The sequence below is a fragment of the Pungitius pungitius genome, chromosome 10 (assembly GCF_949316345.1).
Source record: "Pungitius pungitius chromosome 10, fPunPun2.1, whole genome shotgun sequence".
NCBI classification, from domain to species: Eukaryota; Metazoa; Chordata; class Actinopteri; order Perciformes; family Gasterosteidae; genus Pungitius; species Pungitius pungitius.
The window spans coordinates 5681295-5811314 of record NC_084909.1 but is presented as its reverse complement, the minus strand read 5'-3'; the positions used below and the strand labels follow the sequence as shown (position 1 = coordinate 5811314).

Below are 130020 nucleotides of genomic sequence, written 5' to 3'. Positions count from 1 at the left end.
TTCCTCATCCCTAATTCGCCCAGGGCTGCCCCATAAGCATGTGGATTATCACCTGAGTTGAATGGCTTGAGATGGATCGTTTTAGTATTTTTCTGACATGAATAATATATCACTATGATCTCTTTGGGTACATTTTGTCATATTTGTGTGCATGCTTTTTTCTGACCCGGCTATCCATGGTATTTGTTTGCTGTGTGCGATGCTTGGGAGCCGGCCGCGGCTTCTACGCGGAACCTCAAAGAGTCCTGATCACTGACTCCTCCATCTCATTTTAGGCAAATCAAAGTGTGAAAAGTCTCTCCTGAGGCAATATCTACATCATCAGGTTGAGTCAAGAATGTTTATGAAGGCTGTGTGCCACATTACCTGTAATCTCCAGAGTGTGAAGTACTGTAGTTCTTACTTCTCTATGCTCCCAGGAGGGAAGAAATGCCAAAATTATCTTGCATTGCACCTTTTCCGCAACCCCTCAACATGGCAAATCAAAGCCTCAAACCCGTACATGTCACTGTGCCCAAGGTCACTGAGGGAAATGAGAAATCTCTGTGTACTGTACAGTCCATCCCTATAAACATGCCACACAGCCTCTGAAGTCTGACTCTGCTCTTAAGAAGTCCAAGTTTGTTTAATAGTACATAAGGCAATAAGTCGACAGACCCCTGCTGGAGTTCAGAGAGGGAACGCTTGAATTAGGTTGGGGGCAGGAGGTAAGGGGGTGGGGGGCTGATGGGTTGGGGGGGGGGGGGGTGGTCGAGGTAATCGTGAGTTTCGCAGGTGAGACGAGTGAACTGCCCCTTCATCGTGGTCCTACAAGATTGTCTGTCTGTCTGGCATTGAGGAATCCAAGAACCATGGCAACGATATCCCAAACCTGTTGGTCTTTATCACTGTATTTTAAATGCATGTCAGGACACGTGTTATATCAGTAGAATCTTTTTAACGCTTTACATCCTGAGCCTAGTTTACAAAATCATCCTCCTCGTGTTGAAACATTTTTGCCACATTGATGACTATTTCACGAGGAATTATTTAGATTATTTAATCCAGAGGTTCTGTTTGAGGGTAACTTGGCCCTTTTTAATACCTCAACAAATCATCAGTTACGTTCAATTATCATGTTATGAAACGTGACATACTGTATTCTTTTATGTAATAACACAGCTTTATGGTGTTTTTATTCACATCCAACTTGAATGAGGTAAGCAGTGAAAGGAAATGAACCCAAGGAAGGTTATAGCAATCTTGTCAATGTCAGAATTAATGGACATGGATTCCCCAGATCTTGGGCAATTCTGATAGATGTCAAGCATTTGTTCTGCATAGTCTGTAGTTTTTCCTCAAACAAAAGAAAAAATCATTTGGAGACGATAAATATGAGGTTGTTTATCTCGGTTGAAGAAATTAGTTTAGTTAAAAACTCTAAAGCTCCCACTGCTGTCTAAAGGAACTCACTGCACTAATAACTAGCACACAACATACAACTACTGTATATTGAAAGAAGCAGCAATAATTGACAAGCCATGTTGAGATATAATAAAAACTGATTTGGATTTTAGAATAAGAATATATACAGGCAAATGTAAAAGAAGTTTAGATGTCGTAGGTGACACACTTGACACGATTAAACATCTAATGGCTGCTAGGTAGCCACTGAAATCCTCAAGTTTATATCACAAAACATGCGGCATGAGATTATTCTATGAATCCATCAATAAATTAGAATAATGTCATTGAGCAGCATTAAAAAATGTTCTCTAAACTGACATGACATTTTTTGTTCCATTTCCAAATGACTGCTGGCAGAGATTGCTGGCTCTCGTATTAATTCTCAGGTTTTCAAGGAAAAATATATCTATCATAACTAGAAATAATGAAGTTGAAGAGCTGATGCCCCGAGGAGCAGTCACAAAGAATTATATCTTTCTTCAACACAGGACACAGGCAAAAGATAAGTACCTGTCACTTGGCATACTTTCTGCTACATGTGCGTATCAATAAAAGAGATTATATTCTCCAGTTATTACAACAAAGATCTGGGGGGCTCGCAGATTGCACCTTTAATGAGATGAAATTGTTTCCTCCTGCACACTAACAACCACAACCACACTTAAGTGAGTGAGCGGAAATGCCAACAATTTTCCCTCCCTCTGCAAGTCTTTCGAGAACTTAATAAATGAGATATTGCCAACATTAATTGACAGGGATTATTTACCACATTTTAACAGGATTATGGCGTGCAAAGCTTGATTCGGCATTCCCACCCTTGTATTGTGATATCGTGCTTTAGCAGTCAAACTGTGCAGACGTCTTGTAATTAACGGTGGCAGAATAGATCTTTGCCAAATGATATGTCGCTCCGTGGCAAATCTTTGTTTAATGAAACATTAAAACACGGAAGACTGCGTCCGGTCGATGGAAACTTTGGATTTTGGTCTCCATCAGTATAGCGGGCGGCTCGCCCTTCCGAGTGCACTACTCCTGCGTTGAAGAGACTCCAGCTGATGTCGCAGCTGACTTTGTCGTCGCTGTGTCTGTGATTGTGATTGTAACGTGCCTAGGTGTGCTGACGTCCAATGGAGGTGACATTGATCCGGTGTCCGTGGCCGCTTGCACTCACCCGCACCATTCTGCAGCCGCGGTGCGTAATGTGCTGGAACAACCACATATGTGCCTCAGTAGCGACTGTGTGTAGACAGCAGAGCGATAGCTTCAACTGGCACCTCTATTATATCCAGCAGAAAATCCAACACTTGCAGAACATCTATTTAATCTCTAATATGGCTGGTTCATGAAATGTGCCTTCAGTTATACTGATGAAGAACCATGACTTCATACCTTAATTGGGAAGTAATGTGAACGTCTTCCGAACAAATCTATTATGAATGGTCTTACCACACATCACATGCAGGGGTCCTTCAGACATCCCATATTCTTTAGCCGCATCATCCCGCTGTTCCTGGTCATATTGTGTTGTGGAAATGTTCCATGTTCTTTGTTGCAACAGAACAGAAGTACTTTGAAGGCAATGGCTTTTGTGGCATTGTATTTAAACCTGCTTTGTTTGCTCGTGTGTGGGAAGAAAACGGATCTATAAAAGGATGTGAGGAAGGGAAAGCAATCAAAAGTCTGTCCTTCACTCACCGTGCTGCTAAGAAAAACGTTACAAGGCTTTAGGAGCTGAAGCTGCGTCTGTGTCTTTCTCTTACTCCCCACCGAGAGGTCCTTCTCTTCTAGACGCTTCTCTTCATTATTGCACACCTAAGAAAAACTATTTATTAAGCCTCCTCCTCGACTGCAAAGTAGATAACTGTCCAAGTTGCCAATAAAGATTAAAAGTATTGTATCGTTTGCAACAAATCGGTGGAAAAGTCTGGAACTTTCAGAATTTTTAATGCAAACAACGCTGAAGTTTTTTGTAGGAAGAAATAGAAATGGGTCAAGTGCAGTGCGCCTCGACAGTCCTTTTCAAAATAGAAAAGAGATGGCTCACACACCACTGTTACCGGTGACACAAATGAACATGAATGTGTAGAAGAGAGACCTGTTGTCTTTGATAGCAGTGCAGACAGGTGTAAAAATATACGTAGCTAACGCAGCAATAATAAGAGAGGTGTGTGTGTGCGCACACGGGGCGCAAAGGAAACGCCGAACTGTTGCCTGGTGCTGTCAGGTTCACTTTCCTGTCGCGTCATTCACTACGCCAGAGCGCAGTGGAGCCAGGTATGGCAGCACACTCTGCTTTTCCTAACCACGTGCATCGTGATCTCTTGTCAGGCAAACAGATGTCTGAGCCCCATGGATTGTTGGATGTTTGTATAAGAAACGAGTAAACAAGTAGGAAATATGTCCCCCCTTAATTTGATTCACAATGCATCCTGACAGCTAATTCAATTCTCGCAGATTAAAGATGGAGCGGTACATGTCGGGCCCTTTCTGCTCAGATGAATGAGTTAGTTTTGTGTCTGGTGGCTAATAACTTCACATCGGCAAAAGGAGGAATCGGGCGTTCATACTTAGTCCTGTAATATTATCACCTCATTCTGACCCTATCTAACCTCTCACCTGTACAGTCAACACACTCAGAGGTGATAAAAGGCCGCGAGTGAATGCAGTGTGTGTAATGTTGCAGCCAGCAGCGATTGCAGAGGTAACATGAACACTTGGAAGCGATACTGAGACTGGGCTTTTTGTGCCTCCTAATTTGCTGGACAGCTCCGGGGCTGACATTTAAAACATAACATCACCAAACAAAAACACATTAAAAGAGAAAAGCTGAGCAGGGGGCTTTAAGCAAAAACCTGAAATTCAAGTTTTGGCGAAGGCAAGTGACCCAAATTTCCTGCCCCTTTTCTCTCCTTAACATGCTTCTGCAAGCCCTGGGCCCCGGGGTGACGTATCCCTTACACAGGGATTGCCGGTGGATTTACATAGCATGGTTAATGAGAGATCAACACCAGGAAAGCGCCTTGAATATAAAGCTTTCTTGTAAAAATAATGAGCGAGCGATTGATCCATACTCAAACAAGCCGGTTTGCTGAGTTAATACCAAAGGGAGATTATAGCCAGTGCCAAAAGTGCCCTGGCGTGCGACGCCTTTCGCTTAGAGGGTCCCCAAACTTGTCATCACATTAGCACATGGTCAAGGAGTACATCCTACCCCTCTCATAATCTGCTTTCCTGCACAATTAGCCTTCTATAATAAGGCAGCAGCCTGACAGCCTGCAGGGAGGAGAAGGAGCAAATCAGTGGGTTTCACATGGGATGGAGAGATCCTTTACCGTCACTGAAATACAGCCTGTGAGGAGATTGTGTCTCCAGCGCCTGCTGGTCACGTCACGTCTGAACGTTATGACAACATGGAGGCTCGCACTTCTTTATTGTAACAAGCATCTATTGCACTTTGATGAAGCCAGACAAAGGAGTGTGAGGCTGGAGAAGAGGGGAGAGAGAGAGAGAGAGAGAGAGAGAGAGAGAGAGAGAGAGAGCACCCATGGGCCGGGGCGAGATGTGTTTTTCAGCTTCAGGAAATCAGATGTTGGTGATGGTAGAATGGCAAGTTTCCTGAATAAAATAATAGATAATTTCAATCCGACAAAGGCGAGGAAACTACGGGCAAGAGAACAAAATAGCAGGAAGGGATGGAGAAGGGAAGGGGTTTTGAAAAGAATAAGAAGAATTCACTGCTGCTTCTTGCAGGGAAAAAGAAAAAAAACAAAAAAACATTGATGACACCCGGTTCCATTCTTCCGCTCTCCCCTTTCTCTGCTCCTCGCCTCGCAGCACGGCGGGCTAAGCTGGGAGCTGTAATGTCATTAAATTGCAAATGCTTTTTTTTCATTTCCGACACACACTGTTTACTTATCTGGCAAAAACATATGTTGGAAGGAATCCGTTAAATTCTGCCCATTGCCTTGGGTGAAAGTGCAATAGAAACGGGCCCACTGAGCTCCTTCTGTCGTCTCCTTTTAGCACTTTGCCTTATCTACAAGGCTGCTTAGCAGCAAACTGGCGAGTTCAATGAAAAATGAAGATACAGTGCAAGATTAGGGAAGAACAGTGAGGGGAGAAATGCTTGGAGAGAGGGTCATCCCATTGCAAATGATTTCACTCCTCTCCATCTGCATAAATGACTATTTTTAAGGCATCTCCAGCGTCTGTATATTTTTCTCACTCTGCCACACATTTAATTTCACGCCCCGTGTTCTGAATATGCTTAAATGCATATCTCTGATGCACCTTTAAGCCAGAGGAAAGAGGATGGGGGGGGAGTGGGGAGGGTACGAAAGCAAAATTAAAGATAAAATGGTGTGATTTGCACTACAAGTCTATTACTTTATGGCATTTACATATAGTTTACCTCTGCAATTCCAAGATTTTTTTTCTCCACCACCTTCCTATCAGTATTTGGCCTTGTATAAATATGTATAAATCTTTGTTGAGAAAAAAAAAATAAAATTCCTAGCACTGCACTGGAAAGTTTGAAGGGTGCACTTTCTTGCTTTAACTTCTTCTCTTGCTCCCATGAGATTGTCAGCATATCTGCCAGGGGTGTTCTCTCCCTGCTTGGCCCAACAAAGACCCAGGCTTCAAGCACTTTGTGCCCCGTGATCCCCTCACACTCCTCCCCTCAATGGAACGAGCGGGGAGAGGGATCCCGGGTCAAGGCTTGGCCGTGGCTTTAGAAGACAAGGAGCAAGAGGCAGCATCCCCTGTCGAACAAGTGGGTGAGCGCCACATGGACTCCAGAACACATCCGGCAGATTGTCATGGACGGCGCTCCAACGGGAGGAAAATGGCCCCCTTACAGAGGGGCACAGTGAAAAGTGATTTACATGCGTGCAACTCCTGCAATCAGGTGGATGTGTTGTTCTTTGGAGGGAGTTTGAGCTGTGAGGGGAAAGCCCGCCCTTAACGGCAGAGAAGAGGAAGGCTGAGAATTGGCCGGGGAATGAAAAGGAGAGAGAGAGAGGGAGAGGGAGAGGGAGAGGGAGAGAGAGAGGGAGAGAGAGAGAGGCTATTCAGAGCACGATTCCTTTCCTTTATTGTCTGCCTGCTCAGATTTGAATACGCTCACTCAAAGCAGACGAGAAAAATGCTTCAGACCCCTCGCATTGTTGGCTTTCTCTCTCTTCTTTTCTATTTGCAATTAAATGCATTTCAAATGGAACAACTGTACAGAAAGCATTTGTGATAAGAAAGAATTCCATTGCCTTTAACCTCCTTTGTAATGGCTTTGCAATTTCTGAGCACTCTTATTGTGAGAATTGCACAATCAAAACACATCTTTGAATAGAAAATGCCATACAACTTAAGTATTGCTTCATTGAAATTAAATTGCATTTGAAACCATTTTTAGTTCTCTGTGTTTCTCATTTCTTAAGCCAATCGCTGTGTTTCTGGTTGTTTTTTTTGGGCTTTGTGCACAACATTGTGCCTTGACAGGACCCTTATGTCCTGAGCAGTATCGTACACACTGGTCCTAAGCATGGGATGAGATCAGTCAATTAGAATTAATGTCATCCGGTCATTTACAGCTAAACAACCTCCATGTGTATTGTGTTTGCTTTGTGTGCAAAGCATCAACTGCAAAACCAATCTCATCTTCCAGACATGAATTTTTGAAGGATTTGAACGCTGTAAATAACTCCAAACCCTCTCTTACGAGGTTTACCCCTGGAGCACTTTGTAACTTATCAGGCCTGCCTTGTGCCTCCTCTAATGCTTGCATTATGCTCAAATGTAAATCGGTAAGCTGCCAGAGAGGTGGGCGGGAATCACTGAAGAAAGAATCACTGAAGGGTCTAGCCAATATTCTGATTGGGGCATAGCAAAATAAACAGTGTAGTTTTCTTTTTCTTTTTTTTTAAAGCAAAATGGTTAGTTTTTTTGTCGTTGCTTGTGAACACAAAAGTATCCCACTGCTAGGTTTTTTTCCGCAAACAATAGTTCTTTAGTGTGACACAATTTCAGAGATTTTAGCTTAAGTGATAATAGGTGAAACCTTCGTCTTTGGAATATTATTATATTCGAAAAAAAAGTTTTTGAGGACGGTGGGTTTGAATTTTCCAAAATGCCAACACTACTGTTAAAGGAAACTGTACTGAACTCCGAGAGAATAAAGCCCACGGGTCTGTTTTGTACTTCTAATATCCATCTCTAATGGTACATGAGACTGATTAGTAATTGGGACAGACTCATTTAATGCATGTAATGAGCATTATAGGTTTCCCATAGACTGTGCACTTCCTACTGAGGAAAATGGATAGCATCTTCATCAATTTGAACGCATGTTGACCTTCATGGGCAATTACTCGACAACACAGTTCTTCATGCTGCTCGTCCTTGAAATGGCTTTATAGCATAATGAGTATATCATTGGAATCTCCCAAATAATTTGACCTCAAGCATGTTTTGCAGCACAACTCTTAATCTTATTTTCCAGTGAATCATCTATATCAGTTTGCAAGAAAACTGGGTTATACAAGAAAAAAAAACTAGTGCAGAGGAATATGTGGCCTCTAGATATTAGTTTGCCGATGGATAGGAGTCTTAAAGAGGATTAAAACTCCATGCAGGCTAGTCATTTCATTTGACTGCATACCACCCAACCCACTGTATATACTGTCAGTCACTGCTTGGCACGCTTTATATTTGAAATGGTGACAGTTAAAGTACAAAGATGTCCAATACTAGTCTATTTCATGGTATATTTCTTGGAGCATCCTGAAGGAAATGCAAACTGTTGGGGCCAGTCCTTCTGGTGCACCGGTGCCACCAGAAACAGCAACACTGCCCCCCTGCTATGGTCTGCAGTCACTGCATCCTCTTTCTCAACTGTATCACTCTGTCTCACCAAAAGATATCTTCATAATACCATACAACAGCTAACACAACTACTGTCAATATTTGCATGACACACTCTCTAAATATATTCTTCTTCTTGACATTTGTTCTGTCTTTTTGTAGAAAAAGGACAAAATATATAACGAGAAATGAGAGGAGACTTTGAGGAGATTTAATGAATGTTGTTTTTAAATACAAGCAGGGGAAATGTAAGTAAGTAAGTGAAAATCGTACAAAGTGGATTTCATTTCACCAGGGAAGAAAATGGTCAGTACGGGAGAGAAATGATAAGTGTTGGGCAAGCTACATCATAATTGTTAGAGGTTATTGTCAACTTATAATAATGACCTGTAGGCAGCTCTTATTATAAAACCTTTCATAATTTCTGTTTGTTTTATATAAATTGATTATCTGTATGTGAGGTTTTATGCTAGAAATGTCCAAACAGCAACATTTTGCAATCAGCTATCCATCTTTGTACTTGTTTTTAAACATTTTATTTGAAAAAGGAATTAAATTAAATGCTCATTTAAAAAAGAAAGCTTATATGAATATGGAAAAGACACCTAAAAGCCCAGCAGCGGGTGCCGAGTGGCTCTCCAAATTACATCATTAAGGAAAGAGGACCAAATAAAACAGGGAAAACATGTGAATCTGTTGTCACCAGTTATTAGGACATTGAGCTACTGTTCTTCACAAATGTCACTGAAGTGGTTTCAATTAGAAAAACAAAAGGCCTTTTATTTACGTAACACATATTCCTTTAAAGTGTATGCAGAGAGGGGTTGATAAGTGCAACATTCACAGCGCTGTCAAGAAAATGCAGGCATTTCTTCATCGACATGGTAACAAGGAGATCATTTCACAAATGAATGATCACTTCCCTCTGTGGGGAAAGGCTGTGAACAAACGGTGTTGTTTGTCCTGCTTCAAAGATGCTTTCTGGGTTATTATGCACATCTGTGAAGAAGAACTCCACACGGACTATTATGCACATCTGTGAAGGAGAACGAAAAGACGCACTGAGTTTTATCACAAATAATGGATGCAAATCAAAATCTGCACTTACCGCTACTCCTTTGTATGGTTTAAGAAATATATTCCTCAATGTTGTTCACTCAAAATAGCCGCGGATAAATATACAGATAGTTATTTATTCGCCGTTCTGACGAATCAACAACATTTTGCAAATAAAAAATAATTTTAAATCTAGGCCCATTTTCCATTTATATAAAATCTGTTTGTCATTCAGACAGCATGGAATTATGTGTGGAAGCCTGTTTCTTCGTGGCTCTCTGGCTCCATCCTGTGTTTCAGTAAGAATAATGGATTCTGTTTATTTACACATCTTTTAAGAAGTTAGCTTTGGTTCGAAAAAATGTCCAACTGCCAGCTAAAATAATAATGGAAGATAAGTATTTATAAGAATAAGGATCATTCTGTTCAAATACCTGAACACAATATGGATTTTAAACAACTCAGGAGTTCACACAGCAGCGACGTTGAGGGTCGATCAGATTTCTGGTTCTTACTTGTTTAAATCAATGACTGTGCTACGTAATCTTACAGGATTAGGCTATTTAATGAAAAACAAACAATTGGCTATGCTATATATTTCCAATACAGTTTTCTATTCTCAATTAACAATTCATAATAAATAATTATCAAATGCTAATATATATTTTCTTCAAGTGTGCATCTTCTCAAATATAAGAAACTTAAACTTAATTATAGTTTTCTTTAGACTCTCAGAAACTGCATGATTGCAGTATTTAACAGAGATTGCACTGAAGGAGCTCACTGTGTGCACACTGTTTCCTTTTTCATTATCCTCAATGAGTTTAGCCCTTTAAGCATTTATGTCTTCTTTCCACTTCATTGCATTTGATTTAATCTGGTCTTTAATTCTGTTTATGGATTATGCATTTTGCATGCAAAACATCCAATTTTCCAAAGGCTGACAAGCCATGACTGTGATGAATAAGTCAAGTCAGTAAATGTGTTGGAATCACATACACCATAAGTCTAATTACTTTTTTTCTCTCGCTCACAAACGCACATATTCTCTTTCATGGACATAAATGTGTAATTGTTTCTATAGAGGCCTTCCGTCTGCCTTCTTCCAGGAATTCAGCTCACTAATCCTGTTGAGTTCAGTGAACCCAACATGGACCGCAAAAGACTGAGTGGTCACACATGAGTTTTCTCAGAAGCTGGTGTCATTTTTATCTTTTTTTATCAGACTTTAAGGGCGATTTGGACTCTGATTTGAAATCTGACCCTTTTCTGGTGTGATATTGACTGCCAAAATAATTGTATGGTTATTTTTTATTAAAGTCACAAAGATTCACATTTTTTTTATTATCATAAAAAACCTCAATTTTCATTTTCATGTACTTAAAGCGCAATTGTATGAATATATATAGGATCTAATGAGGCCGTGGACTATATAGAAATATTTTACACATATGAAGAATTGAGAGCAGTGAGGGATCAGAATGGAACACTTATCCAAATGTTTTTACATCACTTAATCTTGCCTCATTCATGATACACATCACTTATGAATTGATAGCTTTCATTACCATAGTGAAGCTCCTTGAAAAGCACTTCATAACGGTTCTCTAGCTGTTAGCAGTCACATGTCAGCCCACCGGAATGCACCAAGAGTGTCAAGACAAAGAGACGCAGCAATCATGAGCTCCAACCATCATCAAGCGTCCTCGATGGTTGTGTGACTCCTGCTTCTGAACAAAGAGCGCTTCAACTCAAGATGAATTATCTTCATTCATGCCCGTGAAAAAACAAATAATATCACTTCACCATGACTTCTTAAGAAAACGCATGACCGGGTGATTGACTTCGTTTTAGTCACAAGTGACTAAAGTATATGAGTGAAGTGATGGAATTGACCTAAATGGCTTTATTGTTGGTAATTAGAAAGCAATACCCCCTCTCAGAAAATAATTTTCCTAGAATTCTTTAAAGAAACCCACTAACCACCTAAAGCAACCTTGTCTGCTTGTCAACTTGTCTGACTTTCATTTTTTCATGCCCTATAACCTGGATGTCAGTGCCAATAGTATACAATTTGTATAATTATTTATAGTTTGATTATATCAAATATTCACCAGATTTATTCCTTCAGACTATGTCCGCCATTGTTTTAGTAAGCATGTAAGAATGTTTTTACAATGTAAAAATAATAACAAATATTCACTTAAATCATAGTTACAAAATTTGAAATATCTTTAAATCATATTTTGTAAAAATGAATGGTTCAGCGGGTAAAATGCTCTCTCTCACATAAACAAAGAGATGATAAGAGTCCCACTAATATAAAAAGCTCCAAAACCCCCCGAACTGCACCTTCTGGCTGGATTGGAGTGATTGATCCCTCCTCCGAATATATATAACAGATTTACAGAAGGGGCTCTGGATCAAATGTGTCTTTTTTCCAAACAGTCCTTTCATCACAGAAGCTGAAAATGACTCAACAAGTTAGCAAATTGTTTTCTAAGACAATTTCAAATGTTACATTAGAAATATCCCTGAATTGCCCGTGTTCACAAATCAATGTGTCATGTATTTTGTATTAGACTTCTCACGTGGCTATACCGTCTGCTTCAAGGACGCCACAAATGTGCCTGTCTCTGTTTCTTGGGAAAAGTAATGAACCAGATGCAATCTTACAAAGTGTCTCCAAATCCCCTGTGGCAGTTCCTTGGTATTCATGCAGATCTTGCAGCTCCCAGCTCTGCTGTCAGGTGACGATCACAAGACCCACGGTTTAATCCTCCCCGGCTCTACAAAAGCAGGAACACAAGTTAGAGGCGCTCTTAATGTGCGTGTAACCAACTGAAACACAACATAAGTCACCCTTTAACTGTTGTTTCCACAGATGTTAAGACTATCGGTGAATCTAATTTAAAGATACACAGCCGGGGAACCGTTGCTCACCGAGATTCCACACTCCTCGGGGGGGAACTAATCGTCAGTTTTTTACCTGCTGAAAGTTGATCTGCGGACTGATTTACCACCACTAACCGGAGGAGAGCAAACAGGTGAAATATGATGAACGCTCTGTGCTTTGGTCTTGTTCTTTTGATCCTGTGGTCTGAGCCTGCGGGGGCTCAATTCCCTCGCGTGTGCTGCACGGTCGAGGGAATCGTGTCCAAGCAGTGCTGCCCGGCTCTCGGCCCCGATCCGGCCAACGTGTGCGGCTCCCTGTCGGGGAGGGGGAACTGCTCGGCCGTTCGAGTCGACGGCAAACCCTGGGGAGGGCCGTACAGACTGAGGAACGTGGACGACAGGGAGAGGTGGCCCACCAAGTTCTTCAATCAGACCTGCAGATGCACCGGTGAGTCACGTGCGCTTTTGTTGAACATTCAAACTGTTTGATTGGCAAAGCTGGAAAAGCGTCGACGACGTCGGCGAACATTGAGTTGATGCATCAACATGCTGCCGCTCCGTGTTTCAGGGAACTTTGCTGGTTATGACTGTGGTCAGTGCAAATTTGGCTGGACGGGCTTAAACTGTGACCAGAGGAAAGCCCCCGTGCAGCGAAAAAACATCCACTCGCTGACCGCCGGAGAGCTGCAGGAGTTCCTCAATGTCTTGGAACTGTCCAAGAACACCACCCAACCAGACTACGTCATCGCCACCCAGCATTGGCTGGGACTACTGGGACCAAATGGAACTGAGCCCCAGTTCACCAACATCTCCATTTACGACTTCTTTGTGTGGCAACATTACTACTCAGTCCGAGACACTCTTCTGGGTAAATCAGCGAGGCCGCCTCTCCGTGGGATAAAAGCTATTGGAACTGTTCATGTGGTTGATTTTCAAATTGCTCCAGACATTTGTAAATAATAGCAGTGCATACTATTTGTAGACCTAATCCATAATGCTTTTGACCACATGTATTTGAGGTATAATCATTTCATTAAAATTTTTGAGTTTTTTTAAACATGTATTTTTGTTGATCATGAGCATTTGAAAGGACATGGTTGCTGCGTTTCTCAACATTATCAAAGCAATACAGCTTTGGAATAAGAAAACGTGCTACATGCATTGTATTTTTGGTAAACATAAAACAATTAATTTCAGTGGGGCAGTAAATATTGTTAGGATTTTTTTTGACTGTGATATTAAAATGTAATTATTCTGAAAAAATTCAATGAATTGTTTTTTAATCATATCCTGATTAAATTATACCCCTGTTTGTTTTTCATGTATTAGTGTGCAACAGGCCCATTATCGCTTCATGATGTTTTTTTTCCTGCAGGTCCCGGTCGTCCGTTCAAAGCAATTGATTTCTCACACAAAGGACCAGCATTCATCACCTGGCACAGATATCACCTCCTCAGCCTGGAAAGAGAGTTACAGGTATGTGCAATATCCTAAAAACATACGCTTTAACTAATTGTTTTTTTGTATGACCAGATGGGATCACAAATACTGCACAAGTTGGTCGTTTTTGGCTCAGCCAAGCAGTTGTCACTGTGAAATGCCGTTTCTTATTTCATTGTGTATTCAAATATTTGCTTTTCAGAATCTGCAATTGTAGTTTACACAAAGAGAGCTAGGAAGGTATTTCCAGGCCACGGCGACACAAGACATGTTATTTCCCCAAACTATTTAACCAGTTTATCCATCAATTAGATCTTACATACATTCTGAAAAGGCATTTGAAAGTAATCTGCCCCCCAAATTACTTTTTATTATGGCACATACAGCCCTTCCATTAAGATTCATGCTTGAATGGATGTAAAAGATTTTGAGGACATAAAATATTGGTCCAAAATGTTTTTAAAATTGCAGCGAGACAGGGAATCTATGGAAAAATGAGTTGACGTGAAGATCTGTGTCCGTATCCAAACTGAAGAAATCACAATTCTTTAACAGCAATCAGTGCTCATATAATAGCCATCTTAATTCCATGTTGATTAAAATAATGTCTACTTATACCAATAAATTGCTTCTATTCCTTGCAGCGATTGACTGGCAATGAGAACTTTGCGATCCCATACTGGAACTTTGCCACCGGGCAAAGGGAGTGTGATGTTTGTACCGACTCTCTGCTCGGGGGCCAAAACCCAGACAACCCGTCCCTCATCAGCAACCAGTCCAGATTCTCCAGATGGGGGGTGGTATGTGACAGGTCAGCACAAGACACTGATCGGAGGAGAGACAGACCAAATCATTATTGTTTAGATTACGAAGAAATTGATTGATTGGTAGAAAACTACAATTTTACATTGTTACATGTTACATTTCATTCATTTTTCCAGTTTGGATGAGTACAATCGCCTGGTGACTCTTTGTAACGGCAGCGGAGAAGGTTTCATTCAGAGGGGGGTAATGGGGGCAGGAAACGCGTCGCTGCCCACCATGACCGACGTCAGAAGCTGCCTTGGAATCCGAGACTTCGACAGCCCCCCGTACTTCACCAACTCCTCCTTTAGTTTCAGGTACGACGGCGCTGTGACCCTACGAAACGTACACCTGTGGCTTACCACCCCAACTGCTGTTCAACACACTTTGTCACCAACAGAAATGCTCTCGAGGGGTACGAAAGGCCAGATGGAGAACTGGACGAATCCGTCAGTAACCTTCACAACCTCGTCCACTCCCTGCTCAATGGAACCAGCGCTTTGTCTCACTCAGCGGCCAACGACCCCATCTTTCTGGTCAGGGTCGGAGTTCGCGTCACTCTCAGTTGCTGCTCAGCAGTGGAGTTGCTGTGGGTTAAATCCCGGTGTTTTTGTCCCGCAGGTGCTCCATGCTTTCACCGATGCGATCTTTGACGAGTGGATGAAACGTTTTCCTCCGTCCAGTGCCACTTTCCCAGATGAGATGGCCCCCATCGGGCATAACAGGGACTACAACATGGTTCCCTTCTTCCCTCCCATCACCAACGAGGAGATATATGTTACATCGGAGCAGCTGGGATACTCTTACGCCATTTCCCTGGAGGGTAAGCATGTGATTAAATAATGAGTTTAGAGTTTTATTATGGAAATATAACTCCACTGCCATATTTGAATAGTGGATGTGAGGTTGTCTTAGCTTAGCTTGGCATAACGGATGTAAACAGGAAAAACCGTCTCTGGAAAAAGAAACAAAAACAGAACATCTAAAGTTCACTTATTACTATTTTTGGCCACAAGTTTAATCTGAGCAAAATCTTTAACTGTCACTTGAATCTCATGGACTACAAGGGGAAATTAATGTCTTTTTGCTCTCGCAGTTTAAGCTTTTGAATGATTAACAAAAAAAGTTTGTTTTTTGTCACCTGTACAAGGCTATCTGTCTTATGAATGAATTACATCCTGGTAATACTATAACCACCCTGCATTTCCCCTGTAGTGGTTTCAGCTTGTCCTACTAATGGCTCGACCTCTATTTTTGGGTGGTTCGACATTTTAAAATGCCACAAATGCACACCTGGGCCTTCAAATTAGAATCAAATCCACACTATAACATCTCATTTTGTCACAAATGACGGATTTTTTTATTTTGTTAATATCTTTTGCTGGAAATAAAGTATCTCTCCACCTGTGCTTCATCTTTACAGACGCTGACGGAGAGCCGCCTGTGTTTGTGCTGGGCTCCACTGTGGGGGGGGTCTTCATTGGTCTCTTGGTGCTTCTCCTTGTTTTTGTGCTCTACCTGCGTCAACGAAGAAACAGAGGCTTCGAACCCCTGATAAAAGCAGACTTTACAAAGAGAAAGTACACAGAGGAAGCCTAGATTTGACTTGTTCTCCAAAGTGTCTAAATACTTACCTGAGGGAGATGGAATAGCCATCTGTGGGCCATATTGTCACGCATCAGAAAAACGTATAAAACAAATTTAATTAGAATATATTAATAGTAATGTCCCAAGATCATTAACAATTAATGTATACTTCTACTGGTTTACTAACATTCCGTTTAGTTTTGCTGAAAAAATCATTGGTCCCGTTTACATTTTGTGTGAATTTATCTAAACAAATATGCAATACAGTTTAATTGGAATTTTTCAATAAATATTTATTCTCAATAACAGTAACAAAACAATGCAATCATCTCAATTGCACTGGAAACAGTAAGGCATATTTGCTTAACTTGTTATATACCTCTCCTCGTTAGGATTTGACTTTGTACAGAAATACATTGTTAAAAAAAGTGGATTCATAACCTTTCCTTCTCCCTATACATTTCAGATAATTTGTCTCACCAGACCTTCCATTTTTAAATATTTTATTGCAAAAATATTACCATTAAAAGTTGAATGATACAAAACATAAAAAGAGCATCCTGTTAGATCAGTATTCATAATAAAGAATCCTTTTAAATGATACCCATGACATATTTCTATTTTTTCTGTCCGTACAATGTGTATGCAAAACATAAATATATAAAGAAAAGCGAGTATCCACTGGTGTATACTGCAAAGGGCAAAACACTGAATGTGTGAGCTTAGGCCTGTTGTTATGGAGCTGGCGGGCTCTCAGAGAACAGTGGGCGTACATAAAGGATTTCCCCCCCCCCTCCCCCTCCCTCCTCAGTAGTGCCAGGCCTCTCACATTCTCTGTAAGTGCGCTCTACTGAGGAGCTTCACCGAAGCATTCAGGCCTGTCCAGTCTCCACAGATTCTCATTTCACAGGTGACGGTGGTCGGCTCCCAGTCAGACACAACCATCCAAGCTTTGCAGATACGTCGAGGGGGCCTAGCTTTGCATTTCCTGACACCACTGTGTGCCGTTTGCAACTTCCTGTCCTAATAATTCCCCCCACACTTTGAATACCTGTAGTAATGCGTTTACAGAAATAGCAACACTTAACATAAGAGTCCTGGTGACAGTGTTTCAGTTTTGTTCCTTTTTAAACACTACAATTAATTGTAATAGTTATACAATCCAAACTTTGATAGCAGTTGCAGGATAGGCTTTGCATAATTAATCATACATGCAAACGGGGCACATTTTCTTGTTTGTGTATGCAAATCCAGTATTTTTTGAAAATACGTAATGTTGTTAAAATACTGAGGATTCAGAATAAAACGTCCGAGGCCCCAATGATAGGAAATTAATATGATTAAAACAGCAGTCAACAGTCTTCTGTGATGGTGATTCTGTATTGAAAAAGTGTGCTTCTTACGCTGCAAAGTCCATTTACACATTTATAAGATTTTCAATTACTGCGCCTTTACAAAGCGTATTAATGTCAGCAGAAATGTTTTACACATCTTTTATGAATGGTTATTTTGATTAATTCTCTATTGATGGACTTTGCTTGCAGGTCATGAGTGCTGGTAAGACCTTAAAACAAATTTATTATTGATTAATGAAAACATATATGTTAGAGAGGATTATATTTTGTCAAGCCCTCTCAGACATCAATTCATTAATTACACACTGGGACATGCACCCCACCCCACAACACTGCAGAAGCAGCTTCACTATGATGAAATGACTCTCTATTGCTCCACATTAGTTCTGTTGAGGCTGTTAACTCCTGACGCCAAGCTTGAGGAACCAGCTTGAGATATGATAATGTTGTGCAGATGATACATTTTTTGCAAGGAAAATTAGTATGAAAAAAAGCAAAATGATCCCTTTTAACTGTGAAAAATGTATCCTTTGACCTTGAAATTGCTGAGAAATTGAATATGAAGCAACATGATTTAGTTGTTAAATCTGATCAAAAACAGAAAAAAATCAATAATTGGCACATTGTTTAATGGCAACGGAACAAGGATTCAATCCAAAAAGGTGGAAACCACATGTTCCAGATTGTCCGCCATTGTCCCTTGTGTTTGTTTCAAAACATAATATAAACCAAATATTACACTTCTTCGGCCTCTTTTAGGTACATCAAATGACAACATTCTCAACATTTTCCATCACAAGACAATTTTGGCATAAAAATAAAAAAGTGCGTGTTATATATTTCCACATTGAGACCAACATTAATACCTGCCATATGTGCAAGAAATCTCTGAAGCAGTTTGCTGGGGGTTGGCATCAGTGACAGGTGGTGAAGTGATGCCCTAAAATGTCAAGTCCAAGGATCTTTGGAAAAGTGGGTTGTCATGATGCGACTTCTCTTCTTCAGAGCAGACTCCCTTCGCTTCCAGACTGGCAGCCTATTTCCTATTTGGTTGACTGTAGCTTCGATCTGCCTGATTACAAAAACAGCAACAAAAAAAGAAAAGAAAAAGAAGACCCCAGCCTGTCCATTTTCGCCCCGGTTCCTTCGACATTATCTCCATTGCCGGTGGAGAGCCAGGGCGGAGAGGGCCAGGATGGTTGTCAGGGCTACGGAGGGTGCGCTGAGCCGGGCCGAGTCGTCCACAGGCCCGCTGCGGTCGGCCTCCACCACCGGGGCCTCGGTGGCGGCGGCGACGTCCATGTCAGTGGGGCCGACCTCTGTGCTGCCGCTGCCGCTGCCCGAGCTGCTGCCCTCGTCACCTGCCACGCAGAACACAAGCCAAACCTTTTTTTTTTTTTTTTATGTGTATAAAATGGCAATGGTGTATGTGTGATGATGGTGCACATGGTGGAGCACTCAACCAGATGTTTCTCTCAAGAGCTTTCCTTTTCATAAAAGTAGCATGTGTCACATGGGTGCACATGGAAAATGGAAATTTGCTTACTTGAGTCTTGAAAGTAGATATCGTTGCCGTTGTAGGCGTTTTTCAGCTTGTTGGTCATCACCCTCAGAGCCATGATCTGCTGGCGGATTTGCGTGTCTGGGCGGGTGATGTCCACGCCCACCTCGGGGTTGTTCACCTGGTGGGTCAGTCCATCCTTTTGAACTTCAGGAAAGTACCTTTAGGTCAAATATATAATAAAGTAGATGAACTATATGTCTTGAAGAAGAATCTTAAAAGGATAACAAATCTTGTTATTAATGAAAAAGAAACAAATATTTTCTTGTTTTATGACAGCTATTCATCATACAGCACGTCAGAATTGCTCTTTGAGGTAATAACAGTAACACCAGAACTTGACCCAATCCGTTAAACCTATTAAGTAATAATCTGACATATTTGGGGTCTATTTTCCCAGGGAAACCATGTCAGCTGCCTGCATTCCTGTCTGATAAACAAGCCGCCGGCCGACATGTGAGGCCATTGCATATACCTTCACACACAACAGCGTTTGTTTCCCATAAGCCCGGGTCACTCAGCTGGGGACCTCTGAAGGAGTTAACATTTCACCCACAGAAAAATGGCAGCAGCCCCCACATGCAATACCAATAAAAGGGTGAAATAATCAGCTTATTCTATGTTATTCATAGTATTTAAAACACAAATGCTGTGTACATCAGACTTTACATCACATTTAACACATGGTGTGATAAAAAGTTGCAAAAATCATTTAACTTTGACCTCAGCCATGGCGGCCGGCATTTGGAGCACAAATATTTTCCCTGAAAATGAAATAAGATTTTCAGGGACGCACAAATGTTGCAAAATTCAAATCTTCAAAAATGAAACATTTCACATGAAAAAAGTGTAATGCATTGTAATCAGGATGAACTGTTGTATCTAAGAGACAACCTCATTTTCTTTAGTTGACAAATAAAAGTGTGCCAAGCCTTTTGCACGGTCGAGCTCTAATCTGGTCCTTTATTCTAGGATTAGACTGATTAGGATTAGTCGAGTTGAACAGACTTTGGTCTCCATCGAGACTCGTTGTGTTGGTCTGCCCTGGGCCCTTGGGCCCCCGGTGCACCCACCTGCCCTTGGTGTGTCCGTTCCAGCAGTCCTCCTCACTGGCATTTCCAGCGGTCACTCTGTCCTCCACACACATGGCCTCAGGCAGGTTGGACCAAAACCTCTTTGAAAGCTTCAGTTTCTCTTTTATGTCGACCACCTAAGCAACGACAGGGGTTGTTACATGGGGGGGCTATGTAAAGAAATCAGGTCCGTGTTCCAATATGGCCGATGCAGCCGTGAGAGTTAAAGTGGAAAATGATAAACACATATGGAAGGAAATATAAGAGACAACACAATTTGTTAATAAAGCGTTTTTTTATCAAGAGCAAATAAATAAATAAAAGGACCAATGCCTTTTCTTTTGCAAGGTGATAACAGACAGCTACTCCCCTAATTATGCTGAAGCCTTCAAATGATTGCAACAATCCGTATGTCCTATGTATACATCTACTGTATATATTCATATATATACACCATAACACCGTATATGATAAATGGTAACTGAGCTTGATTTTTTTTATAAACTCTCTGTTACCCATGATACATCTCATTTGTGAACTCATTATAAAACTGCCCCACCGTCGCTTATTGCCGCATCTTATCAAAAGGATTATACATCTTGGGATATAACCCTGAGACATCTCAACTTCCCAAAGATTATTTGGGTTTAATTTTCCTTCCACGTGGAATATCGAATGTTTGCATCATGAAAAGTGAAACCATGCAGGCTTGCAGCAATAATTTCAGCTTGAATGTCAGACTTAAATGCTCCTTTGCATCCCAGCCATGTGACACAGTCAGATATCGTTTCCTGACTTGAGCCTGTTGAACTCCAATCTTTCATCAAACACAGAATTTGACATATTTCAGCGAAGCCGAGGGAAAGCGTGATAGCAGCAGGTCGGCCCATTATCTGTTTCTGTCTGACTTGCTGCTGGCTTACGTGAAATTGTAGTGAACCTGAGCAGAACATGAAAGGTGCTGTACTGCCTGTGTGACGCTGCTGTAGGCCCCGACTCTGCTTTTGATGTGTTAATCCTGTCACACTGATGCCAAAGCACTTCAGCGGCTCTGATGCTGCCCAGAGGGTCAGGGCTGCACTCAATGCAGGAGATTGACTGGAAATGTTTGACTAAACCTCACACATTAAGTTTACTTTAACAAGGGAGAGATTCACCTTCTTCTTCTCTTTTTTTTTTTTTTTTCACAGGATCTGCTCGCAAAAAAAAAACTGTCCAGAAAAAAAGTGTGAAACAAACCGGGAAGGACATGACTGGAAATAGACGTTTATTTATTTATAAAGACGTCTTAACGGCTACAACTTTTATTCAAACATTTTCCGTTGTGCAGACTGAGGAGTGTTTCCTACTTCAACTCCGACTCCTCTCGGCTGAGACGGATAATTGAAAGCAATCCACTGGGTTACAGATAAAAGTGTGAGGTGAAACCAAAATACATAAAATGTATGGAGTAGGCTCCGAGGAAGAAGAGGAAAGGTGTAGATTTTTCACCCAATAATGAATGTTCTTCTGGGAGAAGCCTCCCTCTCACTTCAATGGCCATTGCTCATGAATAGCAAGTACACCTGCAACCGGCAGTATGCAACCGGCTGAGGTGCACACTAGATGGCACTATGTCTTTGAGAAATGGGAAGACACATGAAAGCAACCAGACTGAACGTACGCGGAGGAATTTGGGATCAAACTCATTCAAGAAATAAAACCGATGGCGGAATGATGTTCCTCTCACGTCCAACTTCAAAATTCCACAAAATTCCACGAATCTCCACGTGGTCTAACATGAAGAATGTAATTGTGTAAATATGTAATAGATAGAATAGCGCTAAGAGAAATCTGAAGTATTAACAGGAAAATCACACCTTGATATCATAAATATATATATAAGCATATACACATATATATACTTACAAATTACTAATATGAACACAGAATCAGGTCTAAAATCCCTTCTTTATTATGTAAACAAACGCTGGTCCTCATTAACTTCTTACTTATTAGCTTATTTCTTGCTCCAGAACTTGTCTTTCAACAATCATGAGTAAATGTTTCTATCAAACAGAAACATTTTGTCTTTTCGGGCCATAACAAAATCACGGGCATTACACAGTGACGACACCTTGAATGTCTTCATTTAAATAACTTTCACATTGCATGATAATAATCATCTGTATCAACAAGACAAATAATGAACTGAAATCTCCTGAGGTGAAAGGGAAATGTTTTTAAAAAAAATAATATTCATAGTAATCTTAAATGGCAATATGAGCCCTGTTTAGTCACATTCCACACACACTTCCTTTTTAACCGCTGAGCGCTGCAGTTTTTCAACAAATGTTTCTCAAATAATAGCAAATTGTGCTTTTGTTGGGGATTGTTTTCAGTAGTGGTTCAATCCACACTTGGTGCCCCTGAGTGTGCAGCAGGACGGTTTTAGTAGGATTATCTCAAAATAAAGCACACCAGCCTTGTGTATGGAAGGAATGTACCGAGGCAACTAATTGATGAGCCTTTAAAAGTTTTTGCACAACAATGCAGCTCTGAGGAATATCGTGAGATGTATCAGGATGCCGAACACATGGAAAGATGCATCTGCTAAAAGAACGTGTGTTTAGATAAACCAAAGAGAGATTTGAAAAGATCAAAGAAAAGATGCAATTTTGCTAACTCCTCCTTCATTCTCCCCGTCATTACATTACATAACATGTCATTTAGCTGACGCTTTCATCCAAAGCGACTCACATTGCATTTTAACCCATGCGTTCCATTTCAGCCTGGGGAGCAATTAGGGGGTCAGGTGTCTTGCTCAGGGACACTCCGACGCGGCACATGGAGCGGGCCGGGTTTTGAACCGCCAACCTTGCGGCTCCCAGCCACCACGACTCCATGCGCCACCATCGACCATGAAGCACACTTGCATCCATGCTGTTTCTCTCGTCTCGTTGGTCTTTCTGTCCTAAGTGAAAGGGAGGGTTTCTGGCCCCTGATCTTTAACTAGACCCCTCTTCAAAAGAGCTTTGGGTCTTTCTTTCAACTGTAATATTACAGACGTGTGCTACTTATCACATGCATGGTTTAGCATCTGTCAGCTTCCATCCTTTTTTCCTCGAGTACCAAAATGGAAATGAGCTGTAATTTTTCCTACCTCAAAATTGGATTCATCTTCTAATTAATATCAATTCAAACATCAACGTAATGAAATCAGTCATGTATGATTTTCTTATCTCATTTTGTGCTCCGTGTGTCCCCTTCGGAGCAGAAAACAGGAAGTCTACCCAGCAGCTGAACCTTGCTAAAGAAGATTAATTGAGCAATAAACAGCCCTCAAACGTAATGTACCACAGCTCATATAGCTCAAAGTGCCATGATCCAAACGTTGGCCCACTTTTGCTTTCCTTTGAACAATGGAGCCACTCAAACATAATGCATGTACAGTGCAATGTTAACCTGCTGTATGAAGGCAATTGGCTAGCTTGAATGGACAAACAAGGGGAAATGTTGACAGAGAAATACCATGTCCAAAAACAACACTACGAATCAATGAGATAATGGTTTAAGCTGGTTCACAGTCTGTGTTTACAGATACTCCAAATGTGTCTCACAGTGTTTAACACCCGTCTTATTTAGAGCACACACAGTAGGATTAGAGCAATGCACCAATATGATGATATTGTGACTAGATGTTGTCTTGGATATGATAATATTGTTGTAGGCTTAGGTGTCGTATCCTCCGGGGCTTTCCGTTAACAGGTGGCAGCGGTGAGCCACCCTTTCAGCTACGTGTACGGACACGCAGGGGGGGGGGAAACAGCGCTGCTGTTCTCAAATACCTATTCTCGGATCAAAAGCTACCCGCGTTTAAAAAAAAAAAAAAAAATACGTGGTCACATCCGCTCAAATGTTCATCCTCGAAACACATCACACTCACAGTGCTGCCCGAGTTGAACGATAGTGTTCAGCTGGCTGTTCTGTCAGCTGATAAATCTCCCTCACAAGCCTTTTGCCAGTCAGGTGAGGCATTCTGAGTCACACTTACACACTTATAATCCTCTATCCTGTTAAATTAACAGTAACTCACTTTTTTTAAGGAATCATCTGGGGGTGTTGTCAGTGTGCATACCCCTCTCTGCTGCAAGCCTGAGCTGAATTAGTGCATGTTCGGTCTAATCATAGACTTGGCAGCAGGTATCACCACTAGACCACAAGAGGCAGACAACTCCTCCATTAACTTATTTTCCCTGGCAACTGCTCATCGTGTCTGCGTTAAAATAGTTTGTCATTTGAGATGAATGGAGTATTCCTCCTGCGTCTCAATTGCAGAGGTCAGGGAGTTGTGTACCAGGACCGCGGCGGCCACGCCATAAAGTCTCACCATGACCGGTGACCACTTGGAGAAGGGCTGAATTCTTTTTTTTTTCTCACAAGAAGTAGGTCCAAAGTAAGAATATCTCTGCCTCTTCATCACATTCTCGATCAAGTTAAGTTGTTGACGGAGCCAATCCCCAAAGACGAATGCACTATGGGCACCTGTAGGTAGCTGCATGCATCGCTGCTGCAAAGTCCCTTTCATTTGTTCGGGTCGACTCATAAAACACGGATTCTCTTAACCAAGACCTCCTGCCATCTGGACCGAAGCACTTTTAGAAATAGCTTCGGTTAGCCCGAAGCGCAGCGAGTAAATTACCTCTGTGATAATGTTTTGAATATGTCAGTATGTGAGGTCTTTATTTCTGTCCTCGTCTGGAAACCTTCACCTCAAATGTGACCCTCAGTGTCCCTCGGAGCAGGTACCAGAGTGTACTGTGGATGTGGGCCGCTCCGACCAATCAATATCCATCAACGCAGGGCAAAAGAAAGAGTATGTTTCTCCTCGGTGACTTCACAACGGATGAGGCTAGAGTCGCCCAACTGTTTATCTTGCAGCGCTCACACGGATGGGAATAGTTCACCGCCCCGCGAATCGTGTTTAGAAAACAGCACCACCGCCACTTGGAAACTAAATTGCAGTTGGATGTGACGGTTTAAGCCGCGGTTTCTGTCCTCCGCCTGCCGGGGCTTCACTCGGCGTGTGTGCATGATAAATCCATTTTTAGCATCATTCTGTGGGCCATTGCCCTTTCTTCACAGTCTCAGCTGGAGCCGCCCTCCTTGTTTCCCTTGATTACATCCGATCTCGCCCCGGCATACATTTGACACAGCAGAATACTACGACCTGATTTAACAGGGCCGTCTCGACAGAGCGTCAGCCTTGGCAGTACCTTCATCTTTCTTATATCCCCTGGCGACAGCACTGTCATGACAGTGATGCGATGTTGTTGTCATGCTGCTTCCTGGCAGTGGGTACTTGACAAAAAGTACAGTTCTATTTTTGAAAAAAAAACTGCCCATTATTTGGCATCTGTTTTGATTCTGCAGCCTGGATTTTGGACAGTAGGAAATACTGTCTGCTGTGAGATCCATTTTAATGGTAAGCAGACACAGTTACTATAGAGGCAATAAGAATATTTTGAATGGTTCTGTCTTGCATATACCTGAAGTTTTAAAGCAAATGTTGCTACAAACAGTACTGTACGACGTGTTGATGTAATTGTGTGTACAATATATCGAATCTGTGATGTCTCACCATCCTGTCAAATTCCATATTTTAGAGGGCCGCTCAGTTCCATGACACCCTGGAGGCATACATTTGTTTTCAACTTTTGTAGGAGAAATAATTCATCATGTCTTTAATTTAATGTGACAACTAATCTCTGTGTACCTCAAGAGGAAAAAAAGAGAGAATAATGCTAAATCCAAAAATAGAAGAATCTGTTACAAGAGATGCATGATTAAAACCAAACAGTTTGGTTGCTTTAGGCTAATTTGATCAGGTTTGATCATTCCACTGAGAAAGAATTCCCAAAAATACATCACATTCCAAAAAAATATTTAAAAAACGCAAGCTTTCTGATTGTCACGCACAGTAATAACTGTATTAATAATATATTGTAGTGCATGTAGTGATGTTTACATACTGGGAATGCAGCACCTTTGAATTAATATTGCCTCAAGCCATTTGCTGAGTCCCATGGTGTCTACAAGTGTCATATGATGCCGAACAAAATGTACCACACGACGATCCCGCAGTTGGAAAAATTGACAGAATATTGACGAGACGGACGTGAGTTTGCGCTGGGGATTCGCCCCCAAGGCCACGACAAGAGTTTGAGAAAGCGAGATGATTAAAGCGAAGCTAAGCTCTGTGGAGAACACAGCAGTCCTCTGCGGGCCTGCTCCCTCCCCGCTGCCCTCGGCCCCCCCCAGAGAGCCAGGCCGCCAGCAGTGTAATGAGGCCAATGCGCCTCATTAATGTATTGACAGATATGAAAAGTGGCAGAACCGCTATGCGCAACAACATCAGATAAGAGGGAAACGTAAATGGATTAAGGAGAAAATGAAAGTCCTACTGTTATGAGTTGTTGTCTCTTACATCAGATGCAACACTTTTTTTCACCCTTACAGACAAACGTATTTGACATGGTGTGAATGGGTGAATGATGACATGAAGTGTTAAAGCGCTTAAAAGTGGTCGGAAGACTAGAAAAGTGTTATACGTATAAGTGCAGGCCATTACAGGCCATTTGTTCCCTGATTGATTTTTTAAAAATGAGGCAAAAATGCAGATGAGGTGGAGGAAGCAGCCTAAATATTACTAAGATTTAAGTTCCTGACTTTGTGTAAAACTGGATTGACTAAAAAACTATTTCACATCAGACATTAACATTTACATTAAACTCCTAAATCCTGGGGGCTATGAAATCTATATTTTAACCAAAAGAGATATTTCCAATTGCTTTAATATGAAGCCTTAAAATTATGCATTTTTCAGCCAAAACATCAATCAGGATGAGGAATTGATACAAAACCAGAGGCTTAATGTACGTCTTCTATCAGCGACACACTAGAATGACTTCTTTCTGTCGGCCATTCCTCTTTGTAGCATATTTATTCAAGTTATTGTTCCTAATCGTTTTCTGCTGCACTTTGCTGTAAGGTTTCTTACTTTTCCCTTTTGGTGTAGAAATATTCAATCAGTTTGATAGAATGACAAAATAGAGATTCCAGTTGCTCCTACGGCAATTTATTTTCCACCACCTAAGACTAGGTTGGTTGAAAATAATAGGACTAAGGTTTGGAAATGTTGAACCATCTATTGTGAGCATCAGAAATGGTTTTAGAAACATTCTTTTTTTTGCACTGGTTATTTTAACACGGGTGACTTTTGCACTACATTTACAGCTCCTCTGTTATAAAACCTACAGCATTCAAGAAGTCTATGAGTTGTTAGGTTAGTACCCATGAGGTTACTGCTGTCTAATGCTGCATGTCTCCTAGACAACGTTACGGGTGTCTCTTTGTGGGTTACAACAGTGAATTATGGATAATAAATGTTTTTTGTGACACAGCATGTGTGATGTCTTAATGTCAGTGCAAGCCAAAGGTCCTAAAAGCCTTTGGTGACCAGTGTGGCTGAAACCCAGGGACTCGGAAGGAGGTGCGCCGCTAATGGATATGTTTCTCTGCTTGTTTGTCAGGCTCATTATTTAATTATGGCCTTCCACCTGACACAGCCACCACGGTGTGTTTTCACGGAGGGTCCAGTTTTCTATCCATCTGCACCGCTCCTCTCCCCCTCTCACAAGCAGAGAGTTTCCACTCCCGCGAGGAGAGAACTGGGCTCAAGGCTTTTTGGTGTGGCGTGTAATACAACTATGAACAGAAAACAATCTAGAGTTTCTCTTAAAATTCTTCTGCTATGGTGGACTTTGTAATTTGTGGTAACTGAATACTGCTCTCCTTGACTGTACGAACAACCCCCCCCCCCCATTAGAATGCATTAAGTGTGACTCATCTGCGTGGAAACGCACCCGCACACAAAATGGCCTTGCACCTACATTCTATAAAGTTGAATCCCCTTTTAATGAATGTCCTGCTCCACTCTCAAACAATCACCGGCGTTGACATTTGGAAGCTGTTCCGAACCAAGGCGGTCTGATGTGAGGGTCACTGGGGCAGCAGGGTGCTGTGAATGCCTTGCTCAAGGAGACATCAACAGTGGTGCTGGGCGAGTTTCAAGAATTCAATTAAACTTTTTTTCGTACTGAAAACAGATTTTGTTCAATAAATCAACATGTGGTGGAAGTCCGGGGTCTACGCAGATGTTTTCTTTTGTTTTGAGCAAGAATGGTGAAGAACTCAATTCTCGGCATTCGACATCATATCCGACATGAGCTCCACCAAGAGCCTCTGTTTACACAACTGATGCCGAGCAGAAAACCTCACAGCACGTCTTCGCTGTCCCTTTAAACTATGTGGGTCATGGACTCAGAGCCTGTAGACATATGTGTGTTGGCTATTCTGATGTGAATGCTTGGACACTGCTGTGTGTGGGGGGGGGGGGGGGGGGGGGGGGGAAACGAAGATGCTCTCACAGCACGTCAGTGTCTTTGCATGTCTGATGTGAAATGAAGAGTATCTACGTGTGCGGCTTAGACCACAAGCAGACTGGTGTGTATCATCGACAGGATGATACGTTGTTGAGCTGTCACACTGTTGCCGATGGTTGTTTTTCACATTTCTCTAGTAATAAGGAATTAAGCAGCTCCTACTGAAGGGGTGATTTAAATTTAGAGGTACATATGTGGACGACCCCCCCCCCCCCCCCCCCCCCCCCCCCCGTCAAAGGATGCCTGAACTTTCATGCCACATACGCACTTTGAGACTATTTATTTTTGTGTCGTTTTGGGAGAAGTACCACTTATGTTAGAATCTCTGGAATCCAAATGATTGGATGGCTCGGGTAAGAGTGAGTAGATAGAACAACACGGGGAAAGGAGCTGTGGACAGGCCCAATTTACTTCCATTAAGCTGTATCCAAAACAAGAATGTTTCAGTGGCTTGACATCTTCTTGGTTTGCAAAAATATAATGTCAGGGTCAGGGTTTTTGGGAAAGGGTTAGAGCGGTTGTGGGTTTTTTTTTTTTGTCCTGACAACTGAGTTCACAAACCAAAACATTTTTTTTTTTTACTCAGTGTTTCCTATTGGACATCGCAAAGAAAGAGTATTTGGTTTTACTTAAGGTTACAATATTTGAAACACACGCAGAGTTATTACATTATGAAGTGCTACACAGCTGGATACACTGAGCAACCCACTCACATCCCTCACTGCTGAAAATCCTATTGTCATCTTTTATTCTATACTCTGCACACACTTACTCATAACCATCCAGCCATGGAGGGCTGGAGCCAAAGAGAGGGGAAAAGCCCAGGGCGGATCACTGGTGTCTCAAACAATGACACAGTCACACAACGGCGGTTTATTGCCCTGCAGGGGGAGACGGGAGTGCCCGAGAGAAGAAATATTCAATTGTGAGCAGTGATCCATCGTGCTGCCACTTCTTCTCCAGCTTTGTTCTCCCATAGATTGCTGCTAAACGCACGATGAAGAGCTCGAGCATGACTTTGGTTTACAATAAAACAGTTTCTCACGTCAACAGTCCACGGAAATGTTGACAGGGAGAGACGGGGGAGGAGAGGGAGAAGAGGACATCAGATCTCAACAGTGAAAAGGGGAGCTTTCATTTGTTAACAGGTTACTAGTCACAGTCATCAAGACTGGAAAAAAGTATTATATTTAAATATTGAGGAGCAGGTGAGCATTGGATTTAAAGGCTGGGTTGGTAATCCTGCAAAACTAGCAAGAGTAAACTAGGTAATAAAAAGATTTAACAACAATGTGCAATACATAAATTAACAATAAAGGTCATAGTTAATAATAAAAAACAATATATTTATAGAACATTTGGTATTATTTTCTGGATAGTAAATAGGGCCTCTTTAATCTGAACTGAATTTGTTTCTTCTTGAATAAGTAAGAAAAGTAATGAATAAGGAAGAAATAAATATATAAATATATATACACATACATAACTGACATGGCGTTAATGAAGGGAGCTTTTGAATCTATCCAGGATGCGGAGATGGTAAATGATGTTTCATTTATTAATAATCAGGGAAGAGCGTGCGCATGAATAACCTTGCAGTCACTAAATGTCTAAATCATAAAAAACACGCTCTGATTGAATTTCAAGTATCCTCTGAGAGCTGAAGAGAGTACAAAGCGATTAAGTAGCATAACGTCAGGGCAAGGTTACAGACTCTTTCTATAGTCTACTCTTGTCTGTGTCTTGCTCTCAGTGTTTATAGTGCCGTACTGATAAAATGCAAACCATGTAAAACACATGGGAGACAAAAAAAAGGCCCAATAAAACTACACTAAATTGAACTCCACCAAACTTGATACAAATGTCAAATTAAAAGCTCCACCTCTTATCTGTAATCCGCCCCTGAGCCTGACAGTCTGTTGTGCCTTTATCCCCTCTTTGGACTTTCAAATCTCCATTTTCTCTCGGAGCTTCGAGGGCGTGTGCTCTGACAGAATGTCAGGCAATTAAACAGTCACGGCTCATTGCGCTGGAGGTGGGCCCGCTCCCACAGGCGCCTCTATGGGCAACGCAAGAGATGCGGCCTCCTCCTGCCATCCGTTGCACGTTCTTTGCCTCCAAAACTAAAACGCTAAATCGGGACAACAAAAAAGTTCTCATCAAAAGGACACCTTAAACAACCGTCGAGTTCCACTGTCACAGGTAGTTCATCCACTTGCCAAGAACGCAAACAAAGGTGCGCTCTCACAGGGAATCCAACCCATGCACCTGCTGCGAGACCAACACATAAATGCCTCCACCGAACGGCACGAGGAAGCATCTCCGCCAGACTCACACTTTCACACCTGTAAGTACACGTAGGGGTGTGAAACGATAACACGCGGCACGTGTATTTAAGGCACACGTCACACATGAAGCTTGAGGTTTAACAACCTTCTCTTCTCTCATGTATTTTTGTGATGTTTTTTTTTTTTTCTAAGGGTGAAAACAAAACTTGTGTTTGAACCTTTGTATTTTGTTCATCCTGGAAATGGAAAGGGAATGAACAACTGCGGCAGATGTTTTGCACTGCAGTTACAGATGGACACATCGGTCAATATCTGAACCTTTAAATAATGTATTACCGACAACCTGTTGGTGTACGGCAGCAGACGTGTTGAAGTGAGAAAAGCAAGGGCCAACGGCTAATAAATGGCTTTCCTTTACAGCCTCACGCTGAGCACCAGCATCCCTTCAAACAGAGGGAGAGATTCAGTGGTGAGCAATGTGAAACTCTGTCTACTGCCACTCCTCAGTGGTTTAGAAAGACTCTGGTCTGGACCTGCTTTATATGTTAAGATTAACTCCTATTAGGATTTTGTCCAGTATAAATGCAATGATAAAAGGTAAGAAACCTAAACCATATCCATGGAGAATATTTTTAAAACAGCTACCAGGTCAACAATCCAATAACTCAATAGAAATAGATTACAACTGTTCAGAAGTATGCACTTATTAGACTACAGTATTGATGCATTTTGGGATAACCTTTTAATGTGTTGTTGCCATGCCTTTGCTTATTCCAGCCAACGTTCTGTTCTACTGAGGTAGAGCTGTAGGCGTGACTTCACACCTCGTTACCAACGTAATTTAATGTCCGCTGAGCGTATCTCAGCCACCAATACAGGAATTCAACATTACATAACTCATCACAATCGTTAAGGTTATTTTTCACCGTCTGAATAGAGCTTTTACCATCTTTTGCTCAGCGCCCTGCGTGCTGACTGGTAGCCACTTTGGCTTTTTCCTTTACTGTTTTTCAAAATAAGACGAACACTTATCAGCAAAGACTTTGGTGGACACAGCAGACTCTAATAAACCAAGAGTGTTGTACGTGCTCAGCAGCAGGCGTCGGGCGGACCAGCTCGCCGGTGGACATGGAGCATTGACCAGGTAAAGAGGCAGATATCTCCTCAGGAATTAGCGGAGGTCGAAAGCACAGTGAATATCCATCAAATCGGCCAAACCGTGACTCCAAAGCAATGAAAACATTACTCTGCTGTGACTTTCAGCACACAGCGGTTCAAATAATGATGGTGAGCCACACAGAGCTAAAAAACATTCTATTTTTCTTTTCTTGAACCAAACAACCCCTATTACATTATGGAAATCCCGGGATTTGCAATTTCCTGTGGCCACTATGATCATCGTGGACTCCACATTCCTCATGATCCTTAAAATAGAAGGTTCTGCTTATGTACACTGTTAAGTTATTGCATGTTTAAAATAACCTCCTGTCATTGTGCCGAGTCGTCGCTCAGCGGGTTAATTGCCCAGTAATTAATGATCAACCCTGAAGGTGTTACCTGCCTGAATAGATCTGTAGCTGTAGCACATCCCATAATACATTTAAGACAAAATGTTCCCTCACAGCCAGACTAGGTGACCCCGACTCCTTTGTTAGATGGAAATGAGACTGACACTTGGCACACCAAGAGTTGAATACTACTGGGATTCACAGATAACAATGCTTTTTTTTTGTTGCTGTAAATATCTAAAGCTTGAAACACAATGTATCCCTAACCGTACAACATTAAAGCATGATGTTTGCTCTGTTGAAATGCAAAAAAACCCCAAAAAAAAAACAGTTGCAGACAGTAGCCCCAACAATAAACAACTGGAATGGGTATAAAATGTTGAACCTTACGCTGTGTTGCATCGCATGCCAAACAATCCTCTGGTTTGCAGCATAAAGGCAGGGAAAGAGAAAGTCTTAATTAATTCGGTGTAGGTGGAAGAAGTCATTGCTGGACATAAAAGCTACAAAGGCAACTGCTATACGTGAGACATTTAAACTGTGCATGGAATAATTTGGTTTAAGGAAAAAACATAATTAGCGTTGAATAAAAGAAATAACTGATTTACTGTTGTGGAATTTCTGGAACAAGATGGAGAAAGAAAATGATGTATTCATTAGCTCCTGTTATTAAACAGACACAAAGAGCTCACAGACTCATACATCTGGTTATTTTCAAAGGCCGATAAAAAAAAAAAAATGTTTCTGGTGTCTTCAACATAACTGAGATATAATTTGAAAAAATGTCCTTGCAAAAGAGCCAGTGGGAAGAAAGGAAGGAAGGTGTGGAGGGCTGCAAAGGTAATCCATGATGAGAACTGTCTCTCAGTTGAATTGGTCTGTCAGCAGCATGTCAACCTTTACCCCCGTGCAGCATTTAAGCTTTCAAGGTTGTTTGAGATGGAAATCCATATGGTGAGATCGAGTCCAACAAACATACAGCTAATCTGATAGAAAATAAAGGTGTGCTCGTACAGCAAACAATTGTTATGGTCAGCCTAAAAAAAAAAAAAAAAAAATCTATCCATCTCTTCTTTCATCCCTTTTTTTTTCTCTGTTTGCCAAGTACACAGAGATGAGAAGGACACTGGAGGCAGCGCGACACACCTTGCACTGCCCTCCCTGGGGGGAAAAGCTGTTGATTCGTTAACAAACACAAATCGATAGAGGGGCCTGAATGGAGGACGAGTACAAAGAATTAATTTCCGGCTCCGGGGGCTTACGGTGGCAAATCACCAGCTTTAATCAACGGTGTCAAGTCAGTGAGACAAATGATGTTTACACCTGATGCAGTGTGTCTCTCTCTCTCTCTCTCTCTCTCTCAACGTCGGCCCGGGCTGTCCTTACCAGTCTGTCCAGGCTCGTGCCCGCCGCGGTGGTGGGACGCTCCTCCGGGCTGTACGGCCTGAAGCGAGCGCTGAACACATCGGGAACGCCGCGGGTCGACCGAGCCATTCCCGCGGGTTTCGGCTGGCCGCAGCCTTGAAAGACCTGTAATTTGCAAAAAAACACGGGCAACACAACTGTCAGGGGTTTTAAATTACTCGGGGGAAGCAGAAAATAGGAAAACACGCTGTTTTGTTAAGGGGTTGTGAAGCATTGGCCCCACATTACCAGCGTGACAGCGCTCTACGTCAAGTTGAGGTGACCACGTTGATAGGTGTTTCAACTTGCGGCTTTGACCGATGCTATTTAAGATGATAGAGTTAAGTTTTTAAAGGATTTGGGGGGAAAAATACCACATATACTAACACCATAAACAAAAACTGCATCTGTTGCATGTGAAAGCCAACGGAGCATTTAACCTTAAAGGGAAAAGGCAATTCGAAAAACCGCGTAAGCAAAAAAAAAAAGGATTGTTTTCTTTTTTTGACAACAATTTTGTGGGTAAATGGAAAAATGCAGTAAAACACAGGAAACACATTAGCCACTGTTAGTCGACCTTCGAAGTCGGGGATAAGCCGACCAAACCGTAACATATAATCCAAGACAGACGTCAACAAGCGGTCTGAGGTGACACTCCTCCGTCGGGAGGAACCATAATTGACGTACCCGGTAGGAGACCTGGGCGCTGTTCTCTTGCATATTCATGATGGCCTCTGAAATCTTGACATCAATAGGATCCATGACAGATTCAATGTTGAAAGGTCCCTCCAGCCTCTGTGCCACCAGCAGCATAGCATCTGTCATAACAGTGGTTTAAAAGAGTGTAGGGAGTGAGGGGGGGGGGGTGGTTAGCAGACAAATTCAGTTCAATTTGCAAAACACAATTCTGGGGGAAACACAAGCAAGAAAACAAAAGCAGAAAAGATTTTGGCCCTTGCATCCCTTGATGCATTTCCATTGTGCTGCAGCTCGCTTCAGTTGTGTACATTTACAGTATTCCAGTAATTGTGCGTATCTCCTAATTAGTTTTGCTTTTCCCTGATGTGGGTTTTTTGTATTAGCTTCTGTTGTCCATATTGGAAGTGCTTTACAAAATGCAATGCATATTCTCCAATAGTTTGACTCAACCAGAACAAACATTTGAATAGCATTTAATTTGTATTCCATGTCATTTCATGTCATTTCGCTGACGCTTTTATCCAAAGCAACTTACATCGCGTTGCATCCCATGCGTTACATTTTGCCTGGGGAGCAATTAGGGGTTAGGTGTCTTGCTCCGGGACACTTCGACACCTTCATTTTTGTTGGAATTGGGATGAAACTCGCGCCTTTAAACACAAGTTCATAACCTCAACAGCGAGTCCTCTGATAGCACAAGAACACCGTATTAGCGATTCCCCCCGCCTTCTCATCGACACACGCTTAACGGTCTGAAGTAGCATGAATGCATCTTGGGGCATTTTCAATTTTCATGTAGATCAGCTCAATCAAACGAACAAAATTGTGTTATGCTGCATGTAAGAAATAGCAATGATGAGTCATTGATTAAATACACTTCTGAAAGCCAAGCATTTATCTACATCTGCTGCAAGGCAACAAAAACCATAAGGTCAATGCCTCGTTGATATCCTCATGTGGGCACAAGCCAGAGGGCCTTACACTTGCCATTATCATCAAATTAGTTTGCTTTACTTCCAGTGTGCACTGATGGTGTAAGAATAACATGCTGTGTTGAAATATTTCATGTTTTCCGCCGTGAGGATGCAGACTTCCCAGTTGCTGGGCCCGTTAATCGTTAAAGGTTATGAGTGTGAAAGGATGTTGACGTGTAACATGTAACGTGAAACATTGGCCCTCAAGCCCCACAGGGCCGTTACGCTAATGTGACACGGTCTCTGTAATGGCAGCTGTGCACTTGTACTCGGCGTACCTCGGGGGGGGGGTCGGACAAGACCACTAATTCATAACCGAGCGAGTCCCACGTTATCTGGAGACATGACGTTCTGTGGGGAGAGGCTTCAGCCTCCGTAGGGTTCTGAAGGACAAGACCCCACCAGCAGGCTGTCCTAATGTGTCCTTACTAAACAAGGCAAGAAGACGAAGGAAACATCTCCCCCTTACATGCGTATGACAGGCTGATCAGTTGGTTCTATCTGCACTATAATGCAGTAGTGTGGTGTCGTTCAGACAACAACCAGGTTTATTTTGTCTTGCTTCTGCCATCGCCTGAACCAAGATCTAAGTACAATTTATTCCCAGGCTACTGATTCTATTTCAGAGACCAGACCAAAAGGAAGTGGCGGAAACTGTAAAAAAAAACATATACATATTAAAAACAGTGTACATTACTAATTATAATAATAGGTGAAAATTGAATAAACCATTTACTACTCCTTGTAAATAGGAGATATTAGGGGACAACTACTGTAAAAAAAAAAAAATGTATATTCACTTTGCACACACACTCCAGTTCTTTGAAAACCATTTGCCAATCTTGTACCTGAGATCACTAATGGCAGAGGAAAAAGCTGAGAGATATTATTGCGGCTCTGGCCCTATTTCCTTTCCAATAATTTTGAAGTCTGAGCCTTTGAAGAACTCTTCTGTTTGTTAAAAAAGAACCGTCTTATAGCCTGTGAGGTATAATGGATTTAATATACAGACTACATTGGTGCCAAATGGTTTTCTTTAAACAACCCTTTAACTCTCTGCTCTATTGTATGTAGTAGAGCACATTTTGAGTCATTATATTTTATTGAAAAATGTAAAGAGCCTAAATGAACCAGGTTAAGCCATCTCTGTTATTTTTATTGAGCTATGTTGTTGCGAGAAAGAAAAAATGCAAAGAAATCATTTCCACTACTTTTTTCTTAAGTAAGAAATAAAAAGACTACGTGTAGATGACACTACCAGCAGAAATATCAAACATAAAAAAAGATGTTTTACTACTTGCTAATTTGTATTTCTGCTTACCAGCTGCTAAAATGTGTTTCTTGGCAATTTGGGCAAAACACTTTGAATTTTGAACGTGGCATTGCAATATAGTTTTGCTGTTCAGCCTGATTGGGATGTAAATTAATTCAACTGCCTCAGGTTTGTCTGCTTATTTGATAACAAACACAAAACATCTGAATTCAAGCGTATGCTTAAACAATATCAAGTGCAAACACTAAAATGTAGGTCATGGAAGGCAAATGGGAACAAGTCGTATTTCATAAAAGGAGAAAAGAAGATTGCCTCAAGCATTCCGCATGATGGAAACCCCGGTGACTTGTCTGCAACTTATCAGATGGGCTCGTCAAACATGAAAAGCCGAGAAATTTGTCTTCATTCATACTGTAACTAGGGGGGGGCAGGAAAAGAGTCAGGGAGAAGAGAAGAGCGTGTAGAAGAAGGAGAAGTGGCGCTCATTGGGGTGGAGCCAGGCCAGGGCACGACTTTGTCCCAGTTGGAGGGCCAGTGCATCACATGTGGAAAAACTCCACCTACATGGAGAATTAATGACCATCATTTACGAGGAGTGCTTGAAGTCCGGGCCTCTGTGGCTGCCACCTTGAGCCCTGCGTCCCTTTTGCAGAAGTGAGATAGGCCCGTGGCCAACCGAAGGAAATCTTTTTATCATCACCACGCAGCCAAGAAATAGAGGCATATTGTCCTATTCAAAGCTGTGGGTGTTAAAAACAAAAACAACAACTGACTGTTTCAAGATATAGACACGTGAAACCGGAAAAGACCCCATACCGTGAAACCACAGCGAGATTCTGACTTTTTGTATCATATCAGAGGCTTGTGTTCCAGCTTATGGTGTGCTATTTTTTTTATTTTTTTTTGTATTGCAAAACAGCAACAAAACCAAAAAAAAAAATTAGAGTAGCTGCTATTACTCTGGGCTTTGCCTCTTTATCGAGATTGATGTCCACTTAAATTCAGGCTGTGTCAGCCGGAGGCAAACCGCCAGCAGACAAGGACAAATAGGGAAAGTGAACAGGGGAATCTGTGGCTCTTTGCCTGTGAAGAGGGCCACAGAATGAGAAATGGCTGGAGTATGCTTTGGATTCTGTAGAGCATTGCTCATCTATGGTTCAGTCAACCAACTACGGGTGCTATATGAAAAAGTGTAGAAGGGTGTTGTTCCTTTGATGAACTTTGTTCTGACCAAAAAGTCCTTGAACATCAACAATTGTTTTTACGTTCACTAAACGGTAAAAACTTTATTTTCTATTAGAGAAAAAAAACTCCTTTTGGAAGCTGGATTATTTCATGGGCTACCACAGGAAAACTGGTGGTGAGGTTTATCTTCCTTGTTAACAGATCTGATATCAAAATACCCATGTCTGATTAGAGTAATACAAATGGAATGTCATAAGTATGTATATATACACAGTATACATACTATATACTATTCTGTAAGCTTAGATGGAGACCAGCATACAATACATTAAAGGTGCAATACACCGGAGTCAGAGAATGAATGCAGCAGCTAGTGGAGTAACGGACTACTTGCCATATAGAAATAGTGCGATATGAAAAAATGAGCAGGGAGGAAAGTAGAAGACCTTCGTTCTTGACAAAGATACCTCCGAGCAGCTGTGGATCAGAGACCAGAGTGTGTTTTCACTGTGTCATCGGGGCTCGAATGTTTAAACCTCCGGCATCAGTGTGCGTGTGCGTGGCCAAAAGTTTAGATGTGCCGGCGCTTTGGGTGGGTGGAAGACTGGAAGGTTGCTTTTCAAATGCTCGTCCACGGGATTAGGGACAGACACATGAGCATTGGATGAATATTTTGGTGACTTTCCTTCCATAGCCATCATTGGGCCTATGAACAAACACCTGCACGTGTATTTAATATTCCAACCGGACGCAGCTTTACAGCGTGTTTACGGGCAATGACCAAAAGCTTTTCCATCTAGAGACACAGTACCCTGAACGTAGCATACAAGGCATTGTATGGATTTTACAAATGTAAAAGCCATACAATGGAAAGACATTGATACTGTGCTTCACTGCTAATGAACCGAAGCAGCATAATTCAATAATGAGCCATTCTCAAGCAGGTCGTGTTACTAATGGGGTTGGAAATGTCATGGAATTCCAGTCGATGGATGCTGACAGGATTGTTTCAATTATTTTGCTCACAAATATGTTGAAGAAGTCCGTTTTCTAGTTTCAAGGCTCAACAGCAAGGGCAAACTACTGTGTGGAGGCTGTAGAGTGCAATGTTATGTCCTCATTCCTTAGTTTTAAAGTTTACAGGGTTTTTTTAGAAGATAGAAAAAGTTACGTTTTATTAATTTTCCAATTACCGCAAATATTAATTTCAAATCATATTTGAATCCATGCAAGATCAATAAAGATACGATAACAAAAGTCTTGTCAAGCACCATATCCAAATTCTGTCGAATTAAACAACTTAATTTTTCAGGAATTCATCTGTTTTCAGTCAGAGTGAAACGCTTGAATGAGGTTTACAAAAGACTTTACACCAATATCTATAAAAAAAACAGATGGACAAAAACAATGCATCACTGTTGATGAACTGTGGTCCAGACTAAAGAAACCAAATAATAAAGGGAGCAGCTGAGGCAGGGGGAGTAAAGCTGGTTGTGTAATGATTATAGGTTAATTTAAAGGTCTTTCAACATGATATAACTAACTATTCCAGAAGTGGAATGCTTCTGAGTGAGGTATTTGTACTCCACTTGTATTCACGCCACTCCATACTACTACTTCACTCCTTTTCAGAGAAGAACATTTTTGCAGTTCTTCTTCGGCAACAACAATTTTGACAGCCGGAGTTAAAGCAGCTTCACAAAAATAAGACTTTTGCATACAAATCATATTAGATACTCAACGCCTCCTCACTCACACCGAGTGTTGACTGAGGGAGACTCGTCCCTGGTCAAGAGGAGGGTCAATAAGCGAGGTCGTGCCACCATCTACTCAGCTTCACTGCCGAAACCATGTTATCGTGTAGGCGTTAACTGAGTATCTTTCTGCCTTAATTTAGGGGGGGGGGGGTAAATGTGTGAGGTAAATGTAGTCTTGCCAAAACTTTTACATATGCCTTTGATAGCTCTGCTTAACCGTTGAACTTTTTAAAAAATGTAAATGTTTGACTTTGCTGCATGTGCCTTGTAAAGCACAATGAATTGCCTCAGTGTATGCAATGGGCCATCCTAATTGCATTGCATTGCCTTCAGCTCCAGCTTGTGAGCAGAAAACATTTTGGGATATTTGTGTGAGGAAAAGTTTTTTTATTTTCCACTCAATATTTTATTCATGAGCAATTTTTCACAAATACGTTGCTGGCTGGAATTTTCATAAACAGTGTCGTTGTGGCTGGCTCCGGCTACCAAGCGGAAAACAAATCACCTAATTAAAAAGAAATGAGCAGAAAGAATCAATGCAGATCACTTCCAACGTAGGGACATGTCTCCCCAGGGAGAATGGTTACAGCCTGTACACGCCAATGCAAAGGAACTGCAAATGAAGCTGCTGTAAAAGCCCAGTAGTTCACTAAAGAATTCAAACCAATCCCGTTACTCATTCTGCAAATATTGTGAAGGGCGGGAGGAAAAATTCCATCACGGGCGTCAACTTCCTGTCAACAGACAAAAGTAAAGAGGACGAGACAAAGGGTGCGCGCTGCAGTGAACATTATTTAACACCGCAGCGGGTGATTGGTATTCAAACAACCTGAGAGGATGAAGACATCTGTGCAGACAGCCGGATGAATAACATCAAAATGTTTAAAAACAGCCCGCGTCAGAACGTTGTTAAAAAATAAATAAAAACCCAACCCCGGAGTGGTTTTTAAACAACAGAAAGACGACAGAACGCTGCACGATGTGATCATTTAAAAAAACAGATATCCAGGGATTTGTGCAGAAAGCCCGGTGCTCTATTTATCTGGGAGGACTTGCCGTGTGGGTCCTGATTGTGTTGGGTTTAGATTTTCCAGGTGCGCTGAACAGGCCGACAGCTGTTAATCAGACGCTCCACGCTGCAGTGACTTGATGTAACCAAGATCTAATTGCACTCTTAATTTCATTCAATTATGCCTGTTTATAATAAAACAAGTATTTTTTTTTCAAATCTCTGTCTGAATCATTTTGATCATTTTTTGATTTGGCATAATGCGCTGCTTAAAGGATTAAGTAATTAGCTACTTCCATAATTGATGCCATGAGCAAGTTATAGGAGCAGAATGGGTAGAGGTCAGCAAGGATTTGTCTAGTAGAAACTAGTGGATTATAGACTGGCTACTCAGCAGAGCCCATTTAATCTTCTGTATGAATTATTCAGATCTGATTTATTCAGTGTAACATCAAGGAAGAAACGTATAATAATAATAATAATGCAATAATTAAGAACAGGCATTTCCAGCCCTGTTTTCTATCACTTAAACTGCAGAATGAACAAAAAGGCAATTCAGTGACACTACAGCGCAAACGTGTGTCATATCAAAATGAATGAGAGGACCATCTCCAACTGAAGCTGAATTAGTTCCAGGAATCTTTCAAAAAATAATAAAAAATGTAAAACAAGTACATCAAAAATTGACATTGGCTTTTGGGAAGTAGTTTTGTCCTAAACTAAATGTGTTGGTTTCTTGTCCTCCACTTTGAGCGCTTCATTTCCACAAAGAAGGCGGCAGCGATGTGATGTGTTTGTTTTGGACGGAAGGTACAAATTACTGAGCTGGTACTGCAACAAATTGAGACAAGCTGGCACAATGTTCTTTTTCTAAGCAGAGGAAATAATAACTAGGGAGAATTTACAGGATTGGAGAAATTGTTAAGAAATGTCAATTACAGTGTTTTACAACTGTATTTTCCCTTCATTTTCTTTCACCTCACCAAAATGAAATGAAACCTCAGGTTAATGTAAACGTGCACGTTGTTTATTGGTTTCTCTCTCAGGTTGAAATCAGTTTAATCCGAAGGTTTTGAAAAGGGGATTAAAAAGGTATGCTGGAGGAAAATGGCACAGACACAGCCTCTGGGTTTAAAGGATTTCTCACTCTTTGGTTGGACTATTTTCAACTCCGTAATATCTTGTCTTCACTGGCCAGTGGAGCAGGTATGTGATGTTAGTCTGGATGGGAGCTACAGAAATCTAGATGAATATCTTAGCTTCTGCACCGGCTGTGTGTCACAAATTTGCAAATCTCTCCAAGCGCTCGATCTAAAACTTTCCATCTTTTTCAGTGAGCTGACTTTTAGTTGATAATATTGTGTCAGTAAAAGCAATATAACACGTTGTGCCGGAGCAATAATACAAATACAACATGCTATCCAATGCTGTCGAGCCTGAAGATGACCAAGCCATCAGGGGAACTTTAACCCGAGAGTCTACGCAATACCTTTTTGTGGTTAGACCTAAAGCCAATTAAACACCTTTTATCCTATTATTAGCATGAGATGTCAAAGCCAAAAGACAGAACCGGTATTTAATTCACACCGAAGAACAATAACCCAAGAGACGAGAGACCTGATGAAGACCAATTGAACGCATGCAGAGGGAAAGCGTCACGACACTGAAGAAGACAAATGTTTTTTAAATAGATGGATGGAGCTTTAAGGTTAGATTACATACCGTAATGTCCTCAGTTATGTGCATATGCATGTTGTAAGTATCTTTATACAATGCCAGTGGACACACTTTTAATTGAATTATATTGAATTGAATTGTAAAATATATATGTGTAAGGAAAGATAAAATATGGCCCGCTGTCGTTCTTTTAATGCCATTAACCAAGCAAACTGCCTTTCAATCTATAATTAAATGTTACAATGTCATTACCAGCCATAACTAACAACACCATGAAAAATAATCCATGAATTGACTGTTATCTAATGTGTACAATATGTACATTGAACATATGCAAAGTACAATCTTTAAGTAATTAAATCTTTATGTACTTTACATAATGCTCAATCAGTGTGATCTTTGTGAAGTGATGGAATGAGAATATAAGATCCGTAACCATGTCATTTTATTGTCCTTTTTAAATGGAAATGCAGTAGAATATATCACTTGCACAAAAGCTGTTGAGGTTTGTATATCCTGATTGTTCAAATAACTGAGTCGTGACTATTTGAATACTCTTGAATATTTGCTAAATATATCCTCATTATATTTCAGAATGAGCATTGCATGAAGCATTGTCAGCTTTAAAGCAGCACTTGCATCAAGCTGTTACACTTACACCAGTGTTAGGAACTCAGTTTGAGCTGCAAAAACATAGTGATAATAATACATCTAGTTTATTTGTATAGTACTTTAAAAAGGTTCTCAAAGGAACTTTTAGGGCAGGAACAATGACAATACAAGCAATGTCAATACAGAAGGTCCTGTGCCCCCAGTTCTGGTACTTGGACGCAGTAAGTGGTTGACGTTGGTTGTGAAGGGCTTTGTTTATAATGACAATCATTCAAACTGTATTCTTTGACGACTGAGAGGTTGATGTCGTCAGAGGCTGCAATATACTGTATATGCTGTGATGAGATCGGATTGAAATGAGTCAAAACCGTTGGTTGGACTCCAGGTGAGGTCTGAGTTGCCGGGCAACGGTGCGTTAAAGTATTTTAGGCAGAAAGGGAAGATTTGAGATGGGTCTGTAGGTGTTGATAATGTCAGGATCACGACCGGACTTGGCAGCACAATAAAAGCCTTTTGAGGATATCTTTTGGTCAACAAACCAACACTTCATGTTCGAGCAGCGCTTCACTACCCCAGAGTTCACAGAGGAAAGCGATCATGCTGTGTGTGCTGTCCTGAACTGGAGGCTTTGATGGTTGGTAAACTTCGTTAATGTCTCCCCCCCCCCCTCCCCTCTTTTAGAAGAAAGTTCCCTAACAACTCCATCTTTTGTCCGACCCCACTGCAGCTGCTCTTCCCTGTGCATGCCGAACACATAGAGACATTCAGGCCTCCACGGATGATTGAAACACATCAGCTTCAGACCCAAGGACGCCACTTCCTGTCCTCATGAAGTGCGTGGTTATAGAAGTGAATAGAGATGACGTGGATGTTGGTAGAGTATATTATAATACATCATCGGAGTAGTCCGTTAAGGTGCTTGTTTTCCAGTGCTTTGCAACCTCGCACACCTCGCACGTGGGTTTGAACTATTTCAAACCTATAAGTGCTATTTCTGTGCCTTTTTGTCATAACACTGTTTCATGCACTCGTAACCAGGCGGGAGGGACACGGCACTGCCGAGCGTGACGCACCGTTTTGAGATGAACTTTTGTTTGAGGCCCTGTTTTCTATTTATTCACGTTGCTCACCTCAAAAGCGCCACTAATGATGAGCAACTGTTGATTCGGGACGTTGAGACGAGGAGTTATCCGTACGATACCGCCTCGTTTCACAACAGAACCCTGATCGCGGTGGGGCAGCGGGTTTCACACTGTTCATTGTATGTAAAAATGATAAACTATCACAATGTAAACGGTTCCCATGTTAAAAAGTACCAATGTCGGAAAAGTAATGTTTTAAAAGTAATGTAAAGTATTACTCTTCCGGCTTTTAAGTGACTACGTCTTCACTCTGATCCCAAACACAGCTGATATGTACTTGGTTTGTTTCCATCACATGAGGCAGTACTATCAATTAGAATAACGGCATGTCGCAGGCCGACTCTTGTGCCATTATTACAGTTGTTGTTTTTTTAGATAATTATTGCCGTTCAGCTTCACATCATTTTTACATTTTTATTTTCAATTACTGAAAGTGCCGTTGTGGGACTCAAGTCGTTCAGTGTAAGCAGCTGCGATGGGTGAATGTTGTTTTTCTCCACACAATCGAATAATACTTTTAATATGAAACCGGCAGTCCTCGAGAAACATCCCAACCTCAAAACGTACCAGTCACCTAAAATTACGAGAACGATGGATTGTTTAATAATATTGGTAATAAAAAATCCGCGGTGGCGGTTCAACCTCTCCCAACATAAAAAATGGCCCAAATACATGCATTTAACAAAGAATGGCTGCTCCAATTGACATTTATTGCAAAGAGAGCAGTCGCAGCACGGCTTGGAGCTCTGCTGTCAGAGCATCAACTTAGCAAATCGAAAACGCTGTATATGGTAAAAAATGAGAATTCTGTTTAGGGATTTCATTGCTCAAAATTGGTTGAGGATGACTTGCAACATTTGGAAAAACTAAACCAGTGATGTTAGATCATAAGTTGTAGGCTATGGGGAATAAAAAGTTAACGGAAAAAAAACGTTAAATTTTCCGTTGGCGAAAAACAAAAAAGTTAACGTTTTTTTTCCCGTTAACTGAAAATTTAACATTTTTTTTCCGTTAACGGAAAATTTAACAGTTTCTTTTCAGTTAATTCAGTTTTTTTAAGGTGGTATTAAGTTGTATTTGCTGCGGTGTGTCAAAGAGCAACTGGAGCTGTTGCTCCTCCTGCTCACAGAGGAATAGTCATGTTTCCACATCCTACAGGAAGTGTCTACCAAAACAGCAGCAGAAGTCTTCAATGTTAGGAATTCTATGAAATATGAAATAAATATATAAATATCACATTCGTGTTTGTCTTTGAGCTGAACAAGTTGTCATTGAAATTCTTTGCTGAAAACCTGACATTCCCCACTGTGCACTTGTGCCCTATTACAAGTCCCCGTTTAGCCCAGCAGGAGGGAAGATTCCCGTGAATAAAATCTTTTCATGAAAGAAAAAGTTGAGAGAAGAATGACAAAAAAAAGGCAGCTTCTTATCTGAGGGCCTAACGTCTGTCAATGCTTTTAAAACACGAAAAACACAGCACCAGCTGTAACCTCTCTTTAAATAGCCTAGACCACATAACACACTGTAATCCTGCTGATTTACAAGCAACATTCAGACATGAGCCCTATTTTTACGTCTTCATATCAGGTCATTTTGAACAAAACCATTTAGACATATTTTACTACGGTCACATACATTCAGCTTACTTTGGCAAAAAATAACATGATGTGTCCAAAAATGAAAATAAAATGCCAAAGAGAGAGGAACTCAAGCATTATGATGTTAAATAGAGAAGAAATCTCAACCTTAAATAATAAAAAAAAATGATTTGTTTGAACAGAAGCGTGTTAATCAAGGGCATTTAGCCATATTTGTGGTATCCAGTTGAATTGAGTTACCTCCTGTAGAGTAAATGTAGTAAATAGTAAATGTAAAAATTGTGCTTACAAATATCTCATTACTATTTGCTCCCTATACTCACCACACCCATTACCCCCGCTTAACCAAACACAAAGGCATGGTTATAATTTAAGAAAACCGATGGGATATAAATGAACAGCAGCATCCGGGTGGAAAATAAGCTGGAGTGATACTCGAAAGGACTCACCGATGTACAGGTTCCACTCGGGATCCAGATCAGCCTGATTGGCCAGGCAGCCCTTGACAACATTCAGGCAGTAGTTCTTACAGGATTTGACGTCCGGCATGCCCTGACAAAAGGGGCAGTACAGCATCTTGGTCAGAGCCCGAATGCATGCCGGGGTGCTGCTCACCTGCAAGAAGACAAGAGTGTGACAAGCGCAACTTGAAAAATCAGTCATCCAAAAAAAAAAATTTGCTGGAAAAAAAACGTTTTGCTGACCAAAGGCATTTTGAACTTTTCTGAGCCCTGTCGATGACTGTGTGTGTGTGTGTGTGTGATCATCAGCCTGCATCTCATTGGCTGTCAAGCATTCTGCATCCCAGCTATTCATCCTTCTCCTCCTCATATACAAAACATGAGATGCATTGTGACGGGTGGAGTTGGACGAGGGCGGCGTGGAGTCATCCCACAAAGCAGGCATTACAAAGCCCCAAAACAACAAATGCCAGAGACAAGGTAAGATTTCACTGACACAATATCCCTAGTTTGCTTTCATGGATTATCACTGTGATGACATTTGATAATATATTATGTTAGAGGGTGGAATTTTTAAATATTTAAACTAATGAGCCCCAATTAAATTAAACAAATATTTGCAGGAGTGGAAACCAGCAGCATAATGAGCCCGTTCAGCCATGTGTTGTGGCACTAATTGAGTGTTTGAATGTGTTTAATAGAATGTTGATGTTAGCCCCCCCACCTCCTCGCTGATGCTTTTCAAATGTTTTCCTGGATTGACATTCATTCCCGGCATATTGATAACCATCACAAAGATGTGCAGATATGCAAACACACCCCTGACTGCATGAGCTAGTGAAAATGTTGCTAGACTTTGCTGCACTGAACATTGTTGTCCTTTCTTTGTTCCACAAAGCGCCACAAAGCACCCGATTAAACGTCTTTCGGGCAGAAAACCCACTTTAGAGGTCTGCGCTCGGAAATTCCTTTGCAAGCACTTACTAACGTCTAATTTTCTTGTGACAAAACGTGGCACTAAGCCGTGTGTACTGTAGTGTTTGAGACTCTTTTATTGCAATCATTTCTCTTTTTTTCTTTTTAAAGGGGTGCACTTCAAATTGAAAAATACTTTTTACAGACAAATGCAAGCTTCTGCTAAAAGGAATGTAATGTAAAGACCCTGAAGAGGACAAAAAATGTTTTTTTTCTTTGATTAATGACCTTAGGATACAATGAAAAGGTTTGGTATCCCAGATGAAAACTCAATATATCTGTATTGTTGCCGCAGTATGAAGAAGGCCATTCTTGTGTATCGGTGAAAACCCATGAATCCGATCACACAAAGATGCAAGGCTTCCATTCCTGTTAACACGTTTAAAGCAGACACACTTTCCTCTCAGAGCAGAGACAAAAAGCAGCAGGTGTAAAATAGCGACGTCCCAGTTGACTACGACCTACAGCACTTCTTCGAGTGGACAGCAATTATATATCAGAATATGAACAAATACATAACGAAATGTTTGTGTCACCTTCCAAACATTTTAAATTTTCCAATAAATAATAGCCAACACTAGTTACAATAGAAGTGCATGTTCATATCACCAGATTCATTGCATTGTAAACTTAGATTAAATAAAGTGACAGATTACTTGCGGATTCCTCCTGTGGAAATGCAAAGACTTTCATTTTACAAAGTCGATGCAGCGTGAATCTGACTTGTCAGCACGACATGTGCATACATTTGTTTCTGTCAAATCCACTGTCCATCTTACCACTGTTCACTTTGCAGGGCGGTTAGTCAAAATAAATAGATTCTCAATGACAAGGCGGAACGCCGTACAGACTGAATCGCAGCGAATGAACAGAACCAGATGTGCTGTTTGGTTAATAATCTGGTTTAAGCACGAGAATCGTTGGTGATATACAGACTACAAACACAAAAGTTTTCTGCTTCCTTAAAGCCGCGCCGCTTTCTTCCCGTTTGTCTCTGAAGCTGTGAAAAGCAATCAAGTGCTGCATCGTCTACTTTAATTCAATATACATCCCAGCAGCAATAAGCATTGATGTCACATCTCAGGGACACTGTGCAACAGACACCTCCAGCAGGGTGTCCCATTCCATTATGCTCACACCCAATCTGTCATGATACGTTTATATCCCAGGGATCAAAGGGGCTGCACTCCCAGACACATGGCCTGCATCTCAGGTCCCACTGAAATGTCAAGAGGTGAAGCTGGGACCTGCTGGCTGGTGAGGGGAGCGGAGCGCCGCCCAGTAAACGCACGCCAACGACACATCCTCTGTGGCTGCTTCTAAATGAGCCTCAAACCGCTGCTGCTGCTGAGACGGGGGTAATAAAAATACTGGAGAGAACTCAAGTTCAATGAGTGCACCATAGCGGGGTCACCGGAAACCACACTTTGGATTTCTTAGATACCAGCAGGGTGTTTGTCGCCGTCTCTGACCATTGACCCGACACCATTTTCACACCATCTAGACCCAGTTCCAGTGTTAATAGATCTTGAATCTTTACTTTGTACATGGATGGAAACTACATAAACTCCCAGAGCGCAACCGATGCAGCATGAAGCTCACATTGCATCAGACGACTAAGGCTAGATCATGGTTCGTGGTTTGTGTGTCCTGGGGAAACAAATATTAGCAAACAAGCAACACAAGAAGGTGGCAAATTATTACATGTCTCTTCTCTTTCATTGTCTGGGCAATTTACATACCGACGTACATCCACACTGTTTTGAAGAAAGCATGTAGAAACAAGGTACCTTAAGTCTCAAGCTTCCTGGAGACATGTACCGAGAGAGCAGAAATGGCTCCGAAAAAGTATCTGGTATAGGAACTCGTTTGCAACGGAAATACCAGAGGGGAAGTGTGCCCTCGCAGCAGAAAAGCCAAACTTAACCGTGTGAAAATCTGTGTGATCTGAGTGCAATTAAAAGAAAAAGAAAAAGGTTTTATTTTAGGGCTGGAAAAGAAGTAAGCAGTTGCAAATAAAGCGCCGTTACCTTAGACACTCGGTGGGCGACCTCCCGGCCAACGGAGAGGCCCTGGACGAAGGTGCGCGCGGCGATGAACGCGCGGGTGACCTGGGCCTTGAGCTTCCTGGGCACGTCCCCAAAGGGCTTGAGCTGGTCAGTGTACTTGCTTATACACTCCAGGTAGTCCTCCGTGATGACGTACTGGGAGTTGAGCAGCGTGAACATACGCTCCAGTAACCGCGACCAGAAGTCATTGAGCATTTCCTCCAGGTTAACGTTCCCTCCCATGTAGTAGCGCTTCAGCTCTGCGAACAGGTTCTCGAAGACCTCGGAGTTCTGCATGTAGGGCTTGCCGTAAGTCCTCACGAACATCTCATTCAGGGACCTCTGGGTGTTCTCCAGCAGCTCCAGGAAGAATTCTGGGTAAAGGAGAAAAGGCAAAAATCATTTTCCTTCACGTGTGAATGTGTATGTGAAGATGACAGAGTACAGGGCGCACGTTGATGAGATACACCAAGAACTTCATTTGTGAGTAAATGAGAAGAGCGGCAAAATGACATCAGCTGTGTCTGATTGCAAGACGGAGCGCAGTATTCAAAAGGATGTGTGATTGCCGTGGCGGTTGCCAACAACCAGAAAAATACCAAAATAGCAGATCAATTTCCTCTTCGGATGTTGATTTAATTTGGAAGAGACTTCACAGCTTTGTGACTTCACAGCCTCATTGATATTTCTGGAAAGCAATTTTGTTTGCAGCGCAAAAGGTCTGTTTGGTTTGTACGCAACCCGTTAACCCAAAATACATTTGCGTACCATGATGGAAGCGCTGTATATGGCAGAATGACTTTACCTTTACACAGTTTTTTCAGTGCTACTCCATATGGTGGAAGCACAGGGCTGTGAGGATGATTATCCTCATTATGGATATGATTACGATTCAATGACACAGTCGGTCTGTTTGTTTGCAGCGTCTCCATTTTGCCTTTATAGACACCACTTACTTTTTGCCTCATGACCTCTATGGCTCACCGCAAATTGGGATGAGATGATAATATTCCTTACCACCTGGTATCCATAATGAGAGCCCTCGCTTTCAAGGACCAGGATTGAAATTTAAATAGCCCTCAAAAATCCACACATTTTACTGCTAAGTGAAATAGTTCATGACAGAGGAGACTCGACTCCTATAAAAGGTGGCGGAGGTTATAGATTATAAGAGTATTTTAACTGTATAGTTTATTGTCTATTATAGGGCAATAAGCCCCACCCATGTATCAAAGCAGGATTCATTCTTGATGTTTGGTCATTTGGAAAACAGTGGAAACCTGAATGCAATGTTGACCAATGATCACCTCGTCAGGAAGATATGACAAACTCATTAGCAAACAGTGGCATCTTTACACTCATCTACCAGACAGAATAGGATCTCTTTGATTGGGTTTTCTGGAAAAATAGATTGATTTGTGTATCCATTTTGTTTGGGTCTTGGAAAACTCTTGGAGGAAACACAGTGCTGAATACAGATGGAATTTGTTAAATCTGCTGATTTGGTTCTGAGAAACGAGTGCACAGCGAGATTTCATTCATTTAAACAGCTGCCTGCTGCATCCAGATCAGGGTGGTTGAGCGAAGAGAGACATAAATAAAACAGTTAAATAGACGACTGCAAAACCAAAACAACGAGCCAAAAAACCTTCGTATATGTACTATTGCTCTTTAATAAACCAGAATGATTCATGGTATATGAATGGTATAATTCATGGTACAATGAATTGATGGAATACTTTTTTAGTTCTCTATTTCTGAAATAATTGATTGATTCTCACACAGGATATGTAGCTGCTAACAATGCAGATCTATGTGGCATAGATCTGCATTGTTTTTCAACACATTACAGACTGTACAGTAATGGATTTAAAGTGGTCATTAGCGCTCAGCAATGCAGGAAAGCAGAAAGAAATCAAAATAGCACAGAAAAACACAATGGAATAAATCTCCACAATACTACTTGAAATCACATCTGGTTAACCATCAGCCATTATCAAAAGGTCACAGAAAAAGTACCATAAAGAAGAAGAAAAGTAAAATGTGAAAATGATGTCTCATTTGCACAGTTATTTCATAATGTGGACCCAATTGTGACAGATTTATTTATAGCTGCAACCAGCATCTACTATAATTGTGAGGGATCAGAGGGTAAATTTCATAATTAAATGCTATATTCTAATTCTTTAATCATTCTAAAACAGCCTCTGATGTATTTCATGCAACATGCTGACTGATCTATTCTGTGTGTGAGTGTTATAGGATGTTCTTTAAGGAGATCTGATTAAATCAGCTCTACCTTCACACAGACAACCATGTGGTACCAGGGTACTTTTTTTGTAAAGTATTATACATTTTTTTCGTATTAATTGCGGAATGTTTGGATGGAACTTTGGTGCATTTGTGCATTACATGAAAAGCCCCCATTTTTTACCCTTTTTCCTGGTATGAAGTACTGAAAAATGTTCATTTAAAAGAATGATAGATTGAACACATGCTTGATGAATGTACAGTTGTACACTGGTAGAACATGCCTTGTTACTGAACAACAGCGCTAATTCATTGGTTGATTTAATTTGCTGTTCTGCTCCTTCTGGATGAAACGGCCGCTGTCTTCAGAGAGGGATTTTATCTCTCCTTTGGACTATCCTGGAAAGATGATGGTTAAAATCAATAATAATGTTGTTATTGTGAAGGAATTGCAAAGCTGCAACCTTTCACTGAAATGATGGGTAATTCATAAGTCGCAGTATATCCACACTAAGTCTTAGTAATTAAGCGGTCTGTCCAAACAAATGTCCTCAAGAGCTGCAAACAGAGGATAAAGAGGCTGAATTGCCGGGAAAGGGGTGATTCTAAAACTCCCAACATGTAGAGAATTCATTACCTTTGGCTGATAAAGCTCAGTTTGTCTCACTGAGCCCACATCACTGTGCAGGGTCCCACAGATCCATTCTCTCTGTGATAAAGGTCCGTTCCAGTGCATCCATTACTGCTTGCTCTCACGGAAACTGATGCACTTCCTCCTTGATGTCAACAATGTCAGTGATGTCAGCGATGTCATTAGTCGTCTCAATCTCAGCGATCTTGAAAAAGTGTGACTATTTTAATATTTTTGCGCTAGATGATGGCAAAGAGGTCCACATTTAAGATAAAACCTCAGCCGGTAGAATGTATTAGAAAACAGAAGTAGCTGTGGATGGGATGACCTCGAGGACCCTTGTGCAAAGTGACTTGTAGAATGAATTACTACAAAGTCTCTTTACCTGGGATCAGCCGTAACTTTGTAGGCTGAAAAGGTTGGAGGTTCCACCAGAACTCACTTTTCTTCAGATGAGAAATTACATTATTATCTATGAACTACAAAAAACTGGAAGGACCGCCTTTGAATTGCATCTGTCAACCGGTAAAGCAGCAGTTTACTTCAAAGAAATCAATTAACTCAGTTAAACGTTTGAAATATGTTTGTGCCATATTTAATTGTATGCTGAAGAAAATAAGAATCAATATACTGTTGTAAGCACTCTTTGATATAGCTACTGTGCAAATACATATTTATTTGTGGTGATAGTTTTGAGATACATATTTTGAGAGCAGTATTGTATTCCTTGGCCATGTTATAATTCAAGGTAAGAATTCAATACAAGAAAAATCTAAGAACTTTTAAATCATTTGTTAGACCTCTTTTTCATTCCTGATCGCGGAACATTATCAAAACTATCTGTAATTTATCCTCGAAGCTACTGTGTGTGAACTTGCAAAACTGACTTGTTAAGTGGCGCCTGTGCAGCAACAAAATGTGTCTTCTCCTCCAGGCCTGTGGACATTCAAAGGGTGGAGAACATCTCTCTCTTTGTGATTATCGACACTGAATCCTACATGTCAGCCAGTTGTGGAATATTGATTTGGTCTGACGAGAGGCACCATTTACAGAGGGCTGCTCTAAGTGCGATGCTTCAGTAGATAACAGAAAAAGCTTTTAATGACCTCATTTGCATGTTTTAATCGTATTGTGAGTCACACAGTGGCGGTAAAAAGCGGAGCATTTCAATGTGAACTTCTCACTGCTAAATAGTTGTATGTAAGATAAATAATATAGATTATTTGAAAGTTAACACATTCAAAGTTTTATGTTGAGGAAGGACTCACACATTTCATAGAGGCGGTTCCACGAATGTAAACTGAGATTCGGCATGCTGTCCTTCAATTCAAGTGAAATTGTATGTATCTCCATAAAACGTTGCAGCTTCTCCATCAGAAGTCCTACGCGGAGTGAATACTAAAAATCCAGTAAGGTGCAGAGGTGCCGTGGCATTTACGCTCGAATCCCACCATTCCAGACTGTGAATAGTCCAAGAGGACCCCCTGACTAAAGGAGGGCCTCGCTGAGCCAGCATGCCCTTTTCATCACTGCCCAGCTCCGCATTCCTCCAGTCGAACACGTCCCCAGCTGGTAGCTGCCCAGCCCCACTTCTACGATTGGCCGCCTCTTCGGGAGTCATTTAGGGTCAAGAGGTTTGTTCATGAAGAACATCGACAATGGCTGTGGCGGGACAAAAGAAGGGGGGACACGAATATTTGTCCTCGGCCATTGACATGTGACTTTTAGATAGAGCAGATTGTAAATGCTGTGCCGATTTTAATGCAGTGGTTCCGCTCCATTTTGTCCATCGGTACCTCGTAAAAAAGATAAATTGCGATGGGTCGACCACATTAATAATCAAAATCGTCATTGTTTTTCGTACAATTGATTTGATAGTTAAAGCCCTGAATAAGTGTTTAACAAGCACGTGGATAGGACTTTCTGTGATAGCAATTCATCTAATTTCTCTGTGCAGTTATTTCCTGCAGTCTTTGATATAGGAGTAAGATACGCATCAATTAGGAATGAGGCAAAAATGGATTAACACATTTCAATAACTGTGGCTGCAATGATGCTGTTTCTTTCTTGTTGGATAGACGATCTTGAAGAGGGCAACGCGGGTGGTTATTGGATATTTATGTATTTGTGTCCCGTGGAACGGTGTCCTCTTACTGTGACACGTAGCCTGTGGTGTCAGGTATGCGTGGGCTGGCCAGCTACTGTCAGCCGAAGTAACACTCATCACGAACTCTGCGTGAGGAGAAGAGAAGACGTACACTGACTCTGTGCAGGAGGGACTCGAGACCCAGGTGCTGAGTAGGTGGCAAATAGCGTCCAAATGAACAAACTGCTGCGTCTTGTTTGGGTCTTTAAGTAGGTGTCGGGACCCAGAATCAAGGCCAGCGTAGTTAACGGCGGCTTCATGAGGCGAAGGTATCGTTTAAACCAGTGGTTCTCAACTGGTCTGGCTCCGGGACCCACCATCACCCCTTAAAGACAAGCCGCGACCCAAATCGAGGAACATTCTCAACATCTCAAATTTATTCAAAATCAAGTTCATACGCTGAATTTTATATTCAGGGTGTTTAATTATCCTAAAAACCCAATGTCTCCCCCATATCAGAATGGTTTGACCCAACCTGGCACACGCTGCTGAAAACATGGACCCGGCCAAAAAAACGACACTCCGCTGCATTAAAAAAGTCCTTTTAAAATACAATCACAGGATGATTTTTTATTTTTTTTCTTCTAATTTTTATTTTCCCATGCAAAGGCCCGCGACGAGTGGGTCGCGACCCACCAGTTGAGAATCACTGGTTTAAAAAACATGAATTAGAATCTCATAAAACATCAATTATGCTTGATAAAAAAGGACTCATTTATTTCTAGAACGTACCGGCTGGCCAAACGTCAACAGATTTCTCCTGCTCGAAACCACACCATCTCAACCACTCACTTTCAATTAATGACGCGTAAAGACAAGAGTGGAATTCAAATCCCGCAATCGATATCTCGGATTTCTCTGTGTCAGTGGAGAATCTCAGCAGACACAAAGTCTCCAAACAGCAGCGGGCTACAGAGTTGAACTCTGCATTTGGCGTCTGCTTTAAAGCTGATGAAATTATGGAGAATGGCAGCAAACCCCATGAGGATCAGGGCTGCCTGGAGTCATGCGTCTAAGTGCAGCTGGACAAACCCCATTTCCTCCTTCACTGGAGTCCTCCATTCACCATCCTGACAGGGGCTGATCAAAATAACTCTCATTTATTCATGCACTCTTCCAGGAATCAAAGAGCAGCTACACAAGTGTATACAGTGTTCCTGGAAAAGAAAAACAGACAGATATCACCCAGGCATTGTGACATTGAGTTTCTGCACAATGTGCAGTCATCTGAGAGTTGCGTGCAGTAAAATAATGGTATTTGTGTCATATAACATGTCGGATAGGTTGAAAAAAATGAGCACAGAGATGCAAGTCATTGACTTTTGAGTTTTGAATTGCACTATTAATCACTTATGCAATATTCCGTTTTTGACATTGGATATGTTAAACTATTTAGCCTGATATGAAAACCTATGCTTTGACTTCTTACTTATGATAAAAAGGAGATATATTGCGTAGACATACAAGCATAAATAACAGTTACCTTAATTTAAAGATGTTCCGGTTTTTTAATACTAACGGACCAAAACCATTAAAAAGCAAAGATGAATACAAGCGAGCTGATTTTAAATACAGAACAGAATAATTACACAAGAAGTACAGTAAAAGGACCCTGGATTTGCTGGATAAACTTGGATTCATATTATTTCATTTATCTAGTGTAAACTTTGATCAACAGTAACGGATCATAGCTTGTGTTTGAGAACATATTGCCTCTCAATAGCCTCCTGCTGAAGCCTCAGCACAGATACACACACAAAAACCCTCTTTTAACTTTTTTTGGCTTTTTAAGATGTTATATTTTGTGGTGTCTACATTTCTCTTTTATATCTTCTTTAAAGCATGTTGTATCCACTACTTTGGAGAGAGCTATAATATAATAAATAAAACAGAGACAATTCATAATGCAGCATAATGCACCCAAACCAACAATTTCAAGAAGATTGTTTTGAATGCAGATGATTTGCATGCCTGTAGTTCATTCTTTTCTTCCTTCCAACAAAAATGTATTTTGTACAACAGCCAGGTAATCATAACAAATCATTTTCAAGTTTGTTTACATTTGGTAAGAGTCTCAATTTGCAGATATTTTCGGAACAACATTAGAAGCAGAACGTTTGAGTTCTACGTCGGGAGTGTTGAGGTAGAAAGTGTGATCTCAGGTGTTAAATATCAGGGTTTATAACATAAACACCGTGCCAAGGATTAACTAATAATAAATATTGCATCTCAAGTGTGTTGTCTGTCCCGTCACGCTCAATATACATTTAGAAAGTTATAATAAAATGATTATAGTCCCATATTTTTTTCAATTCTCTAAAGAAACCCCTGGCAATTTGCCCTGTCATCCACTTAAATGAAAAAAGAGAATTCTGACACAGCCATCTGTAAAATGTTTCTGACTAATGACTCTAATTAAAAGGTTTAATGCTGCATTTATTGCCAACAATACTGACAGGGGACTTTCCTTGACAATTTTCGTCTCCACCGCCCTGCATCATTGTCGACAGTGACACCCTACTGCTTCCCACAGAGAGCCATGTTGTGAGCCAGAGGGTTCATTGTTTCTCATTAAACTTTGCTCGTTGCCAACTCTATACAGGGGTACCAAGAGGGAGAGGTGCTGAGCTGTAGTGAGTCTTTTTTTATACTAATAAGTACATTCCTTCCTATGTGCGGTGGTCAGGACTGTCACCATAGACCAGATTGGATCGAGCCTTGGATCGAGTTTTCTGTGTACTGCTCTTTGAAATGTTCTCTAATCCAACAAGATGCTAGTCCACTTCCAAGCACATAACACGTTTTCAACAGCCCGTCTCTAAGAGAGGGATAACAGCCATGCAACTGTAAAAGGGGACCCTTTTCAAATGAACACAGTATAAATCTTATAATTAGGGTCCTCACTACGACTAGTCGTAGAGGAACCTATTGTATTTCAAGGAATTATTATTATTTTTACTCTATCAAACTGAGGACCTTATTGGGGCCTTAATCATATTCAAAAAGTTGTTAAATTTGGCATGGATATCTGGACTGTTAAAAAATTTGATACGTTTTGGGGCTGAAGTTTGGGTATAAAGAAATGTCTCTATAGCACCCTCTAGAAATTTAAAAAAGACCAGTAGACCAGTTTCTGCCCCAGATGTCCAATCAACTTGAATCTTGGCACACCTGTGCTCTTGGACATGCTCTACAAAAAAGTCAATCATGGTATGCAAATGCATAACTGAATTTTATCAAAAACACATTTTTGGCAATTTCTCCTAAACGCTGAGTCTGATTGTCACGAAACCTTCGGTGGATCATTATTGGTTCAATGTGCCCTTGTGCGCTTTTTGATGGAAGTTGGTTCATGTATGGTATTTTGAGAGGCTTTTACTTTGGACTGGTACATCAGAAAGTTCTGCTCATGCCTGGATGACACCTTGGGGATGTGTACTATCTGTCTGAAGTAGAGTCGTCATGAAAGTATTGATTGTTTCCTTTTAAATCTAATCTGAAAATGACTAAATGTAGTCTGGTGTTTGAGATATTGAAGGAAATTAGCTCATGTATGGTATTTTGAGAGGCTTCATGTTTCAAATGGTACATCAGAATGTCCTGGTTATCACCAAGTCACACCCTGGAGATGTGTACTCCCTGCCTGAAGTGGAATGAAAATTAAAGTATTGATTGTTTCCTTTTAAATCTAATCTGAAAATGACAAATTGTAGTCTGGTTTGTAACCGTTCGGCCAGTGCCCCGACGTGCGAGGAGTAGCGAGGACCCGTCCATCGCTGCTCGCAGCTTTAATTTTCTGTCTTGCTGCATTTTGTTTTACTGGTGGCGAACCATTGAAATTGTTCAAAATGAAAAACACAATAGGAAAATTAATCAAGCATTAGGCCAAAATAGACTTACCATCAAATCGTTCATGTCTGGAAACAAAAGTGCTTCTTAATTCATGACTCATTTCATCAACCAGATTCTCAAAGTCCTGCTTGCTTTGCTGGCCAAATTTGTCCTCCATTTCCGGGGTGCAGCATGTGCTTCCCTGAGGACACACCCGAAGATGTTCACCTGCAGAAGAGAGAGAAAAAAGCATTTTTGTATTCATAGCATTAGTGAGATACACAGTCTCAGTGATTTTTTGTCAAACTCGCATTCTGGCATCTGCATAAAATGTGTGATTTCCATCCAAAAAGTACTCATTTAAAAATACATGAGCAACTAAAATCCTGAGCCTCACCTCAGCAATTTGGGTGCTTGAAATTACTCAATGATTCAATAAAACTTTTACAGCAAAAGCTCTCATTTTGGACACAATTATTTGAGCTGCAAACAGTAATTAACTTTTATGTTCTCCCATACAGCCTCCTATGTTAAGGGGAAAGCTTGCAGGATGGTGGTTTCCAGAATGCCACCATCACATCTTAATTAGCAGCATGTGCATGCTAATTGCCGGTTTGTATTGCCTTATCGCCACTGAGTCATTCTAGTGCCTTGGTCTTCTCTATTTTTAACACTAGTTTCACAATGTTTTGAAATTAGACGTCAGCTAACTTTAGATGCATACCAAGGAGAGGGCAACATATCAAATCATTATAGATAAAGTTAAGTTAAAGTAAAGTCAGTTCAGTTCATTATGAATTCTGAAACATGTGCAATGCAATCATAACAAATGAGTTAATCTAGCAACATTTTGCTGGCTTTAGCTACGTTCCTTAGATGAGACAAATTATAATTATTGACGGATTATTTTTAACCACTCCTGTGTTCTTGGTGTTGGTATTGTTACCTCAGACTACCAGGCTTCTCAAATGCAAAATCACAAATAGCGTCTTTAAGATTAAGATAACTAGACGAAACAAATGTAGGGGTAGGAGTGGAAACCAATTATACTCTCTCCTAATCCACATAACCCTTAGCTTTCTTTCTCAGAATAGTTGCCGACAAATTACTGACATTTTAAGTGTCCCCAACATCAAACATCAAGCGATTGATTTTTTTGAAAATGTGTAAATCTGTAAAGTTATAATGATCAAAAAAATGCTAAACTAAGAAATGGACGGGGTAAAAAAAGACTAGTGACTTGTTGGATTTAATATGGTTGTAAGTAGATTTTAAACATTTGGTTAGACGTTAAAATATTTTCCGGCATTACATAATTGATGATATTGAAGTGGATCAAAAGTTCAATAATCTACATCATCTAATTTTCCAAAGAAGCCATAAAAGTGAAACGAACAAATTACACTCAATTTGAAACAGCATTTATTTCTCCGATTTCACAGTGTAAAATTTGTCTTAGAAAAGAGACTCAAACCTGAGCGCTAACAGATTACAATATAATTGACGTGGAATGTGTCTATATTCAGAAGGAACATATTTACAGAATAAGCATGACACAAATCCATTATACTGATATGAATAAACGAGCCAACGGTAAGAGGATCAGTTGGACCGTCAACAACTAATCTACAGTGCAGATCCACAAGCCCACAATCATATCAATTGAAAGCTGAACAATTATGTCCCCTTCACACACGTTATGAATCCTATTTCTCTTTCCCTACACAAAGCACATTGAAATCACATTTTTCCTCAAAATATGCAAATGTAATGTACATCGTCTACAATCAGCATGAGCCTCCAATCAGGCTCGCTGCTGCGGGCAGATGGCAGCTGTACAATTCTCCCCGGATGCATGGAAAGATTGCACAGCAGCAGAACAAGGAATGGATTTCACTTAGTAAGAACCATACCGAGCGAAACAACAGTACGATGTGAGCACGAGGTTGTTTCTGCATATGGTGCAAAACGAGGTAACCCTTTAACGATTTGACCTGAACAATTGTGAGTTCGCACAATACAAATCGTGAGCACGTCCCTGCATCCGGCACCGCCGCGTTCACAACAACCAGCAACCTCCCCGCATGAAAGAGGAAGGGATCGGCTCGTTCCAACAAAATGACTGGCACCAGCTTGAATAACTTGTTTCAAAGTCATTCAATTCAATTTTGCTGAATAGTGACACTCAGGACAGACTGCAACGGCTGTCTGTGGGAGCTCCGACCTTGTGAATATAGATATTCATTGTGCACCGCTGCAGTCTAAACGGCTGTGATGAACAAGGATGTGCTGCCGGGTTCTGCACATCAAGGAACACATGTGCAAGCTCAAGATAACATAGATAACATTGTACTAAACCTTTCTATTCTACAGGCAAATGACACAGAATAAACAGAACTGTTGCAGCTTTAGCAAAACATCTAGTACCCCGTGGAGCTTAGCGATACAAAAAGGATTTGGTATCAAGCTTGACGGCTGAATATATTCGGTAAAAGTCAACACTGGTACAATTAAATATGTAAAGTTAGTATTTGGGCAGATTAAACAGAGGGTGGTAAGGAGAAAGCACTCTCCTTATGTGGGCTACTTACTATACAATCAACCGTTAGTGTTTGTTGTACATTAAACAATGTATTTGTATTCAATTCAAATATGTGCTTAAGTGTGTCATCATTTCAGTTGTTTCAGTTGTTCCATCATTTTTTGTGTTTCCTGTCAGAGTTGGCAGAGGATGTTGTCAGCATGTCAATAGGGAATGTCACATGTTTCATTTCAGCATGAATGGTTCTGACAAACACGATGTGAGGAAATTTCGGGGAAATCAGATAATGTCAGAATAAGGAGCCGTTTTTAAACATGTAGAATCTTGGGAATGCATCTCCTCAAAAAGGCTTTGATCCTTAATAAAAAGGGGGGCGCACAGGAAATGACCCTGGAGCATTCAGGTGGACCTCCCATTACAGATGCTCAGTCATATGAGGCACATAACTCCACCAAGCTCAACATTCCAGCATCATAAGCGTGGCTCACTTTAGTAAACTGATAAAGTTTTGGATGGATTGAGGAACTTTGTCAATATCCCACAGCATACTAGCAAGTCCCTGGGGCGACACATTTTGAGTGCAGCCTTTTCATCAGATATGTCAAGGGGGGAGGGAATTCGCCATGACAACAAACCTACTGTGTGCTGCACTAGTCTCAACAGAGCGAAAACATCACTTAAAAATAAGACGGTTAAACTTCAAAATATGGGAAGCCGGGAGCTTTCATGGGACTTCACCACTCTGCAGAGTGCCATAGCCTTTCTTGCCAAGGTTAAAACAGCACTGTGGCTTCGCAGATAATCTATCTAGTGGAGCAGACCGCACATTAGCGACTGACAGGAGGGGGGGGGGGGGGTCTGGGCCAGACAGTTCAAAGAACAGAAGCAGCAACTTAAAGTTTGTCTTAGTGGCCTATCGAGAGATTATTATTTTTCACAGTGTCAGAAGATAAAACTAGCAATGAATTGAATCCCATTAATAAGTATGGCCTGCAGCAAAAGCCTGATAGACCTCCATTGTAGTAAAAAAAAAAAAAAACGTTACACATACGTAAGCCTGACTTTTGCCTGACTTTTGCGCCGGCGGGTGATATGTGATGAACACGGGACACAACATTTTATTTTGGGGGCGAATCCCCGAAAGCACAATTTAGGAGGCTCGAAAATTAGAGACGCGTGAATGCATGCAGTCGACCAGCTGGGGATGTGCCGTGAAACTCCATGAACAATAGCAACTAACTCAAGTGTCTTGGCAACCAGCTGTGGCACCCGCGGTCAAATAGCGCCGCTAACAACGCACTGTCTGCAGACGACTTGAAGATTACAGATGAAAACGTTGTTCTAACCGGAGTCAAACTTATTGATGGGCGACGCTGCCCACCCGAGCCTGTTCCTTGGCGGTGTTGTGTGTCAGGTAACCCTTTGTTTTGCTTTTGTTCTTCTACCAAAGGCTGAGCTGCTGCAAAACGGGATGCAAGTAAAGTCTGATGTGCCGATGCATGATGGAGGAGACTTTTTAGGTGGGAAGGTAAGTGTATATATATATTCCGTTTATTATTTATATGTTCGTTTATATTTTCTGCTCATTTCTTTAATCCTCCTACTCATTCTTATATTCTTCCTGCAGTCAATGTTCTTTCAGCAGCTTCTTTAATTGCAGCTTTAAAAAGCCGTCCCCCAGCTTCTGAAGCCACGGCAGAATCTTGCTTCTCTTCAGAAAAGTCATTTGTAGTTTGAAACATTTCTGGACATTTCCTAAATAATACTTTCATATTTCTATCACCCCTAAATAATCACTTGTACCAAATGTAACAGAAAGAAGCCATTCCTGTGGTATAATCCCCTTATCTGTCATGAATCCCCAAACCCAGTATATGTCTGAGGAGAGAAGTGCTTTAAAGTCACACTAGCTGTTGTCTGCTATTGGAGACAATGTACAAATGTTGCTGGCTTAGAGCTTTGGGAAAATTGATATAAAAAAGTGCCTGTTGTATTTCGAGTAGCTAGAGAGTTTGCAATGCCCTCCAGTCAGAAGGCTGACGTTATTGGCTGAAGAAAGTTACCATTGTTACAGTTTCTATGGAACTCAGCAAGTTTATCCAAATAAACTTTGCTTTGATAAAGTTCAGTTAAGTATCCTGTACAAGTACAACACATGAGCACAAAAGATGCTTTTATGTCTGCAGCTTTAGGCCGAGGTCAATCATTAAACAGCTTTTTGGGATTCCTAATTTGTCGAGATAAGGCTTCTCTCTATATTTCCGTCTCTCTAACACATAGATACCCACCCACCACCAAATGCAGCGCCAGTCAAAGAGCTTTGGATACCTTTAAACATGTTAAAATATCTTCGCTATGAGGAAGTTTACCACATCTGTAAGATTGAATCAACTAAAGGTCCCATTTTCCAACCAAAAGACAGAACGATCTGCGGAGGACCCACGAGAGCTTCAAAGAGTTTGTGGAAATAGTTTAAAACCCAAAGTGTTCTTAAAGTAAATGTCTAAGCTCAGCTTTAGGACAGCTGGATTTTTCGGTCATTGGATCTGCGCTGACCTGAGTCTTGTGCGTGTGTGTTTTTTGTTTGTATTCTGCTGGTATGCGACCAAGTCGTATTTCCACCCGAATGTGTCCATAATCTGCAGTAAGCCATACTTTAGTAGCTCACAGGGAATTGTATCAAAGTTTGCCTTTGACAAGGACTGTATGAGTGAAACAAGGAGACTCAGCCTGACTGCTTGGCATTAACCCATTCCCCAGGCTTTATTAGTCCGGGGGAAAAACAGTAAGATGGAGACCTCACCTTTTCCTTGAGCAATAGCACCATATGTTGCATATAGACTAGTGTATCCCGTTCACATTCAATTAACACATGCTGATGTTATGTTCCTTTGTTAACCATAAACCAAAACAAAAAATATAAAGCTGAGTTTTCAAATGAATCATTTATGTGTGTGTGATTTATTTACACCAATACAAGCTGTCATAATAAATAAGTAATGTCACTCTCATGGCTTTATTAAAATGCAATGATAATCAAATTAGTTTGCTTAATATGAAGCGCGAAAAAAAGAACTTGTGCTGAGATGTGATCATATTTTTTAATTTGCACTTGATGTGATTTTACTGCATCAAATGCAATATGAATAGATTTTTTTTCCCCCTTCCTTCACTTAGGTTACATAGATTTCACATGTGAAGTGTCTCAGTGGGAATTTGTTTGTGCAATTATATTGTTAAAATCTGAATTTACATTGTCTGTGAGATCCAGTTATTGCTAAATGCAAAGGTTTACCTTCCATCCACGATGATATGTCCCAGTCTCTTAATACATCAATGCCATTTGGTTGTGATTGTTCTTGCAGAAGCACACAGGCTAAACTTGAATTTGACAAATTTCTATGGCACACTTTTTTCACACAAAATCATAACTGAGTTTTGCTCAGCTCATTCAGGAACATAACGAAGATGTCAGGTCCATGCAGCGGGAGTTACAGCCAACAAGTAAATGCCTGCTGTAAAATGGTTGTTCTTACCTAAATTACCTGAAACATAAAGAAAAATACAAAATAAATCTAAAACAAAACGAGGGTGGGTGCCTGAAAGCTATCAGTCCTTCAGGAGGGAAAGATATTGGCACTTTGTGAACAACCAGCTCATAAAGGCTGGCAATGAGTCTCTCGTGAGGAGGGAGGGGCCGGGCAATCAGTAGAAATAAAACGGGAGGCCGGCCAGAACAAGTAATCATATCCAGCCAAGTCCCCCACGCCCCACCGGAGCTTTTCTCACCCTAAAATGCATGAATAGATAGCAAACCAGCCCCCGTGTTGTGATGGAAGACGATATCTCTATGAAACATCTCCGTCAGTGGCACCTGCCAATAACCTTACCAGAAGTCGGTGACAAATTTTGCACTTCCCGACGGGTCAATGCAGTCCTCCATAGCAGTGGGGATTAATAACAGCATCTACCTCTCTGAAGGCTATGCAGAAGCTATTCGGCCCATTAGCCTTATCGGATAGCAGTAATGGAGAGAGCCAGCTAATGCATTCTGGTTCATTGCAAGTTCCTAAACCTGCCGGTGTGGGTTAAGGAAAAGTTCATGTGATTTTACAACTGCAGCTTTAACTTCAGGAAAATGTATTCCTTTCTGCTGAATTAGTGCCAGTGGGCCTGTAAAACGTCTGCCACACATTCAAACAATTGGTCAGCTTTTCATTATTAACTAAATGCTGCATTAATATGCACATGGCTTTAGAAAAACTTACATTGTCTGGAATATTCTCTCGTTTTAAGTCTACATGAAGACATTTTCCACAGTACATATTTTTTGTCAGGTGTGAGTCAGCCTGGGTAATTAAGGCTCCAGCAAAGGTAGGCCAACTTTGTGAAGTCTTCATCGGTGTACCTGGCCAAAGGAACCCGCAGCATATGTCCTGTGCCATCTGCTCTGTCCCTTAGTTCCCCCCAACACACTTTTTATAGACGCGAACTTAAAGTCACACACAGATGTATAGAGATCAACAAACTTAGTAATGTTGCTGCTTTTTGCTCCACGTGACCAGACGTGATAATAGTTATCCAAAAGTATTTATTTTGTTACCCTCACCTGGGCGTGTGCAGTATAAACTGTAATACATTTTTCCTTCCATCATTAAGCCTGTTGATTATTTGGGATTCAGCCACCTCATTTCAGCAAATACCTTGACTTGTTTGAAAAGAAATGTACATAAATGTTACGTAAAAAAAAGTTGAATGGAGTCAATTTGATGGAATTTGGCTTTTGGTTTGAAATGGCTCACTTGTTGTTTTCTCAGGTAAATCCAACCAATAGGCTGTTAGAGACTAATTCAATTGCCTGCAGTGCCAGATGAGTAACAGAATTGGCCTTCAAACAGTAAAAGCTGCACTCATTTCAACTCCTGAAACACAGGGCTTTTCTTTTATCATAAAGTACTTGAGATGGGCTTAGGAAATATTTTTCCTAATAAATATCGTGTTCCAAAGTCTACTTTCCAGAGACTTATGCAAGCCTCTGTGAGACTGGGATTTGTTGGATACCCACATAATCCATAACACTGACACAAACATTAACCAGCATGCACTTTTACACCCAATTTTAAAGAGAAGGCCGTCTGCCTGTAACTGCACATATGCATGTAGAGGTTAAGACTATGAGTGAATACATTACAACACATTCATGGTCATATTAGTCAAAGTACTCAGTAAGTAAAGTTATTTCATTGCTGCATGAGTCACATCTTGAAAGATTGTTAAGTCCCTTTAACCTTTAGTTTGTGTTAAAAATAAATGAAGTTGTTAGCTAGAGGTTGTATAACTCTCATCATCTGAATCATGCTAATATGGCATGTTTCATAAAGGCAATGCACATGATGTACGTAGTTTCTGTTTCACCCATCACTCTATAGCACACAGCAGTTCCTCAGATAATCAGACTTTGCTACATGAGGATAGAATTGAATGTATACGAACATCCACATGGATCCATAACGCTGTCTATTCCACACAGACTGTCCTTTAAACTTTTAATAATGTCTCTAGAGGATTTGTGTACAGAATAGCCAAGTTTCTCATTCAAATTAGACTGACATGAATCCAAATGGAACGGCATTATTCCCATCACATTTTGGGTCATGTCAGAAGTCATAATGAAAGGCATGCTCGTGTTTTAAATAACTGGGGAATGCCAATACAGACAAGTGTATGTCCTTGGCTGAATGAGGACAGGTTCAAGAGGAAATGAATTCTCACTGTTATAAAACAGTCTAGAATAAAAGCACCAGAGTACAATGGCAAGGTGGTATTCCTCATCCTCAGGAGAGTCAGCGTGGAGGGAAAAAATAACAGGAAAAATATTCTGGAACATTTTGATACTCGTGGCAAATATGTCAGTATCTTCTTTTTGAGAATATTTCAAGAAACTCGGCTGCAACATGCGATTTGCAAGGCCGTGTGATGATAAGATAGTGTTGACTTAACTGTCTGGTGTTCACATTGAAATATTTTTAAATGCACGATGAAGGAATCTCTACGGGGAGGGTTATGTAAATGCTTAGCTGGCCTCTGTCACTGCGGCAGAAATATTTTAAGAGGATTTGACAAAGTTGTTGTGGAGAAATGTGTTTTTCTCTACTATAAATTTAGCGATGTAACTTAATCATTTCTCAAATAATGTGGCATTTGAACATTGAAGCTGAAATTATTACCAGCCCCCCTTAAAAGATGAACATTCAGGGGTTTCCTAATGAAGAGAAGATGATCATAAACGCCATTAGATGAATCAAGATGAATGGATGACTTTTGCGATAACTGATTAATTGTGTGTCACATGTAAAGTGATTCATTCATTTAATCAGTTTTAAACTGTAGGTCCAATGAAGTAACCATTTGAATATATCGCCTTGGGCTTTGGAAAATTATGATGATCAGGATATTAATTGATGAATAAATGATTAGCTTCAGTATTGCATTGCACAAATTGGACACGAAGACGAGATTTCTCCTTGAATATATCGAGAATTACACAACAAAAAGTATAACAGGTTGGTAATAACTATAAAATATTCATACTCATCAATATTATTACAGCGAGGATTAATTTCTGGATTTCCCCACCGCCATGTGCAGCACATTCAGGAATGGCAAGCACCACATAATCAGCATATGTAACACTATGTCTGGCTTTGATATTTATTGAGCAGCATGTAATAAAAGGCCTGGTGGAGGCATGAGAAGGCTGGTGTGGCTATTCGATGCCCTATGGGCAGCGTGCCCAGAGGCCCCCCCCCCCCCCCCCGAGAATGAGACGCGAGAAGGACGAGCCACTCTCTTCTGCGTCAACTTGCTAAGTGGAGCGCGGCCGGAGGACTGCACCACAGGGAGCAGCTGGTGGCTGTCTGAAGTCCTGCAGAGACCTCTACGCCGATCAACCTGGTTTACAGGGTCCGGCCATCGGTGGCCCCCGTTACCTCGCTAGTCAGCAGACTTTTGAAAGGAACGGGGGGGGAGGCACAACACGCAGGCCCCTCCCCCCCTCCCTGAAAATCACCGCACGGAAGCGTCCTCAGGAGCGCTGTAAAGATAAGCACCCTCTCCAGTTGCACATCGTGTCTAGCCAGACGTCGTCAACAAGACAGGAGTGGCAGGTCTAAAGATAGATCTCAAACGCAGCGACGGGGCATTCGAGGGAGCTTTGTGTCATGATGGCGAGGTTTTGACAGGCAGATGAGGTGTCGGGGAGAAGCACCGGCTATACGTTACAACCAAAAGCCTGAATTTGATACGTGTGTCAATGCAGAGACGCACATTGATCTTGAGGATTGTTTTTCTGAAAGTCAGCGACGGCTTGCAGGGACGCTGGAATTTTGTGAACCAGCGGAAAATGTGTAAACACTAAAAATAAATAGATGAACGTAATCAGACGGGGTTGTCAGGTATCGGGTAAGAGATGTGAGCCAAATGTGTCTCAATGGTGACATCAGTCAACTCACAAATACAGAAAAAACATAACTCTGGTGGTCATTCTAATATATATATATATATATATATAAAGGTATGTATAACGACACCATATCAATCGTTACAAGAGAAAGGTAACCTTGAATACTCTTTTGTGTTGGATTAGGCGTATTGTGTGCAGAGATGATCTGGTCAAACGTTTTCAAGGAGAGGAAAGAAACAAGAGGATCAGTGACAAGTGTAAATGAGTTCATGGCAGCTTGTCAAATGAAGCTCTTTCTCCTTGGCTCCAGGTTAGAATTTAATTGGGCGGTTGTTAATAGTTCAAAATAACGTCTATTCAATCTGTGGTTGACAACAGGAGAACTCATTCTTTCACGTTTGAAATGAGTCTCAGTTCGTGAAACAGTTATTGCCATGGAGTCTCGGAAGAATCTCATTTTCATTTTCACCGTTTTCAGAGTTGATTTATCTCCAAACGAGTTTGACAATCTCTAGTTCTTTATGGCTGTGGTTAGTGAAAGTAATCTAAAGTATATGATAACAGCTGCTTACAAACCGTGTGAAAAAGCACACCAGGCTTACAGTATTTTGTCACGATTCAATGACCCTGCGTCTCTTTTCTGTGCTTTTGTTCCCATCAGTAATGTATTTAGAAGATGAAGCAAACCAAGCTTTGTTGCCAAATTTAAACAAATAATAAAACATTCAAATAAAACACTGGTTAATAATTACCATCTGAAATCCCTTTTGGTTTTCAGAAGTGGAGGCTGCATTAACGTTTCACCCAGCAGGGTCATAAGCAACAGTAAGTTGAATATAAATCATTCTGAAGGCCACATACAGAATAAACTTGGGTAGTAGACAGGAGTAGGGCTTAGAAATATCATCCAGGAACTACTTTTTGTGTTAAAAATGGGTTAAAAAAAAATCCTGAATCCAGACATTCACAGTCATCCTCCTTTTTAAGAGCAGGAACAGGGCATTGGTGAATAGAATGAAATAACGTACCGCTGGTCACACAGAAATAAGCTAATTATGCTGTATGAAGCTGATTATCCCCGTGGTTCACTTATTCAATCGACAGTGACAAAGAATACCCCACAATGATGGATTGAAGAAGCTCACACACAACAAAGAACAGATACTAGACATACAAAGAATAGAGGAAATCACGCGTTATCCACGGTCCATTAGACACAGCTGTTCACACAGAAATGTCAGTAAAACGGGGGCCTAGTACAGCCTTATCAAATCTATATATACACGTGGCCTCTCAATCAAAACACTATTACAAAAGAAACGTGTTAATACTTTTTAGTCATTTAAATATGTAACACATTAAACCTAAACCTATTTGCTCATCTGCTTAATCAGGACCGGTGTGGTTTACTTGTCTGGTCTTGTTTATTTGACGTGGTGCAGGCAACATAAGCAAACCATAGGAATCGTGAGGGCAAACCCACAAATCTCACATTTTAAGTGAGAGAAGAAAACGGTTCGAACATTGGCAGAAGGTTTTGTGTCCAGGTTGGACCATGCAGCTCACACTAAGACGCCGACGGAGGAAATAAGGATTCAGGGCCTTTAGCGCAAAACCATTGGATAGTGTTGAACACCTAATACCACCTAAGCACTATGCATCATACCCAAATTATAACAATGACTTTGCAAAGTAACCCTGAAAATAGAGTTGATTTGCCTCGAGTGATGTGGCGTCCCGCTACCAACGCAACAAAACCTCAAGAACTTGTGAGACACAATGTCTCCTGCAGTTCTCAGAGGAATCACCTGCAGAGAAAGCCCATCATGAGGCCATTTTCGGCATTCATGAGCATGATTGATGACACGGAGATGGAAGCAGCGTTTTGAGAAATTCCCTCTTCCGCGGGTAAAAATGATGATTGTTCGGGTTCCTCCTCCCTGATAGTGCCCCCCCACTGCTTCTCAGGGGGAGGCATTCCCATTATGCTGTCTAGAAGAATGTAGCCTCAAATACTGCTGCAGCCATATCTAAACTCCAACAATAACTGCCAATTCCCCCCAAAAATTCAAAAGTCTTCAATTTCATCAAAAATATGTGCGTGGTTAGAATGCATGGACCCACCACAAACCCTTCAAAAGTTCTGCTTCCTCTCTGGACCACCCCCCCCCAGATCAATCTCCACATGCGTGAGACCCGGGGAAGGTCATAATAATCTCGTGATACATCACAGCGATACTGGCGTACGCTGCCGCGGCAACGGATGTCACCTGGCCATTCTCTGTGAAAGCGCTCCCATTTAGCCCTTTTTATTTCTCCATTAAGCGACAACAGAGAAGCCGTGCACATTACACGCCTCAGCGGTGATCGTTGGCCTTGTTGTGCAGGCAGCGAAGTATCACACCGTTATTTCTGTCCCATCGCCATCTGCAGTAAACAGAGCAGGCCATCGGATGACGGCGTGGAATGTGACATGCTCAGACGCGCCATCGAATCCAGAAGTTAGCTCTCTGACTCGCGTTCCAGATATTCCCATCCTAATCTCAGACATTGAGGAATACGTAGTGGGAAACTGATTGTAGGTCTCTTCTTAAACTTCAGCAGAGACACAGCGGATTTAAGAGGCTGATATTTAACAAATTGGTAAACTGGTTGAATTAAAGCTAGGGTTGGCGAGCTTGAGAAACTGGATGGAGAAAATAAAAAAAATCTCTGAAAAGAAGACGGCCCCGTGTCTGTTCCAATGCAGGTAGATAGCAACCGCAGCGCCAAAAGTCGCTAATGGCGAGAGAGAAAGTCAAAAAGCCACAACACCGACGGTGAAATGACTTGATGGGTTTATCACAGTCCTTTATTTCATTGACTGACTGCTGTGACGACGTCATGAGAATGTCGACGAACGCAACCCAAAAATGTATTTGAACGCTCCCACTCCTGGATTTCAATAGACAGGAATTTAAAATCTGCTGCGAAGAGGGAGATGCTGCGGGAAGTTTTAGGTCCACAAACACTGTGAGACCATTGGAGCGATCCACAAGTTCACCGCTGCCGAGGATTAAAAAGCCTTCCCCGCGTACTGTTGACAGCCTCCAGTGTGGTCTCGTCAGCGGGGAGAAGTATTGCCATAGTCCTCTGGAATTACTGTAACCAGTGAGCCTTTAGGCTCTGGATCACAACAACATTTCTGTCAATAACACCAACTCCACTGCTGCCATTCCTCCCTGACCGAGTCGCTTCTGTTTCCTACTAAACATAACAGCAAAAATATGCGGGGTGAGTGTTTCATTTAGAGGAGGCTAAGTAGTTTGCACAACATTGCTGCAATAATATATATTTTTAATTATTTATTTATTCATTCATTTATTAATTTTTTTTCACAACTGCTGTAATGGTGTAAGGGTTTGGTTTGGCCAGATTTCATGCAATATGATCATAAAGAGAAGAAATCCTTTGAATAAAAAGGCAGCGCAATCAAACAAATAGCGGAGCATTAACATAATGTGCCTAAGAATTTAACGAAAGCTTAACGGCATTTTAGTAGTTAATGTCATTTTTAAATAGTGATATATATATATATATACCTTTAAAATACCTACCTATGAGCGAAACGGTAAATGGACTTGTACGGCGCTTTTCTAGTCTTCTGACCACACAAAGCGCTTTAACACTCTATGCCATCATTCACCCATTCATACACTAATGACAGGACCTACCACACACAGTGGCACCTGCCCAACCAGTAACTAACATTCACACACTGTAGTCACAGCTAGAGGAGCAAAGTGTCTTGCCCAAGGACACATTGACATGCAGGTTAGCCGGGCCTGGGATTGAACCGCCACCCAGGGGCGTAGCCAGTAATGGGCCAGGGCGGCCCTGCCCCGCCCACATTACTCACTGGCCCACCCAGGCAAGTTTGATCAAATAGTTTTTTAGTTAATCATTTTTTGTTTATTTTTACTATTCAAATGTATTCAAGAAAATATATTATAATAAAGGTGTAACTGCCCAAAATACTATTTCTGCCCCTGTCGCCAACCCTCTGACTGGAAGACGATCGCGCTGCCCACTCACCCACAGTCACCCGAAATGTAGTGACTTTGGTCTAATCTGATCTAATCTGGTCTAAAATGCTCTCTGATGGCATATTGTGTCAAGAGCAGCAGAAGCACAAAGACGTCCCTCTGTCACTGCAATTTAACGTTGTAATCTCAGATATCAACAGAGCTGAACAGATTAAACAGCAAAGAGCGACTGTTTGACATGGACTATGTGCACTACTAAAATGACACTTCCCTATATTTGGTGCAGCTGTGGCTCGGAGGGAGAGTGAGTCGCCCTACAATTACCGGACCGGCGGTTTGAAACCCGGCTCCTGCAGTATGAGCTGCTGTGTTCTGGGTTAAGACCCATAACCCACAAAGTAGAGGAGAAACGTGGAGAAAAAAAAAATGGACCCGCTTATTGAGTCTTTACGAACTGAAACGAAGAATAACGTCAAACCGTCAACATCTTGCAAGAAGAGGCACCGTTGTACAGAGTCACAAAGAACATAAGTGTGCACTAAAGGTTAGACTTTAGCTATAAAGAAGGTGGGGGGTACTGGACCATCCTCGGGGCAAGTGTGAACATACAATAAGTACTTGTTATCCAACACAAAGAAGAAGAGGACCTGTGTATTGTTAGGAATTTAAGAAGATGTGCACCCCTAGCGGTGAGAAGTATGTTACATGTATCAATGTTTAGTATAGAATTGTAGTTTGTGTGATGTTAGATAGTAGATATTACATTTGTATGTTAAATGAAGTGAATGTATTATAGTCAATAACAATTCAAAGTCATATAAATCATATAAATACTGTATACATTAACATCCTGTCATGAGGTAATGTTAAAACCTGGGGACGGAAGCTAATTGCCGTCCTTTATGGATTTCTCCTACTTTCCCCAGAGAGGGTTTTTGTAGGAGTTTTTTCTCCTGTCAGGTATTAGTTGAGCGATTGGATGCAATGTGTTGCACCAGATAAACTGTGATAAACCATTAAGTACTGTGATCTTATATGTTGTGTTGTAATTGAAGTGTACTAGTTATAAGATGAAGACAAACTATGTATATGATGTTATTTTCACTCTTTGAGGCATAAAGCCAGATGTTTACAAGAGAATGCATTGGAAGGTGAGGGAGAGAGAGACAGAGACCCTGATCCAGAGTCACACATGGCAGTTCACACCTTGATGTGAAAAGGCTGGACCAGGAGGAGATACATTGAAGGAGCCAATGACATTCGAATACACCCAGAAGACCACCCCCCCGGGAGCTTCAAATCATCGAACCGGGAGAAGAACAGGCAGATTTTTCCTGCAGCCATCCTGAGGAGTCACTTTTGACTTGGCCGGGGAAATCTCTATTTCGCGAAATATATCACTATTCACATTGTTTTTCACTTTGTAATTGTAGGCCTTACTCTTTGTTTAGTTATTAAATACTTTTTGATTTTTAAAACCCGAGCTAGTTGACTTTTGCTTCACTGTATCCTGCCTGGACGAGAAGAAAGGGAAGCTGGTCTCCCCTTCGGCCTTCAGAACCTAACAGTATAGAAAGTCAGCTGAATGGATCACGATGTAGGCATGAAATGGTCTTTTAACGCAAAAAGTTATGAAACAGCACTATTTTATAAGAATATTAAATATTAATATGTCAAGTTACATTTAATTAATTATTTGAACCAATTTTAGACATCTTATGAACAGAAAACCGCTCATTGGGCCAATGTCCTATACACGTCCATGTAATGTTTGATTTGCCTAATTACCAGTGGATTAATAGAATGCGATGGCAGCTGTAATGATGACAGCAGCAATGTGCTACATGGGAAACAATCGCTCTACACCAAATACCAAAAGGCCTGACTAATCTAAATAACCCGTGCCACGCGGATGCTTTTAACCGGGTGCACCATGTGCTGTATTCAGGCAGTAAAACAAAAACATGTTCACCACAATGAAGTTTACTTCTAGTTTTACAGTAATCCTACTTCAACTGTATAAGAGTAAGTTTTTAAATAAGTACTGGGTGGGCTAAAACACATATAAATGATAATTAACAACAGCGAATCAAGGAAATTCTGATTTAACCATCAAAACCACCAAAAACCATCTCAACAATATATGAATCACCAGAGTTTGAACAGCACAGTTATATTCCTGCTTACTTTTTCATCAAAAGTTCTGCTTGATAATTAACTCTCACATTCTTTGGCTTGGCTTTGTTCGCATGAGTGAGAGGCAATAAGACGCGAACCTGAAGGCCGCGCCAATCACCGAGTGAATTTGCTGAGGAGTTGATAACGCGCCGTCTCTCCGGCAGACACGTAAGGTTATGACTCATTCAAAGACCACACGGAAAGACGTTTACTCGGGGTGACAACCCTCGGAGATGAGAGGGATTGCATTTTTTCCCTCGTTTTGGCAGATTAGTTGTGATGTCAGAGACATGGATCCAAAGGATTTAATCAGTTGGGTATTCAACCCAACACTGAACAGGTGTGCCTCTTATCAAATGTGCAGCCTTTTGAGTGTGCCAGATTCCCTGCTTTATAGAGACAATGGCCCTGGAGCGGAACAATGACGACCGGAGAGACGACTCAGAAAAAAGAAAAAAAAAACCCTTTCATTCCTAATTACTTTTCTACAGATGCAGAAATAACAGCATGCTGAGTATTCTACTTTTAGTGGTTTGCAATCACTGAATACTAGATGTGAGTAGTTCATGAAATACAATCAATTCATATCCAGATACAAAAATACATGTTTAGAATTCCAATTTATTTCATTTGACTGCATGATTTCCAAGTGCCGACAAGCACTGAGCATTATAAAACCTTTATCTTTTAAATGTACAGACTGTCCTTTAAAGGAATGACATTCATGATGTAAGATGCTCAAATGTCCACACCTAAGGGTAGCGGAGGCTGACATTATGCCTAATTGACTCGTTTTTTTTTTTATGGACTGCCACTGAAGCACCGCGGGGGAGCCAGCAGGTCCACCTCACCTCGCCACTTAATTTTCGCATGATAGGAGCTAGTCTGCACAGTGGGTCGTTCATTAATGCCTGCTTGGTTACAGGTTCTTCCCCACCACATCAGCCTGGGGGGGGGGGGGGGGGGGGGACTCTACGGGTCGGGCATCGATGCTGGCTGATATCGCAGCATGAACACACGAGCACAGTGACCCAGCTCTAACATTAACACAGAGAGCTGGGTTCTGGAGGGGGTGTCACTTCGATGATTCAAGGCCGGGTGCACTGGGTTCACGAGGAGGCGGCCGGCCTCTGTGCCATCCAGTCCGGTGAACTGGGATTCTTTTGGGTAATTGAGTAGCCTATAAAAAGTTTGTAGCGACCACAACTTTGGTCAGTTAGGATAACTTGGTGAGTGACAGGTGGTTCTGACAGGCCACCCTTGCAGCAAAGAGCTGATACTGCAATGACTGCATCATACAAGAGCTGCTGTGGGATATCAGGGGGGGGGGTTTGAACGTACCCGTTGAGGGCTTCACACGACAGTTGAATCGCACAGCAGCGCAATCGCATTTATTACACAAAAGGCCGGTGATAATCCATTGTTTATATAATTCATAAAGCTCCACAGTGCAGATGGCGACCGGGTCGCTCTCTGCTAAGCCTCACCTGGGATCTCCTGGATGGGAATGTGCGCGAAGCTGAAGCCTTTCCCGATACAAGCATCCCTCACATCGCTGCAATTGCGAGGCTTAAAATCTGCGCGTGCCGCAAAGGACAGCACAGAAAAAGTGCACATGATGATCTCTAGTCCGTGCATGTTGTTTACTTCAGTGGAGATCCGAAGCGTTTAAGGTCATCTGCCGTATCCGCGCCGGTGAAGAAGACAAAAAAAAAACTCCCCCGCAGTAGATCTGCAGGTACTTAGTGATCGGGGCGTTAAATGGTTGCAACGCAACTATCGGCGTCTACAGACACATTGCCCAAAGTTAAGAAGAACAAAAAAAATCGGTCTTCTTTGGCACCAGATGGAGAGAAAAAGAAGTCCTCCCGCGCCGCGAGGAACAGAGGATCGCGAGCGTGGAGGTGCACACATGGATCCAGCATCCAGGCGATGTGTTTCCAGGCGTGTTGTCTCAACTTCGTTGAGCAGACGAAGCCCCAACACACACACCCCCCACACCCACCCTGCCCCCTCCCTCCCCCTTCCCCTCCTCCTCCTGCTCCTTTGGTGGTTGCGTTGAAGGAGGGGAAACGCGTCGCCGTGCGCCGGGGAGCGCGCTGTGTTCACACCAGATGCGTCGGAGAGGCGATGCGGGACACAAAATATGGAGTGGAATACAGTCTTATTCTGTTGTTTTTCTGAGCTCACAGATGTTAGTAGGAAATAATAAATAAGAAAAGCATTGCGCCGAGAAGGGATGTGCGAGTTTGTTTGGGTGTTGTTATATTACATTAAAAGAATGTGGTTTGTTCCTCTTCTATCTTTTCTGTTTCTAAATAATAAACAGAAACATGTATTTGGATTATTTGATCTGATTATACGGATTAAAACTGAAAACAGACAGTGTTTCTCTTTCATTCCATTCATTCATCTGAATCTCCAGTATCAAACTGTATCCATGCACCCGGATGTAAAAAGATGTGATGGCTTCATTGATTTTGGAACAGCTTGATCCGAGGGTATCATCAGTGGATTAACATGGTGGCCATAGCTGTGCATGGCAGTGTTCCTATTGGTATGGTAAGCCACATTTTGAAAGGTGCTTAAGTGACTGTCTCAAAGTAGTGACACCAAAGATACCACTGCTTTTATCAGGTGTTTTCTTTTTGTTGTTATTTTAAATGGGTTTAAAGACACATTATGTGTGTTCACGTTGACATATGTGTTGAATTTATTCATTGGCCACAGGAGCAGATTTCTATCTTCTGCAGAGATCAAAAAGGAATCATTGTTGACACTGTGTACTTTGGTCGGATGGTCACACAGAAAACCAGAGTTAGAGTTAGAAAAAGATCCAGGTTTCTCTCTTTGAATGATTGGGGTGTGAGTGATTGTGCATCATTGCAAATATGTAAAAAATAGTTCATATAATCTGAGAAGTATAGTCTATCTGGTAGTGGTTAATCTAGCACTTTACAAAAATATGTGCTTTCTTTTAGTTACCCTTTTTAAGCTGTTTTCAAGTTGGTCATGTCAACAACTTTAAAACTTAAGGAATGGTTTCATCCAAAATAACATTTTTAATACATTGTAAATTCAATTTCGTGGCAAAATCTCAGTTAAGGTAGCAGTCGAGTGGCGTAAATAGACTTAAAAGGGCTCCAGCAAAGGTTTCAATCTGTACGTGTGATGCACATGGTCTCCCTTTAATACTGCCTTTTGCTAAATGTAATGCAAATTTGTGCACATTCTATCTACAAATACATTGTGTTTCCAAAAGATTATTTTATACTCCGGCTCTTTTTTTGGACTCCCACGCACAAGCAGACCAGCCCGAGAATTCCCGCCCGTTTGTTCAATTTATCTTTGGGTGTTGTTCCAGCTGGTCGACCCACTCCTCCAAAGGAAGGTGTAAAGAAAAGAAAAAAAGTCACTCAGTTGAAAGGCAGAACACTCAGGACGCATTAGAAATGGAGTTGTATTATCTTGACAAAGCCTTTACAACTGGCCAATCCAGGGGACGAAAGTCTCACGTTGTCAAAACCCTTATCCCTGCAGGATCTGTCACATCTGTTGCTATGTGGACATATTATCAGCCACACACACACTGAAGACTTAGCAACCAAGGAAAAAACACTCTTATGATCCAATAGGTTACATGGCTTTTCTTTGTAACCAAGTTTACTGGTAATGTAACCGCACAAGCAAAATAAATAATTAGGTTTTTTTTCCCTCCTCAAACAAGGTCTCGTTTAATGTCTAGTTGCATTTTTCGGGCATTTTTAAAAATGTTAATACTTCCTCGGAGAAATATCCTGTACCAGGACGCGCCTTTTGTGACTGCGGCCCCTTTCAAATAGCTCTGAGATGTTAAGAGATGCATTTGCATGAGTTGTGTGAAGCTGTGGGGAGACATAACAACTGCTGCTGCACTGAACAGATGCTCAGAGGACAGGAACTCTTAATCTACCAGTGAAACGCAATGCTGCGTTTCAGCAGAGGCCCCCAGTGAGAGGGGAATTTAAGCTATATTAGTAATCGGAGTAATTAGGCAGCTCTTGGGTGCAAAAGGGTTACATTAAACCTTGGACTCTTTGCAAACCCTCCGCTGGGAGTGCGCTCCTCTTTTTCAACACCATCGAATGGCTTTCAGCGCTCCTCATGAATTGCTATTTCTGCCACCTGAGACGACTTTACCCTGGGTGTCTGTAGCAGCGTGAGGCTCAAAACAACGTCACTGAGACTGACAAAACTCCCCTCCGTAATAAATCATGAGTTTGTCGGTGTAATTTTCCACACAAAGTAAATACGTTTCATCACAGAACACGAAATGAGAGAAGTGTCAGTTCCAGTGCTACAGCAGAATGAAGTGCTGAGTGATGCCCGAAAGGCAACTGATTTGGCACTTAATGGGTAGAGGTGAAAGTAAAGTGTCAAAGTATCCTTTAAGGATATGCATTAATGAGACAGAGCAGCCTCCTGTTGATAGTCTAACACCCCCTCCCCCCCTCCCCGTTGTACACACCCCTTTAATTGCAGTTTGTGATCATATTTAAACATAACTAATCACTTTCAACGACCCAAATTGCTGCTGAAATCAATTCAAGTGATTAAGTAAATCAATTCGGTTGCAATTTGACTTTTGCTTATTGCACATTTCACCATCTAGATTCAAACGGCCGGTAAATCTGCTACGATCATGCATTCATTTTCATAGGTTCATTCATAGGTCCGACTAAAAAAAATGGATGATTGGGCTTTTGTTTCTCACTTGCCACTGTTAAAGGAACATTACGTTTACCTGCTATATACATACCTACTGATTGATTCCAGCCAGTTCATGTATATTCTCCACTTCTGGGGGTTTGTGCACATTTGAAACTGCTTTACAGTAAATTTCTCATCTTGGTATCGAACATAAGCAATACACAACACTTCTTAAGTGTTTAATATGATTTCTTATGTGAAAAAATGCACATCTGGTAGATGTGGTTGATTTCAACTGAGTCAACTGCTTTGACTTCTTATGACACAAATCAAATGTCTCATTTTGAATCCACACCAACATACAAGAGTTACAACAACAACAAAAAAGCCACGAGTGATACAACCATTTGTCTGTGCATCCGTGTTGTGTAAAATACGGCCAGAGAGGCGCCAACCATTCCCCGCAAGCCCCGAGGCGGGGAGACTGTGAGGATATGTTCGTTACTCATTCCTCCTCACCCCACGAGTGGGTCATTGTGTTGGAAACAAACATGTCTTTGGGCCATGTCTTGGGCCGAATGCAGTGTGCAAACAACAAAACCCATTTTCCACGATAAATCCTGTGTGTCTGCAGCAAAAAAAAAGAAAAAAAAAAAAGAAAGAAAGTGCTCGCCCACAAAAAGTCCCAGCTTTAAATCATCATCCTTTCCCGCCTCATACAAAGTAAAACCCAATCTCCCCCACCCGGGACCCGCTGATTTGATAATGAATTTGCCATCTCCCGATATTGAATAGCAGTCTATTCAGAATGTGGCCCACCGCCATGAGGTGAATTCCACCTGACAGACTCCCCAAACACCAGCAAACAGCCGAGATGAGGCAATAAAGTAAAGGTGGATTAGCACACACAGATAAGTGTCCTGTCTTTAGACCTGACCATTTCAGGGATTTACCTGCATTCTGGTGTGAATTGGCTGAACTCGTCGAGTCGTGCCTTGTTCACGGTATGATTGTTCAAAGACTGTGATTTGTTCCGTGTTCAAACGCTCAGCGGGCCATCATTAGGAACTTTTCAAATGTATTTGAGTGGTAAACATGTTGTGACAGTTTAATCCTCGCAATTAATTCGTTTTACATGCAACATACTGACTTGTGAGGAACAGCTATAAAACATTGCAAGTCACAAAGCTACATGAATCCATCCAAACAATCATCCAGTGATGAAGGAAGAGACATTACATCAACCTGCTTTAAGGATATTTAACAATAATAATATAGACGTTTAAAGGGATTTGTGTTAAACTAACCTCATGTTATCTCGTCCCAGCATTAGACTCTTCATGGGATTAATTCATTCTACTGATGTTCACCAAGACCGATTTAATATGCCGTGCAGTCCTTCAAGCTCTGCCCCCTCCTCCCTCCCGGGGCATCTAATGCAGCAGCATAATGAATCAGTGGCAGATACTCTCAGATGAAACCTAAGTCAATGTCAATGGTATGTCTGAAAATCAGAAATGATGGTACACATGTTCTATATTTGTTTACTGCGGGAAGTGCTTATCGTGACTGTCCGATGAATTAAAAATGACGATAACGGAAAAAAAAGAACGCTGCTTGTAGCAGTAAACAGTAAATGCACCATGAATTGAACATGATAGGAGCTCATATTTTCTCTCGGTTCACACTCATTCACCTTTAATTGTATTATAGCTGTCTATTAAAGGAAAAGGAAACTCAAACTATGTTTTCCGATGCCATTGTCAATGAAGACATAAGTGCTTCTCCTGGGCATTACGGCCTTTCTTTTACAATAAATAGAGAAACAGACGATGTCAGAACGACATCAAACATTTTCCACAATCCTTGCCAGTTTTTGCTTAAACGCCGGATATTATTTTTGAGATATTTTTGATGTCACATAATGTGTGGTTCATGTAAAGCGGCAGATCGGTGAAGCAGAAGTGACAATTAGATGGGATCTCTTTTTGGAGCGAACCTTTGTGTACGGTCCTTCAAATAAAAGCAACTGAAAAATACGTTTCCACACATTACTACATCTGCTCAACAGAGAACTCCTTAATTTAATTTAAGACATTTTCTTTTGTGTTTTGACAGTTGAAAAAGCACATTGTGAGGATTTATTTCTCATTAGGGTGAAAATGAACCGATAATAGACTCTGGTTTAAAATCTTCACACAACATTGATCCAGAACTTCAAAGCGGGCTGTGTAATTATATCTTTTCTGCTGCTTAAGTCTCATTCTTGTCTAAATGCCTTAAACCCGGTGCCTCACATCCCAGACAACCACCCGCTCCACTTGGGTCAACGATTAACTGGTTACTTCATTTTCCCATTCAGACTGACATTCATCACCACTGATGCCGCCGTGAACAGGAGCTGGGGGGGGGGGGGGGGGATCAATGCAACCCAATTAGAAACACTGTATCTCTTGGATCAAAGGCCTGCTCCGACCTTAGGAATCTGATTACTGGACAATGCGTTAATATGGAGCCCGGTCGTTCCTGTGACAGCAGTTTCCCATCCTCTGAGGTTCCTCCTGCTACTGCCGGAATACCAACAGTCTTTCACTGTTACAGCCCTTATGCAATCAATTTCAATCTAAGGCTAGTGGTCAATCACTCTCCAATGGCAGACAGAGGCGAGCCAGCGAAAAGAGCACAGATAGTCTTTTACAAAGCTCCCAGAGTGCAACAGGGGGTTTGTAAACAACACAGCTGGGACAAACAAACCGAATCCTGACTCTCCGTGGCTCCTTTGGCTTAATCCTTTGCGAGAGCTGGGCAGTACCTGCCAGAAACCACGATGATACGGACTCTGCTGTGTGCTCGGAAGACGTTCTGTAAAACCCATTGAAAGTCAAATTACCTGTGGGAATCGGTCAGACAAAACAACACCTGATGGCTTGAAAAAACACAGATAAGACAAGATGGATGGGAGCGGTGAAGCGGCACCGAAATTCAAGCTCAGCTGTTAACGAAATGCCCACCAAAGAAAGGCGCACCAATAGCGTGATGTGTTTCAATCCCGTCGCTGTGTTGTTTGCTTACTTCTCTTTTTGCATTTTTTTTTTTTTTTTTTGGGATTAGCTGGAAACTAACTTGGGCTGGTTACTTGCATCTGTCGTTTCTTTCTGAAAATCCATTCAAATAGGAGAATTGCACCAGAATGACGTCAACAAAGACTTTCTACATCCCTTTCTATTAATAAAATCCTAGCATGCGCTTTAGTATTGAAATTCAGCTCCTATAATATATTTACATTTTCAAAGCCATCTCACAGGGGACATCCTCGGCGTATTCTCAGACGATCGTATCTCTCTTCCCTTTGCAAGGAATCGTAGAAGAAATTCACTTTTCTGCTTTTCTCTACCACAACAACAAAGGCCACCGCTGAAAAGTTGATTGCGTATTTCACAGATATAGCGGCAAGATCATTGTGTGTACGTTCCTCCATCCAAGGCTCTGCACAATACTGTTTCGGCACACTTCTCAAAATACAAAAAAATAAAAAATAAAAAAAATCAGTTACAATGCTCGGTGAATAGCAAACTACACACTTGTTTGTAGTAAGAGTGAGGTTTGCTGTATTAATTGCACCTATTTTATTTCATGAGAGATGGAATCTGTTTCTCTAACGTTACTTCTTACTTTTGGTTCAGCAATGTGTTTTTGGGGTGTCTTGTGTATCTCATTGATGACAAATGATTTTACCTGTTGGTTTTCTTCATAACCGGTCAAAAGATTCCATACGGTATTTAATTGATGCACTTGAGCATTTCTCGGTTTCAGGGGGGAGCACGTTCGATCCGACACTCCCTGCAAACAAATCAAAAAGCCACGAACAAGTCCACAGCGTGTGTGTGAATCCTCTGATTAAAGTGAATTTCCATCAAGGATGTGACACGCTCTGAGAATTCAACCCTGCACTTATGGAAGGGTCCGGGCACCTCTGGGACCCCAAGTCCAATTTGCTTCAAACCTAAAAGGCAGATAATAGTGCTGATCTGACAGCGAACCAAGTCCCAGCTTCCCTCATCAAGAACACATTCAATTTTGAACATCAAACTGCTTGCAACAGAAATGAAAAGCCTTTGAATGAATGAGAGTTGGACGGATGGGGGGGGGGGGGGGGGGGGTGCTTAAGAAATCCTTGTTATTCTTGACAAGTTTGAAACGCACATTAGCCTCCGAGGTTATCCGTTGTCCAAAATGTTTTTCTTAGGATGTTTCATTTGAAAGTCACAAACTTTATTGAGCTAGCGAAAAAGAAAAAAATGTGGGAACTAAATGTGTTTGACTCTGTATTTAAGAAAAGGTTCAATTAAGATCAAAGGTTCTACTGTCATCATTTAGTGGTACTTTTTAAACTGACATTTACCTTTTGCTAAACCTAGTTACCTCCCTAGAGATATTTGACATAACATTTAAAATGGTATTAATCATGTTCCTTTTCACCATTTCAAGCAAACACTGTATAATGAATGATGTGTGTGTTTGCTGTTGTGCATTATTGGCATACAACTGTATTCACACACCAATAATTGTTGGTTAATCAAACCTGACTTCATAGTTCCAGGCAATACTGTAAAAAAAAAAAAACACCGAGGGATGTTGGTGTCATGGTGTTCAAACCAAACAGTTTACAGTACCTGTTTGTGTCAAACTCAATAACTGCAGCTCACACAGTTTGCTCCATAGACTTATAGGCAGAAATACACTTGGTACAATGTACCAACAGGTTCATATGAAACCATGAAACACGCTTGTGAGGAATCCACGACCGAGTGACTCCTGGACTTAGTAGGAGGCAGACAAGCAAGACTTGGTTCCGGTATCAAAAGGGTTTATTAATGGTAACAAAAAGGATGGTCTCAAATACACACATCATTAACAAGCTGAACAAAATGAAAACGAATTTGTTAACTTTAATGGAAATTAATGCACTCAACATAACTGTGACTATCACGTGCCCTCAGCTACAGAGACGCAACGCCATTTCCCCCCCTCCACAGTCAATGTCCTCCACTCTTACGGTGCTGTCAATCAACCCGCCCCAGGTTGCACGATGTGCACAGGTGACACCCATTCTGACAGATTGACCCGATGATGTCACCGCTGACATCATCCCCTGCACCGACACAAGGCCTCACTGCCTCCTCCCCTCTAGTCTCCAGCACGCCAACATGGGGCAAAAGTGAGGTGTCACCCACTTTGTGACAACGCTGCTGTTGTAAATGATTTGAATATTAGCATAACTGGCAGGAGAAAGGATTTGGGTCCTGCTGCATCTGAAATCAATGCTGGTATAGTCACAAGCAGAAATGATTGTGATTCAAGGGCAAGAATATAATGAAATTAAACTATAAATGGTAAATTAATCGACTTCACCTCTAGACAAGTAATTGCGTCAGCTATCGACAGATTCCTGGCTGTTGGAAGCGGCCTGTAATTGAAATAAATAAGCCGGCCTGTAAACCAGCTAATTAAAGGAGAGAATCGTTGGGTCAGAGCGGAGATCTATTAAAGAAGCCTTGTTCACCTTAATGGAAATTTCTAACAACATCATGCTTGGCCATTTCGGGAGGTGAGGGTTGAAGCCACATCAGGTGTGAGCACCCAAATGGAGCAGAAGTAACTTTTAACTTGCGGCTGAATGTTTGCTCCTCGACTGTTATATTGTCATCTGTAAATTATGGTTATGTGACAGTTCCTGGATTTTCAGCTGGGCCTGTGTGTAGCTTCTATCTCAGCTACAAACATTTATGAGAATAAGAAAAGAAAAAGCTTTGTTTTTTTGGTAGGCAGAAATTGGCATTGGTCTTTTTAATACATCCCAATGTACCATTACATTCGTCCGTCCAAAACTGCAATTCAGATCCGTCTTCATTTTCAAACCAACGCGTTTTTTTTCTGTGCTCCTCTCTGGCTCAGTTGCACTGAGATGAGGGGAACTATTACCGAGGAGGCGCTACCGCGGAGGTCACAGCTCATTAGTTCAAAACCTGTATGACAGAGGCTTCTTTTGCAAGTGAATAGATAGTTACACACGTATTGTAGATTCCCTTATTGTGCACAAGTGAATGTCGACTAGAATGATGCTCACGTGTTTGACGAGCACGTCGGATCAGCGGCTACGTGTTTGGAAATCACAGTCACCCTGAAGGAAAGCAACATTGGAGATGCCTTTCTGCAGCATAAGATATGCCTGTTATACAGTCCACCCACTGATTCATCAACAAGCCTCCTGTTTTTATGGCCTCCCACTCATTTCCATAGTTCTTCTTTTCTTTCACAATGAATCGCCTGCATCAGGAGTCAGGAATCGTTCATTGCCATAATATGTCAGACCTACATGAAATTTGACTTGGCGGTTGGAGCATCACAGAAGACAGTACGACAATGGATAACAGACAACATAGTGCATGAGGCACTCCAAGGGTCTGCCTTGAAATTCAACATACAAGTGGAGTCAACTGTGTAAAGTGGAGTCAACTGTGTAAACAGAGCGGTACATTTTCTGGTGTGCTGTGAAAAGAGTGCAGAACGGTCCCCGTGAGACTGGCCATGAAGAACTGAGCCCTAGTCGTGATGAAGTTCGCCCCAATGCACTGTGGGCAAGTGACCCCGACCCCTTTCAGAATTAGGAGCGTTGCCAAATTTCCTTCCAAACCGTTAAGAAACAGTTCATTTCAAACGAGACTCCGCCGGCACTCTTTGCGTCACAATAGCGTGAAGGCTGATTCTTGCATCTAGGACAAAGGACGCGACACTGTAATTTCACCAAAGGAGCTCATTCCCCTCAACATTCAACTCTGCCTTGCGGCAATTACGAAACGTAGTGGTACAGAGAGCTGCCGCTGAAAGGAAATATTAGTTTATTTCTGCCAAATGGCCCATCTTTAGCAGCAGTCAGTGACGTGTGTCATCCAGAGTTAGACCCGGCTGTCTCATTTGACATTGCCTGCAGCTGTGAGAGTGTCAAGTGTGATGTTCAGACAAGTGGGGTCAAACCGTCAATTCTCCCGACTGAAGATGGTGACAGATTTCTCGCAGCTTTACTTTGTTAAGTTTCAGAGAATGGAGCTGAAATATTATGCTAATTCAGACAGGATAATTAGGAGACACACTAATCTATAGTAGCTCATAAGAGATTTATTCTATGATGGCAAATTATAGGATTCATCATTAGTCACAGTGAAACTGTAAATGCATCTTTTCACTGGGAGTACTGCAAATGTGCAAAAAGTGCCTTCACCAATAAGCATTTCCATTTTGAATTATGGTGGATTACATGGTTGTTTCTAAATACAGGCCAGCTTGAGACCATCTAATGCATAACAATGAGACATGTCATTTGACTGAGAAAAAAAAAATTCAAATCGTCCACCTGAGCAATGTCCCACCGTAAATATGAAGCTAATTCATACCTGGAATGGAGAGCAGTTAAATAAAGACTGAGGTCCTCTGCTTCTCAACCACAGCGCCCGCAACGGTACATGAGTGTTACAAGACCACTTCTGTTCCCCTTTGGGACCAGTTATTAATTAATGAGACACTGCTGGGAGGGTTGCGTCTTCCTCCTCTCAACTGAGAAAAGTGTGCAGGAAGACAATGAGATTGCACACAGATGGTCCAAGATCACAGCACGCGTGCTAAATGAGGCTCAACCAAGTCTTTGGGTGGTTTGCAGGGATAATACGCTGTTTTGGTACCAGATATACTGCCAAATAAAACCTGGTTAGACTTGAATGGGTGGTGTTGCCTTTAGCTGACCGGGCTTCACGACAGAGACTCAAATGGAGCAGCTACGACCACGACGAGCCACCAAATGTCTCCCATTTTATTCATCGCCGCAGGAGAGAAAAAAATAAAACAGAAGTGAGGCAATACTCAACGGGATGAGGTCGTCATAGATTATTGTCCATGAGTGCGTGACTAAAAAGATTTAATAGTAAAGGTTGTGGTTTTCTTCAGCTGAACACTGTCAGTCTGTGTTCTCTGAGAGAAAATGAGAAGTAACGCTTTATTTCTCTTTGATTGAACGCGCAGGCAGTGAAATGCCTTAAGTGAGATAAGGCCAAGCCGATGTTTCATGTGGCCTTTATAAAACACACAAACGGGCTGAAAAGACTCAGCTGCTGTCGTCTCCCTTCATTATCTGTTGGGGAATAAATACGTAAATGAATAAGTTCTGTAACAAAATATTTTGCCAACACCCACTCGGCACAGTTTTCTGTCATTTGTGTAACATTTCAATAGGATAAAATGAGAAAGCACGAGGTGTCGATGGGTGAAGTTTTAAGGATGCATAAGCCTAGTTGCTGTAGTGTGAAAATGCTTTATGCAAATTCAGTAAACAGACAATAGGACAGGAAATGTGATTGCGTCGGTCGTTCACGACGATTCAACAGTAAGTTCATGTAAAAGAGTGGCTGGTTGGCAGCTCCCGAGTCGTTATAGCAGCAGTCCATCATATGTTGGACTAATTTACTTTTAATGAGGGTTCTTCACTCTTTTTAAAGGAAATACATTAAAAGGTTTTGGGTGTTGCAGCTTTCACTCGATCCACCATCTGCAAGTAGGAAAATCACTGAAACCCTTTGCTGTCTTTGTTTAGTAAACAACCTGCTTCCTGTTTTGGTGTTGTGCAGTAATTCGCCACATTTCCCCAACAAAACCTCCTCTGGGTCGGGTTATTTAATGATGATTAAAAAGCTTTCCCCGCACAAGCTGACCATTACTAAAGAGATATTTTACTGTTTAGTGTCTCTGAATTTCACAGTAATTGCTGTTGAGGGTTGGACCACCAGCTGTGCTGTCCTCAAATTGACAACGTTTCTTTGTCGACTTCCAGAACCACATGTATCCAGTAGGACCGTTTTCTAGCCTGGTAGAACAGATCGCTTGCCAACCACAAGAGACAAAAATGTTTAATGGGATGCTTTTCTGCTTTGGCTCTGGTTAGTAGTAAAGTACAAGCCATGTTTTTACACCACTGCACCTTGCAGTATGCTATACATACTGCACACCCAAATATTATCTTAACAGAAATGCACACAGAGAAAAAATATGAATCAACAACGGTGGGGTTAAGACAAGAAAGTGTTACTGTTTATCAGGGGGACTCACCGCCCAGATTGTTCTGGATAGCTCACACGATATACTGTAATACAGATGGCATGCACACAGAGGTTTCAACACTGTCCGCCCCGTGTGGCCTTTTGACCACCCAAACCCAAGAGACAATAACTGTTTCAATTCCATCCCAGCATCTCTAAATCCATTTAAAAAAAAAAAAGCATTTCCAAACTCCAATTTGGACCAAAATAAGAAAAGCCAGCTGCCAAACTACAGGTACCCGGAACGACAGCATTTGATATGAGATTGCTTAGGAAATACACCGTCACAAACACAATAAAGCACTGCGCTGCTCCCCTGAGATTGTCTCAGACTCCGGGGCCAGATAACTGTGGCGCAGTTGCTTCAGCATCTGCAATGCTGAGACCTCCGCCAGCTTTATCTCACTGCCTGGCCTGCTGGAAATTAGCTGAGCAGATAAAAAAAAAAAAAAAAAATTGGAAAGGTTTTTCAAGCCAAAAGGGAACTTTGACTCCCCAGAGGCAGAGAGTGAGAGACGGGTGACAGACGGGGTGAGTGTAAAAGAGGACACAGATTGGAGGCTGTTAGATAGACGTTTCATGGAATTTGGCAGCCCCGGCATCGCTGTGCTCTTTCTTGCACATCATGTCTTTGGGCCACTCGTTTGAGACTGCAGCCATTCACAGTCATACTCTCAGACTGGCCTATATTTTTGCAATGGACATGTATGTTGTTCGACAGCATCCACACATAACGTGCAACCGTTGTTCATCCATCCATGCTTCATTATAAAGGATTAGTTCCACTGTAACATATTTCTTGTATTTAAAACATAATACTGGTGAAACAATGTGACATGTTTTACTAAAATATGAGGCCATACACATCAAACAAGATATTTTGCTTTCAAGGAATCCGTGCCATACATGGTGACACTTTCAATTGCTCCTAAATGTGTGTGTGTGTGTTTTCTTTTTTTTTTCGTAATAGTAAATGTGTGAGTCTGTGCTACCAGTACAATCATTAGACTACGATCTCTAATGAATCCAAAGTGTCTTAAGTATTTCAAGCAGGCGAGAGGTTGTTTCCTATCTCTCCATTGGACATTGTTGGAATTCCGTCCGTGTCTTCACTGGCCACGGAGTCAGCAAGTGCTCTGGGACAAAAGATTGCGATTAAGCTCCTTGTGAAAACTCCTCATCAACCTGCTCAGAAAATTAATTGTTTTTCATGGCTAATTCAAAAGTAAATTAGCATAAATTGACAGCTGCGGTGTGCCATATGCATATGTAAAAATTGGAGTTCATCCTGCGGCCCTGCGATCCCGGAGAGAAAGAGTCGCGGTGAACTCACGCAGAGGTCAAACTCAGGAGCAAGACCCCCTTTCGAGTGAATGCCAGCAGAGGACTGCTGCCTCAGCAGCACGGCTGACACAGGGTTTTTGTGTCAGTTAGCAGAATTAAACAATCCCCCGAGACACAACATCAACACACACACACACACACACACACACACACACACACACAAGGTGCCTTGTGAATATTCAATGAGGCCAGCAAGTGCTAAAAGAAGCCGACCAGGTTTGTGTAAAATCAGTCACACCCTGATAACCATGAAAGTAGCCCTGTGTCGAGCCCTGTAGGTCAAGATTATTCGACGAAAACATGTTAGCCAGTAAATTGTGACCAGCTGCCACATGTTGCTCATCAATTGTGAGCGGATTCTTACATTGATTGACTGTTTGAGGCCATCTGCGGACATTTGAGGGCTATTCGATTTTGGCGAAACCCAACAAATAATTGGCCGAACCTCCGTGAAGACCGACACACACTGGAAGTCACACGTCCTCTCTTTTTGAAATCCTTGACAGACACTTAACAATAATTGCATCAGGGGACTGAATAAATTTCAGCGCGCACAAACATCCTCATCGCCTCGGATCCTCCAGGAACCAAAGCAAATAGATTATCGCGTTGTTATTCAGAGGAAAGGAGAGCACTCGACATCCAGATAATGAATGAAGAGTCTTGTTAATTCGGCTGCTCTGTCCTACATCATCTTCTCTAATCGAGGGACAGCGGGAGCAATAACCGTCCGCAATAAAAGGTCAGTTTTGCATGAGGACGAGCTGAAAAATACCAGTCATGGGTGAGGGGGGCTAGTAAAATGAATCGTTTCTAGCCATGGATGAGGAGAGGAGCAACAGAGAGAGAGAGAGAGGGGGGGAGAGAGGGAGTTAAGGTCCGAACTGTGAATACAGATTAGGGAGGAACGGTTCCACGGGATGTGAACAACACAATCAAGCTGAAAGGCAGAAAGCACAACCCTGAAGCCAGGAACATTTACTGTGCCTCAGATAGAGTCGGCCTTTGAATGACTTGAGACAACTGGCATTAGCAGAGAGACACGCGTTCATTTCCCATGGAAACACCGGAGAGCTCATTAACAAATATTCCCTCATCACCTCCTCAAGCACTTCATTTCCCGAGCAGCATAGCATTTTGAATTATTTATTAACCTGAGAGAGTCATCAGACGTTTTATTAGGGCTGTGTTATCATCAGTGGTACAGCAGCAAAGTTAGTTTCGAATAGGGTATTCAACTCTTATTCAGGTTAATACTTCTTTAAAAAGAAAATACTATTTAATAAATTGATGATGTGGCAATGCTGAAACACTCCATCCAACTGCTTGTGAAATTCCACTCAAATTAACAAATATCCACTCTGTGCTGTGAGGAGATCGACAAAGTCGTGAAGATTCACCAATTATGTGAGGTCAGAAATGTCATGTCGACACATACAGAGGGTTGGTGACTTTTTGAATCACTCCACCGTATCGTCGCATGCAAAGGGTTGCTTGCTTCGCTTTGGGCGCTGTGGATGTCTGATCAAGAACCACTAAATATTTTTCTCATTGAAAGACGGAGTAAGGCCGGATTAGTTGATCTCTGACACAGATCAGCCACGTAATACAACTTGAAAACACGACAACCTGCGGTCAAGCATCAATCTCCGCGTAATAAAAGCCAAAGATTTTCTTGACAACTAAATAAATAAATAGAGCTTGCGAGAGCAACCGGTATGGACTGATGAGCAGGAATACTCTCTTTGAGTTTGTGTCCTCGCTGGGTGGCTCCCATTTATATCGACTGTCAGGTAGAGAGGACATGATAATGAAAGGTGAACACTCCAGTGAATGGCTCCCTCTGCCAGCCTACCACGCAGTGCAGAATATTGAAACCCCGCTCAGGGCCCCGAAGCTGGCTGGATTTGTGTGAGTGCCTGTCTAGTATAAGATAGGAATATAAGAAGCACTCGTCTTGTTAAAATGTACATACCTGCTTGTGGAAATTTTGGCAATGAAATTTAGTGTAAAAATAAAACATCCTTTCATTTTATGTTTGTATTATTATTGTATTATTTTTGACTAAATTATCCTGACCAGACTATTGTTCTTCAATTGAAATATTGTGTTGGATTTGCATGGCGCTTTATTACAATTTTAGTGTCTTTAACAAGGAGAATTTGCAATGTATCCCGCCATAAGCTCTTTATTACGTGTACAGATCACTCCCCCTGCTGGAGAAACGAGGAACTGCATTTTGAATTCGGAGAAACAAAAAAAGTTCCTCGTACCTGTAATGTAATACAGGTTTGAAGCTTCATTAACACCTGCAATCAGCAATCATAAAGTATTTATAAAATACCTGCTGTAATGCGTCTTAAACATCCAAATGTCCACAAAGATGAAGCCATGATTAAAACCCCCACAGGCTGCTTGTTGAGTACACTCAGATTACCTGAGGTGTGCTCAAACCATGTCCTTTAAAGCCAAGACTGAAAACCTCTTTTCACTGCTAGGTTTCCTTAAATAATTTAAAGAAGTTGCATTATTTATACTTATGTTTGTCAAAATAAAAGGATGTTGTGGTATTGGCAGGGTAAAAAAAGTGTTTGACCTTGATTAAAAAATGTGAAGTTAAATTAATTGTCCATTTTAAAATGCAAATGGGAAAATACATTTCCATATGGGGCTTATTAAAACTCCCAAGAAATGTATATAATCATGAATGTCAATTTATAAAGCATATACAAGATAAGGGATAGACATTTGTCAGTCAACCATTGATGCTAAATAAATCTCTGCCAATGTCTTTAGCCATTTTAGCAGCATAACATCTTATGCATTTAGTTTCTATCATGAAAATGTAAAATACATAAATATTTCATTAATTGTTGAATTATTTCTCGTTACTGCCTGTCAGGCTTACACATGCTCAAGTATCTCAACCCAAATTACTTGGATGGAACAAACACATTTGCTTAATTGAGCAATTAAGTGGTGCACATACAGAAATGTGTCCTTCAGATCACAAATCTAATAGACATCAATTAAAACGGGCAATTGAACAATTATATTTGATAAAAGTTGTACTTGTGAAGTTGTATTTGTCATTGAGCAGGTGAAAAGCAAGTCTCTAAGTAGGCCAATGGAAATGTGCTTTTATTTCTCAATTCAGTAATTCCCGCTTTTCATGACATTGGGGAAAAAAAAAACATTTAGTCACATTATGCATCAGTTGTCTTAGAAACTCCAAAGAATCAATGAATCTACATTTTTCCGTTTGATTGTTCAATATAATAGAACATGAGAAGGTGGGAGATTGTGACTTTGTGTTTCATGTAGGACGTGTCACAGGATAACTTGGTGCAGAACAATTCCACATGTCCTCAACAGGCCGGGACAAGTGCAATACCACATGTACAGAGCATTGCTACCTCTCCCAACCTGCTCAGAAAGGGATCACTGCTGATGGATTCATTTCAGTTCTATGATCAGTTTTGCATGGATTTGCACAGCAGTACAGTGAAAAGCTGAAAGCAAACCAGCAAAACTAACCAGAGACCCATGTACATAAGTTACCTGTGCCGTTTCCCCGTGAAGCAACACGCATCTAGAAGTATTGTAAGTGCTCACACTGCAGTAGAACTTTAAAAAAACTACCTGCACTATAAGCACTTTAATACTACTAACACATGTATGTATCAGAGCTGTAGTGGAAACCTGATTGAACACCGTGGAGGCAGAACGACAAACAAACAAAAAAGCAGATTCAGATGGAAACACAGGCCACCATTAGCTTTGCATAGATTTGCACAACGCATTACTTCTTGGAGCGCAACTATGCAAAACTAACAGAGAACTGCCTCAATTAAATCACGTTATTGGCACAAACAAATAGATACAAGGGGAGATGAGCGGCCCAGCTCCTTATGCCAGAAGGAGCACTTAGGGCAGTAGGTGCTAGTCTACTTCACTATCTGCACTAGATGCACCTTAGCATAAGCACTAGTAGAAGGCACCAAAGGGCCAGTTAGGTTATGTCAAAGAACCATTTTACAATGATTTTTCAGCTCATTTTACTCACAAAACAAGGTTCAACTGTAAAATTGTCTGTTTCTCCCAGTAATTACTTACTATTTTTTGAAATGCTGAATGTTGAAAAGGGTGCCTCAGATATATAAAGCCTGCTTGAATAGGAGAGATCTTGCGTCGCATAGTTCACCCAAGGAATATGGGAATATGGGACAGGAATATCACAGCAGGATGGTGAGTGGAAACCGTCCAGGAATTAGCCCGCTCCTTCGAGTGCCATTATCAGAATAGTGCTGAAAGTGCCTTCACTGCAGTAGATTTTATAAAACTACCTGCACTGTAAGCACTTTGACACTGCAAATGACTTTCACGGGGAGCGCTTTAAATGACATGATGTATCAGGATGCCTTCAATCCAGTGAGGGGCTTCCCGGGGGAGGTGGGGTCTGCAAGCAGAAATGAGACAACACAACAGTCTGTTAGCAACTTTGAGGGCTGAAATGTCATTTTCACTCATTCAAGGTTTTATTGATAACGTATTGTCTGGCAAATGTAAAATAAATGGTTTCACAAAAAACTTCGGCTTATTTTTACGTGACAATGACGTGCAGTAAAATTGCATTTCCAAGTTCAATAACTTGTTACTCCAACCGGGCCCATTTTTAGCACTACTTCCAATGGCCACCAACAATTGTGCAATGAGTGGATTGTATAACTTCAGTTCAGCCAACTGTCACCTAGAAGAATGACCCTTGTTAGAACTCGTTTTGTAACCTCCGCCAAGTAGGTCATGTTTACAGTTGTGCGTGCGCGTGTCTGCTGCGGTGCCAGATCTTACACACACACTGGGTACAAAAGGAACACCATATAAAATTAAAGCCCAATTGATTAATTTTTAATTTTGCGCACAGATCCTTTCACAAAGCAAACTAACTTCCTTAGGACGGAAGTGTGTCCTCCTGCCCGCCTAATTTCTCCATCACCGCGCAAGAGCCCCCCCCCCAAAAAAAATAACCGGGGCAACTTTATTTCCCCAAGTTAAACTCGAGCGGGTTCACGGGTCGAGGGCACCAGAGGACACAACCACGTGCAGAAGCGTCTTCATTAACAACTTACGGGACACTTTGGTCACATTGCTGCACCACCCCTCCCCCCCACGCGTCAACATGGCGCCCAGCAGTCCGCATTTTGTAAACTACTTCCAGACTGGATAGCGCGGTAATACTAGAACCACGTCGGTGACGGTAAACCCGCCGGTGCACCCACTAGCGCGGGGGCCTCGGGTGCGTGTGAACCGGGGGGGGGGGGGGCACCACGCGTGTGATAAGCGTCCCCACCGCAAAACGTAAAAGGCAAAAACCCAGCGCACAACGAGCTAGCAGCACCCGAGGGCTCCCGTCAAAACAGTTCAACGCACGCGTGTGCTAGCAACACACGCTAGTGGGGTGCTGGGGGGGGTCAACCCGGCCCGCGTGTATCCCATTCGTATTTATAATGCCACATACTTGTATTTTTGTACTTTAGCAGTACGTTAGCAAACAGCTCCCCAAAAGACGCACCACGTGAGCAGGATGTGGCTTGGCTAACACCTTGCATCCACTTCACAGCATGTTCTCATCGTTGGGGCCGACTTAGCTGCTGAGGATAGCTTACCCCGCGCATGTTACCGGTAATCAAATATCAGTGCATGTCCCCCGGGTGCTTGTTGACACTGGAACTTCCACCCAAGCACATGTGGCGCGGCCGAAGTCAGTAACGCTACGTTAGCATTGAGCTAACTCGGCAGCGTTCGGGGTGGCGCGGGCGTGCGGCCTGCTGAGTCCCCATGTGCCGCTGCTTTGTTCTGGAAGCACTTTAAAAAAAAATTTAAAAAAAAGAAACTGCAAACCACAGCACACGAATGCACGGATAACGTAATATTCTCGCTCGACAACCGGGGAGGGTGGGAAACACGTGTGTAACTCGCAGCGGCTATGTGTAACGCATCGTGTTTTCCTCTTTCTCTCCGGTAGTCGAGTCCCACTTCCCTCCCCGAGGCACAGACTTCTGGAGGTGCAGCAGCAACACATGCTCTTTTTTTCTCTCAAATCTCCCTCATTCTCCGGCCACGGGGGGAAGAGAACGCCATTAGATGCGCTCTTTTGAACGCGGTTTTTCAAAATACGGAAATTGTGGATTAAAACGTTTTTTTTACCCCCCCCCCCTTGTCGCGTGTCCGTAAAAAAGTGAGACTCCGGCTTCTCGCGCAGCACCGAGCGTTACTCTTTCTGACATTAAACGCATCTCCAGATTAAAAACAGGCGAACGTGTTTGTTGCCAATAACGTGCGCATAGAAAAAAAAAAAGACACTGACTTTAGCCTCCGAAAAAAAAAACAACCTCCACGCACTTGTACTCACTGTTTCTGGGAATCTGAAAAAAATATCTGCGAAAACTGAGGAAAAGGAAAACACTTCGCAAAACGAGTCCCAGCTACGACGAATAATCTCACTTACAACACACGCAACAAAAACAAAAAAAAAACTCCCAACCATGTGCTACTATTATGACTTGCAAGGAGTTTGTGAATCGTAGTAAGATTGCGAAAGTGGCGCGAGTGGAGTCTCGGTTTTACACCATGTGGTGAATAAAGGGCGGCTCCCAGCCAGCGAGGCTAAAGCTCCGACTCCTTAATTAGCATACGACAACTACCTCCTCCCCAAATCCGCCTTCCCAACTGGCTTTTTACGCTGTTGACAAACACCCCTAAAAACCGAGGTCGATTCAAGCGAACTTTTCATCCTGTGTAGGTAAAAAAAAAAGAAGAAGCTAACATCAAGATGTTTAATTCAGGCAGCGCCGTGTCGAGATTTGCACAACCGATGGGTTGTTTGTGTTGTTTTTCCTGCGTAATGCAGTGGGTGTCTTTAAAAAAAAAAAAAAAAAACGAATAGCAGGAGAAATGCTGTGCTCACAACAGCAACAGTTACACGGTGTTTGTTGTGAAAATATTGTGAGACGAACCAATACTTATTGTTCGTTTAAAATGCCAACACGTGGAGAGAACAGTTGATTCTTAAATGGGTGACAATTACTTCTAAAGAGAAAAAGGGTTGGAGGATAAAACATATGCATCGAACCGATGGTATTTTCAGGCCTGAAATAAGATTGAAGTATAAATATTACAAACGTAAATACAAAGCTATTTTACTGCATGGATTTGCAAAGACAGTTGTTTTGCAATATTTCTTATCCCATTTTTATTTTAATATTTAATAGATCAATTGTGGTGGTCTGTAAATATAGGTTTAAAACTGCACCAGTCACCCTAAGCTGTTGATTTCTCAATTTGTTTGTTGAATTGAACAATTATTAAATCATGTTTATCTCTCATTGTTAACTGATTAATACTGCATTGCCAAAGTGAAAAGGAATGGAGTCAGTGTTTATGTCAGAAGTCCCTAAAGTGGGAAAAAAACACATTGTGCTGAGTACAATACAATATTAGATATTAATATTAGATTAGAGAAAGAAATACAATATTTAGCTACATGGTTTTGTCAGGTAAAATGTAGGTTGATTCATCTATAAAAATCAATTAATGTAAATCAGAAAAAGCATAATTGACAAGTTTGAATAACTAGTAGATGACATATATTCAATTTACTGAAACTATTTGAATACGTACTTTGCTTAGAAAAAAATAACTTTGTCAGACATCTAAAAGCAAGCTAATATAACTCTACATTCACTATTGAATGTAGAGAATTAGAATTTTATGTTAAATTGAAATAGATTTCTTATGAATAAAATGTTCCAATATCTTTCATTATACAGAAAATAGACAACTTAGAACAAGACGGCCAAGTTCAATAACAAAACAAAACATATTCAACTGGTTATGCTCTCTTCTGCTTAAAAAGTATATGAGATCAGAGTTTATAACAATTCATATATAATTATTCAGGAACTGAACTGAACCAATTTACTTATTTATTTATTTGTTAGACTATTCTATGCAATTTAAATTATTATTTACTGTACTTCATTTTTTTCAAATGTATTTTTTTGAGTTTCTTTTCGAACCAAACAATAACTTTTTAGTAATTATTAAAACCCATTGGTATAGATCCGAACTTTCTTTTATTTATTTCGATTTTTGTTGCCGAGATATTTGAAACTACCCGGTTGCCGTAGGTCAAACTCTGTTCAGTCCGCTCTGTCACGGCTGCCCACCCCGGAAGCCATATCAACCTGCCAAAATAATGTAACACCACAAGTCTTACACGATTCTGTTCAGTCATATATCATTAGACCTGATAGAGGTACTGAATACACCCGTAATAAATATTAATCTGTACACTTCAGCCTGATATCTTAACTAAGGTCACCTCTTTAATATAATGTCGTGTAGTTATTTAGTAGGAGTCGTTTTATCTTGAAGGTTACATTTCTTGACTTCCGGTAAAAAAATCTGTAATTTTTTTCTTCTCTTAACTCCATGAGGTTTATCACGTCCGGGGTCGTTTATTACTGTTCCCTTTCAATGCTGGAGATTTAAAGGTGAGTTCGACATTCTGTCAATCGATATACATCTTCTGTATATTAATATAGACTTTTGGTATAGCAGTTATCCATAAGAAATGTTGTACATAGAAATGTATCGCAGCATAGGCGACCTTTAGTCATGGTTGTCATTAAGGAAAAGTATTCATTGACCAATACTGTATTTATATGTTTGTTGTGTTACAGGTGTATACAAATATTATTATGTAATGTTCCATAACGATCCTCTTACGTGTAATATATCAAAACGTTGCCTAAAATTCTTTCCTCATCTACTTTTCATTCTGTTGTAAAGTGCAGTTTTCATAACCTTTGACAGCCCAGATCAAATCGATTTTCTTTTGAAAATCGGCTTTCTTTTGAAACCAAGCCTTTTGTCCTTTTAGTCCGGCGGATAGATGGCTGCCTCTGTGCTGTGTCGCCGAGTGCCGGGCCTACGCTACCTCCCTGTCTCGAGAAAGGACTTCACCCAGGCCCAGCTTGTGCCTGTCAAACCACAGGATGAGACTGATGATCGCGAGGGGGAGAAAGACCTATTTCAACACCAGGAAGCCTCTCCCCAAGGAGGATACCGGCTGCATTACAACCCCTCCTCATATCATCCCTTCGCGAGGAACTCCGCAACCTCCCCGGGCCAAACGGATGACGGCGAGGGCGAACAGCGCCTCTACGCTCGGGCCCCTTCCTTCTGGCAACGGAGCAATCTCCATCGCAGTGTGAGTTGTTCGCGGCACATCTGCGGCTCGAAAAGCACGCTTCTCCACTTGGCGTTAAACAAAGGCTCCGAGCCTGAGAGGCCCCCCGTGGCCCCGTCCCACCGGAAAGCCACACCGCCGGATGTCAAAGTAGATCCCCGTGCCTTCCTCAAATGTCGGCCTGTCTATGCCTCCACGACCCTTGACCTCTCCCGGCGGCCTCAGCCGATCGACTGGGAAGAGACCGTGTCCGTGCTCCAAAAAGTTTCCAAAGGCGGCATGAAGCCGCCCGACGTCTCTCGGTTTCTCGCCGAGCTCGGCCGCTCGCACCCGGACAAGATGGCGTTGGTGAGGAGCGACCAGCGCTTCGTTGTGCTCCTTCAGGACTCTGTGGAGCACCTTTGCCTCTTCACTCCGCTCCAGCTGCTGGACGTGCTGCAGTCCTTTGTGTGGCTGGACATACCCTCTGCCCACGCTGTACTCGGGCAGTACGAGGCCGAGCTGAGCCGCCGGGCGGGCCAGATGACTCTGCACCAGCTGCTGCTCGCCGCTGACCTGTGGCGCTGTATTGGCCGGCAGGTTCCGGAGTTCTTGCAGCACCTCTATGAAGCCGTCCGTCTGAATCTTGGACAGATGGGCGTCCCTGAGCTTGTGCAACTGTTGTATATAACGGGAGAGAGTAGGCAGTGCCCGAGAACGCTGATTCCTGCCGTGGAGAGGCTTCTCCTGCGTCACGTACAGCAACTTTACCCCGAGGAAGTTGGTGCTGTATGCTTGGGGCTGTTTAAATCGCAGACCTCCATATCTGAGGGGGCAGTGACCCGGATTGTGGATAAGGCGCAGTCTTTTGTTGGGGAGATGAGCGACTTTGCCATGGTGAACGTGCTGAAATTCCTGCGCTTCAGCTACCTGTACCACCCGGCGTGGCTGGACGCCGTGGCGCGGGAATTCCCTGGGCGGGCCCACGTGATGGGCGTCAAGGGGCTCATGCATGTGGCACTGGCCTGCTCAGCGATCCATTACCACAATGACAACATCCTGGTGGCCATCGCCGAGCGAGTTCCCTCGCTGGTGCCGCACTGCAGGAGCAAAGACGCCTGCAAGCTGCTGTGGTCCTTCGGCACGTTGGGGTTCCTCCCGGCTCGCAGCCCAAGCTTCTACCCGAGCCTCACGGAGGCCCTGAGAAGGAAGAAAGCTGAATTCCAACGGTACCCTGAACATCTGCTCACTGGCCTTCTGGGCCTGGCCTTCGTTTCTCAGTTTCCACAGGACCTCATTGCGTTCGCGTTGAGTCCTCACTTTGTCAGCTTGGCACTGAAATCCACGCAGATGGAGCTGAAAAAAGACCTTTTCACTTTAGACGGCGTGGTGGCCCTGGAGTTGCCTCAGTGGAGTGGTCCGCGGCTGAGCCGTGAGCTGAGAGAGGAGGTGAAGGAAATGCTGTGGAAGTTTGCTCAATCAGACTTGTGCCAGAAACCCGAGGTTCGGGAGGCGGAATCTGCCTTGCAGGATCTTCTGGGAGGAGAGCAGTTTGTAGTTAAGAGAATGATTCTCCCCCACACTCGCTCCATCGACCTCGAGGTGCACTTCGACTCCACTGGACAGCCGATACCCGTGAACCCAGCATCCCACACAGCCACATTATCTCAAGATAACAGTGCATCCAAAAACCCTTCTCATCAGGGCTGGGAAAGAATGAACGTAGGAGTAACTATAACTGAGCAACTTTTAGCACAGCTAACCAATACAACAAAACCCAGGGAACCTTTCAGCCCTGCTGCTACGGCGAAGCCTCCACCTGTCGCCGGCTTGAGGTCGGTTGAAGGTGGGAGACTGTTCGACACGGGGTTGGACCTGACCGCTGACATTATAAAATCTCTCGCCAAACCCTGTAGGCGAGGCTCGGCCCCTCAGGACTCCAAAGGCACAGTCAAACTGGCGATCCAGGTTTCCAGCAGGAACCACTATTGCTGCGGCTCACAACAAATGTTGGGCCTCCCCGCCATGAAGAGGAGGCAGTTGAAGTTGGCGGGCTACAGGGTTGTAGAGCTTGGCCATCAAGAGTGGTTGCCGCTGCTGAGGAAAAGCAGGGCTGAGAAGCTGGCACATCTGCACTGCAAAATCTACAACAGCCTGTAAAGACTCTAATGAATCTTATATGACGAGTTGAAAGAAGCATTGCTTAAGGATTGTACAAAAGGTAAAAAAAATAAACAGATTTAACTTCTACTGTTCTAGCGAACATTTGGAATCCTCGCTACATTCAATTTGTTTCCTTTCCTGAAAAAAAAATGCATCTGTGGCTGAGTTGAAAAAAAACCTTGATTTGGAGTAATCAAACTTAGCTTCACCTCTGACGATCCCATCATGAATGATGGCATCTGTTTCAGGGATTTTTAAATAATTAACCACTTTGCATGTTAAAGATGCAGCCTGATCATTTCAGCTAATTTTAATATAACAGATTTCTCTTTTTTTGACTGCTAATGAACCATGCAATCTGTTCCAATTTGATAAACTCAGGTTAAAATCCATTGCAATTTAATACCAAAGGGGAGCGTAAATAATTCTTAGTGAATGATCACAATTTTAGTGAAGCATCAGCTGATCGTTGAGCTCAGACAGACTTCTGCTGTCTCAGCTAAAATCCTGCTCCTGTTAAGGTGAATTTTGTGTATTAATTTATCATTTTATTTTCATGTATAAGTTACTGAACTTGGATCTGGGACAGCTCTTTATAAAGATATATTTAATCATGGCGTGGTTGTTTTAAAGCCAATGGCAGTTTAAGATTAGCAATTTATCAAAAAGGTTCATTGTAAGGTTTATTGTACAAAGTGTCTAGAAACTCTCCCCAATGCAGATACATTGACTCCCTAGTATGTATCACTATTATATTATGCAATACTACTAGCATTGTCCTGTGCAAATACCTCACTGAAAGGCTCAACGTGGATTACATGTTAAAGGCTCCCCACAAACAGAATCTATAACAGCGATGAAGGCCTTCAAAAATGTCCCTTTTTTTGTGTGAAAAAGACGGAAACAGCATCCGTCTAGCAGATCATTAAACTCTTTAAACACCATCCCTTTGAAACCGTCCGTGCATGTAAGTGACAGACCGGCTGCAGCCACTGACTCCGTGAAATGAGTTCTTTCACCTTTGGTACACGTTCCATCTTCTCGTGTGTGACTCCTCCAGAGCCGATGCACAAGGACTTTGGTCCAGAGGTCATCGGTCCTTCTCCTTCATTCGGGATGAAGGAATGTCCAACGCACCTCTGTATTTGCATCCAGAGGACAACGTCCCTTTTCCTTTGACACATTAGGATATTGTTGAATCACCCTGTGTAGACACGACCTTGTGTAATAATATTAAAACAACCAAAGATAAACCAGTGGAAGAGAAACATCAGCTGTTGTATACTTGTAACCATGTATGTCCAGGTTTGGGAACCCGGGCAGCAGGATATCCTTGTTTCTACCGGAAGCCGAAGCCAGGATGAGACCTCGGCTTAAGGACACACTGGAGAGACTTGAGGTGTGTTTTGTTCCCCTTAAAATGTTTTTCCTTTTCATCACCTCCCTCCCCCCCCCCCCTTTCCTTTGACCTAGAAACCCATGGTGGCGCTTCAGTTTTTACCAGCTGCCGCATTGTAGAGGACACAAACGGCTTAATGGTTAATGGTCTCTGACTAGGAAGCATTGTCTGTAGCACAGAGAAGAACATCCTACAGGGAGATTGTGTTTAATGGCATTTCAGACACAGCTGGTATTCCTAAAAGGTGGATATCCGACACTGCTCTTTGTCACAGAAAGGACTAAAGCACAAACGCTATTGTGTGGCCCACATCAGGCCACATGCGCTGCGTATCTATCTCCATGTTGATCCAAAGTACAAACCCAGCATTTCGGAGCACTTGGTTTTATAATTGCCAATTGGAGTGAAGATTTAATATAATGGGTACAGACTTTTGATGATATCAGCCAATACTAATGAACTAATTACCCTCTGTCTCCTTCCCTTCTTACATGGCATATAGGCGGCAAGTGGTGTAAAGGGAGGGAAGGAAGTGAGAAGTGGGAAGGACAAATTCAATCAACACTTCATCTGCCAGCAGCGTGGGAGTGACTGATCCCCCCCCCCTCCTCCTCCTCCAGAGGAGCTGGATAGAGCTGCTGGGTAAAGAGCAGAATGAATGGATAGAGAGAGATGTTTTTCCTGCAGAGGGCACTACCGACCAAGGGAACAGCACATCACATCTGACTGACAGTGATTAAATAATTCCACACTAGTTATCTTCTCACAAGAGGTGAGTGTGTTCCTTCTCACGCTGTGCTCAGAGAGTCTTAACAAGCTCACACTTTCCTATGGAACATTTGCACAGTGGTTTCTCTCACCACGGAAACATATGGACGTGCTTATCTGTTTAGATTCTTACTGTATATTTTCATTTTATTTTATTCTTATATTGCACCAGTGCACAAGTCAAATGTGTAACATGTGTGGCAATAAATGGCTTCTGATTTTGATTCTGAAGGAACATTCACTATATATTATTCATTCATATTTTTTCGACAGTGTATCGGATTTGCAGACTCTGCGAATGAGACAAAAATGCATTCATGCAAAAGTTTAACAAGTTAAAGAAAAGTCAATAAATACACATTCTTCTCAGATCTGAAAAACTGTCACAGAGATTAATCATTTGGGCCCTTTCATGTGAGTGCCATCCCTGCAGCTACACATTTCACACCTCTGAGTGTTCAGGAAGCATGCTTTTGAAGTGGAGACGATTCCGATCACTCATTTAACAGCATTCTCTTTGGGATTCAAATGCGACTCCTTGGAAAGCCAAATAAATCCCTTACCTATGGGAGAAAACGTTACCTCGCTCACTGTGGCTCGTGTCAGCCCTATTATGTTTTCAAGTCGACGCTAACAAGGCCAAGCGTGTTGAGGGAACAGGGAGCGCACTAGTTTGAGCCGGCGTGTGGAGTGACGTGAATGATAATCGGCTTAGATTGGATCGTTATTCCGTTGAGTGAGCAATCTACGGAGCAAGGTGCCAAACATTCTCTTATTCGTTTGATGCCAAAAAAAAAAAAAATTAGTGACTTACTAACCTGCTTTGGACAAAAGTAACCAGAGAGTAATCATCAGGCTGAGTCAGTATTTTCTAAGCGGGACCGTTAATGGAGGAAGCCGTGGTAGTGAATGCTCTCTCAGTAATCCTCGTCTTATTTGCATTTCAATTCTTGCTTTTCTTAGCCTGGAAACTAATCCGCCACAGTCTGCATGTAGCCTGAATTTGCATCAACATTTCTTAAGTTGTCTCGACATAGAGATACTAACGTTTGAATACTATAAATCCTTAACTTAGCTTATTGTGTGAGACAGACAAATCCCAATGTCACATATTCTATTCAAGCCCCCCCCCCCCCCCCCTCCCCACTACTCCATGTATAACAAAAAAAATCCACCTCACAGACTTAATCGACTTCCAGAGCAATTCATTTTTTTCCTGGAGAGTGACAACAAATTAACCCCATCGCACTTGTGCAGGATGATGCCAATAACCACTCCTGGATGCCTCCCTATCGGGTTCCTATCACAGCCTCTCTGTGGCATTCAATAAAACGGTCTGGATGCCGGCCCTTTAAGATTCCAAACACACACACACACACACACACACACTCTCTGCTGAGCCAACTGCTGCAGCGACGCGACTGATAGGGAGTTTATTGATGGACCTTTGTTAACAAAAAAGTTTAAAATGTGCTGCACGGTTCCTTGTTTATTAAAGGATAAAAAAAGCTTCATTTGGATTGTTAGTGTTGTGTTTTTGGCACCTTAAAAAGAAATACAGTCAAAGTCATGCACTGTTATTTAAACGCATAGCCGCCCAAAGGAAATTTGGGATGTGACCATCTAACTAGGGGCACTGACATTTTCTAAAAGCATTTGACATGGCATCGGAATGCTTAAGATGTCCGTGTCCAAACGCGTTTTCTTTGATGGATTTAGTTAGGTCAGCTATCCTTTCGGCCCATGAAAGGTTGTGCACAAGCCTGCTGCTGCTGGAACCGAGGTGGAAGAGAGCAGTAACAGTAGGAGACTAAGACCAAAACAAGCTGCTGAAAGGCACTCAAACGCTCCAGATGTTGTAAGGAGAAAGTAGAGGGAATTTGGAGTTTGTAGTTTCATTACATGTGAAAGATTTGTGATATCTTTTCCAAAGTAGAATCTGTGAGACTAGCAGTAAAGTGACTAAAGTGGGGATAAACGTTTGTGTTTAACACTTCAATTATTGCTATATGCTTGATAGGATGCAACAAAAAATCAAAAAAAGCTTCAACCAAATTACTGATTCAGCCCTTTCAGGTGTGTCTGTGAAGCGGTTACCTGTAAAACCAAAGGCACTCCCAAAGGAAACACACGCCAGAGCTTCAGATGAAAAAAATGGATTTTTCCATTTTTTCCCCCTATATAAACAACTGCTGAGTCAGCGCATTGATACTTCCATCCCACGGAGATGAGGATCCGGGATGCTTACTCTGCAGGATGTCCGACGGCGAGAAGGATCCGGAGGAGCAATCGGTCAAGGATCAATGACGTGTGGTAAACAGGTTATTAAATCGGCTGTAAGCCCTGACGAGGACCTGTTACAGAGTTTGGTCAAATTATGTGAAGGTAAAACTAAAAGTATTAAAAACTTTTGCACGTTGCATTTACATTTAGAGTAAACTCGGTACACTTTCTGCCCGTTAGATGCTCTGTAAACCACGATACTGTAGGTTCAATTTCAAGTCGTATTTCTTGAGCTTCAATGATTGTTGAATTTATTTCAAAGATGATTGCGCTGTAATAGCATGATGAATTGAATTGAATTCATTCAGTTGTTGCTGAACGTTTAATGTCATTCAAAGATGTCAATGATTCATGAATGGGCCTTGTTTCCGGGACTCGACCGTTATTCTTTGTTATTATTGTTGAATGGTTCTCATTTCAAATCAAATGTCAGGTCAATTCTGTTTACATAGACCAATGGCACACGTGATGGGGCTTTAGCATAGCCATTTCTTGGTTTATTCCCAATAAATCTCCATTGACGACTCTTTCCTCTGACCTTCTGTCTCTATAAGCCCAAATAAGAAATTGTACATTTTGCTTCCTGGTTAATATCAGTGTTTTGCTAAATTTGAAGCTGGCAGTTGAACAGAGACAAATATATAGTCTATAGTCTATTCATGCTGTGTTTGAAAGGCTTTTTCCACGCTATCATAAATAGAAGAGGAAATGCCACAAAGAGGTGATGCAGGAATTGCAACATCAGGAACTGGAACAAACATCTAACGATGAAATCCTACACGCCTCTTGAAGGACAACAGTTTATATTCTTTGTTCTCAGCAGCAAATTGTTTATCTCAGAGTTACAGTAGCATTGACTGTATGATTGTTAAATACCCCATTAACATAACCAAATGAGTCTTATGAAATCAAAAAGGGCATTATGCTCTAATTGTGTTCCACCGAGTGATGCACAGCCTCCCCCCTGAGCTTAAATTAAATGTGTCCACATCGCTCGCTTTTATGTGCACGGAAATTATCTTCTACTTAATGGGAGTGCACTTTTTATTCTGTAATTACACCCTAATAAACCTGGCGGACCAATTTAAAATGATGGGATAACCATGGCGTGACAATTGATGATATTATCTCCAACACTCAGAGATCAGATAAACACACCGCGACAGAGATGGACGAACAGGCGGAACACACACACACACGCACGCACATGTGTAAATGTATTCTGCTCTTACTACATTATATCATTAAGAGGCATGCTCAGGGAGTTTATGAAAGCTGGATGTATTTAAAATCTTTCCAATGTTTGAACTTCCATTCATAAATAATGGCTGTATTTGACAGTACATTCCCATTGTGTTTATATTACATCAACGTTGTGCTCTGCTGCACATGATTGTACACCATTTCTATTTAATGGACATGCAATATGGGGAAAAAAAGAGGATGGCTCCTGTGATGGTGTATTGTGAAGACATTCATTGACAGGGTAGACTGAGGTAAATCGAATGGGAGTAGTGGCTGTCGGCGTCGCATCCACCACACGGCAAACACACAATCGTGGTTGTTCGAGGGTAGTGGTGCGCAAGAAGATTTTATCTTCTGTGATACAGAAGGTACCAGTGCTGCTGACGCACATTTTAAATGAGTGCTCAGCTACCGAAAGGCCAAAGCCGACAGTAAATGAAAGCCTCCACCAAAAGGGAAGAAATAGAAGCTCCACATACAAAAGAAGTTCCTCCACAAAAGCAGGACATTTCTTGTTCTCTATAACTGTACCACTTATGCTTTGATCTAAGTCAGCACAGGTTTTCTTCAGCTGTCAAAAACCACATATTTAATGGATTTGACTGTATGGAACCCCAAAGTGGTTGACCTCATTCCGGAGGATTGATGCATTATGGGACCTTCTGATCAGAAAGAGCTTTAAATAATTCCTGCCGTCGTGGCTTATTGCTTATCAACGTATCCCGCTGCTGATTAGACTCCGTCCCTGCTTTAATCCAGACCACTTAATTATACAGGAGATGTCCAATTCCCAAGGACGCTTTTATTTTCTAGTGTGGTGTGAATACTTGATGTTGCCATCCCCCCTGTGCCTTAGAAATGTAGTCTCCACGGAGGGAGAGAAGAACATGTATGCGGGGTAGATATGATTTATATACACATGCATGACAAAATCTCATGTTAAAAGATTGATAATCTGAATTGAACCATACTGAATTGACAGTCCTGACAAAACATTACAAAATTCATCCTACGGCCAATGCACAGTACATTTGAATTTCATTACATTTACTCTGAGTAAATAAACAGGTGTCCATGAACGAAATGTGCAATCATCTCAGCAGTTGGTGGTTGTTGCACAACCACGGGCTTGATTAATGTGGTTAATAGCTTCCGTTCTGATTCATTTCAAATGTATGAGACTAAACAAGGATAACAAAGTATACGTTGCTACAGCAACCAACCTTTTCCCTGCTTGCCTGTTTTTCCTGTGAGTGGATGTTTTGTGTCTTTGATCTAGTAGCCAGTGGCTAGGTGAGGGGTTTAACTGTGTTACACCCAGTGGAAGAATCCTCCCGGTGGGGAAAAGAACCCATCAAGATCCCCATCGACGCTTTGATTAAAGGAGAGGAAATGTATGGCGTTATCTGTTCGAGGGAGTTTATCATCTCCTAGGAATCCCCCGTTCTGTCTCATAAAGGTCTGGCGTATTTCCTTGCAAGAAGAAAATAACACAGAAGGACATCTAATTCTATTTGTAAAAGATCTTTTGCTTCCCTTTTTTCTTTTTGGAATGCTTGAATTCAGATTAAAAGATACTATGAATGTGCATGTACACCTCCAAACAACTCAGGTGTATGCACAAATATGCAGGAAAAGTGATGAATTATTAACAGACATTTTGGAATCTAAAATAGTAGCTTTGAATAATTCATTTAAAAATTCTTTCATATTGTAAAACCGGTGTGGAGATTGGTTTGACATCACTCTTAAGTCTTATCTCCTTCATCCTTACCGTTTCTTTAGTTTGCTCTGCAGAGGAGTCGCATTTAGTGTCTTCCCAAGATAGCTGTGAGGATGTTCCCCCACATACGCCGTGCTCAGCTGCAGCAGGTGGCTGAAGTGTTACGAAATAGATGCAAATAAATGTTTTCAAGCTTTCCGGAGGGGCGATCATTTACAATTCAGGCCATCGCATTGTTTCAAAGAGTGACTTTTTTTCAATGAGCCACTCTTGCTGGCTGCAGGAGAAGGTCCTGTTCCTTACTCGCTTTCACAAAGAGATTCCAGGTCTTTTGTATTGTTTTGGGGTGAGGTTCCTGTTTATTACTGTTCACGAATGACAATAGAAATTTATATCACTTCTGGTCTCCTGGTCTCCCTCTGTGTGTCTGGTTTGCGGTAAAAAAAAAAAAAAAACGCGCGACCTCGCGGTCACCCATGCATCATTACCCTTGTCAGTTGCACCTGCGCCCCGTATACAAACTACCTGCCACACTAATACACACAATTCAAACATATTATACACAGACATAACTAATGGCTCCCACACAGGGCTTTGGCTGTTATCTGGTCGCCGCGGCTTAATGTTTCGTCGAGTGATGGAATGTGTCGGGCCTGCAAACACCTGAGTTGCTGTAGCTGATGCTGCACATTGCGGCGACGGATACAGCTGTGTTATAGATTCATCAGGGATCGTAGACACTCCCTTTGGATGGGTCCTAAACCATAATAGCGCCGACCTCAGCTGGGACGTTAGCTTTGTGTTAGGAAAAACATGTTTTTGTACCTCTCATCCCTTCTTTATGTGTATACATATAATATATTATATATACAGTATATATGTATATATATATACATACACTGTATGTATATATGTTTTACTGGAGGTGCCTTGCATGACAATGATACCATTCTTTTTTGATCACAGGTAACAATGTGATGAAGTATTCATGTGGTTTAAATAATGCATGACAGAACAAGACAAAGTCATGCTTGTGAGGCGGTTCTCGGGGCACAAGGGTGTTGAATCTAGACAACGGCGGCATGGCCACACAAAGAGCATGCCAACATGCTGAGGTTCCTGATGCTTAGCGTCTTCGCAATCTTAGCGTTTAGTTTTAAGCGCACAAACAGCCTGGTTTCCCAAACCGAATGCATGCCGATGAGAAAAAAGCCAATCCATCGAGTAGATTCCACTGGGTAAGTGAAAATGTTTGGACTTGTAGTAATATGGCACCAACAGTCAGGGAATCAGCAAAGTAATATATGTCCTGTGAACATATGCAGTGGTTGTTGTAGGTGTCTTCTGTCGTAGGTTTGTGTAAACAGTATTAAATTTACTGGACGCGGAGATTTCAACCTAAAGGAACAACATTAGCTCTCATGTAGAGCATTATAGCATCATATAGCAATGATTCTGTCCTGTCGTATTTACACACTATCTGTAGACATTCAAGTGTATTACCTTTCAAATATTTGCAAAGAATTGCTGCTAGATATAACCAGTTAATTCCAGTACTCCTGCATATTATTGATAATCTGTTTTGTGCATTACTAATACAAGGTTTAGCTTATGCACATACTGTAGGAGTGTAGAGTTTAAAATAATTCCTGATTGTTGTAACATGATCTTTTTTTAAATTCTTGTAACAATTTATATATATATATATATATATATATATATATATATATATATATATATATATTAACATGACATCTTTCAAGTTATTGAAAGGCCCATGTTTTTGTTGTTAACAAAACAAAAACAATCCTTGTCAAAACCGGTGAAGTCTTTAAATGGTTGGCTGGACACACTTGACGTGTCTATTGGGGAATCTGGGGAATCTTGGCAGTCAACCAACAATAGCCTGTCAATTATCCAGTCAACAGAGAAGAACCGAACTGGCGTCTTACATGAATTGCTATGAGCGCCCTCAGTATTACCGCAGCTGACACGTGCTAGCGGGTCTCCTCGGTCTTTTGGCTTAGGAGGAATTGTGTAGTTGCACAATACTTAACAAGGGGGTGAACTTGAAAGAACTGTTTTGATGCAATGCCACCAGCCCGCAGTGGAACAGCCTTCAGCAAATAATGCTTTTCGGTGTAGTTAATGAGGAGCAATATGGATGGTCAAAGGCTGAGGCACAGAGTTACCACTCTTTGAAGTGCTTCTTTCGAAATATTAATGATATTCATGACCTATTTGCTACTTCACTTTATGCAAATTCATGATGGGCTCGTTGCCTTAATGCATTCATAGAGAATATCAAAATGCTGTTGGCACAACGATAATATAATTACTGAGGGAGTGTATGAATAAACTTTGTAACCAGAACCAAGAACGTGGCCATGACACTGTTATTGCAGTTCTTTTGGACATCTGAACAATTGTGAAAATTAAAATCAAAGTCAGGATCTCATTATATTATAACAACAAAACAACCTGGGTGAAGACATTTGTTTGACAGCTTGTACATGCCAGTGCTCCCTGGGGTCCAGAAGTTGGTTACCCAACACTCCCACCTAGCCATCTGTCTGAATTCATTGTAGCTGGAATACGCACAGCGAAGAGGGACGGAAACACGGAAAAGTGCTTTCAGGAACCGCAGCGCTTCCCTCGGCCTGTCACGAGAGCTGAGTTTAAAGCGAGCGCCTTTATGCCTCCAACTATACGCTGCTTAAAAAGTTGACTTCAAGTTTGAATATAATAGGGTCTGAGTCGCCACCAACTAAGAAAAGAGGGAAGTTGGTAGACAATGCTGTGTATAATACAAAAACATCTGCGACGCACTGAAGCTTGTGGCTCATACGTAACTAGGATACATTTTGAAACACAGAGTGCGATAAACAGTAGCTTTGTGTTGTGGTTAAATTGTACTCAAAACCTGAAACGACTATTAAGATATTGTGCATTTTGTTGTCGTGTTGATTTGAAGAAAATTTTAAATATTTGGTAATATTGCACTAAATATAACCACATTTAAACAATATATTTGTGAAAATGAATTCCTTTTTTTCGGATCAGATAATATACTACTTGTGAAAATAAACATTGGCAGATGTTGGCTTGCTCCAGCTGTCGGTTCAGTTTTAGGAGATGGCCAGAGTAGAGAAGAGGGAAATGTGCAACAGTGCAGCAATAGCTGCATTTAAATTTAGGCTGCCACAGTACATGAGCAATCGTTTAATGTCCCCTCACACTTCATAGCATTGATTCAAAAGCTTCACAGCCAAGTCACATCTTGTTGTTGTGTGGAGTTCTTACACTTGGAGAAAATAAGGCAGCGGGCATTGGTCTAGCTGTGAAACAAGGCTCAAGGCTCAGCGTGATTGTATTAAAATGATACTACGATTTCATGCCCCTCTTAGTGTCTTAGGGCTTGAGTCTAAACCATTATTGCTCTGGGAGGGAAACTTATAGTGTTAGAATTGTCTCCCCCTCTCTCAACTAAATGAGGAAACACCAACAGGGCCCTTTCAGGTCACATCTTTTTCAAATCAGGAGGAGACAGCGCTATAATGGATCACCCTGGTCTGCCGCATTTATAAATAAACTCGCCGTGAGACAAGAAACAGATTTAGAGCGGCGATGCAAGTCACACTTGATCACGAGTGCGGCAGTCCACCGAGGCCTTTTTTGTTGGCACTATAAATTGCAGGCTAAAGCGTGCCAGTCCGTTATAGCAGTTATATTGACACTTGGGGCCAGGATACAGAGGAGGACTTGCCCTTGATGTGCTGAAGAGCCACGAGGAAGATGGGCTGATAAAAAAAAAGTGGGTGGATAACAGGCATGGACAGAGGTTAATGCAAGATGAGCGACTCAGCAGGGTGGCATGTGAGCAGCACAGTGTGCTGCTAACTGGTGGAGAGACCTGATTTCTATTCGTGGTGGATCATTTGGCATAGGGGGGGGGAACTATTAAAAAGGGCCTGAATAGAGGCAGGAAGTCTGAAAGAAGGGTGTCATGCACACAGCCTACGGCCTGACTGTAATACGCAGCACTCAAGCGCTTTGAAAGCTTCTTATAAACATCCATCCGCTGTATTCACAACATCTCGCTTCACCGAAGATGTTGCTTTCTTTCCTGATGTGAGAAATCATTCTCATAGTTCAGTGTGCAGTACAATAAAACGGCCGGATGAAAAGGGGATTTTGTCACTTTTTTTTACGTTGGCAGACATAAGCCCGCATAAGCCCTCATAAATATTAGTGTGTCTCACAAATGCTGTTTCCAGATGTTGGAAATAAACTGGTCAAGTTTCGCACATCCCGAATCCAAATCCACCTTTTGGTTTTGTAAATACCGCTCTAACCCAGCGGCATGACATTACTCTTCAAATCAATCCAACATTGGATCTTAGCCTGATATACAGTACACACACGCACGATGCACTCCGATACACGTCAGTTCATGTTCACACTGTAATTCATCAATTACATCATCAATTGATGATGCCATGTATTTTGCTGCTAAGTTGTACGAAAAACATTGACAGAATATGAAAAGGTATAGCCTCATTGGTCGGCTGAAGTCCTTGAGGCGAGCATGAATACACTCTGAGTCAATGATTTATGCACCCCCCCACACACACACACACACACACACACACACACACACACACACACACACACACACACACGCACACACATTAAAATACACACATACAAAGTGAGAAAGAGAGAGGCAGAGCATTGCCGCACATGGAAACAGAAGACTGAAAAGGCTTCAGGGACAGAAACACAGTCTGAGACTAACAACTGGAAGACATACATATGTTGCCAGATGTGAGATTCTGCTATGAAAGACATATCGAGGAGGTTTCTGATTCACTGGTATTTCTGCTGTGTTTGCTCGTCTGATTGAAGCTATAATAAAGGCTTTTCCTTTGGCCAATGCTTACAGTCATATGCTGTCTTCACACTGCCTGACACATCTCTTCAAGCTTACATAATGTAGATCTGCCCTAATTTCTCTCTCCCTGGCTGAATTGAGTACTTCAAGCATCTAAGCAACATACCACTATACCCATCTGACAAGCATTGAGTCAAAAGGTGATCCACTCTGGTTTGTTCTTCTTATAAATGATATGGACATTCCTTTCTAATGCAGATCATGTCATTAACACCGAAAATGCAATGCGGGGTAATGCAGTCTCTGTCAGCTTTGGTCTTTCAATGTGTACGAAGGCGTGCAACAAAAGGTAATTGCATAAACATCGTGGCCGAGTTACAAATGAGTTCACAGTCGTCAGTGTAATACATCAAATGGCTTTCTTGTGTCAGGTAATTGGATGTTTTCGAGGATACTGCTGTGTCTGCAAATAATGTAGTTTCTCAGAGTGCCCTGGTGCATCTACATGCAGAAGTGTTGATGATTCACAGTTACAGTAAGGTCCCTTATTTAACTTATCCCAGCTCTATGCACATCGCAATTGACACAGCAAAATAAATCCTTTGTTGCCATGAGATGCTCAAGAAAAAACATTGTTTTTGTTAAAAGTACATTTTGTCTTCTTTGTGCAGCTGTTGTTACGCTTCAGGCATCGGTTAAGAATTTCATTTATCCATGAGAGAATTGATTATTTTGAGTTGTTTTCAGAAACATGGTAACTACACGATCTCAATGTTGATTATGCAACACGGCCCTTTTCTTTATTTGCCCACTGCATAAATGAAACTATGACAACTGGACCTTTGAATTAGGTATTCTAATTTTTAGAAATGTTTTCAAAAATGCCAATGGCGTTTTGTGCAGCGCTTTCAAACCCTTCCTCCCTATGCTCTATGACATTTGCCTCACACACCAAGGCTCGGAGGGTAAAGGGAACACAAAAACAAGGGTATTCCAAATGAACACATATCTTTTATTCATCAGCTAACAACTAGAGACACAGCACATTGTAGATATATTTACCCCACGTATTCCTAGTTGTACTGTGTTTCTGCAATAAGAGACCAGGATTTGGCTTTTCCAAGCCGATGCAACTTTGAACAGAAATGCTGATAAAGTGTTCTATTTACAAATCAGAGGTTGAGATAGAAAACAACCATATCAAAACCAAACAAAACAAAGAGAAGCAAAATTACAAATTTTGAATAAGACACTAAATGGATTTCTTCTTCTTCATACATACACAGGACAGTCACATTTCAATTAAACATATTTCTGCGTTATCAGTATTTGTGGTTTCACGTGTGACGAATATTAACATTTGGCAAAACTTTTAAATGTTTGTTATATACAGTGATCCATTACACAATTCTTTGAGAAAGATTCTCACAAATCGAAAGAAACATCCTTGAAAATAAAATGTTTAACATCTTGAGTCAATTTTCCTCCAAACACACAGCCAATATATATATATATGTATTTTTTTTCTTCTGCTGCATTAGTTTGGTCGTATAAAATCTACTACACATTAAAAAAAAGATTATTTTGAGAACTGAAACAACAACTGAATGGCGGCCACTGCTGACAATAAAAAACATTTGTTGATTTGTCTGTGCAGGTTTACAGTGTTTTCACCACAAAATATTCATAAAAACAAATCCCAGTACAACCCTGTGCAGGTTTTAAATCATGCAGCACTGTGTCCATTTCATCTCATTGGTTATGATGAATGTTCAAAGAGAAGACACAGGTCAAGTGACAAAATAAATCACAAAAAGAATCTGAAGTGAAAGGCAACCAACCAAGACGGTATACTTGATAAACAAGATGACTAACGCTGAAGTGTAATTCATAGTGACATGCAGACCACGTCCAGATACTCCATGTCCTCTAATTAGCTGAGTTAAGATGACAGGTCTTGTGCATAATACTGCTTGCGATGTGAGTTCACCCTGTTTATTAAACTATGGGAAAGTCAGATTCCGAGGCCCATGCTATTGACCCAGAAATCGATTCCACTGCATTACGACTTGATGACGCGCTTCTTGCATAAAAGCAACTCTATCCGCTCAAGCGTTCGTTTGTTGTGCTTCTATTTATTATGGATAAAGCTCTTGCGGACCTTCATGTTTTTGTTACACACCTTTGTTGCACTCTGCATCAAACTCTCCTGGAAAAAGAGACTGTTTTGGCAGTCAAATCGCCAGACTTTATGCATCCCTACTCCATAGAGATAAACCAACCATGACAAATATGAGTGGGTGTTTTTCTTTATGAAGTAATACCCCAAAATCCACTTATTCCTCAAAAACAGATTTAATTACAAATAAATTAAGTTTAAAAAAAACAAATTATCCAAACTCACTTCATGAGTTAAATATTTCAAATCAACATATATACGAGGTGGTGCTATCATGTTCATGAGTGTTGGTTGGTGTCAGAGGGGATGAACTGTTTCATAGAGATTGTCCAAGTATTCTCTACTGCTTAGTGCAAGATATTTTAACTTGTGGTGGTTTTATGCATACAGGTATCAATTCTTCTCCTATGGCTATTTGCACGTGTTAGCATATTAGACATTTCAGAAAGTGACATCATTGGTGACCTCTAGAAGTCGAGAGTGCATTTTTAAGAAAAGAGAAAAAAAAAAAAAAAACATATTTATTTCTATAAAAATATGGAGTCAATTAAAGTATGTTGTATCAGGGCCCGAGGGCCAACATGTTTGGCTTGAATTCATCTGAATTTGATGTATTGTACCCTTACAGCGTATTGCAACTCTACTCAGACGCATTGCAACTGGAAGACAATTATTGTGAATGCAGACATACAAAGAAATAAGGTTGTAATTTCACAAGGAAACACAGGGATGTGCTTTGATGTTCTCCTCTGAATGTCAAGCAGTGGATATATAATGAGCTGTTTTTTGAGTTAAGTGTTTTGGATAGGGTGATAATAAATGTATAAACTCTTCTTTTTTTAAAGCCGTCAAAGTAAAATGCCTTAGTGAAGTATGATAGACTTTAAAATAAACTGTCTGTCAGTTACATGAACCTGGAACAGAGCTGTGATTCTTATCTTTTAGTCTTATGTTTGTGAGTAGAGTTACAACACATTTATTTATTAATATCATACAATTGCTTCAATAACCAGTAAAAGCAGATGGTTTAGACTTTGGGGAAGCTGTGAGGAAATACCAGATTAGATCTGTTTAGTATATTTTTAGGATACTAATTATTCTCCCCACAGATCTGTAAGTAAGAAAGATTGATTAAGATCAAATCTGTTATATGTGATTATTATCTCATAGCTTTGCATCCTCAATGGAAAACTTCCCTGTAATTTGACAAACACCAATTTTCACCGGAGCACAATTTCCTAGTGTGAATTCTGTCAACACTTGAACACAGGTATGATTCATGGTTACTCATGAATGCACTGGCAGGATAAATATGATTAAATCTCATGTGTGAGTTTAGTCTTGAATAAGTTGGACAGAATTGGGATTTAGGCATATAAATGTAACAAAAACCTGGTTTATTTGGGGATAACAACATATCATCTGCACACTTCATTGACCCTCATGCAATGCAGCTAATTTGAGAGTCAAAGCTCACATATTTGTCGCTGAAAAACCTCCAGGATGTTTTTTATGTAAGGATGAGTCACGAGAGCCCCGAACATCTGTTTGTTTGTTCATATTAACAATTGTAAACCACAATGTTACCACAGGGGTAAAGGGATATAAGTGCTACTTTAAAACAGTACACTCCCCTTTATTAGTCAACCCTGTGACACACAATTCCCAGAAATACATAATGTACCTATTCTACTAATAAAGGTGATGAAAGAAAACTGTCTGCTTTTTGAACATGGATTGATTCCTGATAAAAAAAACAAAAAACAAATCCATTGCAGCGTTGCAACAACTCTGACCGCGTAGTGGGTCAAGTCTCTCAAAACTGCGTGAACGTTGTTCGTTTTTCAAGAACCTCAAGGTAATCGGGGTCGATATGAAGCTTGGCCTTCAGCTCCCAGTACTCACTCCTGCTGGGCTCCACGTACACTGTACCTGGTGATGCACAATAGAGTATCGTCTGTTGTATTCTCTCTGGGTGCACGTATTGATGCCTGGCGTCAAAGTCCGAGGCGCACTCGCTTGACGAACGCGCCGCGTGCCTGCACGGCAGCGTCTTGCTGTGGCACGTGTGCTTGTCGGGCTCAAGTGCGTCTCGGTAGTAAGACTGCTCGTCTCGGTGAGGGGTCGAGGTCTTGTTAAGGGGCTCCGAGGCGGCGGCGCTGTACTCCGAGCCGATGGCGTTGCTCGCTGCCTCCTCGTCCGAGTTGCCCAGAAAAGCGCCGCTCAATTCATCAAAGTCTCTGAAGCCGTCCGCGGACCTGCTGTCCGTAGGGCTGTGCACGGCGGTTCTGCCTGCGGGTTCTGTGGGTTGCGGGATGTACTCATATACACGTCCGGCAGACGTCCGGACTTTGGGAATGGATCCCTTTTTGTAAAGACCATACTCAATGTTGAGAGAGCTGATGCAGGCGTTCATGGAGTTATTGTGCTCGTTTTGACACTTTTGATGCCGCTTCCTCATCACCACAAACAGTCCCGCAGCCACAAACACGGACACGATGAACATGAGGAGAAGGGCGAGAATCAGCACGGATAAAGGAATGGCGCTGTCTTGTGTGTCGGAGTCCAAGGATGTTTCTATCGTGATGGTGCTGCCAGGGAACGATTCTTCAGAGGGTGGGATGACGGAGGCAAGCGTGTCAGAGTTATTAGGGCAAAGATTTGTTGTCTTAATGTATCTCATATCCTCCCCAGCTAGCCTTTTGGGCGAACCGCAGATGACGTTGTTTACAACCGTGCCTGTGCTAAGCTGCTCCAGCCACGCCTTCAACTCCAGTATGCTGCAAGAGCAATCCCAGGGGTTCTCAAATAAATCGACTTGCACCAGTGCCGTAAGCTGATCTAGCACCCCGCCGACTGGGAGATATCGCAAATGGTTGCTACGGAGATTGAGCCTGGCTAATGACAGGCCATTAAATGTTCCCACGGGTAACGTTTTCAAGAGGTTATTGTTCAGAAAAAGCAGCTGAAGTTTGGGTACATGCTGAAAGGTGTCCGAACCAACCTCTTTAATGATGTTGTATTCTAAATATAAGAACTGTAGAGTCTCCAGTCCATAAAACATGTCAGCTGTTAGATGGTCAATCAAATTCCCATTGAGGTAAAGTCTTCTTAGATGTGTCAGATCGGCAAAAGCTTGGTCGTGTATGCGAGATACTCGATTGTTACCAAGATGAAGCAAATCCAACCCAGTCGCCTCAATAAAATCAGATTGACGCACCACTGGGATATAATTCCCTGTTAGGTACATCTTTTTGGGATTATAAGGTTTGGGATTTAAATCAGAGATGTATTCAATCTTTCGTTCCTGGCAGTTCACGTTCAGGCCGAGGTCTGAAATTTGAAGGTTGCAGGTGCAGGCAGTCGGGCAATCTAAAGGCACGGGGGACTTGGTTTGATATGAAACAATTTGCCCATAGTTTGGGTTTTTTTTAGACGGGATGCGAGCAGTGGGCCTTGATTTTAATTTGCCTGACTGGCGAGGTCCCTTAGTGGGTCTTGATGAGGACCGAGCGATCCCAGACGAGGTAAATGAGGCTGTCACCGGAGCTGGCACGGTCCTGCGGTATGCATCGGTGCTCAAATGTGGCAGGGGTGGCATCTCGTATTCAGCGATGGCTCTCCTCGGGCACAACTCCTGCTTTGAAACCTCATCAAGATCTCTCCCATGAAGCCGGAAAGGGAACTCGCAAACAACATCGCCAACTAACGCCGTGTACGATATGCTCTCGAGCCACGTTTTAAGTGCTATCAGCTCACACGAACAGTTCCACGGGTTCTCCTCCAGCTGTAACTCCACGACGCTCTTCATGTGCTCCAGCAGACCTGAGTAGGGAAGCACTTTGAGCTGATTCCCCCGTAAATCCAAATGAGTCAAGGGTACATGCTGGAAAATGTTCACCGGCAGACTAGATATTAAGTTGTCGTTGAGAATCAGGACCTCCAGATTTCGAAGTCTGCTCAAGGCATTAGGGGCCACGTGAGTTATGTAATTATAATCAATTTGTAGATATTCCAGACTTTCAAGGCCAAAGAAAAACTCTTCCTTCAAGGCATCGATTTTGTTATTGTTGAGATGCAATCGTTTTAATTCCTGAAGACCATTAAAAGCTCCGGCTTCAACCTCAGATATGTCATTGTTTCCCAAATGCAATATTGTAAGTCCTTTGTACGCAACAAAATCATTGAAGGACAGCTTCTTCAAAAGATTCCCCGTGAGCAGCAGATGATACTGTGAGAAGTACACTGGCTTTACGTCTGAGAGACTTATGAATCCTCTGTTTTCACAGCTCACGGTGAGTATCCCCTCTCTCTCCTCACAGGCACACAGTCTTTGACATGTTTCTCCATAACTGCCAAACATCTCAACAGCGCACACTGCGATTGCACTCAGCAAAACATATGAAATCCAAGGATGCATTTTCCTGTGAAATGTTGTCCCGAGTCCCGCTAAGGTTTCCTCAATGTCATCTAGAAATAAAACACAGCACATGGTGATGTCAAAACAAGGCAAGACTGACAACTAGAGCAACTTCCTCACAACAAGCTGTAGCCTGCACGAGTCAAAGGTTCATCCGCTATTAGCCAGTGGGGAACTTCTCTCTGTGAGGCTGCTGATGCTAAAAAAAAAGGCTCTAAACAAAGCAGGATAGGAAGCAACTCCTTCGAGCGATGTAAATAACAAACAAACAAAACAAAAAAAAAAGCAAGGTCAAAGCGAGACATGAGCGCACAGCAGTCTGAAGGCTGCTAAGGGGAAGCCACGTCGCGTTTAATTATGAAGCCATCGCCGGGTAATTAAACGCTGGTTTGAATTTAATGACATGTAAATGAAAGGTTAGCCGAGCCTCTGCATCCCGGCGCGCAGCCCCGTCAGCCACTGGCGGCACGGCGCCGCCTGAGTCGCGGGGAGATACATACCTCGCGCGGGCGCCGATGAAGATGTAGGCTCGCGTGGGGTCATTCAGCGCATCTTTTACATTTAAAATCCGTCCAAAAGCAACAACAACAAACAAACAAAAAAAAGAAAAAAGAAGAGAGGGTGCATATTTCAGCGCGCCCGTGTGTTCGTCGGGCTCGGGTGCACCGGGGAGGATGAATCAAAACGCTGATCAACCACGAGCTGTCAAACGCCTCCCTGTTGCCACGCGCTGCCGGGGGAGACTCCGCTATGCCCGCTCACAAAGTTGCTTATTCGCCCTCTTCTTCCGCCCCTCTCTCTCTCCCTCTCTCTCTCTCTCTCTCTTTGTCGGGCTCGCACTCTCCGCGAACACGCACGCGAACACGCACGCACGCGCGCTCAACTCTGTGGTCGGGAGGATGTCATTCCAAGCACAAAGAAGAAGCTCACTGGAGCATCGAGAGACATCCCCCGAAAACATGTTGACCCACCTTCAGTTAAAAAAAAAAGAAGAAAAAACTCCCAGAGAAATATCAATAATATCCGGGCTCAGCGGTTTAAAACGGCGGGTTGAGCCACATGTTTTATTAACACCAGAAACCAAACCAACACGGAAGAGCTTGGTCTTTACAGAATTTTATAAGGCCCCAAAATTTCCACTTCCAGAGCATGATTATTCATATCCCAGCTGCTATTTCTGGAAATCTCTGCACAGTCGCAGTGCATAAGGTGACTTGCAGGTGCCAAAATCGATTCAGCCAGTCAGGTGCTGTATCATTTTAATGGTTACTCATTTAGTCAGACAATAAAAAAAAATATGCATGTATCTAAACCCTAGAATGTCACACGAATCCATTTCCGCTCTCGAAAAGCTGCACTAAAGTGCTTTTATGGTCTGTGCAGAACAGCCATAATAATCATGTCATCCAATACATAAGCACACAAGGCTTTGCCATAAAGGGATGCGTATTGACCCCCCCCCACCCCCCTCCCTCTCCATCCTCCATATCCAAGCAGAAAGCTTGCAAATTAGGCGTAACACTCTACATACTTGCCTATGGCATCGGGCGGGTTCTCACTGTGGTGGATGTGGTTCTGTGGTTTTCATCCATCAGATAGAGTAGCGTCTGGAGCGGTGCCACATGTTGCACGGGGACACTTCTGGTCTGTTTAGTGATAAAGCACAAGGTAAAGAAAAGGACCTGTCATTCCTGTCTCAACTCGATGCGGTAGCAACCCACGTGGAACCATGTCAAGAATGGTTTTGTGTACTGTTGTGTCCTCGTGAAGCTACATCCATCATCATCCTCCCCACTCGGCTCTCGCTCACATGAGAGGAGGCACATCGGGGACACTGCCTGTGGCTCATGCTACAGAGTATGAAGGCTGTATCCAAGCCTGCATGCGATTCATTTGGTATTTCCCCCCCCCCCCCCCCCCTTTGCCCTCAGAGGTTTGTGCTAGACCTCAAGCATTAGCTCAACATCATCACTGCTCCACTTTGTCTGCATAGATTAGTATGTATGTTAGTTGCAATGATGAGCACAATGTGGTTCAAAACAGCTGTCATCAAAAACATTTGTGAGTGAGAGAAATGTATTTTTTGTGTTAATAAATGAATTAACATGACTGTTTTTGCACTTTGATACGTGCTCACACTGGTATGTCTTTGCCATATGCTGATTCCGGTTTCGTTCATCCATGGTTACAATGTTCAGAAGGAAAATGAGGCACACACAGGCGATGCATAATCCGGGCCTCATCTCCCCAAGTCTTCCACGACACTGAACATAGTCTTCGCCGACTGGGAGCAGAAGACAGCTACTCTTTACACGCACGCACAAAACACACACGGACACACACACACACGCGCAAAAAAGGGAATTAGGATCAAAAGGATTGGAAGAAAAAGGATGATGACCAACATTTGTGTGCTCCAAGCTCGGACATACACATGTAGTATGCAGAGCCTCAGCAACCAGAGGTACAACAAGAAGGTTTCAGACTTTGAGGCAAAGACAAACATCTCTTAATCTAGGACCAAAACCAGCTGAGCAGCAGAGAGTACCAGCAGTAATGACGCGATCCTGCAACAACAGCACTGAGACACTGAGATCCTGGATGAACAAAGACCTGGGCCGAGACAAAGACACAGGGACAATGAGATCCTGGACCTCAATAAAAATAAGGACATTCTCACTGAGAAACTCACAGAGACAAAAAACAGGCTGAGCAGAAAAAGAAACTCAACTTCTTCAGAGGAGCGAAGCCTGGCAGAAAAAATATGACACTCTGGAGAAGAAAGCAACGAGTTTGGAGTCCACAGTAAAAGCTTGGCAGTCAAAGCACAAAGCTCTGGGTGGAAAGTTTAACAGCGCTGGCCACGAACAAACCAACCCGAGGAGGAACCAAAACGCGTGGAGGACCAGAAGAAGGTCCTGGAGGACGTCTGTCTTGAAGTGAGGAGCAAGAGAAGAGGCCCTTTTTGGCAAGAAGATGGAGGAGTTTGAGAGATGGAAAGGGAGAAGGAAAACCAAAACTAAGAGAAGCAGAAAGGAGACTGGGGTTTGGGGAGGATGTTAAAGAGGAAGACACTGGAGACACCGTCTCTCCACCCCCACCTCCCTCACCTGTTCCTTTCATCCACCACCGCTCCACCCACCACCAGCGATTTTACTGATGATCAGATTCCTCCCACGGTCCAAAGAGAGACTCGGTAATGAATAATTACACAATTCTACAGTGAAAACCATTTGACCTTCGTCACTGCTGGACTTGGATGGATATTTGTAATGTAAACATTATTTTCCGCTGGTGTCATTGAGTTATTATTAACAGACAGTTGTAAGTGTTTTCTGTGAATGTGCATCAGTCCTCGGACCTCTTCCATCATCCTGTGAGTTGACTGATTGACTCACGACTTTACTTTATTGATGAAAATCTCTAAACTGAATGTATAAACATTTTTTAAATGCTATTTGTCTCTCTAAATAGTTGCAGTTAGTCTATGGGCTCACATCTGAATAAAAAATTCATAAATTTCCTTTTTCCACGGGATATGTGAAATATGCGTGAATTATGTAGAGCAGCTCATATCCAACATAAATAACCAGTTAGAAGCATTCAGAGAAATACCTTCATCAAAGTCACCGCTATGGCTCAATAATTTATAATCCAATAAAAACACAGAACTATGGCAATACACTGTATAAATATTTGAAAGACATTAGAGATCAAAGGTCAAATTCTGGTTTGAACACGCAGCGTTTTGTTCTGTTTTAAAGGAAACCAACGTGACAGCAGTCTGGTGACTAAATGTCTCGAACTCACACCATTAACAGTGGACACCATGGACACATTCTTCACATCGCAGATGAAAAATCCAACCAAAAAAATAATTCTAATCCAGCAGAGGCGATAGGTGCAGCCTGCGAAGAACCGTTGTTTCTTCAGCTAAAACAGACCGGGCCACAGAGGGCGACGGGGGAAAGGCCTGTGATGTACGCCCCTTACAGATGGCGAGTCGCAGAAGAACACTCGGCATCCTAGTGAACTTTCCTGCCTTTGTCTGACAGGAACATCACTGTTTGGGCTCTCGCAGGCCTTTGATGCGTCGATGCAACACAACGACCCAACGCAGAGCTTTTTAGTATGTCAACGCATTACGCAACGGTTTCGTTTGGTGGAATAGTCACAGTGTTTTCAGAGTTTTAGTCTCCACGAAGGACACTCTTGGTCCTATGAATATTTGAAAAAAAAGGGCCTAGATTAAATGAATTCAAAAAGGATTCAAATATATTTGATTTAATCACCGTTTACTTGTACTTGAAGCCGAAGTCCCCGGCACTGAAACAACCTGCCACCACACAGACAGGGAAGGGATGACCAGGTGAGTCTTTGGGAGGTTCCTTCAGTGGAGGCGAATTGGGAAAAGGCGAGGACGCGGTCACTGACACGCTCCACCGTGCGTGATCTCTGAAAAAGTGTTTTTCCAACATGTTCCGTGTTGCCCCTGAACTAAAGCCTCTCCTGAATGACGTAAAGAGGCCTTTGTGGTAAGAACAGAAGTGGGTACGGAGTAAGCGCCAGAGGAAGATCAGGGAGGAGGAAGACTGACGACAGCAGTAACACAATGTGAGCAAGCTTTTAGGAGGGTGAAAAACTTGCATCCCAGAGTATCTCTGGTCTCTCTGGGAGAAAAAGAGGATGCCCACATCATCAGCCATCATGAATGACACTTCCTGCCCCCCCCCCTCACCCACGCGTGGATCCTCAAGTGCCCGGGGCAGCCACGTCTCTGGCAGGCAGATCCATAAATAAAGGCGCACGCCAACATGTCTCACATCTCTACTGCCGCGAGGCTCTGAAATCTCCACGATTCTCAGCAGAACTTAAAAAGCGCAATTATCCTGAATGGTTTTTAGGTATTTATTTTAATCACAGGGCCCCATTGGGTCAGAAATAGATGCTGCTTTTACTATGACACCTTTAACTCATTCAAATTCTCCTCCCTTTATACTGTTCATCTGTTTAGTGTTTTATGTGTGAACACTCTTTCTTATTCCTTCTATTTTTATTTGACAACATGACGTTTAGTGTTATACTGCCTTTTCATGATGTGAGTGGAACTACTGCATTTGAAGACTTTCATTCATTCCAGTTAATTAACCAGTTGACATTTCGACCAAGAAACGCTGTAAGTGGACCTCAGCGTGGGCACCACTGCTCTGATTGAAGAAACTCAATCACAGCCATTGTTCACATGCTGAATGCTGTGGCACCTCCTGCTGGTCAAATTTAAGAAAAAGGAAAACGAGACAAAAAGTGAGAATTGTACTGAGAGTAGCTGCTAGTTAATGAGACAAAACTCTGATTTATCTTTATGTGAGCAGCAACGCTGGTGAACACCGGTATTCTCACAGTGAACCTGGAAAGAACCAGGAAACAATGATTACCAGGAATCATGGGGAAAATGGAAAAGCTCTGTAGTATTTTGGGGTTGGAGGGACATTTCTTGCAGTTTCTTGCATTTGCTTCAATTTGAACTTTGACATGAAGACCAGTAGAGAGCGCTTTAAAGTTTAAATTTACATTCTAGTTTTTATTTTTTTTACAATGCCTTTCTTCCCCACTTGCTCTTGCTGTTAGAAGGATGTGATGGGATAACTATTTTTAATTCAACCTAAACAAAAAGGGCTGTTTAGAAATGTATATGTAATTCCACCTTAAACCTCAAGGTGACGCTGCTGATTCAGGAAAGACTTGTTGTCGCGTTAACCTGTGGTACTCCGTCCTTTGTTGTTACTTTGCTATCAGAGGGGTGCGGTGACGTGTAATGACACACACAGCTGGGATTCATTCTCAACCAACGTAATCAGAGTAAATGTAAAACAAAACAAATAGATTCCGTAATTCAGGACGGACCAACACCAAAGTACGCATCTAAACTTGTTGTTTGAAGCTTATTGAGTGTTCAACTTTATTTGATTCGGTCTTGACAAGTTCACTAGGGTCATTTGCTGTGTGGTGTCTGCACACAGATGCCAGGGGGGTTCCCACCCCCTTAATTAAACAATACATCCCACCTCATCTCATTTCCTTATGCCAACACCACTCTCCTGCAACATAAGACATCTTTTCTTTGTCTGACAGATCACGTGCTAATATCGAATAAACAAGCCTGCCACAATCACCATTCGGGTCTAGAAGGAAACAACATTGCAGAAACTCTCTGGGGATTTGAGGAACCTCATTGCTAATCGGATTCAGAAAAATCTCTGTGGGCTCTATCTTTGACTCGGAGGACTAAGAGCTAATTACCTTGGTCAGAGAGGTCGTTGTGGAATTTAATGGAAAATCAACTGTGCGGGGAGTTGAACTTAGTTACAATTAAACAAGCAAAGGTACTGACTGAAATTACTAGCGAAGAAATAATGTGTTGCAATCGGAAGGAAGGACATTTGCTTTAGTGTAAAACCAATGACAAAACTACTATTTCATAGAAAAGCATAAATTTAATTAAACTAAATCATTGAACATAAAAACATCAATACCACCTTCACCATATATTTGTGTTCCTTTAAAAAGTGGAAGTTTTGTACAAAAATAGTAAAACCGTGCAAAGGTTCAGAGTACAAAGTATCGTCTCAAATCAGGAGAGGAGCAGAGAGAGAGAGAGAGACGCAGCTGTTATGTCTCACGTTCAACTTCCATATGACCTACATGTGTGACAATCCAAATTTGACAGTTTAGTCATTTTTTCTGGAGTAATTGTTTTAAAAATTGAATTCTGTGGAGCTACTTTGATTGCCCGCTGTTGACACTTTTCCCAAAAAGAAACAGGTTGTTGCAGACCTCTCTACTGAGAGGAGGCCAACAGAGGATTGTGAAAGTGTGACAGCAGGGTACTTGAGCTTTATTTAGCTATGTGCCTTTAATTCACAGGGGGATTGGGTGCAACGACGATTGTTCACAAGCGCAGCATTAAAAAAAAAATGGAGGCTTCTATGATGTTGCCAGGGTAACCCACATTGTGCCTTTAATGACAGCCTCTGCTCACATCTTGTGGGTGATCATTCGCAGGCCTGATAGGATCCAACTCATACTGCATACATCTCTCCACTGGATAAGTTATTGAGTATTTTTTACTCATTTAGTATGTATTTTGCTATGAGACATAAATGGATTCAGTCACTTAATTGCACGTGCTAATTAGCTCACGTGGAGAACATTTGCATGCATGTTGTGTCATGTGGTTTTACAGTGTGTTACGCTGTGTGTTTAGGAGTTTTCTCCTGTTTGCATGCGTGTAACCGCATGTATCAACACGTTGTTGCTGTTGCCTGGTCCTGTGTCCCTGTCCCTGCGCCAGCGATGATCATTCGGCTGACCGTCACCTCTTTCCCTGCTCTCCCGTGGATTTAGTTACACAACAGAGCACCGACGGAGATATAAACGTAAACGCCATGAATATTTCCACCACGTTTCTCTCAGACCGCTCGCCAGCCGAAGAGCTACGGCGTTGCTTTCATTTTCAGCTGGTATTTGTACAGCCTTGGGCCGTAACCTGGAGTAATACCTAGTGACAGGCAGAACTCAGATAGTTGTACATCACTGATGTATTAATGTCTTCACTCAATTAAGTGGAGAGCGCATGTTTGTGAAATGTTATTCCACCTAATGGCCCAGGTTTCTTGTTGCCATTCATAATCAATATTTCATCTGGATATGCATGGAGATAGAAGCTTACGCCAGTGCATTCATTAAGCCTGAATTCTCTGTATGAGATGATGCCGTCTGTGGCGCATACTTAATTGCGAATTCAAAGGATGAGAGGATAATAACTTGTGTGTCGCTCGCACGTGTATTAATGTGCGAGAATCTACAGCCGGCAATACATTCCACGGTTTTTTCCTAAAATAGAGACACATTTTCATTTTAACACATTATCGCCTCCATTAAGTCATTTTACAGTCAACACCGAGCAGTGTCTTGAAAGCTCAGGCTGTTCATCTTAGCACTGAGCTTCATGGGCTTTATTCATGCTTACCTCGAGGCATCTGTGTGTGTTTGTGCGGTCTCTTCATAAAACCTCCTTCAGAAAGCGATGGTGGTGTGGTGAGGATTCAAGACGCACACATTGCTAGGAGTTCAGAAATAATTGTTGGAAAAGAGACACTGTGCTCAGTACACCTTTGCTAAAAGAAAAGGTTTGTATTTTGTTTTGGCTCCCGGAAAAAAAAGAAAAAAAAAACCTGCCCCAATCTTTTCCTTCCTTTAAACAATGTTCTTTTGGGGTCTATTTTGATCTGTTGGAAATTCAAAGAGAGAATATTCCAGCTGTGGGCTACCTCGAAGACCTCAAATACTTAAAAGGACTGTATGTATTTGCATGTTTGGGGATTGTTTTGGGGCCTTGGATTTTACAGTGACTTCAAAGAATAATGGGATAATTATTGCACTTACCACCAGAGAGAAAGAAGGGAGAAAGGGAGACTCACCCTGAGACAGACAGGCGAGAAAGGGAGTAATGAGTGTTCAAAATAGACAATAAATATAATAGCGTCCAAATTGAATGGAAACATTCTTTCACAGGAACATCAAGTCTTTTGTTAGTATCATTAGCTTTAATGTTCTGAGCGTTATCTTGTCTATTTGGGGGGGGGGGGGGTGGTGAATGAAAATTTCATATCGGTGGTGTTTGAAATTGCTGTAATTCTTAAGAATAGAGCGTTCAGCCCTAGGTAGCAACAAAAACAGCTGGCGCAAGTGTGGCCGACAACAGCATGCTCGCGCTGATTAAATCTCAATCGATTTCTGCGAAATGTCAGGAAACGCCAAGGTCCGGAGCCATTTAGTGTGCGTCAGATGAGGGCTGAAGGTACGGGTTTGTGTTATCACTCATACGTCACCGAATGTGGAGAATTGACAGGGTGGTGCCCAGGAGTTTAATTGGCGTTAACACTTGTGGTGTAGAACGCGGGCCGAGTCTCCAATGGCCAGTCAACGCGAGTCAAGAGAAGCACTCGACAGGCTTTGAAGGGAAGCAGTTTTATTTACTTACTGGAATGGATTTTGAGAGGGGATTTTTTTTTTTTTTTATAAATCCTTACAACATAGAGTGATGGGAGGCATGGCGTTGAGGAAAAAGAAATAAAAACCAAAAACAATAACTTGAGTCAACAAACATCTGGATAAGTCAACACTGAGGCTCTCTTGAGCCAAAGAAATCCTTTGCCGATAAAAACGGACTTTATTGACTAATAAAACAGAGCCTATGATCAATATGCCCGTAAATTGCTTTTGTTGGATAAGGCACCACTGGAACCGTGGAAATATAATCACGCAAAATAGCCTCCGTGGATTTACTGGTTATGGAGGACCTCTTCATATGTGGCCATTATTAGAGCAGCAGAGGCCCACTCAGGATGCTTGTACAAAAAAAAGAATGCAAACTCAAATAAAGAGCAAGAGGAGAAAGCAATTGACTTAAAACACCTCGGCTGACAGAACGCATAAATACTAATTAGTCTAGTTGGCAAGGAGGGGGCGGCTAGCCGTGGTTGTTCCGTTAAAGGCATCAAAGATATGAGAAGATTGCTCTTTCGGATCACCTGAATGGCTTTCAGAAAGAAAAATGCACCAGCTCCACACAAAGTATATACAACCTTCTGATTTCAGTTTACAGATTTCTGGCGAAGTCATCAACCCGTTTTGTAAACGACTGCCCCCCCCCCCTCCTAACCCATTAATGGTGTGATGATGGAACTCACATTTGATAGAAGAGCCATGACACGTGAAGGGTGCTCTGACAGACCAAGGTCACATGCTGGAGATGCCCGAATCCTTGATGCTGCCTGTTGTCTTCTAGGGTAACAGTGGCGTGTTCGCTCATGAATTTAACAAGTGACGGACAGCAGCTGCACCCACATCTCTCGCAGACCTGGACTAATCATTTTCGATCATACGTTGCCGTGTCCGGAGCACATCAAGTTGTTCAGGAAACAAAACCTGACTCACAGAGTATGTCGGCCCATTAACCGCTGTCAAATGGAATAAGTGTGACGTATATTTATATATATATATAAAGCTGCACTGAAACACCACAACATGGGGGTGAATGTTTCACTTGAGAATTTTTCGTCATAAATTTCCTGATAGTAAGTCTCTCTCTCCGCCGCTGGGGATGCTGTATTTTATTCATATCCAACGCTCTCCTCTTGATGTTGTCCTCCTTTGAATCAACCGAGGAGATCTCCTACGCTACTGCATGAAGCGTGAAAAAAAAAAAATTCAAATTCAGTCGGAATTCTTCTCAAACAACAC

General features: G+C 41.8%; 4 protein-coding genes across 6 annotated transcripts; 2 read left to right on the top strand and 2 right to left on the bottom strand.

Moving 5' to 3' along the window:
• Positions 1 to 12157: 12157 nt before the first annotated feature.
• On the top strand, positions 12158 to 16365 carry dct (dopachrome tautomerase). The gene is made up of 8 exons (XM_037489111.2): positions 12158 to 12703; positions 12824 to 13123; positions 13631 to 13731; positions 14340 to 14506; positions 14637 to 14816; positions 14900 to 15035; positions 15121 to 15322; positions 15923 to 16365. Exons 1-8 carry the CDS (start codon positions 12415 to 12417, stop codon positions 16096 to 16098), a joined length of 1551 nt encoding a protein of 516 aa, XP_037345008.2. The 5' UTR covers positions 12158 to 12414; the 3' UTR covers positions 16099 to 16365.
• Positions 16366 to 16640: 275 nt separating this feature from the next.
• LOC119229026 (glypican-6-like) lies at positions 16641 to 76208 on the bottom strand. 2 transcript variants are annotated; one of them, XM_037489109.2, is made up of 10 exons: positions 75721 to 76208; positions 58096 to 58254; positions 49151 to 49542; positions 46134 to 46299; positions 34446 to 34576; positions 33741 to 33884; positions 32745 to 32774; positions 20076 to 20212; positions 18988 to 19163; positions 16641 to 18802 (listed from the first exon to the last, which is right to left on the bottom strand). In XM_037489109.2, exons 1-10 carry the CDS (start codon positions 75869 to 75871, stop codon positions 18594 to 18596), a joined length of 1695 nt encoding a protein of 564 aa, XP_037345006.2. In that variant the 5' UTR covers positions 75872 to 76208; the 3' UTR covers positions 16641 to 18593. The 2 variants fall into 2 exon arrangements, with proteins under 2 accessions (XP_037345006.2, XP_037345007.2); XM_037489110.2 differs by lacking the exon at positions 32745 to 32774.
• A 21642-nt stretch (positions 76209 to 97850) lies between these two features.
• On the top strand, positions 97851 to 103419 carry LOC119229236 (FAST kinase domain-containing protein 5, mitochondrial). 2 transcript variants are annotated; one of them, XR_009957014.1, is made up of 4 exons: positions 97851 to 97964; positions 98354 to 100862; positions 102110 to 102203; positions 102706 to 103419. XR_009957014.1 is itself a non-coding variant. In XM_037489453.2 (2 exons), the coding sequence occupies exon 2, from the start codon at positions 98366 to 98368 to the stop codon at positions 100799 to 100801; it is 2436 nt and encodes an 811-aa protein (XP_037345350.2). In that variant the 5' UTR covers positions 97851 to 97964; positions 98354 to 98365; the 3' UTR covers positions 100802 to 101735. The 2 variants fall into 2 exon arrangements, 1 of the variants encoding a protein (XP_037345350.2); XM_037489453.2 differs by lacking the exons at positions 102110 to 102203; positions 102706 to 103419 and having other exon boundaries at positions 98354 to 101735.
• A 10688-nt stretch (positions 103420 to 114107) lies between these two features.
• On the bottom strand, positions 114108 to 120535 carry slitrk5b (SLIT and NTRK-like family, member 5b). Its single transcript, XM_037489499.2, has 2 exons — positions 120216 to 120535; positions 114108 to 119765 (listed from the first exon to the last, which is right to left on the bottom strand). Exons 1-2 carry the CDS (start codon positions 120256 to 120258, stop codon positions 117112 to 117114), a joined length of 2697 nt encoding a protein of 898 aa, XP_037345396.2. The 5' UTR covers positions 120259 to 120535; the 3' UTR covers positions 114108 to 117111.
• Positions 120536 to 130020: the final 9485 nt, after the last annotated feature.

Coding starts and splice junctions, on each gene's coding strand:
- slitrk5b (XM_037489499.2), bottom strand. CDS start 120,258: ATGACCCCACGCGAGCCTACATCTTCATCGGCGCCCGCGCGAG. Junction 119,766..120,215: donor TTCATCGGCGCCCGCGCGAG/GTATGTATCTCC, acceptor TTTTATTTCTAG/ATGACATTGAGGAAACCTTA.
- LOC119229236 (XM_037489453.2), top strand. CDS start 98,366: ATGGCTGCCTCTGTGCTGTGTCGCCGAGTGCCGGGCCTACGCTACCTC.
- LOC119229026 (XM_037489109.2), bottom strand. CDS start 75,871: ATGCACGGACTAGAGATCATCATGTGCACTTTTTCTGTGCTGTCCTTT. Junction 34,577..46,133: donor CGAGTGGAACCTGTACATCG/GTGAGTCCTTTC, acceptor CTGTTATGACAG/ATGCTATGCTGCTGGTGGCA. Junction 32,775..33,740: donor GCACGAGCCTGGACAGACTG/GTAAGGACAGCC, acceptor GCTGCAAACCAG/AGGATTGTTTGGCATGCGAT.
- dct (XM_037489111.2), top strand. CDS start 12,415: ATGATGAACGCTCTGTGCTTTGGTCTTGTTCTTTTGATCCTGTGGTCT. Junction 12,704..12,823: donor TCAGACCTGCAGATGCACCG/GTGAGTCACGTG, acceptor TCCGTGTTTCAG/GGAACTTTGCTGGTTATGAC. Junction 15,323..15,922: donor TTACGCCATTTCCCTGGAGG/GTAAGCATGTGA, acceptor TCATCTTTACAG/ACGCTGACGGAGAGCCGCCT.